This window comes from Lampris incognitus, chromosome 8 (genome assembly GCF_029633865.1).
Source record: "Lampris incognitus isolate fLamInc1 chromosome 8, fLamInc1.hap2, whole genome shotgun sequence".
Classification (NCBI taxonomy): Eukaryota; Metazoa; Chordata; class Actinopteri; order Lampriformes; family Lampridae; genus Lampris; species Lampris incognitus.
In genome coordinates, this window is record NC_079218.1 from 30,370,821 (window position 1) to 30,514,999 (window position 144,179).

General features: G+C 44.6%; 5 protein-coding genes and 1 non-coding gene across 6 annotated transcripts; 1 reads left to right on the forward strand and 5 right to left on the reverse strand.

Annotated features, from left to right (window-relative positions):
- Positions 1–224: 224 nt before the first annotated feature.
- Positions 225–24,043, reverse strand: nipal4 (NIPA like domain containing 4). The gene is made up of 10 exons (XM_056284264.1): positions 23,953–24,043; positions 21,033–21,158; positions 18,934–19,122; positions 17,529–17,585; positions 17,118–17,208; positions 16,626–16,786; positions 8,402–8,569; positions 4,277–4,356; positions 1,045–1,257; positions 225–389 (listed from the first exon to the last, which is right to left on the reverse strand). Exons 1-10 carry the CDS (start codon positions 24,041–24,043, stop codon positions 225–227), a joined length of 1,341 nt encoding a protein of 446 aa, XP_056140239.1.
- A 12,476-nt stretch (positions 24,044–36,519) lies between these two features.
- LOC130117012 (NACHT, LRR and PYD domains-containing protein 3-like) lies at positions 36,520–61,780 on the reverse strand. Its single transcript, XM_056285145.1, has 10 exons — positions 61,692–61,780; positions 61,463–61,579; positions 57,498–57,576; positions 57,103–57,310; positions 54,717–56,520; positions 53,213–53,383; positions 50,113–50,286; positions 47,483–47,656; positions 43,295–43,341; positions 36,520–37,053 (listed from the first exon to the last, which is right to left on the reverse strand). The coding sequence occupies exons 1-10, from the start codon at positions 61,778–61,780 to the stop codon at positions 36,527–36,529; spliced, it is 3,390 nt and encodes a 1,129-aa protein (XP_056141120.1). The 3' UTR covers positions 36,520–36,526.
- Positions 61,781–79,463: 17,683 nt separating this feature from the next.
- ins (preproinsulin) lies at positions 79,464–81,135 on the reverse strand. The gene is made up of 2 exons (XM_056285270.1): positions 80,952–81,135; positions 79,464–79,788 (listed from the first exon to the last, which is right to left on the reverse strand). The coding sequence occupies exons 1-2, from the start codon at positions 81,130–81,132 to the stop codon at positions 79,622–79,624; spliced, it is 348 nt and encodes a 115-aa protein (XP_056141245.1). The 5' UTR covers positions 81,133–81,135; the 3' UTR covers positions 79,464–79,621.
- Positions 81,136–92,482: 11,347 nt separating this feature from the next.
- LOC130117174 (E3 ubiquitin-protein ligase RNF26-like) lies at positions 92,483–94,496 on the reverse strand. The gene has a single exon (XM_056285337.1). It carries the CDS (start codon positions 94,494–94,496, stop codon positions 93,195–93,197), a length of 1,302 nt encoding a protein of 433 aa, XP_056141312.1. The 3' UTR covers positions 92,483–93,194.
- An 8,628-nt stretch (positions 94,497–103,124) lies between these two features.
- Positions 103,125–103,196, forward strand: trnad-guc (transfer RNA aspartic acid (anticodon GUC)). The gene has a single exon. It is a non-coding gene; the product is annotated as a tRNA-Asp (tRNA).
- Positions 103,197–107,341: 4,145 nt separating this feature from the next.
- Positions 107,342–114,539, reverse strand: taf9 (TAF9 RNA polymerase II, TATA box binding protein (TBP)-associated factor). The gene is made up of 7 exons (XM_056285161.1): positions 114,480–114,539; positions 113,898–113,979; positions 113,332–113,468; positions 112,566–112,700; positions 109,861–109,942; positions 109,615–109,725; positions 107,342–108,372 (listed from the first exon to the last, which is right to left on the reverse strand). The coding sequence occupies exons 1-7, from the start codon at positions 114,513–114,515 to the stop codon at positions 108,215–108,217; spliced, it is 741 nt and encodes a 246-aa protein (XP_056141136.1). The 5' UTR covers positions 114,516–114,539; the 3' UTR covers positions 107,342–108,214.
- Between the last annotated feature and the right edge of the window lie 29,640 nt (positions 114,540–144,179).

Genomic DNA, 144,179 nt, shown 5'->3' on the forward strand with positions numbered 1-144,179 from the left:
AATTCCCATAGGAAAATGTACATTTACCATCTCTAGAAACCGGTGTGTGTTTGAATAATGTCAAGTTTTCCCCAGCAACTGCTTAAAAAAAACATACCCCAACTATAGAGACAATTCAGCTTAAAGGTTTTAACAACTTCTTATCAAATGTATTTAGTACCCTGTGTATCTAAATATTAAAGTGCACCAAACCACACCCCTCCCTTCAGAGTCCTTCCTCGCTCTCAGCTTATGATGAAGACTCTGGGCTCTTCCTCTCGCATGGGAGGCAGGCTCTCTATCACCATGTTGTCCATCAGCCCAAATTTATCATCTTTTTTATGCCTCCCTCCTCCTCCCACCCTCTCCTCCATCTGAAAAAGCTGACTGGTCAGTTGTTCCATGGTCACCTGCAGCCACAGAAGTAATAACAAAATCATTATTATTACTTATTACCATTAATACATGTTTTCTGTAGTGAAATTTTGCAACTTTTATTTGCTCATGGAGGATTTACTGAGCACCGTTCAGCTCCACCCAGCTTAATATTCACACATGGGAGCTGCCCCATACAACCTACTTAACCACCTCAGTAAAGACTGAGTTGTTTAACTGGTTGTTTAAAGTATAATTAAATCCTAAATCAGGTTTTTTTTTTAAATTGGTAGACATTTCTACATTTGTCCTAACTGATAAAACCTACCAGTACAGACACAACAGTGGCATAGATCACTTTGCTAAACCACTTTTGAGGAAAAAAGAAACATAGTTGTGCTGCCCTTTCAACTAAAACGTTCACTGTGCTCCCACCCCGTTTGCTGACGTATTACTGGAGATTTTGACATCAGTGAACAGAACCTAAAAAATAAGAGTCTGAGTCAAACTCTGAGTCGGTGGTGTATCTCAACACATCCTGTATCATGGAGGCAACCCCTTCGCCCATCTTAGTCTCCAGCACTCAAATTGTAATTTTTCAAAATTATGACAAGTTGAAACCGGTATTACAACACCCTTTTGAAGGAAGGGGGGTGATATAGACATTTTTTGGTAATGGGTTTGACTGACCTGTAGCTCTTTGAAGAGGTGGAGCATGGCCACACCCACAACGATAACCAGGAAGGCTCCCAGAGCGCCAACCACATCCACACCGGCCATGCTTCTCCACTCCTGGAAGAGGATGATGGAGGTGGAGAGAACCACGGAGGTGAAGAAGACGTAGTAGATGGGGTATACTAGCATGGTGTTGAAGGTGTCCAGAGACTTGTTTAGGTAGTTGATCTACAAAAGAAGAGGGAATCATAAGGCAGCTTTGATTAGGATCCAAACTAGAAGAACACAAACTCATTCTAATCCAACAGCAGGGCACAAGCTATCCTTTGGTGTCTGTGTGAGATGCGGTAGGGTAACTACCGTCTAACGTAAGCTGAAACATAAAGCTGGGATAAATGATTTCTGACCGCTACATGTCAGATGGCAGTGTTAAAGAGTTTCCCAAACACACACTGACAGATTAAGCTGCTCCTCGACCCTCCCTTCCTCTCTCTACAGTGGTCCAACCATAACAAACAACATGCTCCCGATCCATTTTTTTTGCTCCAGCTAGATAGTGCTCGCAAAGGATTCACAAGTGAGACCAATGTTGCGGTAATCGTTCTGGATATGTACATACATCATTGTTTGCTAACAAGTTAGCCTAAGAACGCGCTAACTTCAAACATATTTCTATGTTATCATGCTTACTTCCCCTCCTCATTGAATGCTTCACCCTAGACCGCGTTCTCCACTTGTGAGTTGCAAGAGGCTTATCCATGCCATTATGGGGCAGTGCCCTTTTCCGGACTAGATCAATGACATGAAAGTGAAAACAAAGCCTTTCTCTGGTTAAGGAAAACTGTAGCCTGCGATGTTGATTCTCAGTTCGACTGGCAGTGCAAACAGTCCTCTCAAATTACAGGAGTGATTTGATTCACTGTCAATATCAAATGAGTGTTTAAAACACATTAAACTACTACCTAGCCTGTAAGTGATTAATACAGGTAGTCCCTGGGTTATGAACGAGTTCCGTTTTTGAGTCTGTTCTTATGTTGAATTTGTATGCAAGTTGGAACAGTTGCATACAGTTCACATCGAGCGTCAATTAGTCAAATGTTTGTCTTAGTATAGAGTATATATATATATATACCTAAAACATCGTAAGTATAATAATGCAGTAATAATACTAAATATAACTACAGTACAGCATTTATAATTGAGAGAGAATGTGTGTATAGGTATAAAAACATTAAAGAAACATTTCTTTCATTTCAAACTCCCCACCTGCCACTGTCCCCGGAGCAGGTTGCGACCGGCGGAGGCCGGCTGTTTGACGCCAGAGATGAGAGCCCACACGGGGCTCGCCCCCCGCCTCACCGGGTAAGTGAAAAAAAAAAGATATAAGAGTGTTTCATCTCTCTCTGAACGCTTTATTATTTATACTTTCATTTCAATCGTGATCATTTTCCTTTTCTTCGGTGCGTCACCGTCCCTTGCATAAGATTAACGCTTTCAAGCCATGATTACGAGGGTAAACACCAAAAAATTTAAGTGGCACACAACGTTTACGCGATCCAACTTAAAATGGTGATGACGGCGTGGCGTTGTTCTCCCTCGGGCCGATGAATTGCCTAAAACATGCAGTGTTTTGAGCATCACGCAAAGTAGTCCGTCCGTTTGTTAGTACGAACCATTGTGTCTAACTCGATTTTTTAAAATAATAGGATTTACGGAGGTCGGTTCATAAGTATGGGCGTTCATAGCCCGGGGACTACCTGTAGTCATTTATCAGGCCAAAAGTTTGTTATTTTATGGAACACCCACCGTGTCTCATACAGATGACAAAGGGTACCTTGAGCATCATTTATTGACACTTTGGCAAAAGCATCATTATATGATGCCATGGGATGAGAATATGTTGAGAATACCAGGGCTGACGACTTTCACGCATTGAGCACAAGACTCATGCAATTCGGTCCTCTCACTTATGCCACACTTTGTATTTTCTCACGCTTGTAAATCAGTAACTTATACTTGATCATTTCCAGAGATTACAAGTCCCAGGTTGTTCCTCCTCATATCAATCATCCAACTCTGCTGCCGGTAAGCATCTCTCTGTACTTCGGTTACAAGAGTATGCAGGTGTAAGTTGTTGCGATAGTTACGTTTAAAGAAAGTATGTTCATCTGTGTTGTGTCTGTCTTTCTTAATACATTCAATTAGACTGATAGGCATAGCGAATTAAATCACACTCATGACACAGACGTATTCAACTCTTTGCTCTCTTTATCAGAAGAACTCCCAGCATACAATGCATCTTCTCATGACATCCTCACAGGTGTCAAACAACTAACCAATACATGACAATCTGCGAGAGAAATTTACTGCGGGGAAACGTTTGCAACGTGAGGTAAGTTAATGTCGTTAACTATAAGTTATATAGAGCCTGGAGAGGTGGAGGTATGCACTGGAGAGAAGAGGAATGAAAGTCAGTAGGAGCAAGACAAAATACCTGTGAGTGAATGAGAGAGAGGACAGTGGAATGGTGAGGATGCAAGGAGTTGAGGTGACGAAGGCGTATGAGTTTAAATAATCGGGGTCAACTGTCCAAAGTAACGGGGAGTGCAGAAGAGAGGTGAAGAAGAGAGTGCAGGCAGGGTGGAGTGGGTGGAGAAGAGTATCGGGAGTGATTTGTGACAAAAGGGTTAAAGGGAAGATTTACAAAATAGTTGTGAGACCAGCTATGTTATATGGTTTGGAGACAGTGGCACTGACAAAAAGACAGGAGGCGGAGCTGGAGGTGGCAGAGTTGAAGATGCTAAGATTTTCATTGGGAGTGACAAGAAGGACAGGATTAGGAACGATTATATTAGAGGGACAGCTCAGGTTGGACAGTTTGGAGACAAAGCAAGAGAGACAAGATTGAGATGGTTTGGACATGTGTGGAGCAGAGATGCTGGATATATTGGGAGAAGGACGTTGAATTTGGAGCTGCCAGGGAAGAGGGAAAGAGCAAGGCCAAAGAAGAGGCTTACGGATGTGGTGAGAGAGAACATGCAGGTGGCTGGTGTGACAGAGGAGGATGCAGAGGATAGGAAGAGATGGAAACAGATGAGCCGGGATGGCAACCCCTAACAGGAACAGCTGAAAGTAGTAGTATAAGATCAAGGTATGAATCAGAGGTTGGGGATCAAGGAACTATATTGACAAAGACAATACAGAAAAAGACATGAAAAAACGAAAAATTAAAAACTTCATAGCTTACCTGTGTTATGATGGAGACAATGAGAGTGATCAGAAGGATCCAGGTGAGGGGATGACGGAGGACTGAGCCATCAGAGAAGACTGGAGAGAGAGAGACAGTGACAGAGAGGGACAGACAGAAAATCAGAGGTGAGAGAGAGAGAGACGCGGTGGAGCAGATTGCTGAAGAAATGAACTTGAGTAAATGCGTGATTACAAGTAAAAGCAGCCTTTGCTGCAGCTATTTGAGTTGGAGTATTAGAGTAGCTTGTAAAAATTGTATATAGGTACTCATGTTTTAAGTCCCTTCTAATTGTATAGCGTATCATTTACCCTCTTAAAGCTGATTTAATTTTTTAAATATTAATTCCAGACGAATCAAATTAAACAAATGTATAAAGACAACAAATCCAACAAATTATCTTGAAGGTTATATTTTTGCATGTTTAACAAAACTTGTACAGTTCACGTGAATCCTTAAAATTACTTTACTTTTGGTAGATAAGCTTGGAAAATGACTATACTCTGACGGTGCTGAACAATATGGACAAATACTATCATCACTAAAATCAGATAATTTTACATGATACTGATATCATGATATCTGCTTATATATGCAAAAGCACTATATTTAAACATCCATCTGAGGTTCATCACATTTCACTATTTGGTAATGGAAAGTGTAATATCAAACTAAAACTAGTTTTTGAATAATACTGCCTCAAATATTCCAGACCTTATTTTGTTAGAAGCTTTAGAAAATAGATCCTCATTATCATTAATTTAGACAGCAAAGTTTTGCTTCACGATATAAAAATATCCAAAATTTCAACCAGATACAATCTCATTTAGAGATGATAGATAATTACATCAAATTACTGCTCACTCCTATGCTATATTATCATTTAATTACAATGGGTTTTCACAAACACATCCGTTGTCAAAATCAGCAGAGAGGGAGTCTGTTCAAGGTTAAAAAGTTGAAAGCACGTCCAGGTAGCGTGGTGGTCTATTCTGTTGCCTACCAACACAGGGATTGCCAGTTCAAATCCCTGTGTTACCTCCGGCTTGGTTGGCCTACAAACACAATCGGTCGTGTCTGCAAGTGGGAAGCCAGATATGGTTATGTGTCTTGGTTGCTGCACTAGCGCCTCCTCTGGTCGGTCGGGGCACCTGTTCAGGGGGGAGGAGGAACTGGGGGAATAGCGTGATCCTCCAACGTGCTACGTCCCCCTGGTGAAACTCCTCACCGTCAGGTGAAAAGAAGCGGCTGGAGACTCCACATGTATAGGAGGAAGCATGTGGTAGTCTGCAGCCCTTACCAGATTGGAAGGGGGGGTGGAGCAGCGACCAGGAAGGCTCAGAGAGCGGGGTGATTGGCTAGGTACAACTGGGGAAGAAAAAGGGGGACAAATCCAAAAGAGAAAAAAAAGTTGAAAGCATACAGTTTATTAGTTTATTTGTGCTGACACTGAGAAGTTGTCTCTGCTAACTGGGATTTTGTGTCATCAGAAAAGAATCGAAATTAGTTGCAGCAGGAGTTGTGTCCCAGGAAAGACTCGTTATAAAGTGCTGGGGTGTCTGAAAACATTGTGACATTATATTTTCCACATGAAGCAAGCAAAAACTAGTTTTTAATGTTGACACACTGCGGTAACTCCACCCGCTTACTTGTCTGTTTGCAAATAAGCCCAACAGATGCATGATGATCTTCAGGGTACTACTGTAAATATAAAAGACTACTGCACAGATGAACATAGACATTAGTGTGGTTCCTTCACCAGGTCTATCACGGTCTAACGAAACTGTTTGTTCTTGGTTATCCTGTCGCCCTTTGTCCACAGCTTGGTTTCTACGTGTGTATTTCCTGCTCGAGGCCTGCTTAATGGCAAGATTTAAGAGCATACACTGCAGAGGGAGTTGAAATAGAGACACTAAAAGTTCTCTCATTAGCACTTATCCCTTCAAATAACGACATAAAATGTGGATTCAATAAAACACTGATAGAAAGTGTCTTTTTGCATGCTCAATAATCCAGGTAAGAAAATCAAAGAAAGTTGAATCAGGTCACCTGGACACAACATTTATCGACAGAGAAACGTTCCATCACTCATCTAAGTGACCTCTTCAGTCTCATCTCAATAAACGCTGTGTCCAGATGAACTGGTTCAACTCTCAGTGACTGATAGAAAGTATATGTTTCAGAGTCTTATAGCCAACATTAGCTGATAAGAAAAGATTACAAATACAGCAACTTATTTACCACAAAATGTTAACCCAAATCGAAGTTGAACTCATATATGCAAAATTTTTAAATCCTTGCAAAGGTAAAGCGAGGTTCTTAGCCTGCATTTTTTACTTTGCTGGCTAGTAACTAATATATTTATTTTCCATTACTGACAGATTCCTTGCCCCACTTGCCATCTTGTTAATTTGCTGAAATTTTTCCAGTTGACCAAACATGTGCCACCATAAGTGTTTTGCTAGTTAAACAGTAGCTTGCTTAAATGTTAATGAGTCTGAGACCAGTAAGATAGACCAAAAAAAAAAAAATTCAACAACACTGAGGACAAATAATATTATTCTCGACTGTCATTTTTCAAATGTAAGTATTCTTTTAGATTTCAAGTCTACTACTACTTTCGGCTGCTCCCGTTAGGGGTCACCACAGCGGATCATCCGTTTCCATTTCTTCCTGTCTTCTGCAACTTCCTCTGTCACACCAGCCACCTGCATGTCTTCCCTCACCACATCCATAAACCTCCTCTTTGGCCTTCCTCTTTTCCTCTTATCCAGCATCCTTCTCCCAATATACCCAGCACCTCTCCTCCACACATGTCCAAGCCATCTCAATCTTGCCTCTCTTGCTTCATCTCCAAACCGTCCAACTTGAGCGGTCCCTCTAATATACTCGTTCCTAATCCTGTCCTTCTTTGTCACTTCCAATGAAAATCTTAGCATCTTCAACTCTGCCACCTCCAGCTCCACCTCCTGTCTTTTCGTCAGTGCCACTGTCTCCAAACCATATAACATAGCTGGTCTCATAACCATCTTGTAAACCTTCTCTTTAACTGTTGCTGGTACCCTTCTCTCGCAAATCACTCCTGACAGTCTTCTCCACCCACTCCACCCTGCCTGCACTCTCTTCTTCACCGCTCTTCTGCACTCCCTGTTACTTTGGAAAGTGGACCCCAAGTATTTAAACTCATACACCTTTGTCACCTCTACTCCTTGCATCCTCAGCATTCCGCTGTCCTCCCTCTCATTCACGCATAGGTATTCCGTCTTGCTCCTACTGACTTTCATTCTTCTTTTAGATTTCAATTCTTTTAGATTGCAAGTATACCTGAGTAAATGTAGTATCCTTAAAAACTGCTCCATTATGCAGATTTTTCAAAAAATCTACCAAAGTACAAGTAACAGAGTATTTTTTTGTTATTTAAGCCCCACTGAGTGATTGATAAATGCTTAATAATCGATTTTTCAGTGTCATTCATCCACATGGTATGGGATATCCACTGTTTCTTGACTGTGCATGTTCTCATTCATCCAGGTCATGGTTATCCAAAGGAGTTGAATCAAGTGCAAATATATACCAAGTCCAGTTGCACTGTTTCTTGACTTTAAAAAGTCAATCCTAATAGGGAGAGAGGCATCTGTTCTGTCCCCCCCCTTTTTCTCCCAATCTCACACGGCCAATTACCCTACTCTTCTGAGCCATCTTGATCTCTGCTCCACCCCCTCTGCTGATCTGGGAAGGGCTGCAGACTACCACATGCCTCCTCTGATACATGTGGAGTCGCCAGCTGTTTCTATTCACCTGACAGTGAGGAGTTTCACCAGGGGGACGTAGCGCATGGGAAGATCACGTTATTCCCCCCAGTCCCCCCCCCCGAACAGGCGCCCAGCCAACCAGAAAGGCACTAGTGGAGCGACCAGGACAAATACCCACATCTGGCTTCCCACCCACAGACACGGCCAATTGTGTCTGTAGGGATGCCTGACCAACCTGGTGGTTGGGCATCCCTACAGATAGAAACTTGGGATTCGAACTGGCGATCCCCGTGTTGGTAGGCAACAGAATAGACTGCCACGCTACCTAGATGCCCCTTGGTCTGTCTATCTTTTGTTCTGTCAGTCCCTCTACCTGTGCGTATAGCAATGCCTAGTCCTTTGACGGAGGAGACGGTGAAAGCTCCCAGCAGGGAACAGATGCTGATGTACACTAGGATGTTAGTCCGTCCAATACGAGGAGACGCGTACCACACGAGCGTCACACAGCCCAGCAAGAGTACAGTGGTGTACACAAGGAAACCTGAAAAACACAAATATAAACACAAACATGAATACTACATATACATGCACACATTTTGACACTGAGACATACATATGTTGAGCACGCACACACACACACACACACACACACACACACACACACACACACACACACACACACACACACACACACACACACACATTTATGAAACAATGTGAGTATGAGGACATACATAAAAGACTACAAACAGATGGAAAATGGGAGACAACAAGAAAGAATGAGGGAGACAAAGGAAGAAAAAGAAATTAGATGCAGGATGTAGAGAGTGAAAGAAAGAGTGGGAAATGGAGCAAGACGTGAATATTAAAAAACATAAATTATAAAGCAAAACACGTTGCTTTTTCTCCTTAGACAATACGCTGGCAGAGTATCGGACCACTTTGACTGATTAAAAAAAAAACCACTGGTAACCACCATGGCAGACTCAGTGTGGACATTATGACCCTTGCAAAAGACAGACATAGGAGAGCATCCAGGTGGCATGGCTGTCTATTCCATTGCCTACCAATATGGGGATCACCGGTTCGAATCCCCGTGTTACCTCCAGCTTGGTCAGGCTTCCCTACAGACACAATTGGCTGTGTTTGCGGGTGGGAAGCTGGATGTGGGTATGTGTCCTGGTCGCTGCACTAGCACCTCTTCTGGTTGGTTGGGGTGCCTGAGCCTCCTATGCGCTACGTCTCCCTGGCGAACCTCCTCACTGTCAGGTGAAAAGAAGCGGCTGGCATCTCCATATGTATCAAAGGAGGCATGTGGTAGTCTGCAGCCCTCCCCGGATTGGCAGAGGGGGTGGAGCAGTGACCAGGACTGCTCAGAAGAGTGGGGTAATTGGCCGGGTACAATTAGGGAGAAAAGGCGGGAGGGAAAAAAAAGGACGGCACAGGCAAACTTGGCTGCCCAAAGAGAAGAGACTGCACCAAAACATCACACTAAAAGTAGAGACAGAGCTACCCTTTCTGACCAAACATTAAAAGATATTTGGAAAGAATGAATGACCAAGTTGAGCACCATATACTACAGTACCCTCACTATGACTACTTTCCAAGCACAGAAAACTGTTTTCCAAGAAGAAAACTCTAAATGCCCTGTTACTGGTAGCACAACATGCTGCTGCATTATACAGTCTGACTGACACTGGGTGCTTACAATTGAAGAAAAGCGATGAGGACATCTTGGTTGTATGGAGCATGTTTTTGTATCATATGTATAGTTATTGACAGCACAAGTCCTGTCTCAATTTACATTGTTCTATATCACTACAACTCTCAAAGGAAAATGTGTGTGTGTGTGTGTGTGTGTGTGTGTATATTTTTGTGTATATATGTGTGTGTGAGAGAGAATCTGAATCTAGTGTCGTGAATTACCTGGCAGACTGCAAGAGCGCGCAGGCTAGGAAGAAACACAAGGAGAAAGTGTTAAACGACAACCCAGACACACTATACATGGACTTTATCTGTATGCATGGAAAACCAATAAAAAACAACTTAATCTTCCACACCACACAACTGTCAGCATGGAAAGCTACGATCTGTCAACACTATAAACACGTATTTAAAGAGGGAATCGGCCGTGGAGGACGGTTCACAGTGTGCACGGATAAAAATCTGGACACCGATAATGCGATACTGACCATCACATACTACACTAAAGGAACTATACTGCTACAGGGAAATGAGGAGAGCCTGAACTCTTTTGAAGAGGTTTTCCCTCTGCTTAAGGCAGAGGTAGACAACCACAGAGACAGCGACACGGCTGAGGACCAGCTACCTACAGAGCCCCCACAACACGCAGCAGCCCCTCCCCCTCCCCCTTCTGACAATGAGCCCCCACAACACGCAGCAGCCCCTCTCCCTTCCCCTTCCCACTCTCTCTCTGCCACTGACAGGCAGCTGAGGGAGAGTCTAGCCCTGCTGGAAATGGACTTTGTCGAGTTTAAGGAGTTCACCCAGGCCAGGTTTTCTGACACCACCACCAGCTCCATCCAGCAGCTAAGGGAGGAGGTGGAACAGCTGAGAACAGAGAACAGACTGACTGTCTTAGAGCTACCGTGAAGCAGCTACAGGTGGAAAACCAAAACCTACATTCCCAAGTAGCACAACTAGAGAAGGAGGCGATACTGAAAGAGAGGAACCTCATGAAACAGATGGAGGATCTTAGGACAGAGCTCCAAGAGAACACCAGGGCCAGGGCTTCAGTCTCCCAAAACAATGCCACTAACATCCATATTGACCTTCACACCTCCCCTGACACTAGAACAACCAACAAACATGATACAGAGACCACTCACACAGACACACAGACACCCCTCACACAAAGCACACAACCCCCGCCACCCAACCAATCTCCTCCCACCAAGACAAACAAACAGCGCCCACACATAGCTCTGCTCATGGACTCAAATCAGAAGTTCATGGACCCTCAGAAACTGTTCCCCGGATATCACGTGACAGCAAAACGATGCAGCACTACTGGCCATGCACTACAGCTCCTGAACAAGGAATCTCTTGGGAGCCCGCAGTGTATCATCGTCCACACCGGGACCAATGACCTGCACTCTCTGCACAGTGACACGGCTGTGGCGGTGCGTAGAGTGGCAGAGAGAGCAAGTGGAGAATTCCCAGAGGCACGGATCATGGTGTCAACACTGCTGCCATGGCGTGACACCCCACCCCATATAATCCATGGAATCAACGCAGACATCAGCAGAGGCTGTGCTGCTCTTCCCGATGTCCACCTGGCTCACCATTCAGGCATCAGCCTCCATGACCTCTACGACGGACTGAACCTTCACAAGGAGAGGGTGCGGATTTTTGCGAGGACCCTAAAAGATGTTGCTTTGGGCCGCAACCCAACCACACCCACCTATCCTCCACCAATAGGAGACTACAGACCAGATCCCTCCCACATCCCCAGATACCCCCCTTTACCCCCCAGAGCACACAATACCTGTACCCCTTTCCCCCCCCCAGCCCCATACTCCATACTCACCTTTGGGCCGAAAGCCCTACACACACCCACACCTACGCGCTGCTTCCCCCAGGTCCAAGAAACCTGTGCACCAACCCCTCCAAAAAACAAACAGGTAACAACACTTGACAGAGCCTGTCCCCCACAGCACAGGCCACAAAGCTATGCTGCTGCAGTAGCCCAGCCCCCTCCCACACCCACTGCCCCAACCAAGACTGAGCTGGGAGAGATAAAGGAGATGCTCCACACCCTGTGCTCCAGACTCCTGCATGGCAGCATCTAGGGCGACCTCTACGTGCCATCAGATCTTAATGGGGTAACCACTTACACGGGGGAATCCTGAGTGTTGATTTGGCTCTGGGTATGTATAATAATGCCCACAATATCGATAGTGAGGTATTTGGTAAGAGTTATCATGACATTTCATATATGTCTTCTTCCACTGTAACTTGATAATTCTCTGTCTCACAAAAGAGACTCATTGTATATTTTCTTTTCATGTGTTCTTTTTCTGTCTCTTGTTGGAACATCCAGGGTCTCTTCTCATCTTCCTTTGGGATGAAGAGTAGAGACCCTGACTTCTTAAAAAACATCGATAATGTCGACATAGTCATATTAACTGAAACCTGGTGTCGTGAAGATATAACCACCCACTGTCCCTCAGGTTACAAAGAAATAATTATTCCATCAAATAAACTTAACTCAGTACATTGTGGATGAGACTCCGGAGGTATTTTGATTTGGTACAGAGGATATTTAGCCAACCACATTTCAAAAATTAAAATCGGAACATCCCACTGCTGGCTAAAACTCAGCAATAAAATTGGCATATCAAACAAATATATCTATCTCTGTGCTCTATATTCTCCCCCAAATGAATCCCCATATTATGATGAGGATTTCCTGAGTAACCTCCATGAAGAGGTAAGCCTTTTCCAGGCCCAGGGAAATGTGCTGCTGTGCGGAGATTTTAACGCAAGAACAGGTTCAATAAGTGATACCATTGACCCTCAGGGTAACAGACATGTGTTTGGTCAACATTCCCTGTACCTCTCACCAACCCTCATTAAAAGGAGCTCCCTCGACTGTACTGTGAACAAGGCTGGTAAGGAGCTAGTGCACCTCTGTCGCGCCTCTGGCCTGTACACGCTTAATGGTAGGATCAGAGGAGACTCTTTGGGAAGGTTCACTTGTTGTTCAGGTCTTGGAGCTAGTGTAGTTGACTATGCAATAACTGACATGGACCCCACCTCCTTCAACGCATTCACTGTCAGACAACAAACTCCTCTTTCTGACCATAACCAAATTATGATTTTCTTCAAAACTATTAACCTGACTCAAATGCCTATAGAGGAGCCCAGCAAGCTGTTCAAAATTAATAAGACCTACAGATGGGCTCCAGACAGTGCAGAAAAATTGATCAATATCCTGAATTCATCCAAATTACTTAATATGATTACTAACTTCATTAACAAACCGTTTGAAACTAATAAGGACAGTAGCAACCAAGCTGTCAATGAAATCAATTGTATCTTTCAGACGGCCGTAAACATGGTCCTACCAAGGACCAACAACAGAAAAAAGAAACAATCTGAAAATGAAAAATGGTTTGACAACAATTGTAAAAATATAAGAAAAGAACTGCGTAAATTGTCAAACCTGAAACACTACCAACCTCAAGATATGGATATAAGAAAGAAATATAGTGAAACATTAAAACTATATAAACACCCATTAAGAATGAAAAAACAAAGCCATGTAGATAGAACCCTACAGGAAATAGAAAATTCCCTGAATCAAAACCAATTCTGGGAAATATGGAATAATTTGAGCGCTACAAAACCACAAGACCTGCCTTTCCAAAAATGGAGAAATTTGGAAAAATCATTTTGAACATATCTATTCGGACATCCAACAAGAACACTCAAATTCCAGTTACAATCTGATCAAACAAAAATTACAGTTGCTCGAACGCACTATAAAAGACAACCAAAACCCACTGGATTTTCCAATAACACAAGAAGAATTGGCACAGAAGCTCAAATCCTTAAAACCCAATAAAGCTTGTGGCCTTGACAGCATCAGAAGCGAGATGCTTAAAAACAGCACACCTGAGCTGCAAAGGGCAGTACTCTAATTGTTCAACATTGTTCTAAGTTCGGGATTTTTTCCTGACATCTGGAGCAAAGGGCTTATAACTCCTATTCATAAAAATGGAGACAAATTGGATCCTAATAATTTCAGAGGCATTTGTGTGAGCAGTAGTCTGGGGAAGGTTTTTAATAGCATTTTGAACAATTGAATTCTAACCCTCCTTAACGAACACAATGTCCTGAGCAAAGGTCAAATTGGCTTCCTCCCAAATCACAGGACTACGGACCATATTTACACCCTACACACCCTCATAAATGAAAATGTGAATCAAACCAAAAATGGAAAAATATTTGCTTGTTTTATTGACTTCAAAAAAGCTTTCGACTCTATTTGGCATGAAGGACTATACTATAAACTTTTACAAAGTGGTGTAGGGGGTAAAGTGTATGACATAATAAAGTCAATGTATTCGGGCAACAAATGTGCAGTTAAGATTGGAGACAAACACACTGAGTTCTTCACTCAGAATAGGGGGTTGAGACAGGGCTGTGGACTTAGCCCAACACTGTTTAATATATATATTAATGAACTGGCGGTACAGCTGGAACAGTGTGCAACCCCAGGTCTCCCCCTGTATGACATGGAAGTGAAATGTTTGCTTTATGCAGATGATCTAGTTTTGTTGTCACCAACCGCAGATGGGCTGCAACAACTACTAGACCTGCTTGAGGACTATTGCCAGCACTGGGCCCTGGCAATAAATCCAAAAAAGACAAAAGTAATGATCTTCCAGAAGAAGCCCAGATGTCAGGAAAATAGATACCAGCTGACTCTAGGTAGCATCACCTTAGAGCATACGATGCAGTATACTACCTTGGTCTAATTATTTCAGCATCAGGGAGTTTCAGTAGGGCAGTGAATAACCTAAAACAAAAAGCTCGCAGAGCTCTATATGCAATTAAAAATAAATTCTTTAACATTGACATACCAATCTCCATCTGGTGCAAACTGTTTGATAGTGTAATTCTGCCCATTGCGCTATATGGAAGTGAGGTATGGGGTCCACTCAGTCTTTCCAGCTACACTTGATGGGACAAGCATCAAACAGAAACCCTACATGCTGAATTCTGTAGAATGATTCTAAAAATACAAAGGAAAACACCAAACAACGCATGTAGGGCAGAATTAGGCCAGTTTCCATTATTGATAAATGTACAAAAAAGATCTCTAAATTTCTGGATGCACTTAAATACAAGCCCAACAAATACATTGCACTTTAAAGCTCTGAAAACCCAAGAACTGAACCCCGAAAAGAGTCCCCTGAAGCAGCTGGCTCTGAGACTCACTAACCCTTTAACAAATACTACGACCAACCAACCTCAGGCCAGCACTGCATTCCAAACAAAGATTACGATAAATCAGGCTATAAAACAAAGCAAGAACAATTATCTGAAACATTGGAACGCTGAAATCAAAACTCAAAACAAGCTAGAAGTCTATCGGGCCCTAAAAACAAACTATGATTTGGAAGAATACCTCTTAACTGTCAGAGACAGGAAGCAGCGACAGATCCTCACCAAATACAGGCTCAGTGACCAGTCTAGCCATTGAAAAAGGGAGACACAAAAAAACGTGGTTGCCAAAAGAGCAACGAACATGTGGTCAGTGCATGACAGATGAGGTGGAAACAGAGGTGCACTTCCTCCTTAAATGTGACAAATTTGAAAAATAGCGCCGGGCTCTTGTCAAGGAACTGGAACATGCGATTCCAGAGTACCAGGAAATGGACGACGCAGGTAAGCTGCGGGTGGTCCTGGGAGGGGGGCCAGCGGCGAGCATTGCAGCAAGATTTATATTATCTTGCCACAACCTGAGAGACAGTGGGTGACGGCACCTATTGCTACTGTTGTTGTTTAATATCATAATCATCGTTGTTGTTGCAGTTATTATTATAATCATTGTTGTGTTGTGTTGTTGTTTTACATGCTTTGGCAATATGTACACAAACGTATGTCATGCCAATAAAGCACATATTGAATTGAATTGAGAGAGAGAGAGAGAGAGAGAGAGAGAGAGAGAGAGAGAGAGAGAGAGAGTCCTATCTCAATTTACATTGTTCTATATCACTACAACTCTCAAAGGAAAACGTGTGTGTGTGTGTGTGCATATATGTGAGAGAGAGAGAGAGAGAGAGAGAGAGAGAGAGAGAGAGAGAGAGAGAGAGAGAGAGAGAGAGAGAGAGAGAGAGAGAGAGAATAAAAGAATGACTGTCACATACTCTACTGCATTCTGATGTACGTAGCACCCTGGAGGCTATATGTCTGTCTACATACATCTTTATCTATAATACATTTGTTATTCACTTGGTTATACTTACCTTTTCATACATTATTATCAGTATTACTTCCATTATCTGATACCCTTTTATTACTATGCAGTTGAAGAGAGAGAGAGAGTGAGAGGTTGCTCCTGCGGGGTATGTGTGAGTTTTGGGAGCATATAGGTGTGCTCCTCAGGAGATTCCTGCTTTATTGCCCGTCTCTATCTTCACAAATTAACCCAACACTAGAAAACTACGGAGAGAGTCAATACATTTCAGTTAGCGATGTTAAGCAAGGAGTGTTTGTTTTAACCTTAATGGAGGGCCAGATGGGTGGTACTTGTGTTTCTAGAAATTCCTACTCAGTCATAATGAGGCTTGGTGAGGGATTTGAAGTGTTAGTCTAAGGATGTCATGTACCTATATAGATTTGACCTCCAAAACAAAACAACCAAACCAGGTCTGCCATTAGGTTAAAGACTACAGGAAAACTACTGAGAGACAGAGTGATAGAAAGTAGAAAAGAAACGAGAAACACAACAGCGGAGAGAAAAAGAGAGATGCAGAGATACTGAGGAATAAAAAGGTAGGAAACAACGGTTAAGAGAGGGCCACAGAGAAGAAAGAAACAGACACAAAGAGTGTTCACCCCACCAGGTTCCAACAGCTTGTCAGTCATTTGCTGTAGCGATGTCACTTCCTCTTCCTCCGGGGCATGGATGACCATGAGGGTGCTGCCCAGGGCACACAGAACACAGCCCAACTTCCCCAGGATATTCAGAGTCTCCCCCAACAGGCAGGAGGACAGAACTGCACTGTAACGGTACACAAAACACACAACATCCATCTAACAATATTTCTATTTATGTCAACTATCTATATTCAAATTTTCAATATGCAAACCTTATATGCTAATTGCACATCAAACAGAAGAGCCTTTTATTCCTTTTTCTTGCTGCTACTAAACTGCAAACTTGCACCATACACATACTGGTGGTTCCAAAATGTTAACAAAAAACATGAATATACAAAATGCCTGTAGTGATTACTATATTGTGCTGAAGTGAAATAAATGTGTGTTTAAAGTGGATTCAAAAGAGTCATACAGAAGGTCTGAAAGACAAAAAAAAAAAAAGCTATGGCTACCTGATGAGGACACTAAGGGCACCAAGTGGAGTCACCACCGTGGCCGGGGCAAATACATAAGCCGCAAAGTTTGCCACCTCCCCAGCACCCACTGGAGATATAAGATATATGAGACATATGGGGGGGGGGTGAAATCAGTCACCTTGATATAAAGTGGAGCCAATAAACATATGTTCTTTAGAGTAATGACATAAATGAAAGACAGTTTCTGAGATATTAACCATTTCTGTGTCTCACCTAGAGAGAGATGCTATAATCAAACAAACAGATGGACAGGCAGACAAATGGATGGGCAAACAGTCAAACAAATAGAAAGACACTTGTATAAACAAATGGACAGACAAACAGTCAAACAGACAGACAAGTGAATGTGTAGACGATCAGACAAATGGATATACATTAAGATCTTACTGGTTAGCAGGCCACTCCACCATAGCCAGTCCTTAAGATAGCCATGGCCACCATCACCTGCAGAATATGCACCCAGATATGGACACACACACACACACACACACACACACACACACACACACACACACACACACACACACACACACACACACACACACACACACACACACACACACACACACAAACACACAACAAACCCTTTGATTTGATGTTTTATCTAATACAACAAATAGCAAATAGTGGTTAGTGGGGCGGCACGGTGCACAATGATTAGTGCGGTTGCCTCAGAGCAAGAAGGCCCTGGGTTCAAGCCCCGGGATAGTTCAACCTTGGGGGTCGTCCCAGGCCGTCCTCTCTGTGGAGTTTGCATGTTCTCCCCGTGTCTGCGTGGGTTTCCTCCGCATGCGCCAATTTCCTCCCACAGTCCAAAGACATGGAGGTCAGGTGAATCAGCCGCACTAAATTGTCCCGGGGGGGGGGGCTGTGATGGACTGGCGGCCTGTCCAGGGTATTTCCCTGCCTGCCGTCAAATGACGGCTGGGATAAGCTCCATCATCCCCATGACCCTGAGTAAGGATAAGCGGTTGGGATAATGGATGAATGAGCAAATAGCAATAAACAACATCCTTGCTTCCCTCTTTGGTCCTGTGTAACAGAGGAGCTCTGGGGGAGAGGGACAGCGGGGATAAAATGGTTAATAATTTAAATCTTATTCGTCTTCCGTATTTGTAGTGTGTGACCTGTGAAAGAAATCATGACCATTAATTTGAAGGTTGTGTGAAGGCATGCGTAAGGGATCCATGGTTGGCTAGCCATGCTCCGTGAAATACCTCCAGAGTCCACCTCAAGACAAACCAAACCCTGTTAAACAAACAAATTCCTAACCAAAGAGAGGTCATGCACAAGTGCCTTTTTGTGATATTACGTGAAACTTTGATTTAAATTTCAAACAATAGAGGATCCTGGAATATCAGCAATTTCTGAATATTTCACCTCATTCAAAATGTTGGCTGTAGTTGAAAAACAGTGGAACAAAAGATGTGAAATGCAAAATAAAATGACACCATTCCTCAACACATAAACAGTAATAGTCAAGGCTGATGAAAATAATTTGAATACCTATTAAAATTAATTTTGCATTTGATTTTAGCCATAAAAATTATGTTTGCTGATTGGTAATGTTTTAGGCAGTGCTTCTTTCCCCACAAATGACATTTTAGCAAATATCAAAATGCAAACTAGAGGCAAGGTCAGCCTGGTGGGACTGAGATTTGACCTGGAAGTTTGGTGTGTGTGTGTGTCCTGGGGCGAACTGCTTATATATAGACAGTTTTTACATTAAAAAAAAAACAAAAAACCCTCAAATGAAATGCTGAAATCAAATCTAAAGAGTTAGTCCGCCAACCTGCTCTGGTTTGCCCATTGCAGGCCAATCGGATAAGGGCTCTCTTCTTAAGGATCACACTCCCACCAATCAGAAAGGCCGACAGCACGGCGAGGGTCACGCCCAGCCAGAAGGTGTAGCTGTTCCATTTGTCTGAGTCCAAATGCAGCTGGGCCAAATTGTCCTGGTATGTGGTGTCATTCGGAGGACCTGAAGGAGGACTCAGGGTAACTAATTCATTACACACACACACACACACACACACACACAAAGAGAGAGCGAGAGGAAACTGAGATGTGTGAAGACATGAACCTAACTCGGAAGCCAAGTACTTTCTCTCTCACACACACACACACACACACACGTTTGTTTTTCTACACATGTGAGGACCCTCTCTGACTACATTCATCGTTCATTCCCTTGCCCTAACCATCAGAACTACACATCTATCCTCAACCCTTACCCTAACAACCCCACCCATTTCTTTCACAGAGACTTGATTGACCATGCAAAAACAAACGCCTGATCTTAACCAATTTTCCTTGCAAAAAATACATTTTATTTATTTGATCACCCAACCAATACCTCCGTCCATTGATCAACAACTCAGTAGGAGGCACTATTTGTGACTAAAGCAAAACAACAAACAGCTGTTCCCCACCAGGATACAGCCTTGGAAAGTTCTGAAACACTAAAACGAAATCGCATTGAACATACGCCCAACTGAGGACTGCCATGGCCAGAACTGCTCAAACTAAGGGTAAAGGTAAATAAAAACTTTTCCCAGATGGACATGAACAAGTCCGAAGAAGAAATGCACATTAACAACGTTAGATGGCCGGTGCCCTGCCTTAAGACCTTCCCCTTGAAAGCCTCCCGGCTCAAGAGAGTAGTGATGTGGAAAGTCTAGGAAACTATCCCCTTAACCTAACCTAACCTAACCTTAACCTTAACCTTAACCTAACATTAACCTAACATTAACCCTAAGTCCTAACCACAAAACAGACCTTTGAAGAAGTAGGAGAACCGGCCAAAATGTCCCTTCTCTTAAGTCAAACTGGTCCTCACAAATACAGCTGAAAAAGGAAGAGCACACAGAAACAAATATAAAAAGACAGCCAGGCACACGGGCAGATAACCTGACAAATGAAACAACGCAAGAATAACTACAGAAACTCTCCTGTGATTCCGAACCAGCAGAAAGTTCAGGGGTCGGTGGCTGATGATGCTGTGTGGAACTGGCTACTCTGTGGATGTAGGCATGGACTCCTTTCTCACATTTTGTGGAGATATTTTTGTACCTTTTTGGAGTGGGTTGTGAGTCACCGTGTCTATGTTTCGTTCGTGATTTGATTCGTGTATTAAAGAGGTGAAAAGAAAGTTGCCATTTTCAACGCCAAACAGTACGAGACCATGGCAAAAAAGGGCCAGGTTCTCATCATCACAGGCTGAATTTGATATTTTGAAGAGAGAAGGGGGAAAAAGGAAATATAAATAAATAATAACTAAATAAAACCGGTTAAACCGGTTCTTTTTCTTTTCAACCCTGTGTTGGTCATAGTAGCGAGCATTTCATATGTACACTATCAACAGAGGGGCCTCACTACACACAGGCCACGTAACAAAAACTCAGCACTTCATACGCACACATAAGTCCACCAGACAGCAGGGTCCTGACTTAAGATGGACTCACGACAGTCAGCAGCATTACACATAAAGAATAGTGAGGAGGTCAAAGCTGAGTTTGTTTGCAAGTGGGCTCGTTATAAACCCATACTGAGCCATGCCGTTCGGCAGGTAACCCACAGTCGTGTGGAAGTTACGGAACCAAAGTTGTCTGGTGAAGTGGGGAGACTGTACGTCTTTCCTCGGGTCTTTGTTTTCCTCGTAAGGCCCGGTTCTACCACTGCCTCTCGGGAAGGGAAGGGCGATGCTTTTATATCCCGCGGCCGAATCCTCCACCTGTTGTATTCGGGGTGCAAAATCCCGCTGTGTGTGTTTACATCCCTCGCATTTCGGTTACGAGAAAGTTGCAGCCACTTCTGCTTTCAATACACATCATGTACTGCTCACTGTAGTCAAACATGTCCAACAAAATGAGCGCTTCAACAAACTCCTACCGTTCTTGCGCAGCTCATCAGCCGAGGGAGCATTTCGCATCTTGCTGCCTCCTTCCGCTGAATCACAAGGGCGAGTCGAATGCAAGGAGGTGCGCTTGCGAATTAAACGAGGCTCCTTCTTTTCAACTCTCAAAGAAAAGGGCAAAACAAATATTTTTAAAAAAAAAACGTGGTTGTCTGTTGACTATACACGACTATGGCGCTTGCATCTCGGGGTGATCCAGCGTCGGCAACATGATATGAGATCGGCGTGTTGAAGCGATCACCGCGGTAGCCAGGTTCCACCTGACCCCGCCCCACGGAGCCACTCCACCTCTGCTGCGCCCAAATGTGTCTCCCCCCTGCCAAGATCCTCTCCCTTTCGCGCGGACGCGCGTTTAAAACTCTCCGCTTTTCTGCCTTTCACCACTTGCATGTTCACCTTTTCACTGAAATAAAAACTATATTCAGCGGCATGAAAACATCCTCGCCAAAATCTTAACACCCCCCCCCCATTAATTTTGCCCTTGTTGCCATAAAACTTAATGATAGCCCATTTATCATTAATTCATCATGCTAGTGGGCCTGTCATAGACGACATCCAACTGAGTCTATCAAATTCATCCTCAGTCGTTCTGTTTGCCCAGTAGGCAAACGAGTTGGTACACACACACACACACACACACACACACACACACACACACACACACACACACACACACACACACACATATATATATGACTGCTGGGGTAGGCTCCAGCGTCCCCGCGACCCTGACAGCAGGATAAGCGGTTTGGATAATGGATGGATATATATATATGTGTGTGTGTGTGTGTATGTGTGTGTGTATATTGATATTGATATCATCAGTCACACATAAGTCACAAAACATAAACTATAGTCACAACACAATATGTCTGGTAGTTACATACAGGATACTTTACACTTTTTTCTCTTTTTGGCCATGTAGGTATCAGAGCTGTCTGCATTGTCTTTGATTGCAAAAACCCAACGACCCCCCACTGCTTTTTTTTTTACTTTCTGGCAGTGTGGTCAGTGCGAAAGTATCGTTTTCCATAAGAGAATCCATTTCCTCCTTCATAGCACTAGCCCACATTTCTGACTTTGTTGAGCCCGTGGCTTCTTTGAAGGTTTGTGGTACATTCAGGCCACTCTGTAGCAGTAGTCAATATTGGTTAATATCTGGTCATTACACTCGACTTCACATTCAGTCTTCCAAGTACTTAGGAGTTGTCCTATCTCTTTTGGGGTAACGTGCCCCATGACTCTCTCCTCTCTGTTCTGTCTGAGTGTCCTCATTACTCTCTAGATTTTCCATTCTAGGCTCCTGGCTCTCTTTTGGACTCTGGTCAGCCATCTTGGCTTTTGGCATGGGGGATACATATTCCTTCCCATGAAAATCATCATCAATCATTTCTGGATGTGTCTCAGTTTGGCGTTCAACGCCACTTTTAGTGACAAATTTGACTAGCATGTGTTTTAGGACCTTCCCGGTGTCTGGGTAGTGGACTAGGTATGATGGGCTGTTCTTATCATATCCTACAAAAATCCCCTTTTCACACCGTGAATCTAACTTTTTCTGGTCTTGCTTGTATGCATAGCACACTGATCCAAACACTCTCATCTTTGACACGTCAGGCCTTTTCCCTGTCAGCATGTAGTATGGAGTCTGTTTCACAAGGCTATTGTAAAACCTGTTCCGAATTACTGCAGCAGCCATCACAGCATATGTCTACAACTTCTTAGGTAAATTGCTCTCGATTAACATGCACCTTGCCATTTCAGACAGTGTTCTCCAATTCCTCTCAGCAGTCCCATTTTGATGGGGTGAGTAAGGTGCTGAAGTCTCATGTCTTATGGCATTCTTACTAAGTAAAGACTGAAAATCCTGCCCTGTGAACTCTGTGCCATTATCTGACCTTATACACTTGATCTTCCCATAGGGGGCAGTGTCAGCTATGAACTTTTCAGTGGCTTTGCAGCATCACTCTTTGTTTTCAGGAAATACACATAGACTACTCCTGAGGAATCGTCAGTAAATGCCAGAGTATACCTGAACCCGTCTTTTGCCTCTTGCTCTATGGGGCCGCATAAGTCAGTGTGAACTAAATCAAGTGCTGCCTTTGCCCTGGCGTCTGGTTCTCTGTTTCTACTCTAAGCAAATTTCCCTTTTGTGCACACTTCACAGTTTAGTTTACTTATCACATTTTCCCTTCATTTTCATTCCCTCTACTACATTTTCCAACTTTGACACATCCTCATAGTTACAATGACCTAGTATGTCGTGCCAGGTGTATATCATAGCATCCATGACACCCATCACCTTGTTCATCATCTACAGTGTTCAGATAGTAAAGTCTATTGTACACTTTGATGTCAAACCTGGTGCCATCCTTGTGAATGAGGTGGCTGTGTACTTCCCGAAAGTTGACTGCAGCTCCGTTGTCCGTCGCTGCTTTAACAGAGAAAATGTCTTTCTTCAGCGCTGTCTTCACCCGGCGACCCTCACGGTCGCACCATCCCACTTCTGACACCAATGTAGCGAGTTCGGGGGGCAGTCCGGGAACCGCCACAGCCAGCACGCGAACCCGTGTCTCCTGCACCACAGGCGACAACGTTAACCAGTCGACTAAAGGATCCGACCCGTTAGCCAAGAGCCAACGTGTCTACTTATCCGTGCACGTTACAATATTAACACCCTCCCCCGGTCCGCCAGAATATTGTCAATAGTGCCACTGATGGTGGCACCCCAGTCCAGCCATGCTAGCATCGCTCTGGATCGTAACAGGCTTGTGACATCATAGTACTTGAGAACAGGAATGCTAGAGACCATCCACTTCATTTCATGCACTGCATCCTCACGCTTGGGCAACCAATGTCATTCAGTGTCCTTATCCAGGAGCCTGCGGAGTGACTCACAGACCTCTGAGAGCTTTGGCAGGAATTTGGCAAGGTACATCACAAATTCAATGAAGCATTGCACCGCCTTCACACCAGTGGGTGTTGGCATCTCCAACACAGTCCGTGTTTTCTGTAGAATTCAGTCCTTCAGAGGACAGTATGCGGCCGTGGAACTGGACAGCTTGGAGTTTGAATTGCAGCTTGCGCTCACTCAATCTGAGCTTCATAGCCCTGCGTCACTCCATGAGAGCACACAAGTTGTTGTCATGGTCCAGTTCTGCTTCTGCATCTGTGTAACCACACCCGACCACCAGAATGTCATCAGCTATTGGTTCAATGCCAGCCAGGCCTGATAGCAGTTCCTGTTGCTTGCGCTGATAGATCTCTGGGGCTACCGAGACTCCTAACGGGAGTTTGAGCCATCTCATTCGGCCCCACGGTGTCCAGAAGGTCGTCAGACAACTACTTTCGTCATCAAGCTTGCACTGTAGAAAGGCATCGCGAGCATCCACCAGTGTGAATAAGTGAGCCTTGGGCAGCTTGTACAACACGTCTTCCAGTGTTGGCATGTGGTAGTGAGACCTCAGCAGTGCTCGATTTAGCGGTTTTGGGTCAATGCAGAATCTTATTTTTTCTGGTTTTGCAACAGTTACCATATTACTTATCCACACAGTAGGCTCGGTCACCGGTGTGATGTTGCCAACACTGATGTGTTTGTTTAGTTCTTCCTTGACTCTTGCCCTCAAAGTTACAGGAACCTTTCGAGGTGCGCATTGTACTGGAGTTACATTAGGGTCCAGCTCAAAGTGCGTTTCGCCCGGGACTGACGCGATTGAGTCATTAAGGACATCACTGTAGTCTTTTAACAGCTGTTCTTTTTGTAAGAGGCCCACCCTAACTTGCTTCTACTTTATTCAGCTCATCTGGGATTGTGAAGCTCATGAGGCCCAGACGTTCGCATGTGGCCCCAGAGAGGAGAGGCTGTTGCTTGGTTTCAACTGTCTCAAAGACAAGGCTGTGCTTTTCTCCTCGAATGACACAATATGTGTGGAATCTCCCCTGTGATGGCATAATTTGCCCGGACTACAGTTTCAGCTTGGTTGTACTTGGGTGTAACGCTGCTCCGGGTGACAGCTTCTCTTTGATCTTGCTGCTCACAACGTTGCAAGTGGCACCTGTATCTAGTGACATGCCTGCCTTTTCTTATTCAGACGCAGGTGCACAAACCATTTGAGCTCCTGGGATTTCACAATGCTAATGCATTCAGTGGCTAGGAATAGTCTATCATCAGTATCGGAGTCCCCTTCCCCTTGTTCAACATCTTCAAGCACATTCACTTTTATAGTTTGTAGGACTTGCTTCTAGCCTGACATACTATAGCAAAGTGATCTGAAACGCCACATGCTCGGCATGTCTTACCATAGGCTGGGCATTGCTCTCTGCCCAGCTCGTGACTGTTTCCACAATATTTACAGGTCCAATGTGGGTCTTTCCCCACCATTTTTCCTTGAATTTTGTCCACGGCATTCACACTGTCTGTGTACACTTGTGGGCCCACCATACTTTTCATGCGTTTCTGTCAGTTCCGCAAGCCGACATTTCAACTGCTGCAGTTAGCGTCAGGTCTCGTTCGCACAGCACGCGCTTCCTGATGTCCTCACTTGCAACACCTAGCACGAGCCTGTCCCGAATCAGTTCGTCCTTTAGCCCTCTGAACTCGCATGACTCTTTCCCTTAGCCTCGTTAGAAAACTGTCTATTGGTTCATCCGTTTCTTGTTTGCAACACCCGAACACACCTCTCGTAGATTATATTTTTCGCCGGCTCGAAGTAATCCCCCAAAGCATCCAAGATAGCAGTTGGGTCTTTCTTCTGATCCTCGGTCAACGTGAGGTTGTGCATGTAAATATGACGACACTCGTTACCCATTAGCCGTCTCAGCGAGGCTGCCTGCACGTCTTTCGGCTTCTCGTGTAGACCCGTCGCTAGCAAAAAAAATCCTCGAATTCTACTCAAAAAACTTCCCAATTTTTGGCTAAATCCCCGGACATTTGCATGCCCTCGGGCGCCGGAATGCTATTACTCGCCATGGCGTGGATTCATTAGTTTATTTGGTAGCTAAACCGCTTCTGATACCATATTTCTGCTCAACGCTTTTTATTGAAAATCCCAGAACTCCCCACATACCGGACATATAAATACATACCGGATATAGCGTCATGGCAACCTGGTTAACACACTCAACATGCCTGTAACAGGACCCCTGATGTAGCGGACCGCAGCCGGACAATGGTGAAGCATACTGATGTTTCCAGAAGCCTTTATTTATGTTCAGCCCTTATCCTTATTTTGAACATAAATAAGTGTCTACTTCCTTACACGTTTCTTCTTGAAACACCGTAAAAGCTACAGAACAAATAAGTTCAACAAAAAGAGCTTTACAAATAGGGTTGCCAACTGTCCCGTATTAGCCGGGACGCTCCGTTATTTAGATAAAAAGTGGTTCGTTCCGTACGGGACGACTTTTGTCCCGTATCTTAATGATTTAAAAAATATTTTATAGATACACGTATACTGCCTTTAAATCTGGCCTATGTGTGCTGTGTGGGAATACCGATGGGTGGCGCTCAGTTGGAACGAATCATAATTTTAAACTAACTGGCCCGTATGTGTAACTTACTCGTCTCTTCCTCTCGATCCTGTTGGGAAAAAATGAGCGCAAGTGTAGATGGCGATTCGGGTCCTCCGAAAAAGAAAAAATTGTGTTCATACAATAAGCAGTGGGGAGAGACGTATATTTGGGTTAAATCTGTCAGTGGCGATTTGGCTAGTTTTCTGCAACCTGTGTCTTCGGGAATTTTTGATCAGCCATGGAGGAGAAAACGACGTGAAACAACATGCCGCCACGCACAACAGGACTACACAAGCTAAAGGTGCATCTAGTATTAGCAAGTTCTTCGCCACGACTACTACTCAAATATCATCATTAGTATGGATATATTTTTAACAGACATATATATTATATATATATTTAGCCTATAGTATCTTCTGTGTTGAAATGTAAAATCACTTTGGGCTACATTGTTTGTATGAAAAGTGCTATACAAATAAAGTTTAATATCATTATTATTAGGGGTCCAAGCAGCGAAGCTGGTGGAACCCTATTGTATTTGTTAGGATTATTATTATTTTTCTCCGCTAAAAGTGTGTGAGGCTCAGCAACCGTAAGTCCTAGACCAACCAACTTTGGTACGTGGATTCCTATGGCCCCCCACTACTCAGGCACCACAAATCACCTATGTCAGCCAGATGGTGGCGCTATAACAAAGGGTCATCCGTAATTCCCACACCATAAGTCAGATCAACACAAAACTGCACAGACCTATGCATCTGAATGTGCTCTACAACTTTGTTATCGAGACCACATATGTCAGCCATATAGTTTGCCCGCCATTTTGACTTGTATTAGTTTGGGCGCGGTTTCTCAGCTAAAAGTGTCTGAGGCTCAGCAACCATAAGTCCTAGACCAACCAAATTTGGTAGGTGGATTCATGCGGCCCCCCACTACTCTGGCACTACAAATCACCCATGTCAGCCAGATGGTGGCGCTATAACAAAGGGTCATGCTTAAAAGGCCATAACTCCCACAGCATAAGTCAGATCAACACAAAACTTAATCGACCCATGCATCTCAATGTGCTCAACAACTTTACTATTGGGACCACCTATGTCAGTCATATAGTTTGCCCGCTATTTTGACTTATTTGGTGTGGAAGCGCTGCAGCTCTACATACCACACGCCAGGACACCTGGGTTTAACGACATACTTTTTATTTTTACGGCAGTCGGCTAGGACGCAATAAATCAGACACCGTCTGGTCCAGTTTTGGAAACTCTGGCACATGTTTCTGAAGCAATGGAAGTGTTACGACATTTTAAAAGATTACGGTAATCGTCTAGGACACAGGCGACCCAAGTAATCCGACATTGTCATATCTAGTTATTATTATTATTGTTGTTTCTGCGAAATTCTTCCCTAAAAGTGTCTGGGCAGCAAAAACTATACGTTGCACAGACACCAAACTTGGTAGGTAGGTTCCAGACCTGTTAACGATCTTACATTAGAAATATTACATTGATACACCTCTAGGGGGCGCTATAATAAGCACATTTACGTTTTGGGTCATATCTCGGGCTCTCTATGGAATTTTTGCGAAAGCTCCCGAATCTAACGCACTCATTTGCGCCAATTTCGCCTACCAAATTTTCCCACCATTTTCAAAAAAGTTAAAGTGAAAGTAAAATGAACTTGTCTGAGGCTTTTCATCCGATTCGCATAAAATTTGGTATGCGTCATCTCCAGACAATGCTGATAAAAAGTTGTCAAACGAATTTTGACATGTCATTCCATTTCGAAGTAACATGTCAATCAAAATTTAAGGTGTGGCCCATAGTTATTCTATTGCCTATATCTAGTGATTTGATTGTCCCAACTTAATGAACCTTGTCACGCACAATCGCCACAACATTCTTTGGAAGCATGCCACATTTTGTGAAATTTCCTCCATAGGGGGCGCTACAACTGACACAGATCAATATCTCAAAAACCGCTTGATCAAAAAAATCTGAAATTTGGTATACTTATATTTGGACCCATTTGGCTACATTGCCTAAAGTGCTGATTGGCTGGATTACCAAAATGGCTGCCAAACAGCCAATCAAAATTCAGCAGCTAATATCTGCTAGTGTGAAAGGCCAATCTTCATGAAACTTGATAGGCTTATTCTTTGTGGCACATAGAAGCCATGTACCAAATATGAAACAGATCAGACACATGGCGGCTGCAATACTGCTTGGACCCCATTAATCGCCACTTGCGGCTATATTTATTATTATTATTATTATTATTATTTCTTTCACGTTTCCCGTTTTACATCCTGTAGAGCAGGGTCCAAACTATGGACCTGAGGAACTATAGGGCAGATGTCACTTGATTGACAGTACTCGTCGTAATATGTGGGCTGTTCTGAGTAGGGCGATCTTCTGGACTGCACTGATGTTGATGTTTCCTGGGATACGGTTGGTGAACTTTTCCATTCCCTTCTTCATGAGTCCTAGAGCTCCGATGACCACTGGTGTTGTTTCAGTCTTGATTCCCCACATCCTGATGATTTCAATCTCCAGGTCTTTGTACTTGGTCAGCTTCTCTGACTTTCACTGATGTGTTTTTTTCGGATGGTATTGCCATGTCAATGAGCATACACCTCTTTTGCTTCCTGTCCCTGATAACGATGTCGGGCTTGTTGGCTTTTATCTCTCTGTCAGTGTGGATGGGCATGTCCCAGAGGATGGTGACATCATTGTTTTCAGTGACCGTTTTTGGCTGATGTTCGTACCACTTCTCAAGTCGTCTTGATCTTGTAACTCCTGCAGATCTTCCCGTGCAGATATGCTGCTGCCTTGTTGTGCCTGTACATGTACTAGGTCTTTGCCAGTTCCGGGCAGCCTGAGACAATGTGGTCGATGGTTTCTTCGTACATTCCACAGATTCTACATTTTGGGTCTTTTCCATCTTTGATGATGCGATGGTGATAGGATCTGGTTGCCAGGCTCTAGTCTTGTGCAGCGATTATCAGGCCCTCCATCTCTGCTTTCAGCCCGGTGCTCCTCAGCCACTGGTGTGTCTTTTGTTGATCCAAATCTGTATCTTTCATTCTTTTTGGGTACTTCCTTTGCATTTCTTTGTCCTCCCAGGTTTTTTTGCAGTTGCCGCTGGCCATGGTGTTTTGCCTTCTGCTTCACTCGTTTGGCATAGATGGTAGTTGCCTCAATTTCTGTTGGTGGGGTTTCTGGTACATCAAGCTCTTTCTTGAATTGCACGGCTTCTTTATGATGGAGTAGATCTGATGTTTTACTATTTGGAGCAGTGGGTCATCTGTTTTTTTCAGGTATGCATGCAGCCCGATAGTGGTAGTCTTGAAGGTCAGTTCGAGTTGGACTAGGCCTCGTCCTCCTGAAGCTCTTGGTAGGTACAGCCTGTCGACATCTGCTTTCGGGTGGTGCACCTTCTCCATGGTCAGCATCTTTCTTGTCTTGCGTGTCTAGTCTTTTGATGTCGTTCAGTTTCCAATTGATGATGTTGAAGCTGTATGTCACTACAGGTATCTCTAGGTTGTTGATAGCTTCAATTTTGTTAGCCGCATTGAGTTCGCTCTTCGGCACCACACACACTCTCCTGTGGTACTCTTTCCGGATTTTCTCCTTCATGGTTGAGTGTTGTATGCCGTCTCCTTCGTCCACTCTTAGGTACTTGTATGTGCTATCTTGGTCTAGCTCTTTGATTACAGTGTCAGTGTCAAGGTCTATGTCTGCAGTCTTGGTATGTCTTCCTTTCTTGAAAGTGGCTTTGGCACACTTGTTGATTACAAAATCCATCTTGATGTCGTCACGGAAGGTCTTAACGATGGTGAGTAGAACCCTCTGCTGATTGTCATCCTTGCTAAACGTCTTGAGGTTGTCAATGTAGAACAGGTAGGTCAGTTTGCCAATCTGTGACTTGTACCCATAGCTGCTGTTGTTCAGTAGATTGCTGAGTGGTGCTAGTGCAAGGCAAAAGAGCAGTGGTGATAGTGAGTCCCCTTGGAAGATTCTGCTTCTGATGTTGATCAGTCTCGATGTTAACGACCCCTCTGCATGATGGAGATTCAGGGTGGTCTTCCAGGTCTTCATGCTCTCGATGATGAATTTGACAGTTGTTGGGCAGACTGTAGATCTTGAGGCTCTTCTCTATCCTGGAGTGTGGCATTCTGTCATCTGTGATTTTAATGATGCTGTTGTTGTCATATTTAGCAACACAGTTGTGTGGAAACATACTGTATAATAGGGGACTGAGACAACAGCCCTGAGGTGTGCCAGTCTTAAGAACTAATGTGGATGAGTATGTTTTAATTATTATCACAGTCTGGGGCCTGCCTGTCAGGAAAGCTAATAGACAATTACAGATAGAGTTGCCCAGACCAAGACCTCTGAGTTTAACACCAGTTTTATTAAAAGCAGAACTGTAATCAATAAACAACATTAATTTTATTGTTTGTTTTTTCATATTCTTAACACTTCATGGATTTAAAAAATATAGTTGTTTAAAAAACAGATATATTAGGTTTGACCCCCTTCCATTTCCAGATGTCAATATGACATATAACCCAATAAAATGATGAAGTTAATTAAATCAGAATTGCTTCCTGTCAAGCTGTCCATGGAAAGGAGAATATCAGTGAGTTAAAAGATGGTACATCAGACATGTGATTTTTTTTAATTCAGTATAAACCAATAAACATTTATTTTAATCATGTCTGAATCCCAAATGTATTTTCAGTTCAGACAGGTTAAGAAAGCTCTCCAAAAATGACAAATCAGAATATCTACTCCTGTATTTTCACAATGTGTGTCTGTGAGAGAGTCTATAAACGGCCAAACTAAAGCACTTGGGGCCTTGATTCTTTTTGGAGGTTATTGGGGATGATCAGGGGCACCTATAAAAAATAGCAGAAAATTAAATTAAAATTATGCATAATTATGCATAAATATGCAAAATATGCATTTTTCTAAAAATGGCTAAAAACCACTTTTCTCGGCATTTCAGATGATTCTGAGCATCTTTGATTTTTTCACCTATATAAAAAAAATTTCTGGGACAAGAAATGTTTTGGCATTATGCAAAATATGCATTTTTGCAAAAATGCACTTATGATCCTCATTTTTTTGGAGGTGGTAGGTATTGTTCCAGAGAGGACCAGAAAAATAGCAGAAAATTAAAATAATTATGCATAATTATGCATAATTATGCAAAATATGCATTTTCTAAAAATGGCTAAAAACCACTTTTCTCAGCATTTCAGATGATTCTGAGCATTTGGGGGGAGGGAGTTGGAGTGGGGGGGTTTTAGGGGCAGGGGGAAGACGGTTAGCTGGCAGGAAGACGGGTGGATAACCAAACCGCTACATTGTAGCGGGGTTCTTCTAGTTCATCCATAAAGTCACATCAACTTTTAAAAGTATCCTGACATATTGAAATATTTACCCTTTATACTTTATTAACATCATATGTAAATAAATTCAGATTCAGTTCAACATATTAAAAAAGTGAAAAAAGTAGAAGGAAAAATAATTCAACAAATTCCCTCATCTAAATATGTTGTGTAAATAATGATTGACAGATTTTTCTCATAGTTTTACGCATGGGCGACATTACGGGGGGGGAAAGCTATCTGACAAAGAATAATTAAAATAATATATCACGTAACGTAATTTAAAAATATACAAATATTTGCTGTAATTACACCTACGAGCCACTGGGGGCAATGTAACGATCTGAAGCGAACCATGTTATCTAGCTATGGTAGGCTAATTGAAAATGTCCAAACGCGGTAACACGTTGTTAAGTTATTTTACAAAGAAAACAAAAATCAATCGGGCTGAAGAGAATGAAAATGAAGAATCGCGTCAGGACGATGATGTGTCTCTCACAGAGACAGGCAACATTTCAGAGCAACCTCTGCGAGAAGTGGACAATGCAGAGATGCAGGTTCAGCAGCGAGAAGCAGGCAATGCCGTGGTATTACAACCTGCAGCTCCAGGTCCTATTCTTGGTGTAGGAAACTGTTTGACTTTCGTGGAGAACGGCCCCCACCTACCAACCTGTTCTGTTATTCCCAGCAGCAACAGGAGGGAGGAGATTTGGAAAGGAATGGTAGGTTACCTACCTACCGTGGCTTGAGTACAGCCCCGCCCGCCGCTGATCGGCCATTCTGTTACTCATGCCGCGCATTTAGCGTTGCTGGCCACAACAAAGAAACGTTTCGAACGGTAGGATTTGAAAATTGGAAGAAGGCATTGGAAAAATTCGGCGACCATCAAAAATGCAATGCAAACATTTCTGCCGCTACGAAGCTGTCCGCTTACATAAATTCCTTAAAAACTGGCAGCGTTGCTTCCCAAATCAGTATAGAACATAGCAAGGTAAAAAAATTTAAAAAAGTAAATGTGTTAAATTTTTGTCACTTATTTAAAATACAACTTTGACATTGAAACCGCATGTTTTGTTTATTGCACAATAGTTGTACTTTTTTTTTCTGATTTTCCCCTTTTTTCTCCCAATTTAGTGGCCAATTGATCCCTATTTTAATTCAAACACCCACCCTCGTATTGCATGCGTTCGCCAACTGCATCTCTCCGGCCGGCAGTCTCGAAGGAAAGCGCCTCCCCACTTTCGTGACAAGGCGAATCCAAGCCGAACCACTGTTTTTCCGACACACACGGAGACGCATTCACATGACGAACACAAGCCGACTCCGCCCCCCTCCCGAAGACAGCGTTGCCAATGATTGCTGCTTCATCGAGTCCGGCCATAGTCGGATCTGACGAGACCGGGGCGCGAACCCCAGTCCCCAGTGGGCAACTGCATCGACACCAAGCCGACGCTTAGACCGCTACGCCACCGCGGACCCTCAATAGTTGTACTTTTACATTGATATAATTATGTGATTAAAAAAAATCTTTGCCCCCCCCCAATTTTGGGACCCAAATGTCGCCCATGGTTTTATGAATGTGACAAACTCAAAGTATCTTCAGATATAACTGAGAATCAACTTTAAAACAGGTAGAACAGAATATAGACATTTGTGTTACATGATTTAAAACTTTTAAAAGGACAAATGATAGATCAGAGCATATAATAGTTCATTACAGGAGAATACACAATGAAAACGAAAGGCAGGACACTTTTAAAAAAAACTTTGAAACTAACAATAAAATATGTTAATTTTACAGTCTTTAAAACTTTCCATCTGCAATAGTAGAAATGAATGTAGATGTTTATGTTGGAGTGATGAGATTAATAACATACCAAAGAAAAATATATTATTATGAAGCTCCCTTTAGAAAAATAAAATGAGTCTATTCTATTCTATTTATATCAGAATCATTTAAAAGGCTACACAATTAAAAGTGATTTGTATGTTCTGGTGATGCAAGTGACCGAGTAGCCACGCTTTGTTGGAGCTCTGGCACAGCCTAATTTATAATTGGATATCATTATTTCTAACAACCTAGTTAAGGTATTACAGAGTACTTACTCCAGGGAATGTCTTTGGAGAACTTTTGGAGAAGTTCCACCGGCAAAATGCCTCCATCACCTCCTCCACTCCCACCTCCTGCTTAGAAGCGTGTTTCTAAATGTGAGGATTTCCTAAACTTCTTTAGAGACAGCATACATGACATCAGAGCGAGTATTATTCCATCTGTAAATAGTCTATCCATCTCCTCTGAGAACACTGTAGTTCTAAATTCCCTTAACTCCACTGGTTTACCAGAACATCATCATATTATCGCTTCTATGAAGACCTCCACTTGTTCTTGTGACATCATTCCAGCTAAACTCATCAAAGAGGTTATTGGCGCCACTGGCCCCAGCATTCTTTCAATTATCATGAGCTCCCTGGAAATCAGCCATGTTCCCCAATCTTTCAAACATGCAGTTTGATTGACTGATTGAGTCTTTATTTACAAATATGAAAAAAGATACAATATATACTTGGCAACAGAATGTGAAGGAGAATTGCCTAAAAACCCTCAAGGGGCTTGAAAAGTGGAATTCTCCAGGCTGCATACTACAGGAAACAATCACAGCAACACAGTAGATCACTCTATTCTCATTCACAGATTAAAACAATTGCTGGGGGTCTCTGTTTATACCTTAAACTGGTTTTCTTCATACTTATCAAACAGATCTTTCAGTATCTCTATCTCTATTAGCAACTCATTTTCTTCCTCAGACCTATATCCTGTGTTGTCCCCCAAGGTTCCATACCTGTACAATCCTCTTGTCCATCTATACTTAGCACAAAAAAGTAAGGAAATTTGTGTTTGGTAGATTATTTCTTGGTGTAACAATGCCTCTTGGCAATAAATCTTATACCGTTGGAAAGCCTGTTTATTTCCCTTTTAAATGGTTTCACATTTGCAAGGAACATGCATTTGTGGGATGAGCAGCAGAGCTGAGTATGTGGGTGGCGCCCATGAAAAAATTGCCAAATCTTCTCTGCCAATGCCAAACAGCTTATTTTGCTGTTGCTATTACCTCTTGTTTTGAGCTTCTGGTACCCCAGGTGCTGACAATCAGGTGCCTGATATAAGATTTATTGCCAAGAAGCATTGTTACAACAAAGAAATAATCCACCAAACACAAATTTCCTTACTTTTTGTGCTAAGTTTATTTGTTTCTGCTAGGGCTCGGCCACATTGTTCAAAAACATATATTTTCATTGTTGTGCAGATGGCACACAAATCTACCTCCCCCTAGAGCCTAATAACTACAACAAACTACCTGACCTCCACAACTGTCTTCAAGACATCAATTCTTGGATGGCTGCAAACTTTCTTCCGCTCAATGACAATAAAACTGAAGTTGTTTTATTTAGACCACAGCATTTGACCAACATTATTTCTCTTCATCTTGGCTCATTGGCCCCCCTCTGTTAAATTACATGTTAAAAAAAATCTTGGGAGTCATATTAGATTCGGGATTAAAGTTTGACAAACAAATCAATCAGGTAGTAAAATTCAGCTTCACGCAGCTCCGCTCCATCTCCAAACTCTGATCAATTCTCTGTAGTTCTGACTCGGAGAAAGTCATCCATGCCTTCATATCCTCCCGTCTTGATTACTGCAACTTGTTATATTTTGATATCATTCAGTCTTGTTTATCCTGTCTCCAACTAGGTCAGAATGCATTATCAAGAGTTTTAACAAGGTCAAAAAAGAGGGAGTACACGACTCCCATTCTTGGATCCCTACACTGACTGCCTGTTACCTACAGGATTGTTTTTAAAATCCCGATGTTTGTCTACATAGTGTTAATGATCTCAACCCCCTCTTACATTACAGAACTCCTGTCCCCTGAGAACTGAGATCGTCTGACCAAAGACTTCTGTCTGCCCTAAGATTCAGGACTAATTTTTATGGGGATAGGGCCTTCTCTATCGCTGCCCCAAAACTATGTGTTTCTCTTTCTCTCACCATCCAATTCGTCCCTACTATTGAGTTTCAAAAGTTATCTTAAAACACACTATTACTTGTTAGCTTTTAACTGTGCCTAACTCCACCAGCTCAGGTATTTCTCCTTTAGTCTCTGTAGGCCTGTGTTGTGATTATGGACCGTGTTCATGTATCTTTACTATTATAATAATCATTATTACTATCATTCTGATTTTTCTTCTCTGATGTTTGTTTCTTTCTTTTCTTTGGTTTCCCTCTTTGTGTGCTGCAAAGCACTTTGGATCAACTGTCTTGTGTAAAGTGCTATATAAATAAAGCTGAGTTGAGTAATAACTTTGTTCTCCCTGGTTAAATAACTCATTGATTTCATTTTCCAAATAAAACAAATAGTTCTGTTCCAGTTACACCTGTCTATCTATCTGTGTGAGTGTGCGTACATGTGTGTGATCCTGTACAATGATCTATCATGTCAGCAGTTGTCTTTGGGCAGGAGTGCAAGTGTTTCTCCAGGACACAGGAGGTGTCTCTACCTCATCTACCTAACACAGACACACTGAGGAGTCAGATGACCAAAACCCAAGCCAAAACCCAATATAGAGAGGTTCAGTAAATGTGGAGGTGAAGGTGTGGAGGTGTGTCAGTGTGTCAGAGGAGACACTGTAGAAGGACAGAGTTCCAGCAGACCAGTCCAGGTACACTCCTACTCTGTCAGAGGAGGAGATACATATCTCTGTTTCTCTATTATTATGACAGACAGTGTATCCACCACTACGGCAATACAGATTCCAGGACTTCTCATTAAATCCAAGAACACAGTCATCACCTTCTCCTCTTCTTCTGATTCCTCTGTAAGTCACTCCTATATGAACCACCCCTTTCCACTTTACCTCCATGTAAGAGCGGTCAGTCAGACTCTCCCTGCATAGAACCTGTACCCAGAAGTCAAATCTGTCTGGATGATCAGGATATGACTGCTCCTCTCTTACCATCTTCACCTTCGTGTTGCCCTTAGACAGAAGGAGGTTTCTGTGTGCTGTGTTTGGGTCCAGTGTGAGCTCACAGGCATCTGATGGAGACAACAAGACACAATAAAGCAGCGGTTGTTGATCTAATATTCCTGTTCTGTTTAGTTTCTGGTGATTTATTCACAGACTGGACATCATTTATCAATATGTTCAAAATGTGTAAGTTTTCTCATATAATTTTATGAATTATACTGCTGCAGTATAATCAAATGTTCTGAGGTATGGCATTTCCATCGTACTCTTGTGCATATTATGATGAATACCAATCATTCATAAACTGGAAGCACGTTCATGTGACTTTATTTATCATGAATTAAAATAACTGTCCCTCCTCAGAAACACCATATAAGACACAGCAGAACAAACGCAAAAACGATTCTCTGTTGAGAGACAGCATCAAATGGGCAGGAAAAAAAAGAGTTTCTCAGAGACAAAGTTGTTAGTAGATGGAACATTAATGTGCATAAGTGTAATCTATGTTAGCGATTCCATAAGGAAAACCAGTCAGATTGAAAAGGGACTGCTTGATGCCTAGTTGGCTCTGTGCACTGTGCCCCATAAGCCACTGAAGGTCATTGCTGAAAGGGCTGGCTGTCCGCAGAGTGCTGTAGCGTAGCGCCAGTGTCGCCGAACACTACATCCTGCAGCTAGTCCAGTGTCCGCTGACCAGTAAGCCTGCAGGTCACCGTCACCCGCTTGATCCACAGCCATGTCAGCGTAGTAAAGACCCAGGTGTACGGCACCCGCCACAGCCTGGGAGAGACAGTCAGCAACGAAGTTGTGTTTCCCGGCCACATGCTGGACATCTGTGGTGAACTCAAGAGATCTCCAAGAGCTGGCATTGCTGGCGCCCAGTCTTCGGCGGTTCAACCTTGGACATGGCTGACGCTAGCAGCTTGTGGTCCACATACGCGGTGAAACGGCGGCCCTCCAGCAGGAACCTGAAGTACTGGATGGCGAGGAACAGCCCCAGGAGCTCCCAGTCGAAAGTACTGTACTTCCTTTCATTGTCACGTAGCTTGGAACTGAAGAAGGCAAGCGGCTGCCAGCCCCGCCCACCCACTGCTCATATACCGCTCCTACAGCGTACTCAGATGTGTCGGTCGTGAGGGCAACCAGGGCAGTGGGCGATGGGTGTGCCAACAAGGTGGCATTAGCCAGCGCAGCCTTAGCACCCTCAAAAGCCTTTGTCCGTCTCTGGGGACCAGTCTACCGCACCTTTGGGGTTCCTACTCCACAGGGTCTCGTATAGGGGCCGCATAATGTCAGCTGCGTGGGGAATGAACCCATTGTAAAAGTTCACCATCCCCAGGAATTCCTGCAGGGACTTCACGGTCCTGGGGCACGGAACGTTGGCCACAGCATCCACCTTGGTGGGGGAGTGGGACCGCTCCTTCCTTGGTGATTTGGTGTCTGAGGAAGTCTGTGGCTGACCGGCTGAATTGGCACTTGGCTGGGTTGATGTTGAGCCTGTGTTCACTGAGCCGCTTGAACAGCCACCAAGGTGGACTAGGTGCTGCACCGCGGATGTGCTGGTTACGAGGATGTCGTCCAAGTACACGAACAAGAACCGTATGTCCTGCAGCACAGAGTCCATCAGCCGCTGGAATGTCTGCGCCGCTCTCTGGAGGCCGAAGGGCATCCGCAGGAACTCAAAGAGTCCGAACAGCGTGATGACTGCGGTCTTCTGCACATCCTCAGGGTGGACTGGCACCTGGTGGTAGCCCTGCACCAAGTCCACCTTGAAGAAAATGGTAGTCCCCGCCAAGTGGGTAGAGAAATCTTGAATATGCGGGACAGGGTAGTGGTTGGGGTTCATGGTGCTATTAAGGTGGCGGTAATCGCCGAATGGGCGCCAATCGCCTTCAGCCTTCGTTATCATGTGCAGGGGGGACGCCCACAGGCTGTCAGAGCGGCGCACAATGCCGAGGCATTCCATAGCAGCAAATTCCTCTCTGACGATGGCGAGCTTGGCCAGGTCGGGGCGCCGTGCATGTGTGTAGACCAGGGGGCTGGTGGTGGTGATGTAGTGCTCCACCCCGTGCTTGGCCACCGCTGACAAGAAAACAGGTGCGGTGAGGGCTGGAAACTCGGCGAGGAGGCGTTGATATTCATCCCTGACAGCAAGCATGTTGGACAGCCCGGTCGTCCCCGCTCCTCCCAGTGTACACAGGTATGAACAGAAAGAAACAGCATCGAGCGGCAGTTCATTACATCCACCAGCAGCCCACAGGTGCACAGGAAATCTGCGCCCAAGTGGGGCAGCGACATCTTTGCCATGATGAAGTCCCAGCCAATACATCGCCCGCCAAAACACATCTTCACATACCTAGTGCCATAGGTACGTATGGGCGTGCCATTAGCAGCGTCCATGTGGGGGCCTACTCTGCCCCCCCCCCAAAAGAAGGAATGATGAGACAACGACACAGTTTCTCTTTTAAGACCCTTGCCGGGTTGTTTTATTCCTCCCATTTAATTAAATACAGGACACACCGGCACGTAGCATGTTAACCAACTACCAGCTAACCGTTTTACCCACAAAAAAACCTCCAAAAACCCACATCCCTCGGAACCCTCTTGCGAGGTCCATCTAACCTCAACTCTTAAAGGGCCCACAAAACATTAAGGTGAACATCTTAAGTTCTTATGTGCAGCCACCACAGGAACCAATTTCGTCATCCATTAACAAAACAAAAAGGTTGGTAAAACGCTTGCATTGGGTGAATAATGCAATTGCAAAAAAAAAAAAAAAACCAAAGTACCCAACCATTCAATTATGACAATTATATATATAGCGTTTTTTTCCTGGTAGACATTGGTAGACAAGAATATCAGTTATTCCGTCTCATGGAAAATCCTTGCAAAGAGTAGAGCATATTCAGTTAGGGGTAAAAGATGTAACCCGTGCTTGGCAGAAAAGTATTTTATTATTTGCAGACCTGATATGTCCACCTTGAATAATAGAAACGAATTGGCCACCAGTTGTAGACACCGAAAAAAAATATCTCCTTTGTACATATAAGTAAAACATCTTTATTATCCCCCCATTAGATAATGTACATATGACTATTAAGTTTTTTTAATATGCTATTTTAAATATGTTTTTTTTAATATGCTATTTTAAAAATGGGTTTTTTAAAATATGTTTAACTACCTGTCCTCCCAACTGTGCCCCAATACCACCCCAATAAATAATTCACATAAGTTACCTTGTTATATTTTAAATATTTTTAATGTACGCCATTTCAACAGTGCCCTGGTCCCTAAATGCTTTTCAAAACAAACCCCAGTCCCATTGGTTGTAATGTTTTCTACCCCTCCATTGGTTGCTGTGCATCATAAGTACCTACCCCATTGGCTGTTATAATTTGAATGGATCCCCATCTGATTGGTCGCTGTCCAACTGAAATTAGGGGCGTGACGCTGGGCAACGTAACTGTATGATTCTTTGTGAAAAAAACATTAGCAGCTGATGAGTGCGAGACGCACGAAACAGGCCTGTACTGCTATGCATTAAAATCTTTTTTCCTGCATCCATAAGATAAATTTTAACCTAACATCGTTTTTACATTTATTAGATTTAAGTGGACCGCTAGATTTTGGTATTGTTAAAGTCACACTCAACAACTCAACATATTGTGTTGAGCCGGCGGTAGAAGAATGGAGAGATAGAGATCTCTTATTCGCAAATCTCATGTCCCATACACCGCACAACTCTGAGAGTGCTGTTAAATTTTTAACACCCTGTCAGAACCGGACGGAAATGACAGGGAAGGAGAGGCAGGAGGCAAAGAGGCATTTTAGAATGGCAGCTCCTGTGTCCAATACACCGCACGACCTCAGGAGTGCACCTTTATTCTGCCCCTCTCCAATAGCTGCCGAACAGTGGCTTCCCGAAACAAGGTCATTATTGAAAACACCAGTCTTGAGTCATGGTCCTACAGTCAGTCAGTATAATGGTCGTCTACCCATTCCGAGTTGAACCCTCAAACAAACAACAATAATCACAACATGAACACATCATCCGAACACATAAATTACAACAAATCAACCCGAACATTAACAGTGCCATGAGCCCCCGCACTCCCTCAGCGCAGAGCCGTCGACAGTCACAGCGACTGCCTCCCCCCGGTCGCTACATAGCCTCCACCTGAGGAGTCAGTTATCCCCGACGACCCCATCACCCAAGACATAGTCCCTCAAATGTCCAGGGGGCCGTTGCTGGTGAACAGGCCGCCCAAAGCACTGTGTGCCATAGGCCCTCTTCCGCCGCACTCCAGAGCCAGCCCGAGCCCGGCGGGTGCAGCAGTCGCAGCAGTGCATGTGCAGCTCAACGTCGCATTGACATCCAGGCCAGCAGAATCGTCCCCAGAGGCAGTGGAGGGTCTTGGTGTTCCCGTAGTGCCCTGCCCCCAACCGAGCCATTGACCATCTGGGGACGGAGCACACGGGGCACCAATAACTGCAAGAGGCCACTCCCTCGTCCGGGAGCTTGCCATCTTCGGTACACCAACCTGTCGTGGAGCTCAAAGTTGCCCCACTGTGAGTGGTAGGCCCACAACTCGGGTCCCAGCACTGACACCTACATCCACTCAGGGTGCCACCCGGTCTTCAGCCAGCCCTTCACCAGTGCAAGGGCTACATCTGCCTCCTGCTGCTGCATGGACAACGGGAACAACCTCTCTTTCACTGCTGGCGGTTTGGACAGCTGCCACCGTCAGCGTCATCTGGCCCCACTCCTCTTGCCGCTGGCAGCAGCGGCACTCCAATGCCCCACCGGGGCTCTGAGCCTGCTGAACAACATTTGCTCGGTGACTGGCTCGCCGGCCTCCAGGGGGCGATCGATGGTGGCGGGAAGCTGCGCTCCGGCACTGGTCCTTCTGGCCTCCAGGGGGCGATCAACAGTGGTGGGACGATACTCGCCAGCGCGCTTCCTGGCCTCCAGGGGGCGGTGGACAGTGGCGGGAAGCTGCTCTCCAGCACTGGTCCTTCTGGCTTCCAGGGGGCGATCGGCGGCGGCAGGCAGTGTGCATTCCCCAGCGCTTGCCTTCAGGGGGTGGTTGAGCCGCAGTGCACTGGACTGGAGCCAACAGGTCTGGCTGGAAAACCTCCAGTTTCTGGTGGGCTCCATCTTTTGCTATTTCAGGTTTTCCAAGCACCAAAGGGTCTGCTCGATGTCCTGCTCCAGTCTCTGGATCTCCCTCTCAATTCTTTCGCTCAATCCCACTTCTGACACCAATGTGGTGAGCTGGCGTGGAAGAATGGAGAGATAGAGATCTCTTATTTGCAACTCCCGTGCCCCATTTTGTATGTATTTGGGCAGCTGCTGCTCACTAGGGGGGCGATCGGCGGCGGCAGGCAGCATGTGTTCCCCAGCGCGGATCCTTTGGGCCTCCAGCGGGCGATCGGCAAAAGCAAGCAGCGTTTAATATTGTCTTGATATAGTTTTATTCGAAGTCTTAATATAGGTTTATTCATAGTCTTAATATAGTTATAATATACTTTTAATATTGTCTTAATATAGTTTTATTCAAAGTCTTAATATAGTCTTAATATATTCTTAATATCCTTTTAACCGCAGGGCTCTGGTGAATCAGAATCAACTCAAAAGTAATTCGTCATTCTCAGGGGGAAAGAAAAAAAAATAAAAAATTTGTCCTGTCCCTGAAAACACGCTCTTTTCAAATCCTCTATAACACAACCTTGGCCAATTTAATATTTGGACTTCACTGTATTTTGTCCCTTTAAATCTTCTTTTCAATAATTAAATATTACACACAGGAGCACTCATAAGAAGCCTTTCCAGTAGTCTATTAATCATTATAAACATTTTACCTCCCTTAACTATTGTTTGCAAACATTTTTTCTCAAGTCTTTTGTTCATCTTTCTTAATATTTCTATATTAGAGGACAAAAACTGTTCAAATAAGACTATTTAATCATCATCTTAATGAATAAAAGTGAAAGTTTCTGCATACAAGTAGAACTGTGGCGTTTACACACATCTTGTGTGTGTTCTCAGGTTTTCATGCGTCAGATGTCTGAAACGTCAATATGAAGGAATCACACAAACATTAGTTTTTAAGTTCCTCGATAAATGAGACCTAATGACTGTTAAATTTCTCACCAGTTTGAAGATGACACATCATGTCAACCATTATCTTCATTCCCAGTAGGATTTGAAGGAATGGATGTCACACACTGCTGTGTAGAAGGACTTTCCATCTAAACAGTTGAATGTGATCTGCTTTGTTTTCATGAATAAGCTAAACACACACTTACACTTCCTTAGACCCAGTTTCAACCTGCACACTTCACCATGGTCCAGCCTGGGGGTGGAGGAGAATCACAGTCACACCAGCACATTCTCCATTTAATAAACTTCCATCCAATATCAGTCCTATCCACCTACGTGAAGTTGGCACCCCATGTATTCAGAACATGAATAAAAATATTCTCATTCATTTGTGAAGTGTTTGTGCTGATTTGAGCCACAAAAACTAATGTTTGTGCTGTTATGTTTTTGAGATATTAAACATTATATTTCATAGGCTGTGACGTCACCTGCACCCCAATATTGTCCAAATCGTTCAAAACTGGTCTCGTTGATTTATGCTCGCTTTGTGCCCGTTTGTGCCATTAAAAGAAAAATTTCTGCTCTTTTTAGTATTTTAGTCATAAAAAATTTTGCTAAAGGTATGACATCACCCCTGCACCCCATTGTCATCCAAATTGTCCCAAACCGGTTCGTTCGTTTGTGTCCATTTGTGCCGTTGAAAAAAACAACATTTATGCTTTTAGTTCTTCACATGGCTATATGCCTAGAACAATACTTTTTAAACATGTTACTTCATTTTGCACCTAATTGTTCAAATAGTTGAAACCTATCTCGTTGTTTGTGCTGTGTCAATGCCGTTTCTGGAGACTTGTAATTTATTAGACATCACTATCCACCTCTCTCAGCCAGGACTCAGGAATAGCAACATGTATCAAATCACTGAATGTTTTGGTGTTGCATTTTGGGTATCAGGAAGCCGTTTTGTCAACCTACGTGAAGTTGGCACCCCATGTAATCAGAACATGAATAAAAATATTATCATTCATTTGTGCAGCGTTTGTGCTTATTTGTGCCACAAAAACTATTGCTTGGGCTGTGATGTTTTTTGAGATATTAAGCATTATATTTTATAGGCTGTGATGTCACCCTGCACCCCATTATTGTCCAAATTGTTCAAAACTGATGTTGTTCGTTTGCGCTCGATTTGTGCCCATTTTTGCAATTAGATGTAATCTCTGAAGAAATATGAAGGTTTTTTTTCCGGCTGACCACAATTAACCTAATCCACTTAAATTATTCAATAATCATTTGAAATGGTATATTGTTTTTTCATGTCATGTTTATTTGAAGAGATAACAACAAATATACCATTTCCTCAGGGAAACAAAAAACTGAGGGTTAGTAATGTGGTAACTTCACAGCAACAGCGGTAAAAAAAAAAACATATAGAAAAATAGTGGCAAAATTGTCCCCAATAAATGGCTTCACAAAAAAATAATGCAATGCCCTTGTTTTTGGACCATTCAACGTGTTCAGCCGGAAAAAAAATATAGCCTATTCAAAACTAGTTACAAAAGCTTCCTGTTGTATAAATCAGATTAAGATTAGGGTTTTTATCCTTCCTTTATGAAAAACACAGCGTGGGGTTGTATTTTTGTTTTTTCAGAGGCTGTTGTGACCTGACAAGAAAGATCATCATATTTCTCCCAGATCAAGGAGAATCTTCTACAGTAGGCCACAGAGCGACCAAGGGCATCCCTCAATGACCCTGATATAAATGCAACAATTACTCATAGTGTGAATTATTCTTTGTTTGGTTGCAAGTTGACTGGAAATTCAGACAACAACAATAACTTAGTTTTATATAGCACCTTTCAAGGAACCCAAGGACACATTACACTTGATAGGAACAAAAGAGAAAAAAAAGATAATAGATAATTAGTGTCCACACCTATTTCTATCCACAACAGTTGTCCAGTAGTGCAGCTGAGTGTGACTGAGTCATGGCAGAGCAATTTCAATGATGAAGGGTCCCGTTTCAAGCTATCTGGGACCTCATCAGGTAACTTCAATGGCTTCAAACATATGGATGGATTGAGCAGTAGTCTATCTTCCAGTGCAGCTTGTAGCTGACCCCTTCCTCCTGCTTATAAAATGTTAACATTGATAGGGAGGAGAGGGATGTCGCTTGAATGTCCTATGCTTCGGCAACAGTGTGGGCAGGAGCACTGACTCTTACTTGTCACACTAGCAACTTGCGTCATAGTGATGATGTGAGCTATGTTACATTCTGCATTCACTTGATTGACACCTGACTTCAGCTGTACAGATTCAAATGTATCAGACAGTATTTTTGCCCTCAGTGCATAAACATCACTTTGCACTCCCTTCGTGACAATGGTTTACACCAGGTGGAACATTTCAATCATTTTCTCTTCTTTGTTGACATAATTGCAAAATGCCTGACTGTCACAGAATGCACAACAGACTGTCACAGAATACACAAAGAAGGGTTTTGCTGACTTTAAAAGGCTGTTAGGCCATGTAGTTGCCATTTCTTAGAAGACAAACTTTGGTTTGTTTTCTTTTCAAGTTTGGATCTACATGTGACCACTCAGGGAAAGAATTAAGGTCGGAAGAACTCCTCTTTTTAGATGCAAGAGCAAGGCCTCTCCAGTTTTCAACAAATTCATCCCTTGGTAGATTGCTCTCTCCTGCCATTGTAGGTTCATCTTCTGATATTGCAAGGACCTGATGCTGCTTCCCATGACTTGATGTGGATTCCTCCACCTTTAACACTAGAACGACCAAGACGGTCATTATGACCGTTTTGGATTTTCAAAGTGTAATAACTTTGTGGGGAAAAGATACAGACCTGCTGCTCCCTGAATTCTACTAAAATTGCATATATTTGCATTTAAAATGAGTTTTAGATCAATTGCACAAAAAAAAGTTTTGATAATATCTACCTAAAACGACCATGAGCGGTCATCATGACCGCTTGTAATTTTAGTGTGATCGTGCACGTCATGTCACTATTTATGACGTGTTTTAGTCGCATCATTTTCTTCGCGAAGTTCATTGTTCTGTCCTATAAAAAAAAAAAACTAGCATTCTCCAGTGCAGAGAAATAGTCTAAACTTGATTTTCGATTATTGCCAACATGTCTGGGTACAGACGCCATTTCAGACGCACCATGGCTACCACCAATGCGTTGCAGTATTTACAGGCGTTGGACAGCGGCCATTTTAAATTGTTTTAAAGATAGTATTAAAGGGTGTTAAAATGTTAATTTTGGTGTCAGTTAGTTTCTTGACAGACAAACTAACATATGTAATGCATTAATATCTCAACTGGGTATTTATCTTGACAGAATATAGAGTTTAAAAACCATGGCGGTCAAAAAATTTTTTACCGGCACAAACGAACAACACCAATTTGGGACAATTCGGAGGTTAATGGGGTGCAGGGTGACGTCATTCTTTGGCAAAATTGTTTATATCTAAAATACTAAAAGAGCACAAATGTTTATTTTAATGGCACAAATGGGCACAAACAAATGAAACCAGATTTGAATGATTTGGACGATAATGGGGTGCAGGGTGATGTCACAGCCTATTAAATACAATGGTTAATATCTCAAAAAAATATTACAGCACAAACACTAGTTTTTATGGTAGAAACCAAAATGATTTGGACGATAATGGGGTGCAAGGTGACATCACAGCCTATCAAATATAATGTCCGGGCAGTGTAGCGGTCTATTCCGTTGCCTACCAAAACGGGGATCACCGGTTCGAATCCCCGTGCTGCCTCAAGCTTGGTCGGGTGTCCCTACAGACACAATTGGCCGTGTCTACGGGTGGGAAGCCAGATGTGGGTGTGTGTCCTGGTCGCTGCGGTAGCGCCTCCTCTAGTCAGTTGGGGCACCTGTTCAGGGGGAAGGGTGGACTGGGGGGAATAGCGTGATCCTCCCACGCGCTACGTCCCCCTGGTGAAACTCCTTACTGTCAGGTTAAAAGAAGCGGCTGGTGACTCCACATGTATTGGAAGAGACATGTGGTAGTCTGCAGCCCTCCCTGGATTGGCAGAGGGGGTGGAGCAGCAACTGGGATGGCTCAGAAGAGTGGGGTAACTGGCCAAGTACATTTGGGGGGAAAAAAGGGGGAAAATGCCTAATATCTCAAAAAACATTACAGCACAAACAATAGTTTTTGCAACATAAATCAGCACAAATGCTGCACAAATGAATGATAATATTTTTATTCATGTTCTGATTACATGGGGTGCCAACTTCACGGAGGTGTCCTATCCACTGTTAAAAATGAATCAATCTGATCCACCTTCAGAGTAGGATGGAGAAAATCCTTGTAGAAGATATGATGAGTGGGTGTCATCAAGCCTGCCCATACCTGAGCGTGTCCAGTCTCCAGTGTGGATCCTCCAGTCCTGCAGAGAGCAGCTTCCCTCCTGAGTCTCCTGGGTGGTTGTAGCTCAGGTCCAGCTCTCTCAGATGGGAGGGGTTGGAGCTCAGAGCTGAGACTAGAGACGAACAACCTTCCTCTGTGACCAGACAGCCCGACAGTCTGAACACACCCACGCACACACACACACGCACACACACACACATATACACATATACACACACACACACACACACCGCAGAGATTCCTTTTAGCTGCTGATGTGTATGAGTGTTTAAAAAGAGCCCTGGGCCCTGTCTCATGAAGCATGTTCAACATAATCAGGGTTCCTGAATAAGTTTCAGCTTCACTAAACCAAACAAACTTGATCTCAGTTAACCGATATCACGACGGTGGTCAACAACTTTCTCTGTTGAGACGGGTTACATAATCAGACTATGATTAATCTCAGTGTGCATACACATAGTAGGACTGGGTATTGGCAAGGACCTCACAATACAATGTGTATCGCAATATGATTGTTTCACGATACACTGCGATACGATACATATTACAATACTACATTGCAAAACATAATTTACTGAAAATGTAAAAGTACAGCTGAAAATACAACTTGCTGTATACCACCTGTGTAGTCTAATATTTACATCACATATTTTGATATCTCAGCAGACATATTGAGTCACAACTATTTAACTAAAAATTTCCATTCCAAATTATTAGAATGGCATTTGCATTGCACAGGGCACATTGTGTCCCTGAACACATTGAACTGAAATGTAGATGCCATATCATATGAAAAGAAAGTGTGCATATTAAGTATTCTTGTTGTTTCACAGAACACACTGAACTCAACTGTTATGTGGATGTCATAACATCAGAAAATAAAGTGCATATTAAGTATTCTTATTGTGTCACTGAACACACAGAACTGAAATGTAGATGCCAGTGTAGAACTGAACTAAGATGGCTGCCATGAGGCTTGCCCCAACACCTGCTCTGCTGCTGTGTCTTGTACTTTTGTCTATGGTTTATGCCAGAAAAGTATCTTTCCTTCCTTTTCCTTTCCTTTCCTTTCGTATCCCGTAACCTCTCGAGAGGTCGTTGGGGCACCGCTGTTGAATTGAAAAGTATCATGTCTATGGAAATACAAATGTGAGCAGCCACTGTACATTAGGAGGACTACATTTAGTGATCTGGGACTATCTGCCAACATTTCCACCAACATTCCAGATACACTGGTTGTAAACAACACCAGCTCACCACCCTGGGGAAATACACCTACCACAGGGAGATGGAGAACGGGGTGCTCTCCGGGTTCAAACCTCTTTTTTTTTTTCAAGTGAACCTCTTTGATACCAGGTATATGTTAATGAGAGCTTATACTTTACAGCTATGAAGTGAGTACATATGTATGGTTATATTGACCACTGGCAGGTTTGAAGGAAATTCTGTTATTAATGGAGCCAACACACAGTCACAAAGTCCCACAGAGAGGTATCAAACCAAACAGTGTACAAGAATCACATTCCTCTATAGATCATGTAATTAATACACATCATATAGATTGTCATTAATACAATGTCATGGGGTATTTTTTCTTATGGAGGGAGTACAGTGATGAAGAGACACTGTGTCCTCAGAGAGCTGCAGAGGTAAATGCATCCTTTCCCATTTGTCATAGTAGAGATGTGAGTGTGGGCACATTGTGGTGCCTCCTTCACTCCTACAGAATGCCTGTTATAGGAAGTTTAACTCGCTCTTCGGCCCCTGAATCTGTGGCATCTACCTCCACTTTTAAAAGACAGGCAAAAACATTAAAACATTAACCTCTACACAGGGTTACCACCACACTTTCATGTGTTTATACAAACATTTTATATTTAAGGGGTGTTTGAAATGCTATAATATAATCTTAACCAGTGCATTATTTTGTCAGGCACAAACACAGCTAGACTGCAAACTGGAAAAAATATATAAATTATAAATATATAGTCATATATAGTTTATATATAGTTTATATATAGTTTATATATATATATATATATATATATATATATATATATATATATATATATATAGGCCTTGCTATGCCAATTAGACAATTCATGTTTTTCTCTGAAAAACCCCTGTAATGATAATAATAATAATAATTATTATTATTATCATTATTATTATTATAAATAATAACAATTATCTAATAATAATCTATTTGATAGTAAGGCACTATCATTCAAATAGACTTCTACCTCATTCTAACCCTAGGCCCAAGGAATGGGCCCGGCCCGGTTAATATGTTATATTATGGCATGAAGTTAAAGGAAATTTGTATAATAATAATAATCATTACATTTATATAGCACTTTTCTAGACACCAAAAGCACTTCAAATTGAATAATTCATAAAGCATTGACATTACTTCTTTGCTGTTGTATGTACTCATGGAAAGCAGTTGACAGAGACTAAAAAAGGAGACTCAGAGCTTGATAATACAACAGGGCAGTAAAACCTCTAAGCGGAGAAAATGCCACCCAGGCTAGGATGTACTGAGTGCCATTAAAGTGGATGTAAATGAGAATTGAAGTGGTCCTGCGTTGAAGAGGTTTAGGAATACTGACCTGAGAGTTTCCAGTCTACATTGTTGACTTGCCAGTCCAAAGGAGAGCGGCTTCACTCCTGAATCCTGCAGATCATTGTTACTTAGGTCCAGCTCTCTCACACTAGAGGATTTGGAACGAAGAACCGAGGACACAACTTCACAGCTTCTCTCTGACAGATTACATGAACTCAACCTGAATGGAGACAGACACAGACACAGACACATGCACAGACACACACACACAAATCAGCCAAAACATTAAAACCAACTGCCTAATATGGTGTAGGCCCCCCTTGTGCCACCAAAGGAGCTCTGACCAGTCAAGACATGGACTCCACAAGACTGCTAAAGGTGTCCTATGGTATCTGACATCAAGGATTTAGCAACAGATCCTTTTAAGTTCTGTAAGTTGCAAGGAGGGACTTGCATGGATCGGACTTGTTTATCCAGCACATCATCCCACAGATGCTTGATCGAATTGAGATCTGGGGAATTTGGAGGCCAAGGCAACACCTTGAACTCTTTCTCATGCTCCTCAAACCATTCCTGAACAATTTTTGCAGTATGGCAGGGCGCATTATCCTGCTGAAAGAAGCCACTGCCATCTAGGAATACTGTTGCCATGAAGGGGTGTACTTGGTCTGCAACAATGTTTAGGTAGGTGGTACGTGTCAAGGTAACTTCCACATGAATGCCAGGACTCAAGGTTTCCCAGCAAAACATTGCCCAGAGTATCACACTGCCTCTGCCGGCTTGCCTTCTTCCCATAGTGCATCCTGGTGCCATCGCTTCCCCAGGTAAATGATACACACACACCTGGCCATCCGCATGATGTCAAAGAAAATGTGATTCAACAGACCAGGCCACCTTCTTCCATTGCTCCATGGTCCAGTTCTGACACTCACATCCAAATTGTAGGTGTTTTCAGCAGTGGACAGGGGTTATCATGGGCACTCTGACTGGTCTGCGGCTCCGCAGCCCCATACGCGGCAAGCTGTGATGCACTGTGTGTTGTGACACCTGTCTATCATAGTCAACATGAGCTTTTTCAGCAATTTGAGCTACAGTAGCTCTTCTGTGACATCTGACCAGACGAGCTAGTTTTTGCTCTCCACGTGCATCAATGAGCCTTGGGTGCACATGACCCTGTTGCCGGTTCACCGGTTGTCCTTCTTTGGACCACCCCCCCCCCCTTTTCTCCCCAATTGTACTTGGTCAATTACCACACTCTTCCGAGCCATCCGGGTCACTGTTCCACCTCCTCTGCTGAGCCAGGGAGGGCTGCAGACTACCACATGCCTCCTCCGAAACATGTGGAGTCGCCAGCTGTTTCTTTTCACCTGACAGTGAGGAGTTTCACCAGGGGGACGTAGCACGTGGGAGGATCATGCTATTCCTCCCAGTCCCCCCCCAAACAGGCACCCCGACCAACCAAAGGAGGCGCTAGTGCAGCGACCAGGACACATACCCACATCCAGCTTCCCACCCACAGACATGGCCAGTTGTGTCTGTAGGGATGCCCGACTAAGTCAGAGGTAACATGGGGATTCGAGCCAGTGATCCCCGTGTTGGTAGGCAATGGAATAGACCGCCCCACCACCCAGACGCCTCCTTGGACCACTTTTAGGTACTGTAATGTAGGTACTGTAATGAAATAATCAATGTTACTGTAATGAAATAATCAATGTTATTCACTTACCTGTCACTTACCTGTCAGTGTATATTATTCTGTCATATTTTAATGGCTTTAATACTTCTGATTATCAACCTGTCTCAATCCTTCGAACAGTTTGGATAATAGCAGTTTATGATAGCACTCATCTAAACACAGAGATTGCAAACAGTTACTACTATAAGAGTATTATGATTGCAGTACCACTTTACATTACAGCTCAGTAATACCATGGTAATTACCCTGGTATTGCCCTGTTATTACCGAGCTGTAATATAAAGTGGTACCATGATTGATTGCTGCCACTTTTATTACTCGTCCCACTACAACTGTGAATACCACTACTACTACTGCAACTGTTACTGCTACTGCTACTACCACTACTACTACTACCACCACCAAAATGAGTCAGGACCTTATTTGAAGAGTCACCTGGAACTGCAGTGTCCTTTCTCACTATATAGGAGCATTGTTACTGCCAGCTCTAGAAGACAGGCTATCCCCTACTGGCTACTACTACTATTACTGCTGCTGCTGCTACAGTTACAACTACTATGATTTGCTGCTACTGCAGCTATTAATATTTCTACTAATATGAACATTTTTGGTATTATGTTTTGTTCTGGCGGCATGGTGGCACAGTGGTTAGCAGTCGCCTCACAGCAGGAAGGTTCTGGGTTCGAGCCCCAGAGTAGTCCAACCTTGGGGGTCGTCCTCTTTGTGGAGTTTGCATATTCTCCCCGTGTCTGCATGGGTTTCCTCTGGGAGCTCCAGTTTCCTCCCACAGTCCAAAGACATATAGGTCAGGTGAATCAGCCATACTAAATTGCCCCTAGGTATGAATGTGTGGGTGTGGGTGTGTGTGTGTGTATGTCAGCCCTGTGTGACGGCCTGGAGCCTGTCCAGGGTGTCTCCCCGCCTGCCGCCCAATGACTGCTGGGATAGGCTGCAGCATCCCTGAGACCCTGAGAGCAGGATAAGTGGTTCGGATAATGGATGGATGTTTTGTTCTTGTAAAAATACTTCAACAACTATTTGAACAACTACCACTGGCTTATAATTCCTCCAATCAGAAAAAATGCCACCCAGGTTGGGCTGTATTGACTGCCATTTAAGTGGATTTAAGTGAGAATTGAAGTGGTCCTGTGTTGAAGAGATTTAGGAATACTGACCAGAGAGTTTCAAGTCTACATTGTGGACTCCCCAGTCCAGCAGAGAGCACCCTCACTCCTGAATCCTGAAGATCATTGTTACTCAGGTCCAGCACTCTCACACTAGAGGAGTTGGAGCTGAGAACTGAGGACAAAACTTCACAGCTTCTCTCTGACAGATTACAGGAACTCAACCTGAATGGAGACACACACAAACACACAAATATATTATTTTATCATATTCTAATGGCAAGTGTGGAAGTGATCCTGTGTTGAAGAGGTTTAGGAATGCTAACCTGAGAGTTTCAAGTCTACATTGTGGACTCCCCAGTCCAGCAGAGAGCAGCTTCATTCCTGAATCCTGCAGATCATTGTTACTCAGGTCCAGCTCTCTCAAACTAGAGTTGGATCTGAGAACTGAGGAAACAACTTCACAGCTTCTCTCTGACAGATTACAAGAACTCAATCTGAATGAAGACACACTAACACACACAAATGTTATTCGATCATATTCTAATGGCTCTAATACTTTTGATTTCACAACCTGTTTTCATCATCAGTACAGTTTGGATAATGGCACTTTATGATAGCACTCATCTAAATGGAGATTACAAAATGGGTACTACAACAAAACTATGATTGCTGCCACTTTTATTACTCGTCCTACGACAACTGCAAATACTGCTAGTACTACAGCAAAGATTATTCCTACAACTACTACTATGACTACTGATTTTACTACTGCTACTTGTACAATGACTACTGTGACTAGCACACTGTACTGTTACTTCTTTGTGGACGCTTTCTATGAAGTTGAAGTACAGAGATAAAAAGAAGGTAATGATAAAAAAGAAAACAGACATAAAATTAAAATATCTGGTCAAGCAGATGTTCTAAGTAGGTAGATGTCTGTCTCATCTGGATTTGTGACCCTGCCCCCTCTTGGACACAAACCCAATTCTTTTTCAGAGGGAGTCAAACCTCAGAATATCCATCATGGTGGGCCATGAATCCACTCACTCATTTCATATACAGTACCAGTCAAAAGTTTGGACACACCTGACTGGATGCATGTTTCTCCAGATCTTGAATTCATTGCCTATTTCTGAATTTATTTCCAAAAATGTTTTGATAAAAAAATAGACATTTTGAAATGCCCCCCCACCCCAAACAAGTTGTTTCACTTAGTACTAAAGTGAAAATTTAGTAAAAATAAAGAAAAACCCTACTATGAGTAGGTGTTACCAAACTTTTGACTACTGTATGAGATCATATAACCAGTTTGAGTCCAGTACAAATTACCTCTGAATGAAATATTGTGGGATTCTAGAAAAGACTCCCATTACTTTGTAATAATACGGCAAACACTGCTACTACTACCACTACTACTTTCGGCTGCTCCTGTTAGGGGTTGCCACAGTGGATCATCCGTTTCCATCTCTTCCTGTCCTCTGCATCTCCCTCTAACTACTACTGCTACTACTGATTTTTCCTGCTGTTGCTACTTCCACTGCTGCTAGTACTAGTACAATGACTACTGCTACCTACTATGACTATTACAACTACTGTTAGTACTGCTACTACTTTATGTGTGCTTTATATGAAGTAAAAGTATCGAGATGAAAAGGACATAGACACACCAAATGAAAATGTCAGGCCAAGCAGATGTTCTCAGTACTAATACTTTTGATTTTACAATCCTGTTTTCATCATAACCACACTTTGAATAATCTGTGTAATGAAACACAAAATAACATCTGATAGATTTAGTCATTTAAAAAGCCTAATTCGTACACTTACAGAGCTGTATTGGAGGCTTTGACCACTGGCAGAAGCCTCAGAAGACCCTCCTCTGAGGCAGAGTATTTCTTCAGGTCAAAGACATCCAGCTCCTTTTCTGAAGACAATAAGATGAACACCAGAGCTGACCACTGAGCAGGAGAGAGCTGGTCTGTGGAGAGTCTGCCTGATGTCAGGTACTGATGGATCTCTTCCATTAGAGAATTATCATTCAGTTCATTCAGACAGTGAAACAGATTGATGCTTCTCTCTGGAGAGAGATCCCCCCTGATCTTCTCCTGGATGTACAAGACTGTTTTCTGATTGGTCTGTGATTTAATTCCTGTCTTTCCCAGCAGGCCTTGTAGGAGATTCTGATTGGTTTCCAGTGACAGGCCCAGGAGGAAGCGCAGGAACAAGTCAAGGTGTCCGTTTGGACTCTGTAAGGCCTTGTCCACTGCTCTCTGGTAGAGGTCTGATTCTGCAGGTTTGTCTCTAAATGATTTAGACCTGCAGCAGGTTAACTGTGTTTCTGACAGCAGATTGAGTCTAGAGTTGATGAATGAGAGAAAGACATAAAGAGCAGCCAGAAACTCCTGAATGCTCAGATGAACAAAGCAGAAGACCTTGTCCTGGTACAGCCCACGCTCTTCTTTAAAAATCTGTGTGAACACTCCTGAGTACACGGAGGCTGCTCTGATATCAATGCCGCACTCTGTCAAGTCTGCTTCATAGAAGATCAGGTTGCCTTTCTCCAGCTGCTTAAAGGCCAGTTTTCCCAGAGACATAATCATCTCCCATCTCTCCGTATTCCAGTCTAGCTCTGTCTCAGATTTCCCATGATACTTCACATACCCCTGTATGGACTGAACCACCAGGAAGTGGATGTACATATCAGTTAGGGTCTTGGGCATCTCTCCTCGCTCATTTGTTTTCAACACATGATCCAGAACTGTAGCGGTGATCCAACAGAAGACTGGGATGTGACACATGATGTGGAGGCTTCGTGATCTCTTGATGTGTGAGATGATTCTTCTGGCCTGCTCCTCATCTCTGAATCTCTTCCTGAAGTACTCCTCCTTCTGTGGATCAGTGAACCCTCGCACCTCTGTCACCATGTCAACCCACTCAGGAGGGACCTGATTGGCTGCTGCAGGCCGTGTGGTTATCCAGAGATGAGCAGAGGGAAGCAGTTTCCCCTTGATGAGGTTTGTCAGCAGCACATCCACTGAAGTGGACTCTGTGACATCAGTCCAGATCTCATTGTTCTGGAAGTCCAGAGGAAGTCGACATTCATCCAGACCATCAAAGATGAACACAACTTGGAACTCATCAAAGCTGCAGATTCCTGCTTCTTTGGTTTCAATAAAGAAGTGATGAAGAAGTCCTACCAAGCTGAACTTTTTGTCTTTCAGCACATTCAGCTCTCTGAAAGTGAATGGAAATGTGAAGTGTATATTGTAGTTGGTTTTGTCTTCAGCCCAGTCCAAAGTGAACTTCTGTGTTAAGACTGTTTTACCGATCCCAGCCACTCCCTTTGTCATCAATGTTCTGATTGGTTTATCTTGTCCAGGTAAGGGTTTAAAGATGTCTGCACATTTGATTGGTGTTTCTGGTCTCGCTGGTTTCCTGGAGGCTGTTTCAATCTGTCTGACCTCATGTTCATTATTGACCTCTCCACTCCCTCCCTCTGTAATATAGAGCTCTGTGTAGATCTGATTCAGAAGCGTTGACTCCCCTGGTTTAGCGACGCCCTCAAACAAACACTGAAACTTCTCCTTCAGCACTACTTTAAGTTTACTCCGGCACACGGTAGCAAGGGTTTCTGAATAAACAAATAAACCAGGAAATCAATGAGTGGATGTTACTGTAAATGTGAGAAACAGAAACTTTACCAAACTCCATCATATCAATTCAGCTCATCACTGGCGGATAGACAAGCAAGTCTGATTTAAGACAAACAATGAAAACGTGTATATAATTTATATAAAGGGTAGATTTATCCAAGTTCATTTCCACAAACATGTTCATCAATAATAAGTCATTTCTACTGTAACAATATTTTGATGGTCGTTGTTCCACCTCATGTAGTAACCATGTATTAGTTAGGAGCTCTTTGCCGGGATTATAGGGACAATGATGATGTCTTAAAGTGGTTCTCTCTAGTACTATTGTTGTGATGTGAACCAATGTCATCAGCATTTTACACCCAAATTAATCAATTAATAGTTTCACCAGATTATCCATTAGATTTATTTTCATTTACAATCCAAATGGAAACTGTCTGAACTTCCTTTAATAAATCTACATTTTCAGCAGGGTTTGAAAATAATTCCACCTCCCATTTTGCCTCTATTGACCCTTTACACGATGCTGAGGCTTAAATAAAGAATAAAGATTATCTTACTCCTCTCCAGAGAGTCAGCCAGCTCCTCCTGCTTCATACTCCTCAGGAAGTGCAGCGTGATCTTCAGAAGTGCCTCTATGGCACTCCTCTTTTGCTCCTCCTCCTCCTCCCTCTGTCTCTCTAAGCACTCTGGGAAATCTGGACTCAGAACCTTCTGGAACCTCTTCAGCTCCTTCTTCACAAAAGTGACAACATTCTCCTCAAGCAGCTGGAAATGAATCAGTATATGAATTAAAATTGCATGTTAAACTCATGGCACAAAACATCAAACCCATCTGTCATTGCTTAAAAGCCTCTAGTGTTAAGAGTGGAACATTGATACCATTATGATCAGAATGGTTGTTTTTCATTTCATTTGTAGGTGAAGTAAAAGGTGTTGATGTACATTTACACACCATAAATATGGAGTCCAGGTCTGTTTGATGCCCCTTCACAGACTGACCACTGGGAACCTCTGACCTCTCCTGGTGATCTCTGTGGAGAACACGACATGTTAGGTCTCGAGATATCAGCACACACACACACACACACACACACACACACACACACACACACACGCACACGCACATGCACACACAGACACACATATGAGGTTAAAGGTGTTGTGTCCTGATGGATCCAGGTAGAAACACAAGATGAATACCACTTTAAATACTGATCTTATTATTAGACGGGATGTTTTGAGAGAAGAAACAAAATCAATAGAAGGTTCAGACCAATTCTGTGTCTCATGACTGGTTACCTCTGTCTGCAGAGTCTGATAACAACCAAACCATCTGTTAATATTGGCTGTTTAATTCTGACCTCTGTTCAATAGAGTTGTGTCCATTTTTGAAATAAATAGGTGGTCCCATAGACTGGTCACTCTTCATGGACACACAGCTGGGTACAGGGGAGTCTGGTCTCTCCTGATGGATCCTGCTAGAGCCAGAGGAAGACTCTTTAATAAGTCTTGTTTGAAGATGTATTAAGTAAGTATGGGTCAGGATAGTCAAAGGTTTTTTTATCTTGTAGAATTTCTATGGAGTAACCTTGAAAATGTTTATTATTATTATTATTAGATTTTACCTAATTCCAATGCATTACTGTTTTCAGCATGAAATTAATGTATTTCCATTGTCAGATGCTGTTCTAGTAATGGCCATTCCATGTCTTTGTGCACCGTTAGCCACAGTTCTTTTACTGGTCAGTTTCATGGTTCATGTGATAGAAACATGATAAACACGTTAATTAATGCTGAATGTTCATGAAGAGCAAATGTGCATGCCAGCAACCCATAGCTGTGTAAGTTACATTAGAGTCCTGGGGATTCTATAGTTCTGCTGGGGGACTTCAACGCTCACGTGGGCAACAACGGAGAAACCTGGAGGGGCGTGATTGGGAGGAATGGCCTCCCCAGTTGGAACCCGAGCGATGCCTTGTTATTGGACTTCTGTGCGAGTCATGGATTGGCCATAACAAACACCATATTCAAACATAAGGAAGTTCATAAGTGTACTTGGTACCAGAACACCTTAGGCCGAAGATCAATGACAGACTTTGTGGTCGTATCATTAGATCTACAGCCGTATGCTTTGGACACTCGGATGAAGAGAGGAGCAGAGCTGTGAACTGATCACCACCTGGTGCTGCATTGGATCAGATAGTGGGGAAGGCAACGGACAGACCTGGCAAACCCAAACGTGTAGTGAGGGTGAACTGGGACCGTCTGGCGGAGGCCCCTGTCCATTAGGTCTTCAACTCCCACCTCCAGAAGAAATTCTCATGTATCCTGAGGGAGGCTGGGGACATAGCCATAAGGTCATTGGTGCCTGTCGAGGTGGCAACCTAAGAACCCTGGTGGACACTGGCGGCGAGGGAAGCTGTCAGGCTGAAAAAGGAGGCCTTTCTGGCTTGGTTGGCCCAGGGTCTCCTGAGGCAGCAGATAAGTACAGAGAGGCCAGAAGGGCAGTGGCTTCGGCATTCGTGGAAGCAACACTCGGGTGTGGGAGGAGTTCAGGGAGGCTATGGAGGAGGACTTTCAGTTGGCCCCTAGGAAGTTCTCACCAAGACACTGAGAGGGCCTTACACTTACTGAGACAGGGGTGTTTCTGGGTCGGGATGCATGAGGATGTGGAGCTGTGGATCAAAAAATGTTAGTGCTGTTTTCTCGCTAAAATGCCACATCCAAAAATGTACCCTCCTAAGATAATTCCTGGCATTGAGTGTCATGGTCTGTGATCAGGGCTCTCCCATCCCCTGATTGGTGCTTTAATCCACCTGCCCCCATGTTCCTTTGACCCGGATTGCTCGGCTTCACTCAACCTCCCCTGTCTCCAACTGGCTGGCCGTTTCCTGCGCACCTGCGCTCAATCTCCGTAATTGACCTCCCCTGGGTATATATGTCCCTTGGTTGCTCTGGTGCTTTGTTGGGTCGTCTCACACTCTCACTGAGACACCCAGTGAGACTCAGAGACTTTTGGTTGCCAGAGTGCCTCGTCTGTTGTGAGCTTTCCCCGTGTCCATTCCTGCTGTTTGTACCTGCTGTTTTGTAAGTTTTGTCACGTCCTGTTGTTAGTCCTCCCCACTATCTGTACCTGCTGTTTTTGTTCCCTGTAATAAAAGAGTTGTCGGAACCGGTTTGCCTCCACCGTCTGCACTTGGGTCCTCTTCCTGTTATCATCGTGACAGTACGACCCGACCAGTATGGACCCAGCAGATGGTTCAGCGTACCGGAGACAACGTAGGCCGAGGCCGGAGTCTGGGGTGAATGGCCTCTGGCGAGGGGTTGTTCAGCTGGCCCCATTCATCCTCTCCCTGAGCCCCTCTGTCCATCCTGCTGGGTCCTTTGGTTTTGGGATGTCTGGAATCCGTCCCTTGAGCGGGGGGTCCTGTAATGGTCTGTGGTCATGGCTCTCCCATCCCGATTGGTGCTTTAATCCACCTGCGCCCGTGTTCCTGTTACCCAGATTGCTCAGCTTCACTCAACCTCCCTGATTGGCCTCCCCTGGGTATATATGTCCCTTGGTTGCTCTGGCGCTTTGTTGGGTCGTCTCACACTCTCACTGAGACACCCAGTGAGACTCAGAGATTTTTGGTCGCCAGAGTGCCTCATCAGTTGTGAGCTTTCCCCGTGTCCATTCCTGCTGTTTTGTAAGTTTTGCCACGTCCTGTTGTTAGCCCTCCCTGCTATCTGTACCTGCTGTTTTTGTTCCCTGTAATAAGAGTTGTTGGAACTGGTTTGCCTCCACCGTCTGCACTCGGGTCCTCTTCCTGCTACCATCGTGACATTGAGGCCTTTAGAGGTTGTAGCTGTAGATTTCACAGTGCTTGAGCCAGCTACAGATGGCAGAGAAAATGTTCTTGTGATTTGAGATGTGTTCACACATGACCAAAAGGCAGACACCACAGCTAAGGTGCTGTTAAGGGAATGGTTCATGAAGCATGGCATGCCTGAACAATTGCATTCGGATCAGGGCCGACATTTTGAGAGTCTTTCTTTTGGAGTTTGCGGTGGAAATTTCCATTTTAGCAGCATAATCATGGCAGTCAGACATTTCCTTGCAGTGGGCTGAAACAGAGTTCTTATTTGTTATCATGGAGCAATTTTTTTTTTCCAGTATTTAAGTTTAAATACTCGAGTGCAAATAAAAGTTCCAAAAGGACCAAATAATGATAACTGGATGGTAAAATATATTGTAAAACTGGGACACACCGACAGAGCTTAAAGCCTAGACTGCGTCCGGTCCGCCATCTAGCTGAAAACCAACACAGGTGTTACTAATGACATTCATTAAGGCTCGAACAGAACCTCGATTAATGTCATTAGTAACACTTTAGTTTACCTACTATTTCATGTCAAAATAGCTGCTGTGAAAAAAGTCTATTGCAAATGCTCTTAGGTATCGGGAAAACACAGTTCTTCCCATAAAGAAGACAATGTAATATTGAAACAACGGCAAAAGTCATTTTCAAATATTTTGGATCACCCCACTGTTATGTTTAATAACTTGCGGATCGCAACCTCAGTTCGAACACTCCAACTTTATTGTGCCAGCGTATCACAACCGCTCTCTTTACTTCTTTTGAAACCTATTTTCGGCAGACTGTCAAAACTGCCGCGCTTACTGTGGCAACTACAGCCACCATTGGTGTGGCTCATACACAACACTCACCTTCACTAATTCACCCCATCAACACAATAAATATTGTCAATAATCATCATACTGTGATAAATGGGAACACACACCTGAAGATTACATCTTAGTTGGACATTGTTATTGGACACATGAAAAACACATTATTATCCCTCTAATGCAAGAGGGTAATAAGAACTTTGGTCTTAACTGATAGTCACTATAGATGTGACCATAGACCTCACCTCTGTTCAGTAGAGTGGTGTCCATCTTTGAATGTAATAGGTACTCCCATAGAGTGGTCACTCTTGATGGACAAACAGCTGGGTACAGGGGAGTCTGGTCTCTCCCGATGGACTGGGCTTCAACACAAAACAAACAGACCTTTGACGCTGACCGATGATGTAATTATGACATCACTGCTGAGCCCTGAGATGAAGAACAGTAATGGACAGTTAGCAAGCCTCATTTTACCTCTTAGCTTTGGTCTGGCTGTCATGTTCCCCAGACAGAATAGTTTTAGAGGTAGGACCTTCCTCCTCTCTCTCCTCGGACACATTCATAGCAGAGTGTAGAACTTCACAGAAACACACAAAACATGCTGTGTTAGTTAGTTGGACACATTCATTGTCGTGAGATTTTCATTAAAGGATCAGTTATTTTTAGGGTTGTCATCATTCATATAAGGAACATGTCAAATACACACTGACAGTATAAAATATTAGAACCACGTGCTGTTTACATCTACCAGACTGACCAGAAACATCGAGAAAGAAGGATCTGAAGCCTTGTGGACCATCGAGACATGGACTGTGTTAAAGGGAGTGGATCTCAGGGTTGGAAGGCAGTAGTGTTTTTTACACTCAGTAGATGAACAATAGATTAAATGTATTTCAGTCAAACGTATCCAAGCTGTCAGAGCAGTTCTGAGACTTTCTGCTTAACTCACCAACAGAATGAGGAGAGATAACACACAATAACTTGTTGGCTGCTGCTGGTTCTATCTGGATACCACTGTAAGGAAAACATATAAAACACTCTTGAAATGTTCATTTCAACACCAAAGTCAGACAGAAATGCTGAAAATCATGATAAATTAATTCCAATGAACATTCAGATCTGAGAGCGAAAACATTTTGAAAGATTTTACCACCATCATCTGTTACAACTCCACTATACAGTTATATAATACAAAGTAATAGGAGGCAGACAAGTCATCATACATTTAATATGATTCCTGGTGGGATTGTGACCTGGTGAACTCAGGTCCAGATCAAGTCAAACAGACCTATCTTCATCTGTAGAAGAAACACAGAGAGAAGATCCTTGTTATTCTCTTTGGTCTCTTTAGTCACATTCTCATAACTTTAGTATCAAAGTCTAGAAATGTCAGAATGACATCAAACCAGTCACCTCAGGTCAAGTCTGTGTCAGACAAACCAGGTGGTTTAGTTTATGTGTCTATTAGATAGAGGAAAAGATTCACATCTTGAACAGTGGACTGAGGAAAAGCCTCAAAACTCAGAAATGAAATAGAGGTAGAGAAACTCCTGTCAATTTAAAATTCAGTCGGTGAGGTACAATATAAATGGTTATGAAATTATGTCTAAAATGGCACAAAATCACAGCTACAGTAAAGAATATAATAAACAATAATCAATAAAGTCTATTACTGGGGGAAACTAGAGAAATAGTAAACTTTCATGTTTCTGTATGTACAGATTTGGTTTCCTGTCGTTTCATATATTGTTTTGTCTGATATATGAACATATTCAACATGTCTATGGAGCCTTAAAACGTCCAAATTGCTCCTTTATGTTTTAGAGGTCTACAGTGTTCTTCAACAGGCCTCGTCTCTGTTCCGTCTTCTCTTGATGACAAATCTCTTGAATCTGTCTCAGTCAAATCTCCCATTAAACAAACTGCCTCTTCTCTTAGACGTCTTTAATGTCATCACATAGACACTGCTGTGTTAAAAGTTGTTCATTTTGACAGTGTTTTGAACAGAAATGTCAGATATTAAGAGTCGTCTCAAACAGCAGAATGAGTGTGGAAAAAGTCCAGTCAAACTTATTCTTACAACAGCAGCAACAGAGATCCGATAAAATCAAGTCATGGAAGAATATTCCACCATGGAGACTGTTGTTTTGATGATGAAGTACAAGGAATTTTTACTTTTCTTGGTGCTAAATATTTCTACCGTGAGTTCGCAGGGAAAATCAAACTGATAGAGACGGGCGGGACGTGAGAGAGAGAGAGAGAGAGAGAGAGAGAGAGAGAGAGAGAGAGAGAGAGAGAGAGAGAGAGAGAGAGAGAGAGAGAGAGAGAGAGAGAGAGAGAGAGAGAGAGAGAGAGAGAGACAGACAGACAGACAGACAGACAGACAGACAGACAGACAGACAGCGCCGTTTACAATCTACCAATTGTATGAAAGTCCGGTTTAAGAGGTGCATTGCCCTACTAAAAACGTTTTCATTATACCCTTACTTCTGATAAAACTGGTTGAGGAAGAAAGCAACCGCTTCCTTTTCCCTCTTCAACCCCAAGCCCTGCTTTTTATTCCCTCAGTTTATTAGCTCAATACTTAGGTCCAAATTACACAGTTCGACCTGTCCCCCGTTCCTAATCGAGAGATAGAGAGCGAAAGCGAAAGCGAGAGCGAAGCACATTTCAAACATCCATTCTGTAATATTGTCATCATGACTTTTTTTCTCTGTTCACACATTCAGCTTCTATCGGTCAGATTTACAGATGGCGTTTATTCACACATGACATGACAGCGTCTTCTGTCTGCCTTCAGATCGTAAACGTCGGCATCTCTAACGTGATTCTTTTACTTATCTATTCATTTATTTACTCATTTAGTATTTGGGGCATATCGGTTTTCCATATGACTGTACCACACAGCTGACTCTTGATTCCGTCCTTTTTGCGAATCGAAAGAAGCTCTCTTCTTCTTTTCATCTGCACGCCGTCCATTTTTCCAGACATGTTGAAATCTGCTCTTACTTTTTACTGGTTTAGAAATAAATCTCACACCTCACCTGCTGTGGACCAGTCGCGCGATACATTCCTTGTGGTTGGTTCACTTGCTCCTGTTAAAGTGTCTTAATCCGGCAGTTTGACGGATTTTCTTCACACTATCATCGTTAGGTAATAATCAGGAAATTATTATTTTTAACAGATTATCGACTCCGACAAGTGAAATTGAGAGAAGGTTTAAGGGTCTGCATGTCTGGATAGAGGTTTAAATGAGGTTTCTCTCATGCCGATTCCTTCTCTTGTGGGAGTGCAGGAATGAGGAAACGGAGAGATCGAATCGGGCCAATTCCATTTACTCGCCACACAAAACAACACCGATACAGCACAATCCCTCGTGGCAACCAGATAACCGCTAGGCTGCTCAAAAACATGGATCCACCCCGGAAACTCTAAACAGTGCCTACGTCAGCAGTCTGAACGTCCGCCTTAAAGGAGCAGCAGCCCCTGGTGAATCTATCGTCAATTGTGTATCACCACTCTCATGATTAGTATCGTTAAATACTTTATCAAATATATCATAATTAATAAACGAGAGTCATAAAAGAGCACAGACTGATAAAAATAAAACTACTCTGTTACGTAGTGATGTTACGTCTAACACAGAAGTGCCGGTGCGGGTTTCAAACTTGCAGTTTATTGAACTCCTGTTTGCTTTTTGACAGAAGTTGATTTGAGTTCGGTTTTGACAGATGTGAAACGTTGGGCGTGCATCCCTCTACAATGACTGAATGACTGAATGAATGAATGAATGGTTTATTTCGAACATGTAAACAAGCAGGATATAATATACAGATAATCCATTGCCAATAATCTGAAGTGATCAACAAATCCACACATCAAACTCAGCAAACAAATCTCCATACATCAGACAATTTGTTACATGTTCGAAAAGGAGTAGGAGGAAATATACACTTATTTTTCCCCACCCCTTCTCACCTACTCTTAAATTAATTCAGCTACTAGTCGAGCGGTTAGCAATGTCCCCCGCGGTGCGGACGATACGGGCTCGCTTCCCGGCCGCGGCAGTTCCTGTGGTTGCCCCCCGAATTCGCTACATTGGTATCAGAACTGGGATGGGGAGACAGACCGTAAGGCCATCGGAAGTGTATGCGCCCAGAGGCGTGAAGGAGCTGATATGCTTAAGCGCGGGGACGCGCTTCCCGAAGGAGGGGGGTAGTGTAACGTGGATGGATAAGTAGACACGTTGGCTGACGGGTCGGACCCTTTAGTCGACTGGTTAACGTTGTCGATTGCGGAGCGGGAGATAAGGGTTCGCGTCCCGGCTGTGGTCACGGTTCCCAGACTGCCCCCCGAATTCGCTACAATACAACTACAAAAGAAATCTACTCACATAGTTTCGGAATGTGTGTGTGTGTGGTGTTAGTGTAGATAGCGGGACCGAAAACTAAAGCACCTATGATCCTAATTCTTTTTGGAGGTGGTAGGTATTGTCTCAGAGAGTAAGGGAAAATGTCACTGTACTTGATGCTGCTTTATCAGATCATTTTGTGTATTCTTTAATCTGTCTATTACACCAAAAAGCAACATTAGACCTGAAACTGTTGAAAAAAAGTTACATTGATGAGAATACCAGAACTCTTTTTATGGAAGCCGTCAAATGTGAAACCGTTCTAGCTCCAAATCATGTTGATGATCTACTGAATACTTCCAGTTCTAAAATTTTGATGCCATTGCTCCTACTGAGATTAAATCGATCACCAGTAAGCAAAAGGCGCAATGGAGAAACAATCTGTAAGGGCCCAGAAAAGGGAGTGTCGGAAAGCAGAGTGACGTGTTAACACGTTAATTTTAGACGTGTTGCGCGTCATTTGACTCCACAACGCGTAAAATGGCGCGCAACGCGACCAGTTTCGACGTGTTAACGTTAATTTTCGACGAGTTAGCACGTTAATTTTCAACGTGTTGCGCGAGTACATTGCAAGTTTGAGAAAGTTAGCAGCCACATGCAAATTTGGAACATTTTTAGATGAAGCACTGCGTGATAGGTTTGTCTGTGGAGTTAAGAGCAGTGAGCTAAGAGATCGGTTACTCAATGCTGCTCACACAAAAGACTTAACGTTACAGCTCGCAGTTGAAATGGCGCTTTCTTTTGAGGTAACAAAAGGCAACAGTGCGCAACAGTTTGCACAGAAAGGCTATAAAGCTAATGTGGTGGAAAAGAAGGCTAACATAAAGCATAGAGAGGCTACGGTAAAGTCTACAGCTAACGGAAAGCCCTGCTATCGCTGCAAGGAAAAGGCCACAGACCGGATGAATGCAGGTTCAAGGACGCAGTGTCACCAGTGCAAGAAAAAGGGACACATCGCAAAAGCATGCCGTTCACCTAAAGAAGGAAGCTATGGCAAGGCATCGAAAGGGACCATGCATTTGGAATGTTGCCACGCTCTCAAGCACGAGACATGTACAAATTCCAGCGCTATCAAGCAGCAGGGAAGACTTGTTTGCAACGCTCCCCAGCACGTGGACCAGAGCAACGCTCACAGTCTTCGGGCAGATGGAGATCCTATCCAGCCTCAGCTCTGCAGTGCCAGAGACGACTGCTGTGTGCCGACAAGGTGCATGGTGGATGCTGTACAGAACATTGACACTGGTCAGACATTGGACAGTGGAGGGGCCGAACTTTTTGCAATGAACACGGGTAAAGGTGACATTGTGAAACCCTACTATGTGTATGTAAGTGTAAATGGTACAAGGGTGAAAATGGAGGTAGACACTGGCGCAGCCGTGTCAGTGATATCTGAAACTCTACTTAAACGCAGGTTTAAAGATGTGAAACTTAGTCCTGCAAATTGTGTGCTGAAAACCTACAGTGAGGAATCATTGCCATTGATAGGAAAATTCACAGCAAAGGTGAAATGCAAGGAACGCTCAGAAAAGCTAGAACTACTAGTCGTGAAAGGAAGAGGTCTATTAGGGTTTGTGGAAGACCCCAAGTGCACGACACCAGACAGAGATGGGGTTAGCCGAAAACTGGCATACTTTATTCCTTACGCGTGCGTACAAATAGTCAAACACAGGGAGTCAACGAGCGACAAGAAAAACGGAAAGTCCAAGGGGAAAAAACTCGCAGGTAATCCAAAAACGGGAACACGGCAGGATACTAAATAGGATACTAAAACATAAACCAAGGGCTGGGGTGAGTTCGGAGAGAAAAGGACCGTGAACACCGTGAAGAGTAGCCGCTACTGCGGGGAGGTTACAACACGAATTGACAACGGGTGCGTGGGAGGCCACCAAACTTAAGCCCAGCCCTGACGGCTAAGCCCGGCCCTGACGAGCTGATTGGCTGCCGGTGAGGGGTGGGCGGGCCACGGCGCGGGGTGGGCGAGCCGTAACAGTACCCCCCCCCCTCCACGGGAGCCACCAGGCGACTTGCCCGGCTTGTCAGGATGGGAATGATGGAACTCAGTGAGCAGCCCAGGGTCCAGGATGAGCTGGCGGGAGACCCAGCTACGTTCCTCCGGACCATAGCCCTCCCAGTCCACTAAATACTGGAACCCCCGTCCTCGGCGCCGGACGTCCAGCAGCCGGCGGACCTTCCACTGGGGGTGCCCATCCACAATCTAAGGGGGAAGCGGAGCCGGGGCCGGAGGCATCAGAGGACTGTGGGAGACAGGCTTAACCTGAGACACATGAAACATGGGATGGGTCTTCAAGGAAGCCGGAAGCTTCAGACTCACCGCCACGGGGCTGAGAACCTTCGTGATCTCAAAGGGCCCAACAAACCGGGGGTTCAGCCTCTTCGCGGTGGACTGAAGCGGGAGATCCTTCGAGGACAGCTACACCCTTTGGCCTGGTTGGTACGTAGGCGCTGGGGACCGGCGTCGGTTGGCTCCCCGACTGGTGTGCTCAGCTGCCCGGAGCAGAGCAGCTCTGGTCACCTCCCAGATGCGACGACACCGGTTCAGATGGGCCTGCACGGAGGGAACTGCCACTTCCGACTCCTGCACATGAAAGAGAGGCGGCTGGTAGCCCAGGGACACCTCAAAAGGTGAGAGGCCGGTGGCAGAGCTGACCAGGGAGTTGATGGCATACTTGACCCAGGGGAGGAACCGGCTCCAGGAGCTGGGCTTCTTGGCGGCCACGCACCGGAGGGCAGACTCCACGCTCTGGTTCATCCTCTCCGTTTGCCCGTTAGTCTGTGGGTGATAGCCAGAGGAGAGACTAACAGAGGCACCCAACCCCTTACAAAAGGCCCGCCATACCTGGGAGACGAACTGGGGCCCTCGGTTCGAGACGACGTGCAGGGGAAGGCCGTGGAGACAGAACACGTGGCTCGTCAGGAGGTCCGCCATCTCAGAAGCCGATGGGAGTCTGGGGAGGGCCACCAGGTGCACTCCCTTACTGAAGCGGTCCACCACTGTCAGGATCACAGTGTTACCCTGGGAGGGAGGCAGTCCGGAGACAAAATCCAACGCCACATGGGACCAGGGCCGGCTTGGAGTTGGGAGGGGCTGCAGCAGACCCGCGGGTGCCTGGTGAGAGGCCTTGCTGCGAGCACAGACGGAGCAGGCCCCTACGAAGTCCCTGACGTCGTTCCTCATGGTGGGCCACCAGAAACGCCGAGCCAGAAAGGTGAAGGTGCGGTGGACACCCGGGTGGCAAGCAAACTGACTGGCATGGCCCCACTGGAGAACCCGGGGCCGGACTGTGTCCGGGACGAATAGGCGGCGTGGAGGGACGTGGCTTGGGGCGGGATGGGAGCGCAACGCCTGCCTGACCACGGTCTCGATGTCCCAGGTAACCACGCCAACCACCCTGGCCTCAGGAAGGATGGGAGTCGGCTCCTCTGTAGCCGGCTCCCTCCTCAGGTGTTGTCGGGACAGGGAGTCTGCCTTCGTGTTGCGGGACCCGGGGCGATACGTCAGAGTGAAGTCAAACCGACTGAGGAAGCTGGACCACCGTGCCTGCGGACCATTGAGGCGCTTGGTTGCCCGGATGAACGTCAAGTTCTTATGATCCGTCCAGATGGTGAACGGCTGTTCCGCCCCCTCCAGCCAATGGCGCCACTCCTCCAGAGCAGCCACCACTGCCAGCAGCTCCCGGTTCCCGACATCGTAGTTCTCCTCAGCGGGGAGGAACCAGCGAGAGAAGAAGGCGCATGTGTGGACCTTCTGGTCAGACGCTGACCGCTGGGAGATGACAGCCCCCAACCCGGTGTCCGAAGCGTCCACCTCTACGATGAACTGCCTCTTGGGGTCGGGGTGGAGCATGACCGGGGCACTGGTGAACCTCTCCTTGAGGGACTGGAACGCAGAGCGGGCAGCCGGGGACCAGATGAACGGCTGGGAGGGGGAGGTCAGCCTGGTGAGAGGTTCTGCCACGCGGCTATAGTTCCGGATGAACCTCCGATAGAAGTTCGCAAACCCGAGGAAGCTCTGTAATTCCTTCCGTGATGTGGGATCGGGCCAGTCCACCACAGCCTGGATCTTGCGGGGGTCGGCCCGGGTCTGTCCCCTCTCAACGACGAAGCCCAGGTAGTCAACGGAAGGGGAATGGAACCGGCACTTCTCTGCCTTGACGAAGAGCCGGTTCCGGAGGAGACGTTCGAGTACCCGGCGGACATGCTGGACATGTTCCTCGAGGATCCTGGAGAAGATGAGGATGTCATCGAGGTAGACCACCACAAACTCGTCGAGCATGTCGCGGAGAATGTCATTCATGAGAGCCTGGAATACCGCCGGGGCGTTGGTGAAGCCGAACGGCATGACCAGGTACTCATAATGATCCCAGGGCGTCTTAAAGGCTGTCTTCCACTCGTCCCCCTTCTGGATCCGGACCAGATGATAGGCCCACCGGAGGTCCAGCTTAGTGAAGACTGTAGCCTGGGTGAGGGGCTCAAGGGTGGAACTCATGAGAGGAAGGGGGTACTTGTTTTTGACGGTTATCTCATTGCGTTGGCGATAGTCAATGCAGGGTCGGAGGCCCCCGTCCTTCTTCTTCACGAAAAAGAATCCAGCTGCCACCTGGGAGGACGAGGGCCGAATGAGCCCCGCTGCCAAGGACTCGGAGATGTACTCGTCCATCGCAGCCTTCTCGGGGATGGTCAGACTGTACAGACGACTGCTGGGAAGGGGTGCCCCAGAGTGGAGGTCGATAGCACAGTCATAAGGCCGATGAGGAGGAAGACATTGGGCCCGGGTCTTGCTGAAAACCTCACCTAACTCATGGTACTCAGGGGGAACAGAGGAGAGGTCGGGAGGCGGGGCACTAGGGGCATGTCGGGGGGATTGGGTGGGAGCAGCCTGGAGACATTGGGCATGACAGGAGGAGCTCCACTCCATGATGGTACCGGAGGCCCAGGCGATGTGTGGCTCATGCTGCATGAGCCAGGGGCGCCCTAGGATCACAGGGACTAACGGGGACTGGATGATGTAGAACCGAAGTCTCTCCACATGGTTACCTGCTATGGTGAGAGAGACAGGGTGGGTGCGTTGGGTGACGCTGGCCAGGCAGCGCTCGTCCAGCGCGAAGGCCTCCATGGTCTTCTCCAGCGTCTCTAGCGGGATGTTAGCTTGGGCAGCAAACTCTTGAGTCCAGGAAACACTCATCAGCCCCCGAGTCAAGGAGTGCACCCAGCGTGAGCCGCTGGTCAGCCCAGGCCAGGGTAACACTAACTAGATGGTTCTGTGGGGCAGGACGGCGGGAACAGGAAAGGCAGCTCACTAGGATCTCCCGGGGCCCCAGTGAGCCTAGTCTTTTGGCCGAGTGGGGCAGCCGCTGATCAGATGTCCCTTCTGGCCACAGTAGAGGCATTGGCCCGCCTTGAACCGGGCCTCCCGTTCGGCCGGACTAAGGCGCGTGCACCCCAGCTGCATAGGTTCCTCCCCCATCGTGGTCTGGGGCACGGGGGGAGAAACGGCCACAGGGAAAGTGGGGCGAGCAGGAGTAGGGGTCCTGTTAGGAGAGCTGGAAGACTGGGGAATGGACGGGGATCCACGCAGGGCTCGCTCGCGCCTCCTCTCCGGAGGCGTCCGTCGATGCGGATGGCGAGCTTGATCAGGTCCTCGAGGGAGGTGGGCTCCTCCCGGGTGGCTAGCTGGTCCTTGACAGCCTCGCTGAGACCTCTCCGGAAGGTGACCCGAAGTGACTGGTCATTCCAGCCGCTCTCAGCTGCAGCCAGCCTGAACTCCACCGAGTAGTCTGTGACACTGCCACTGCCCTGCTGGATACTACTCAGCCGAGCACCAGGGTCCTGGCCACCGACTGGATGGTGGAAAACCTTCCGTAGTTCCGCCTCAAAGGCCTCGTAGGTGACGCAGAAACTGGCCTTCATGGACCAGGAAGCAGTGGCCCACTGAGCTACTCGGCCTGTGAGCAGGTTGGTCACATAAGCGACCCGGGCAGCATCAGACGTGAACATGCTGGGTTGGTGCAGGAAGACCAGCTCACACTGCATAATGATTGTGGCACAGGTCTCAAAGTTGCCATCAAATGGTCGTGGGCTGGAGATGCAGGGCTCCCGGGGAACTGGGTTGAGCCCCACAGGGTTAACTGGGGCAGCGGGCCCAGGGGGCGGGTTACCCACGACTCCAGGGGCAGGCTGGCCCAGCGGCTGGATGGTGAGAGCCGCCGTGATGGTTTGCAACTGCCGCAGGATCTCTGCTTGTTGGCTCGCCAACGCCGCCTGCTGGCTCGTTAGGTTACCCACACAGGCCTGGAGGGGCTGGACCTGAGTCTGAAGATCTCTCACAGCGGTGGAGGCCGCCTCTAGCTGCTGGGTGTGGGAGTTAGTCAGTTGGATCTGTCCGATGAGAGCCGCTCGAAGTGGACTGGCTTGTACGCTCTCTGTGTCGGCTGGGGTCGTCATGGTCAGTTCGTACTGTTAGGGATTGTGGAAGACCCCAAGCGCACGACACCAGACAGAGATGGGGTTAGCCGAAAACTGGCGTACTTTATTCCTTACGCGTACAAATAGTCAAACACAGGGAGGCAATGAGCAACAAGAAAAATGGAAAGTCCAAGGGGAAAAACTCGCGGGTAATCCAAAAACGGGAACACGGCAGGATACTAAAATATAAACCAAGGGCTGGGATGAGTTTGGAGAGAAAAGGACCGTGAGGGAAGAGTAGCCGCTACTGCGAGGAGGTTACAACAAGAACTAACAACGGGTGCGTGGGAGGCCACCAAACTTAAGCCCAGCCCTGACGGCTAAGCCCGGCCCTGACGAGCTGATTGGCTGCCGGCGCGGGGGGGGGGCACGGCACGGGGTGGGCGAGCCGTAACAAGGTCCTGCATTAATGGGCAGAGACTGGATAAGTCAATTAAAGCTAGACTGGTTAAGAGTCAACAGAGTGGCTCCTGATACAGTGGATGATGTGTGTGCCAGACATGCATCAGTGTTCAAACCTGAGCTAGGCAAGTTAAAAGGTATTGAAGCCAGACTACATGTAGTTCCAGATGCTGTGCCCAAGTTCTGTAAGCCTAGAAACGTGCCTTATGCATTAAGAGAAGCCGTAGAGAGAGAACTGGCAAAATTGGAAGCTGAAGGTGTCATCTCACCCATTAATTACAGTGAGTGGGCAGCTCCAATAGTTTGTGTGCCTAAAAAGGATGATAGCGTGAGAATATGTGGAGACTACAAGGTCACCATCAATCCATGGTTGAATGTGAAACAGTATCCACTACCCAAAACCCAAGATTTATTTGCTAAACTAGCAGGACGTCAGGAGTTTACCAAATTAGACTTGTCGCAGGCTTATCAGCAACTTCTGTTAGAGGACAATTCAAGACATTACCTAACTATCAACACACACAGAGGGTTGTATCACTACAGTAGGTTACCCTACGGTGTTGCTAGCGCCCCTGCTATTTTTCAAAAGATTATGGATCAGGTTCTTCAGGGCATGGAAGGGGTCATCTGTTATTTAGATGACATCTTAATTACTGGAAAAGATACAGAAAGGCACCTGACTAACTTGGAAGAGGTGCTTAGCAGACTTGAAACTTACATCTCAGGGTTAAAAGAGAGAAGTGTGCATTCATGCAGAACAGCGTTTCATACTTAGGGCATGTCATTGATGCCATGGGCATACATCCAATGAAGGAAAAGACAGATGCTATTCAGAGGGCTCCAGTTCCGAAAAATGTAACTGAACTCAGGTCATTCTTAGCTCTGTTAAACTACTATGGGAAGTTTATCCCTAATCTATCTACTCTGATTCAGCCAATGACAGCATTGCTGCATAAAGATGCAACCTGAGAATGGTCAGAGAAATGTCAAAGTGCATTTGATAGTGCAAAGACGTCTCTTCAGTCAGATAAATTGTTAGTACATTTTGATGCAGAGTTACATATCATACTAGCATGTGATGCTTCTCCTTATGGAGTTGGTGCTGTAATCAGCCACAAAATGAAAGACGGAAGTGAGAGACCTATCGCATTTGCATCCAGAATGTTAACTAAAACAGAACAGAATTACTCTCAACTGGAAAAAGAGGCACTGGGTCTTGTTTTTGGAGTTATGAAATTCCATGAGTATCTTTATGGAAGGAAATTCTTGTTATTGACAGATCACAAGCCACTGTTGAAAATTCTGGGGCCTAAAACAGGTGTGCCAACACTGGCCGCCGCTAGATTGCAAAGGTGGGCTCTAATTTTGGCAGCGTATACATACGAAATCCAGTACAAGAAGTCAGAGCAGCATAGCAATGCTGATGCTTTATCAAGATTACCTGTGAAGCCTGATGTAGATGTGGTGTCAAACCCAATTTACAGAGTGTCTTACCTGGAAGACTTACCTCTTACTGCTAGAGAAATAGCCAAAGAAACAGACAGAGATCCTGTGTTAAGAGTGGTTAAACAGTTGGTGTTAACTGGATGGCCTAAACATGTACAGGATGAGTCACTGAAGCCTTATTTTCAGAGAAAATTAGAGCTTAGCATTGAGGATGATTGTTTATTATGGGGTTACCGTGTGGTAGTGCTTCATAAACTAAGAGACAGGCTATTGTCTGAATTATATGAGCACCACTGGGGAATAGTTAAAATGAAGTCCCTCGCCAGAAGTTTATTCTGGTGGCCTACATTAGATGACAGTATTGAACGTGAAGTGAATCAGTGTACTATTTGTCAGCAGCAGCGTAGTATGCCTGCTACCGCACCGATACATACATGGAAATGGTCTTCGAGTCCATGGGAAAGAGTACATCTTGATTTTGCTGACGACCACAAGCAGATGTTTTTAGTAGTGATGGATGCCTATGCTAGATGGCCAGAGATAGTTCCCATGACCACTACTACTTCATCTAAGACAATTGAAGCAATGAGAAATTTATTTGCAGCTTATGGGTTTCCTAAAGAGGTTGTAACTGATAACGGACCTCAATTCGTATCGCAAGAGTTTGAGTCATTTTTGACTAAAAATGGAGTAAAACACATCAAGTCACCTGCATACCATCCTGCAAGTAATGGTTTAGCTGAAAGATTGGTCCAAAATCTTAAGAAATCCCTTGCAAAGAATAGAGCCATTGGTGGTATGACGCTTGAGCACTGTGTAGCAAATTGTCTGATTGGGTACAGAAACACACCCCATACTAAGACAGGAAAGACCCCAGCTGAGCTATTTCTGAGAAGACAGGTGCGAACCAGGTTGTGTCTTATCAAACCAGAGTTCTCTCAGAGAATGCAGACCGAGTCTGAACCAAATCTTCCCCGTGTTAGGTCTTTTAAGGTTGGTCAACACGTGTTGGTAAAAAATTACAGGGGAGGGGAGAAATGGTTGAATGGAGTTATAAGTGAAGTGCTGGGTCCTGTCACATACAGTGTTGAAGTAAATGGAAATTGTGTGAAAAGACATTTGAACCAGATGTTGGGTGTCAAGGGAAATCCAAATCAGACCCAAATGGACTCTTGTGATAGAGCTTCTTGGGAGATTGATGATTTCAATGCAGACACTGATGTGTCAGAACATCCTGAACAACAGGTTGTGGAAGAACGACCTGTAGAACCACCACCGCCAGTTGTGGAAAGGAACACTCGTCCTGTGAGAGACAGACGTCCTCCTGATAGACTGAACTTGTGACTGACATGCAGATTGGTTATTGAAAAAAAAGAAATCTGTAATGTAATGTATGGTTACTGTTGAAGAAATACTGTACATGGTTACGAGCTTAAGAGCAAAAAGGATATGTTAGAATCCTAGAAAAAAATGAAGTTTGAATTTACAGGGGAGGAGCTGTGGTGTTCCCAACACAGAATATTAACCAGTGTGGTTTTATTAGTTTTGAATATACACAGATCAATGTGATTGGTACTGAATAAGGTGGAGGTCATCTATTGGTTGTTCCTGAATAGTATATAAGGCAGAATCGCCACCAGGGCATTCTCTTGGTACTCCGCTCTACTCTGGATAGCTAGGTTGTTACAGTGTAATAATAAATATACTATGTTACTGTCATAAGTCTGCCGTGTGCACTTTCCAGTTATCTGCTTAAACAGCTTAGAACATTATTAGTGTTTCATACACGACACATTGGAACCATGAAGATAAAGACATTGTGAGTTGTAGTCGTAACGATGTTCATACATTTCTTGTGGTTGGTTGACTTGCTCCTTGAACACATCTGTAGTCCACATAAAGTCAACCATTACCAAGTGAACTTTTCCTGTAACTCTCTAAATGCCCTGCAGAGGGTGGTCCTACATCGCTGCTGAGCCTTTGTTGATCATGAGACAGTGTAGTTTGGACTCATGCTGTTGAGATTTAGAGGAAGACCACTGCATAGAAACGTTTCATACTGTAGCGAATTCAGGGGGCCAGCCGAGAACCACTGCAGCCAGGACACGAACCCGGATCTCCTGCACCACGAGCGACAATGTTAACCAGTCGACTAAAGGGTCCAACCCGCTAGCCAAGGGCTAGCGAGTCCAGTTATCTGTGGTCGTTACACTACCCCGCTCTTTCGGGAAGCCCGTCCCCGTGCTTCAGTATACTACATGCTCCCTCACGTCTCTGGGCACATGCGCTTCCAATGGCCTCACGGTCTCACCCTCCCACTTCTGACACCAGGAAGTGGAATGACCTCCTGTGGCGCTCTGTGGTGCTTTTCAGCAGAATGAGTCTATTACTAAAAGTACTCCTGTGTCCAACCAGCATGTCATCGAGTGGGTGGGAGACATTGTCATGGGTGGCACGTAATTTCAACAGCGTCCTCCTCTCCGAAACCGCCGCCATATAAACCAGTTCCAACCCCACAACGTCACCGGCCTTGCGGATCAGTTTATTGAGCCTGTTTGCATCTGCTACCCTCAGCCTGCTGCCCCAACACACAACAGCAAACAGGAGAGCACTGGCCACCACAGACTCATACCACATCCTGAGAGGACAAAGATATCCCTAAATGTCCCTATGAGGGTTAAAGGTGGTTGTTGAGCTAACACTGTGGGTTTATATATTTTGGAGATATGTTGTCATATGTTTATATTGTTTTTATTTTAAGTTATTTACTGTGTTTTATTGTTCTATATATGTACATTGTACCAACTTATTTCTTATTTTCTTTTGATGCGAGTGGCAGCATTTGCACTAGCCTTATAATTTATATATTTATAGTGTGACAATGTTCTGGTTTTTATTGTTCTTTATATTTTGAAAGTTATATTATGTGCACATTTGGAATCAAAAAAAGTTGATATTTCGTATATTTTTTGTTGGTGTCAGATTATTTACAACATAATGGCGATGAACGCTGGTTGGGGGCCCCTCCTGAGAATTTTTGCCTAGGGCCCCAACAGACCCTAGCATCGCCACTGGGTGTTGGCTAAAGCAGCCCGTACCTGAGAAGGCAGCTGTCGCAGTAACAACTGTATGACGAGGAAGTCGGGCTTGTGCTCTCCCAGGAGATCCAGCATCCTGTCCGTAAATTCAGACGGCTTTCTGTCACCGAGGCCTTGTATAGAGAAGAGCCGGCTGGCCCGCTCAGCGTCAAGAAAGTTCACAAGTTTTCAACAGGTGAGCCTCGAGTGTCTCGTATTTATCCTGCTGCGGAGGGTTTTTGAGGAGGCTCACCACTCTGGCTGCTGTTGAACTGCTGAGAGCCGCCACCACATAACAGTATTTTGTGGCGTCCGCGGTGATTTCCCGCAGTGCGAACTGCGCTTCTGTCTGGGCGAACCAAGCCGAGCCGGACGACTCCCAGAACTCCGGCAGCTTGAGAGAAACCGCATTAGTCGTCATGTTCATAAAGAGTTGTCTCAGGAAACGTCCAGCAGACAAACGTCAGGGTCACCAATGTGGAAACTGCAGGAAAGTAGAGACGGACAATTTCTCTCATTGACTACACGAACGCGTGTATTCTTTGTATTCTTCCGTACAAAATCACCGTCATCAACAACATGGCGCTGCTCCAACCAACCTAGTACTCACTCCGCGCCTCTCGACCCGGAAACACTTTCTTAAAGGGCCCGTGTCTACCAATTACGGTGAATTGTGCCCATACAGTCCGCTACACGTCTACTTTCTCGCAATTTCCACATTGGTGACCCCGACGTTTGTCTGCTGGACGTTTCCAGAGACAACTTTTTATGAGCATGACGACTAATGCAGTTTCTCTCAAGCTGCCGGAGTTCTGGGAGTCGTCAGCCTCGGCTTGGTTCGCCCAGACAGGAGCGCAGTTCGCATAACCCCATTCAATACGAATTGCAGTTGCAGTCCAAACAAGCAAGGCTGGGGTATCAAAATCTGTTGGAATTGAATTGTTTGTCCAACAAATTAAAAAATAATGGTGCTGGGCGTCCGGGTGGCGTGGCGGTCTATTCCGTTGCCTACCAACATGGGGATCGCCGGTTCGACTCCCTGCGTTACCTCCAGCTTGGCCGTGTCTGCGGGCGGGAAGCCGGATGTGGGTGTGTGTCCTGGTCGCTGCATTAGCGCCTCCTCTGGTCAGTCGGGGCGCCTGTTCAAGGGGGGAGAGGGAACTGGGGGGAATTGCGTGATCCTCTCACGCGCTACGTCCCTCTCGCGAAACTCCTCACTGTCAGGTGAAAAGCAGCGGCAGGCGACTCCACATGTATCGAGAGAGGCATGTGGTAGTCTGCAGCCCTCCCCGGACCGGCAGAGGGGGTGGAGCAGCGACTGGGACGCTCGGAAAATAGGGTAATTGGCCAAGTACAATTGGGGAGAAAAGGGGGTATTTTTGGGGAAAAAAATCATTGATTCCCCAACACAGATTTATTCATGAGAGTGGCGAAAAGATGCCACAGAAGCCAGGAAGTGATGTCCAGCGGCTGTGAGCTACACTGGCAGTGTGTCAGTTGTCCTGGGTGAGGGAGAGGAGGCTCTGTCAGACTAATTTTTAAGATGAAGCACATTTGGTAGCAGTCGAGATCATGCGGTTGCAAGTTGGAGTATCTGGGCAGTGGGACAAAAGAGATGATTTTTAACAGCATGCTGTTGGCTCAATTGAATTTTCTCTTGTTGGATTTTTTTTGGGGACCTGAGGGGCAGGTCAGACTTTAAAGAACGGTCACACTTGTGAAGATCTCCAATAATCGGCTAAAGTAAAGGCACCACAGTATTTGCTGCTAAATGGGTACACCAATAGTGAATCAGCTGGTTTTTCTACATTATTCTTGCATTGCCAAAAAGCCTGCCCTTGTCCAACAAAGAACCTGTGACAGAATTTACTCAAACGTTTTCCCATGCAAAACTTCTGATGTGCTGATTCTGTGCATTTTTGGTTTAGGTTTAAAGGGCAAAGTTAGATTCGTGTCAGTCTCAAAAGTATTATGTACCATTACTATGGTAAGAAAGGAAGTGCTTTTGGTCCCCCTGAAAATACACATACAAAAAAAACCCCACACAAACATTGTAGAATTTTATGCCATTGCACCTTGTTTGGTACAGTGGTGTAAAATAAGCTGACAGCCAAAGACATTTGTCTGTCTGTCTATCTGTCTGTCTTTTTTCCTCTCATTTATTTGTCGTGTACTTATCTCACATATTTGTTACAGTATGTTTCTATCTTCATAAGATTATCTGATGCTTGTATCAAGTGAGTTATAGTCACTGAGCAGGCACATTCTTGTCTTCTACCCATATACCCATCTCAATAAACAAAGGCTAGAATACCACTTCAATTCATAGAACTTTATTTTCTAGGAAAATAATAGGAATTCGTTCATTTCTCAGCATTTTTGTGTACAAAGACAGCAGTTTTTCTTTTTCTTTTTTTCCAGGGAGTCAGCAGCCCCTCAACTCTCTTGCTTTTTGAAAAAGAGAACTAAGGGGAGCAGGCTTGGCTAAACAAGAAGCTAAGCTTGTTTGCCAAGGGACTAAGCAAAGCTTGGCTAGACCAGGCTGAACAAGCCATGGTCAAGCGTAGTGTTGGTATCAACACGCTTCAGTTGCAGTAGTTCTGGAGGTCAAAGATGTTGCAGGGCTTGTGGCAGCACTGCTCCACGATACCCCTTTTCACCATCATCTCCATCTGGTCCTTGAAGGCAAACTCAGCCACCTCATTCTCCCCGCCGGTAGCTGTTGCTCCACCCACCTTTGAAGGAAGGAAACCTGATGGAGGGGACCAATATGGGGAGGGCCAATGTAAAGGTTAACTTATTTTGGGTTTTAAGGGAGCAGTCTATTGGCAGTACATACTGTGCATTAGCACAGAATCACAGCCAGATTACATCATCAACAGCAGCTATTTTCATATAAGTTGATAAGCACTTTTTTAAAATCTCAGTATAATTAATATGTGGGTTTAAACCTGTGTCAAGTGGCTGCCATGCTGAAATTTCACTGAGCAATACAGGCCTATGCACTTGCACTGCTTCCCTTATAAACTGTAGTCTGTTGTGCGTGTGTGTGTGTGTACATACACAGGGTGTTGTGATGCGTCTAGTGCAGCAGTGTGTAGTTGGAGGGAAGGTGCATGTGTTCTTCCAACCCGCTTGTGTCCTTCCTGCCCTTAGCTTGCTGCCGCTGGCTAGCCTTTGTGGCGAATAGGGAAGCATCCTAGCGTGTAAGCCTTCCCTTGCTAGTACATAGCCTCTCCTTCACCAAGACTCCTGCCAGGCCTCTCCGTGGCCACACGTGGTAACTGGGGTCTTGCGGCCCCAGGCTAACTTGGCAGGGGATCTCGGAGTAGCAGTGGGCCCCAGAGATATGGTGTGCAGGCCCTGGCACCTATCAACCACTGCCCCGCTGCCTTGTGGGTGAGTCTGGGAAGACATAAGGCTAAGGGAGCTTACCCCAACAGAAAAGCAAGCTGGGCGGTACGCTTCGAGGCGGTTTCCGAAAAACTGGATTTCCGGCAGCCCCCTGCAGTTGTGTGGAGGTGCCGGTCGTCTAGGGATCCCCCTTGCCATCGGAACCATCTCCTCTACAATCAAGTCATGTGGCGTTGGGAGAAGCGCACCCCCCATGCCACTTTAAAAACCATCTCTGCGCAGGTATCTTCTGCTATCTGAGTCCTCAAAGGACCCACAAATAGAAGAAGATGGTCATCATCGGGCACGATGGACAACCAGCAAAGTCTGTTGTAGTCTATTGTAATCTAACAACTTCATCTAACTACATTTTTGATTAAAAACTAAACATCTGTGAAATTTGTTCTCAAAATGACTATTTCACAATCTTGAGCAAAACTCAATTTATCCTTTGACTTTGACACAATACTTGGCTCATTTTTATCATTGATTGTTGTTAAATTTGAGTGCGGCAGCTCTCACCGAGTAGGGGGTCCACGTCTCTCTTTGGGTTGTAGAAGAAGCCCCGCTCTCCACAGACCAGGTACAGTGCATCCACCAGATGGGAGCCGCACAGGTGTTGTGGGGGAGTCACTGCTTGGGAGCCTGACCAATTCAGAGCCAGCAGCAACAGCAGAGAGGTACTCTGGAGCCACAAAGCCATGCTGAGAGACAGCTGGAAACACACACACACACACACACACACAAATGCAAGGTCAGATGCATAGTGAAAACCGTATATATATATATATATATATATATATATATAAAGAGACAGACAGACAGACAGACAGACAGACAGACAGACAGACAGACAGACAGAGACAGAGAGCTTACCTCAATCTAACACGCTTCTGTGTGAACGTTTATGAGTAGACATAGTAAGAGAAGGAAGAGAAACAATAAGGAGAGAAGAGGGAGGATAGCGGAGTGCCTGAGATGGAATAGAAACAAAGAGATCCCATCATGAAAAGAAGAGAAGGAGGTGTTAGAGTGGGAGAGGATCAAAGATGAAGAAAGAGGAGTAAGGAAAGTAATGAAGTTTCCCATTAAAAATGAGATGAGATGAAGAAGAGAAGAAGGAGGAGAACAGGAACAAAGAGGGGGAGGCAGGGAAAGCAGTTTACCTGGTGAGCAGGAGCAGGAGGAGGAGGTGATTCTCTGATGAAGGAGAGGAGGAACGGTAGGTCTGCTGAGAGCTGGTTTGGTGTGAGGAAGAACAGATGATTTGCCCTCCATTTAAAGCAATACCTCCACCAGGACACACCCACCACTCCACCGCCCTGTGTGTGTGTGTGTGTGTGTGAGAGAGAGAGAGAGAGAGAGAGAGAGAGAGAGAGAGAGAGAGAGAGAGAGAGAGAGAGAGAGAGAGAGAGAGAGAGAGAGAGAGAGAGAGAGAGAGAGAGAGAGAGAGAGAGAGAGAGAGAGAGAGAGAGAGAGAGAATATGATCAATGGGTCAGAGTGTTACAGTCAGGGGTTACAATTAGTTGACAATATGTATGTATGTATATTATGTGTGTATATTATGTATATTATGTATGTATGTATGTGTGGTTTTCCCTCTGTCCACACACTGTAGACAAAATTAGACAACACATTTCCTGTCAAGCAGAAAAAAAGATGGCCTATATGACAAAATAGTATCTACTTTTCTATCTATTTTTACGTTATAGTTGGTCTTGATAAGGTGAAAAACAAACCCAGTTTACAAAAGGTTAGGGTTTTCTAGATTACGTCCTAGAAAGGGAATGAAATTCCGGGATGGGAAGTTACAACACATCTACCTAAGTAGATATTCTGATTTTATAATGCTTTGTTGAGCGTTACATTAGCAGCCCACCAAGTTAAATTTCTTTTATGTTTGAAAAACAGATGATTAAAAAATAAATATATATATAATGGGATAGTGACATGCCATCAACACATTCTTATTTGAACCTCAGTCTTTGCTGATAACTTGGGCCTATGGACAGCGAGGAGTGGCTTACTTAGCGGAAGAACAAAACGGCTCATCAGTGGAATAGTCCCCGTAAGAGGCAATCTGATTATTCCAGTTCATTAAACTGGTGTATCTTACTAAGTGGTGTAAAGTGGTCGGAACAAGGACCCAGTCAATCAGAACTAACTGATGCTGCTGACTCTCGCAGGTTCTTTCTCTACATCAAACACAAAAACGGGCATTTTACATGTATAACGCATGCTTGCACGCATGCACGCACACACACACACACACACACACACACACACACACACACACACACACACACACACACACAACTCTATGGGTCTTAGACATACTGCTTGCGTACAGAAAATTAAAGAAACTCAATATACCTGAGCGGCGTAATTTGTAATTTGAGAGAAGGAATTGTTGATACTTTTACATATTTGCAGTTATACACACGCATGTGCGCATAGACAGACAGACACACACACACACACACACACACACACACACGTATGTGGTTCACAGAAAAACAGGTGGTGTTTGTTTGCAGTCAATCTGTGTGTGAAAGCATAAGAGCAACACTTTGTCAGAAAGCGAAATGGCGTGTGTCCCGGACAATGACATATGGACTATCAGTGAACAGAGAATTGCTGACAGTGCTTTTGGAGCTGCTAATTTATCACTTAAAAGGTCTCAGCGAGCCATAACAAAATATCTCCATGACAAATCACCCATGATGCAACAAAAGGTTCCATCTAACCTCTCCTAATAAAGGTTATAACATCTCTTATGAAGGCCTGCTCTGAATTCACTGTATGTGCAACTTGCTTGGCAAACAATGTAACTTGACTTGAATAAAACTGAACTGAAATATAGACTAATGGCCAATTTCCTGGACACAGGTTAAGTCCAGAGTTGGAGTAAATTGAATTTTGAATGGATATTCTGTCCAGCCATCCATCCATTATCTTGACCACTTATCCTGCTCTCAGGGTCGCTGGAGCCTATTCCAGCAGTCATTGGGCGGCAGGCGGAGAGACACCCTGGACAGGCCGTCAGGCCATCACAGGGCCGACACACACACACACACACACACACACACACACACACACACACACACATTACTAGGGACAATTTAGTACAGCCAATTCATCTGACCTACATGTCTTTGGACTGAGGGAGGAAACCGGAGCACCCAGAGGAAATCCACGCAGACAACATGCAAACTCCACACAGAGGACGACCCGGGATAATCCACCAAGGTTGGACTAGCCTGGGGCTCGAACCCAGGACCTTCTTACTGTGAGGCGACCATGCTAACCACTGCGCCACCGTGCTGCCCAAATTTGGAATGGATATTCTCCATACAAAATTCAGTTTAATCCAGGACTGTGTTAAATCTGTGTCTTATTTTATTACTGGTCAGCCAATATAGTTAAATTAACTTACTGGATTGCAGTGTTTGAAAATAAAAGGGGCTCCACCTGGGCCCCTATGGAGACCAGTTCCAATCCCAAAGTCTCTCCAATATCCATACTGAGTTCTCCACTACCCAGGGGAACTATTAAGCATGTCAATAATCCTGTGATAAAAAACTCTCTTAGAATTTGGCATCAAGTCAGAAAACACTTAAATGTCAATAGCACATGCGGCCATATGCCCTTGACACATAACCATCTTTTTCCTCCTTCCCAGACTTGTGCAGCATTTCAAATGTGGCATAACAACGGTTTGATCTTTTTTAGTGACCTATATGTAGATGGCATTTTTGCTTCATTTGAAATTCTCCAAAAGGACCATGATATACTGAAGACACACTTTTTTAGATACCCCAAGGCCCGCAGCTTTGCCAAGGAACACTACTCGTTTCCTGTCCTGCAGGAAAAGAACATATTAGACATCATATTGGACTGGGACCCAGATACCAAGGGAAACGTTTCTAAAATATATAAGCTTATCCAAGCTATTGGCTCAGCTTTCTTGGACAAAACAAAATCAGCCTGGGAACAGGATTTAAACATCAAGCTCACTGAAGAGATGTGGAAACATTCCTTACAGCGCATTCACACCACTTCTCTCTGCCTTAGCTATCGCCTTATTCAATGCAAAGTGTTACGTCTTTTACTTTACACGAGAGAGAAACTGTCCAAATTCTGTCCTAGTATTGATCCTACTTGTATTAGGTGCCACCTGAACCCAGCCACAGTTGGGCACATGTTTTGGGAATGCCCATCTTTGACTAAATTTTGGGGTCGTATCTTTGAAGCTTTCTCATTTATTTGTTGTAAAACAATTGAACCCAGCCCGATCATGGCCATTTTTGGAGTTCCCAGTGAGGGCGTAGACATCATCGCTACACCCCAAGCTAACTCTATAGCATTTGGCTCACTTCAAGCCCGCAGACTTATTCTTCGCAATTGGAAGTCTGATAAGCCCCCATCATTCACAAATTGGATCAAAGAAGTGCTATCTTTACTTCCATTAGAAAAACTCAGATACAACAGATGTAAGTCCCGTCTGAAGTTTATGGATGTCTGGTCTGCCTTTATAGAATTCACTCTTGCTCTATCTTTTTTAGACATATCAGAATAGATCTCTTTCTCCCCAGTTGCAGCAACTATCCTTTTATTCTAAGTATTAGGACTAAGAATGGGTGATGCTTTAATAATTCGGGATCATTTAGCTGGAATAAGTGCCTTATCCATGTGTTATTGTCGATGAGTCTGTCCGCCTACACCACATATGTGTGGGTATGGATATCTCACTATTTGTGTATAAGTAAGTGCATATACTGTATATATTTGTGTGTCTGTATATGTGTGCATATTTGTGTGCATATATATATACTTGGCACTAGGTGTTTGACTATTGAGCGGTTCCAATTGTAACAAACAAAGCCCCTTTGTTTTCATACATGTTTAGCTGATGGTTTTGTTTGTTTGTTTTTCTGGGGGTTGTGTGTTTGGATTTTGTGTATGTGTATTTTTTTGTGGGGGGGGGGACTATAAATAAAGTTTAAAAAAAATCTGTGTTTGGATCGCCACCAGGGATCATTAGCAGCTCCTCAAAAGAAGGGAAATACACTGTAATGTCCGTAGACGCCTTGTCTTACTGACATAAGAATAATTCAAGAACGAGCCGACTTCGTAGGTTCTTAACTGTGTAGCTTTTACTAGCGTTCATCCGACATACAACCTTCATAACATGCGCTTCTCACTTCCTGTATACGTCACACGCACTGCACGTACACCCGTGAGTAGGTCAAGTTAAACACGTGACCTTTCATTCATTACATCTCCCCCTCTAAGATGATTTTCTAACCTGTATATCACCCCCCTTTTCACAAAAAAAATAAAAAATCCCCCACAGTACACAAGTCCATACGCCTCACAAATCCAGCCGGATTGCTGGCTTGCTCACCCTGCCAGAGCGAGTAACATATGGTGTGGAAGTTGGCCTTTCTGCTGCTCGGGACTCATCCATGTTTCCATTCTCCCCTGGAGTGACATGGTCAGGATCCCTGCTGACAAAGGTGAGTGTTTTAGGTGTGGCCAACAGGTGGCGCCTGTTCCTTCTGTAATGTTCACCTTGAGCTGTCTCCACTATGTAGGATCTGGGAGTGGAGCTCTGACTGTGAACAACTGCTGGCATTGTCCATGTTTTCTGTCCATCAAGTTTGGTGAGTACTGCGTCACCCGAGTTCAGTGGGCGCAGTGTCCGCACGCCGTTCCTGCGGTTGTAGTAGAAAGCCTGCCTCGATTTGGCTGCGGCGTCAGCGGTTTTGATCAGTTCCTCTTTAGGCCAGGTCGGTTTCAGGTTATGCTGCAATGTGGGTAAGGTGGTTCTGAGTCTCCTACCCATGAGCAATTCCGCTGGACTGGCTCCAGTGGAAGAAGAGGGTGTAGCTCTGTATGTCAACAGGGCGAGGAGAGGGTCTTCCTGCCTTAATATGCTTTTGGCTATCTGAACAGCCCTCTCTGCCTGTCCATTACTCTGGGGGTAGTGTGGGCTTGAAGTCACATGGATGAAATCATAATCCTCACTGAACCTCCTCATCTCTTCTGAAACTAGCTGTGGCCCATTATCACTAACTACAATTTCAGGGATACCAAAACGTGCAAATGTGGCCTTCAGCCTAGCTACAACCTGACTGCTAGTAGTTGTTGGTAGATTTAGGATCTCGTAAAACCTGGAATAATAGTCAGACACTATCAAGTAGTTTTGCTTTTTGTACTCACACAGGTCTATGCCAACTTTCTGCCATGGTCTGGATGGGAGCTCACTTGACATTAAAGGCTCTTTTCTCTGTGTGTTCTTGTGTTCTCTGCAGAATTGACATTGCTGTATCTTTGTTGTAATGTGCTCTGTCATTTTGGGCCACCACACTGACTGGCTAGCTCTCTCTCTGCACTTAACTATCCCCTGGTGCCCGTCGTGTATTCTGTCTAAGATCACCTCCCTCATCTCTGTGGGAATGACGATACGACTGCATCTGATGACTAAACCATCTACCGCAGATAACTCCCCTCTCACCTGATAAAAGTCTCTGACTGTCTCCGGCACTTTATCGACATACTCAGGCCAGCCGTGTCTGATGAAGCCCAACACTGTCTGGAGCTGCAGATCCCCATCCGTGCTCTGTTTTATCTCCTGCATCCTTTGAGGTGTGGCAGGCACCTGGCACACGATGGCATCAATGTGCGCTGCAACATCATCATGAGAAGCACCATCTCCGTAGCACTGCTCTGGGCCTCTGGAGAGTGCATCAGCCACAGCTAAAGTTTTGCCTGGTGCGTATTCAGCCACTGCATTGAAACGCATCAGCCTCATTAACAGTCTCTGGCACCTAATGGGCACATTATCCAAGTCTTTGCTGTTCATGAGAGGCACTAGTGGTTTATGATCGGTGACAAGTCTGAAATTGTCAAGCCCAAACAAGTACTTCTCGAACCTTTCACATGCCCAGACGCTGGCTAAGCACTCTTTCTCGATCTGTGCGTACCTTGTCTCTGCGTCACTCAGCCGTCGGGAGCAGTAGGCCACGGGCTTCCAGTGTTCCCCGTGCTGCTGGAGCAGAACGCCCCCCAGCCCGTAGCTGCTGGCATCTGCTGACACCACCGTAGCCTTAGTGACGTCATAAAAGGTGAGTACCGGGGCGGTGGCGAGTGCTGCTTTAAGGTCTTGGAATGCTGTGTTCTGTGCAGGTCCCCACAGCCACTCTGTCGTTGCTTTAAGCAGTCCATAAAGCGGCTGACCTACAGTGGACAGCTCTGGGACGTATTTTGCCAAATAGTTCACCATCCCGAGGAACCTCTTGAGTTCCGTCACGTTCTGGGGCTGAGGAAAGTTCTCTATTCCGGCCACTTTGTCCGGGTCAGGTCTGATGCCTGCCTCGTTGATGATATGACCAAGGAAGCGGACTTGTTTCTGTTTGAACTTGCATTTCGCTTGGTTCAGTTTGAGACCTGCTGTTTCAATGACCCCCAGCGCCTCTGCTAGGCGCCGGTCATGGATTTCCTCAGTCTCTCCATGTATAAGGATGTCATCCATGTACACCTCTGTGCCCTCTAGCCCGGTCAGAGTTTCCACGATCTTTCTCTGGAAAATCTCTGGAGCACTCGTTATACCAAATGGAAGGCGGCAGAAAGCATACCTCCCAAATGGGGTGATGAAAGTGGTGAGCCCCCTGCTGTCTTCATGCAAGGGGATCTGGTAAAACCCACTTGCTGCATCCAACGTTGTGAAGAACTTTGACCCTGCGAGCCTTGGCATTATTTCCTCCATAGTGGGCAGCACGTATTTCTCACGTTTCACCGCTCGATTCAGCCTCCTGAGGTCAGCGCAGCAGCGAACCTCTTTCTTGTTCGGTTTCAGCACCGGCACCATAGCGGCGCACCATTCTGTGGGCTGAGTCACTTTTTCAATAATGCCCTCATTTTCCATGCGTTGCAGTTCTTTCTTAACCAGTGGTACAAGTGGCAGCGGTATCCGTCTGGCTGTATGCACCGCGTATGGCTGGGCACCCTCCACCAGAGCTATTTTCACTGGGTCTGTTTTCAGCAGTCCACTTGAACCGAAAACTCCACTGACCTCATTCATCCGCTTCACTAGACCCATCTCCACTGCCTCTGGACGACTCAGCAGACAGCTGCCTCTCCCCTTGATCACATACACTGGAAAGGAGTATTGTTTCTCCTTGTAGTTGGTTGTGGCTTGAAACTGTCCTATGCAGCTGATGTTTCCACCTGGGCTTATGAAGCATGTGTCAGGAGGTCCCAGTTTAATGTTTGGCTTCAGCTTTTTAAATGTCCCTTGGTTGATAACAGTAGCGTCAGCCCCCGTGTCAATTTTAAAGGTTATTGGTACATCACTTATTGTTAAACTAACAGTCCAATCTTCCTGACTGCTCTCTTTGCCAACTTCTCCCAGAAAGTACAGCTGTTTAACCTCTTCAGTGACTTCTCTCACCGCTTTAGAGTGACATACACGCTCCCAATGTCCCTTTTTATGACACTTGTTGCACTTACTGTTCGTTGCAGGACACTTCCGCTCATCGGTGTGCTGCGTCTTGCCGCACCTCCCGCATTCATCTACTTTGTTGGTTGCAGGTCTGCTGCCACCATGACGCTGTCCGCCCTTTTTGTTTTGGCGTCCATCCCGCCGTCGGACAACATTGACGTTAGCCAGCTGGGCCTCTGGTTGGTTAGCTTGGAGGCTGAGCTGCTTTGTTATTGCCTCCGCCTGGCGCACTTGTTCAATGACTTTCACCAGAGTAAGGTCCGCTGTGAGCTGGAACTGACGGGAGAGCACCTTATCTTTTATGCCCACTACCAGACGATCTCTGATATGTTCATCCCTCTTGTCCCCAAACTCGCAGTGTTCAGACAACTCATACAATGTCCGGATGTACATCTCCGCTGTCTCTCCTGGCTGCTGGCTACGTTGATAGAAGCACGCCCTCTCATGTATGATGTTACGGCGGGGAATAAAGTAGTCGTCGAACCTTTTCAGTACGATATCATAGTCCACTTTATCACCCTCCGCCGCGAAGTCAAACGAGCTGAATATCTTTTCAGCCTCGCTGCCCATTGCATAAATCAGCGAACTCACTTGAATCTCCCCGTCGTCTTTATCCAGCTTTGTCGCGAGCCTGAAGCGCGAAAACCGTTGTTTCCACTCCGGCCATTCAACGGGGCAGTCAAACTTGAATTCACTCGGCGGATTAAACTTCGGCATGACCGCTCGTGTTCCGATACACAGACTATTCTGACACCATGTAATGTCCGTAGACGCCTTGTCTTACTGACATAAGAATAATTCAAGAACGAGCCGACTTCGTAGGTTCTTAACTGTGTAGCTTTTACTAGCGTTCATCCGACATACAACCTTCATAACATGCGCTTCTCACTTCCTGTATACGTCACACGCACTGCACGTACACCCGTGAGTAGGTCAAGTTAAACACGTGACCTTTCATTCATTACATACACTTTCTCTGAAAACAATCATTAATACTATGTAATCATTAGCTTAGCGTTAACAATTTTTCTTGACCGTTTTCACAAGTACATGCAAAATCCTACTAATTACATGATAGTTCTGAACTAGTTTTTCAAAATAAACATATCTGTCTTCTTCCAGGGCAGCACGCTGGCCCAGTGGTTAGCGCAGTTACCTCACAGCAAGAAGGTTTGGGGGTTCGAGCCCCGGGGTAGTCCAACCTTGGGGGTCATCCCAGGTCGTACTCTGTGTGGAGTTTATATGTTCTCCCAGAGTCTGTGTGGGTTTCCTCCAGCTGCTCCGGTTTCCTCCCACAGTCCAAAGACGGGTCAGGTGAATCCGCCGTACTAAATTGTCCCTAGGTGTGTGTGTGTGTGTGTGTGTGTGTGTGTGTGTGTGTGTGTGTGTGTGTGTGTGTGTGTGTGTGTGTGTGTGTGTGTGGTGTGGTGTGGTGGGGGGGCTGTGATGGACTGGCAGCCTGTCCAGGGTGTGTCCCCACCTGTCGCCCAATGACTGCTGGGATAGGCTCCAGCATCCCCACGACCCTGAGCAGGATAAGCAGTTTGGATAATGGATGGATGCCTTTTTCCAGTGGAAAAAGTATACAGATATGCATATCACAGAAAAATAGTTCAAAACTGTCACCTAATTTTTAGGATTTTGCATGTACTTGAGAAAACACTGGTTAAGAAAACCTGTTAATGCTGGACTAACAAGTGAAAAGTATTAACAATCTGCTTCGGATAAGGTGTATTCCCCTTCGTTTGAGAGGAGCTGCTAATGATCCTGGTGGAGATCCAGCAATCGAGCTGAACTAGACTAAATCCACCATTCAGGATACCATCAAACTGCAAACACAGACATAAAAAAGGTATCAATGAGTTTGTCTGACTCTATGTAAGTAAGACACACAGTAAAAACCCAACTGTCCCTTAATATATGCAGGAGAGAAATGTTTAAATGACCCCATTAAAGCCCCAGCACTAATGGCATTTGAAGACTGACAAATAATGCTGACATTGATGTTTCAGTCTGAAAACAGTTTTCAAAGCACAGCAGCATTTTCTTTTTTATTTAAAATCATAGAAAACTTGCCAACACGAACAATGGCACTAGACAGGATAAATTATAAAATGTTAGCATTTATCTAACACACAGAACATTTGACAGTGTTGAACACATCTCACGGGCAAAGGATATAAAACACAGATCTGATAGTTTGTTTTTTGTTTTTTTTTGTTTTTTTAAGATTCATCTGCAGTTATGAAATGATCAGTGAAACACCATTACAAAAAGATAATGCTTTGTAAAGTAAACTTTACCAGACTGGACTCTCTAGATTTACAGCTATTAAAATGGTGAACTGTAGGAACAAACATGGAAAATAACTCTTTAAAATAAAGAACAAGATTCTGGTTTAGCTGGGATTTAAAGGTCGAAACTCAGTAAGTTGCTGCTGGGATGTTACCAGAAATGGGACCTGGTAACTAACTTCCATGGCAACCACATCTATAGAAAATAATGTGCGCACGACTATAATAAATAAAGATAACAAACTGATGCGAGCAGGTATAACTCCTTTTTATAATCTCTTCAAAAGCTGATAATCTCCAACAATAAATACCTCTGTTGAATTTGGCTCAGTAATTCCATCGTTACTATCACATTTTGTGTGGTACTCTCAAAAAATGCATTACCAGTACAAATAACTACAACTAAAGCTGTCTGAATGGGGTTTTCCTGCTCCTGACCTGCACTGTAGTAGCACAGAAACACAAACTTTTTGGTTTGGCAAACTTTGGTACTGAACTCTCACCTTTCACTGTAGTTGCCAAATAGACAGTTGACTTTGTCAAATATCAACTTTAATTGAGAAAAACAGATCTCTACATATTAGGGGAGCTTCAATAGACAGACTAAACCAACTTAACTAGATAGCTAACTAACTACACAGGCAAACATGAACGAGTGAGAGGTGGTGAAAGGAATGTAATGTGTATACAGGTTTGTTTGTGTTGTTAACCTAAACTGTCTGAGAGTAACCCGTGGGTGGTATTTTTCTTACGTTTAACATCTTAATACCTTGTTGTGGGCATACTGAAGGGTCTGGTGCTTCATCTGAATTTGTATTCTTCATATATGCATCACCACAGTTTTTAGCCACAATAGCCAGTGCAATACAGTTAGTGCAATAACAATATCCTCTCAGGTGGTTCTGCCAGACTGAAATGATGTCTGAAAAACTAACAGTCAAACATGACATTAAAAAAAAAAACACTGGTAAGTGATAAAGACAGGGCAGACCTGTACTTTGCATGATAAATAACTAGCAAATGACCAGTTCCAGTCATTTTCTTCCACTAAGCAAGCACTCTTAAGGTAGGAATTCACTGATATTGGCAAGTGACAATTTCCTAAAGTTTAAAATAATTTGTTTTTTTAGTCATTTCTTTTCCTATTCATCTAACTTAACTGCAAACCAACCACATTCTCAGCTCTTTGTGTAGGATCTCTACCATGAAATCTGTTCTGTCCATTGACCCCAAATTTGTCAGTAGGGGACATTACTGGTTGGGGTTTTCTGCATTATTCTCTGCTGTCACACCGTCACTGCTTCCTCATCACGTAGATTACAGAAAAAACTAGTTGGTTGAACAGATTTAAAGAAAGACAAATGCTAGCAAATTGCTTCTCTTTCTTTATACCAGACCTGTTCCCACACCATACACATGGTTTCCTGACATTTTCGACACACATTTTTCTGCATCTTATTCCCATGTCAGCATCTGTAGATTTTGTTTGGTATTCACAATGATGTATGCTAAGAGTGGGAAATATATTGTTTGTGATTATGTTGATATTAAGGTGCCTATGAAACATCATCTGACATGTATGCATATAGTTCGTATATGTGACTTAACTCATTTTTTCTTAACTCAATATTCTATAGGAAATGTTGAAATCATGATAAGTGGAGGCTTCCCTGTATTGAGACAGACACCTTTAAACGTTTCTGGTTTTTTTTTCCAGTATCACTAAATCAAATATTTTTCAACACTTTACAAGATCCTCCATGCCTGCACATGAACCCTTCACTAACCAGTTCACAAAAGAAACCTTATTTCAAATGCAATTTCCAGCGCTGCAGACGACCACTCAAAGGACAACAAACTAGATGTATCTGACTTGCATGTAGTCAGTAACAAGGCTGCTATCTTTCTGCTTACAAGACAGCCACTCTAATTTCCACATGTCAAGTTTCTCTTGTTCCTGTCTATCAGAGGAAGACATCCATGGTCTGGGTGATGGGCTGTCTGCAGAGAGGACAGCAACGCTGCTGCTGAGGTGTTTGCTGGGTCAGGATGCTGGAGCAGTGCCGACACAAGCACAGGTGGCGACAGGGCAGCAGCAGAACTGACTTGGCCAGGTCCTGGCAGATCACACACTTCTTCCTTTCTTCCTGCTCCTTCAGCAAACTCAGGAGGTTGCTGTCATCTCCAGCACCTTCTGCTGATTTGGACCTATGTCGAGACTTGCTAGTCCTCACCACAGAGGGACTGTGATTCGTAGGCTCACTGCTGCTATTGTGTGGCTCACCTTCTGGATGGGAGTCTATCTGCAGAGGGTTGGACTGGTTTAGTTCAGCATCCATGGCTCTGAGATTTGTGTATGCCGGCCTGGTTCCATTTACTTCCTGCAGCTCCAAGGCACGGACCTCCCCACGGGTCTGACCTGGCTCAAGAAACACAGTGTAGAGTCTGCAGATGGCTGTTTGCAAACAAGTGCACACTCCCTGAAGCGCATCGACGAAGCCCAGCCTCTGCTGCAAAATGTGGAGAGGGTGTCCAGGGTTCAGATACAGCAAGGCTAGCAAGGCAACAGCTGCTATCATGAGCAGGGCGTAGCCATCCTGCATACACACTGTTATCAGCACATGACCAAAAGCTCCCATAGAATCCAGCAAGAGCTGGCAAGGAGTCCATAGTAACACAGAGGCCCCGACGAGACAGCTGTACAGGAAGGTTAAGAGAGTGAGAGTTAGCTCTAAGGCTTGATGGAGAGGCCCTGCTAGGGCCTCCCAGGCACCAGCAAACACACAGAGACAGTTCTGTAGTCCAATGAGAAGGATGTTAACCACAGTGTTGAGGAAGTAGAGAACAAGGCTGAGTGCAATGCAGATGCCTTCCCACGTCTGCCTTAGGATGAGACTACCAGAAAGCAGCCAGCGGTGAAGAAGCTCTTTGGCCCGCCAGGCCAAGTGGGAGGAGAGGTGGCCCACCATTTTGAAACTCTCAAACACCCCACCCAGAGTCTGAAGGCAGCTGTCCAGTGTGTGCAGGGCACCCTGGGCTGCACTGGAAACCACCTCTGTGACAGTGAGGAAGGAGAACAGGGCCAGGTTCCAATACTCCACTAAAGTGGAGCTGCTCAGGGCTGTTGGCAGGTTGTGGAGGGAGCCGCCCATGTTGGAGAGCAGACGGGTTAACCAGCTGACCACCCAGATGACCAGGTCTACTAACAGACAGCAAGTGTCCATGCATCTTCCAATGGAACAGGAAACAAAGTTCACTGCGTCCATGTCAGGCTTTCCTGGAAAGAGAAAGAACAGATGGCCAAGTTGGGACTATGTGAGTATCTTGTGATACACACACAGTGAGCTGTGTAATAATCACTCAGTAGTGGTGTTTCATCAGAGCATGGAAAAACACACACATACATAAAAACAAGCAAACCAAAAAACAAAACACAAATAACATAAACAATAATTTAGACTGAACTTCCTGGTTCAGAAAGCAATTAAGCATTAAAAGAAAAAAAACAGCATTTCGATAAGGGTCTAGCTCCAGCACTGATACTCCCAGAGGTGAGCAGTCTGCAACAAATCTTCTAATTTGCTGCAGACTGTTGCAGATGTTGTTTGTTGCAGATGGCAGCCTGTGAAAGTCATGTCACGAGATTGGGTTTGAGATAGTCATTAAACAACACAAGACAATGCTGCTTTGGCATCTTCAGAACTAAATCAAGAACTGCATCTCAAGCATAGACCAATGTAGTGCCTAAACTAAATTTACTGATAAAGCACCAGTTACGTGTCAATAATTTCTAGTTAAGATGTAAACTCCTTTTTTCAGGCGTTTCACTACATTCATTCCCCCTTCAAGGCTCAAACAGTTCTTCCAGCTTGCTCACAAAAGAGGTCACTGCCAACAGAGAAAATTATAACACTTAAAAACCTTCTTAAAGCCATGAGGACTGTATTGTAATGTTCAATAATATCATTTCCAGAGAAGTGGAAATGACATTACAATCAACCCACATAAGGTAAATAGATGTTAGTGGTTCTATGCATAACAGCAAAAATAAATAAATAAAATCAAGACTCTAACCCTGGCAAATGAAATTCTTCTTTTTCAGCCCTAACTCAAGCTGTTTTCCATAAGTATTTTGAAACTGTAGTGTGTCAACTAAACGAGATCACAGGTAAAAGGATGGACCTGTGCTGTTAAACAATAGCTTTATCTCTTCAAGTGCTCACCAAAATAATTGCAGTAATCAAAATGATTTATAATTTAATTCTATGTAGTTCCATCATTGATTCATCAAATTTCAGTGACTATTTTGACAAAGATACTGATAAAAATCCTCAAAGCCCAATCCCATGCTGTTCTGATAGGTGGATATGCATCTGAACTCCAAACAGGAATTAGTCCATCTATAGTTAAAATACAGTCCACTGGTTTACACGAATTTCACGCTAGGTAATCTTATTTTAACTGTCGGAAGGGCTGGTTACTGTTTTATTTTATTTTGACAATATGATGCTGATAAGGTGACCATCGAGCCCAACGCAGAAATGATATGCTAACACAATTAGCTACACGAACACACGCGCTGTCAAAATGCTGTGAAGCTGAAGATATTGTCGTTGGTTTTTATTGTGGAGTCACTGAAAAAGCGTGACTCACCTTCGGGACATGTCGAGAAGATTGTTTGCTTTTCGATACGCAAAAAACAGTAAAACACCGCTATAAAACTGCTGATGGGTTTGGCATGAGAAAAACGAAGGCACCTCCAACTACATCATCTGTAAACGTTTCCGCAAGAGGCGTAACGGCTTTCTCGCGAGAATACCCTGCTCCCGTTTTTTTTTAATTGGACGCTAGAACGGAACCAATACGTAATAACGCAAAGAAGAAAATTCTACGGATACGTAATTCAATATCACCATATATCACACTTAACAAAAATATGTGTTTTCCCCCCACTTCTTATTTTACAAATTGTGGAGCAAGAGTCAGTCCTCGCTTGGAGTCCGCGCTATTTTGATGTATGCGGAATTCCCCAAAATTAGGTTAAATGTAAGTATTGTGATCGGTGCACACCCAGCTTCATTCGATTTGTATCTCTGGGGTGAATCTGAAGAGAAACTTCGGACTCTTGGATCCAGTCTACTAATCGTGCTTCCCTCGCGGGGGGGCAGTAACAGATATTTTCGCCCGAAGCCTTCACCAGTCCGACAGCAGTCCGACTCCAAGTCAGAACTCATGCAGTCAGTAAATACCTCGCATAGTTTGGGATTCGTTGTGAAACTTCATTTTGTCTCAGCTCATTTCTGTTTTAGATATATTCGCTTACAATTCACCGTCAGGCTAATTGTCTGTCTCTTTTTAAAAGGGAAATTAATTCATGAACATTTCCAAACTGTACATGCAATAAAGCTTAGATACAAACTATCAGAGACAATTATCGTATGAAATGTTGGGAAATTCAATATTAAAACTGTTTTTTTTACAGATCAACATCTGTGATATCTACGTGGTTGTATTTAGGTCTTAAAATAACTTATTTTGGAATAATTGAGATATACAACATAGTAATTGCATTGATATAAGCAAATCGTTTAATTACTTCCTCATTATATTACGTGATTCCGCTATTTTACTATTTGCCATGCTGAGGTTGAGTCTGAGGATACTTGAACTCGTAATATAATCAGAGCCAGACCAATTCAACACTGTTACCACTGTTGATGCTTGACTGATATTGTTTCATGTCTGTTCATATCTATATGCGATTATGCTCTATATAGTGGTTATATACTATAGCTGTTGAACAAAAGAGACAAGAAGCCTATGATAAGGCCCACCATGCAAGACATAACAGACCAACTCAAACAACATTCGTCTGTGACAAATGTGAACGATATTGTCGCCCTAATGCGGTCCTGGTGGCCCACGGGCGTGCTTGCCGAGCTTAAACCGCATCACAGTCATCATCGTTTCGATGGAGTGCCGAAAGAAGAAAGGTATATTCATATTTAAACAACCCATGTTCAATAATTATGCACTGTTTTTGATTTATCAACATGTGTATTTATTAAGTAGCCGCAGACAGTGGACATAGTGACAATATTTTAATTATTCATTGATTATTGTAGCTGTGTTGTAATTTGCCAATGCATTGTATCGGTGCGAATTTAGGGGACAACGCAACCACAGGAACTGCTGTGGCCGGGAAGCAAACCCGTGTTGCCCGCACCGCAGGAGGCATCGCTAACCGCTCGACTAAAGGGTCAGACCTGCCAGCCAGCGGCCAGCGTGTCTTGTTATCTATGCACGTTACAGTATTTATGAAGCAGACAGAAATACTAGACATGATGAAAATGTCTACATTCAACCAACACACACAAATATTGCTTGACCTTTTTGTTTGTTTTTTGTTTTGTTTTGTTTTTGTTTTTGTTTTTTGCACTGGCTTGTGCGCCCCCAGTGGCTGGGTTGGTAATTTGGAGACGTTGGGAAGCTCAAAATGATGGTGAACGAGTTAACAATAATCAGAACTATGAACAGAATAAAGGCACCACATTATTGTGTGACTGCTGTTTTCAAATAGGGCATTGAGACTCAGAAGCCAACATAAGAAAACACACACGTGATAAATACAAAAAAGATGATTAATACTATTGGAAAATAGAACCATTTCCAAAGACATTTACCACTTAAAACAAAGATTTTTTACAATTTACACACCAATAATTCTTATACAAATGCATATGCTAGACTTAGCTAATAGCTGATTTTGATCTCTATATCAAAGGATCACCTGTAGGTCCAAGGTGATTATAACCACAGCGGTTAGTTTTTCTCTGCTCTATGGAAATCCAGTGAATGACGAATGAAAAATAAGCAACGTCTCAAGGGGCTAATGTAACAAGATGGTACAAAAATGTGTGATGGCATCTCAAACTTTGCGTGAAGATGTCAGAAGCGTCACTGTCACTGGGACCGCAATTTGCCGAACGTCCCCCTTTCCCTCGCCATTTGCCTCACGCACTGTTGATATGAAAAGTGTAACAACGCCACTCTGTGGCCACAAATATACTACAGCCATTGTGTTTTAGCACGACCATAGATAATGAATTAAAATCGGGAATTTTAGCTAAAGAATCCCCACCGGTATGTTGAAAACGGTAAGGCCCAGACAGAGCGATTTCTAACAGGCTGCAAAAACACCCTGTATGATCACGACCTGATAATTTCAAATTACAAAGTTATTCTTTTAGTAACGCTCTGAATAGCCAATCAGAGGAGCATGTGGGCGTGCCAGTACGATCGGAGGAAAAAAGTGAAGAAGCCCCTGAAGTCGTCGTAGCGAATCCCGGTCTTAACCTTGGTCACCCACGACTAAATCAACGATGTTTGAGTTATCATTTCAATAATAATATTTTTATACGTGTGACTTTGTTTAAAATTATTTTATTTGTTCAGATTATTCCATTTTAAAAATGGAAGTGACTCAATTATGGATGTCACATAGTCAAGTAAAGCAAGACATTAAAGGAACAGTTCACTTATAAAATTAACTTTATGGCATTGTTTACGCTCTCTCCCCATGTCAGTTGAACCCCAATTGAAGTTTTTTTTAAAATCCATATAATATTCTTATATTAGGCTATTGGGGTGCAACATTGAATCGGTGAAGATAAAATGTTTCTAACTGTGAATATTCTATGGATTTAAAAACTTAAACTGGAGTTTGACTGACATGGGGAGAGAGAGTAAAACAATAGGAGATTGTACTGCCTCTTTCATTGGTCCAAATGACAGTGAACAAGAAACAATGGGAAAAGTAAAGTTGTGCCTTTACCATTTTAAAATTGTAATATTACCTCTAGTGTTCCTCCTTGTGATTGCTATTCTCCTGTGTTCATCCCCTGTGCCTCTCCCTACCCATGCTTTCCTCTGTCCCAGGATCCTCGCCTCACTCTGCCTGCCGTTTTCCACTACCCAGCGTTCACCAACACCCACCCGGTACCGGACTGCAGCCAGGCCACAGCTCCTCACTACTCTTGGACTCAATAACTATACCCATACTTGGGTTTAACCCTTCATCTGTCTCTGCCTCCCTGAGTTCTGCATTTGGATCCAAACTAACACCAGCCGAACATAATTGAAATTAACACACAATCCTTTTTTGGTTATTTATTGCCACAATTAATTAAGGCTTGTGGAAAAAACACACATTAAAAGCTAAATATTCATAAAAGTTTTTTAAACAATAGTAATTAAGATAAAATAATATTTTACATACAATCACATAACCCTGTCAGCTCCCAACTGTTTATTTACAGCCGAGGAGCTTTGAACATTGTCTATACACTATTTACAATGTTGTTCCTAACATTGTCTATTTGCAATATGATTGATTGGTTGATTGATTGATTGACTGATTGATTTTGATTTTTTTAATTTTTCATTCGATGTCACGCATCATGAAATTGTCCAGCCCACATGGGTTTATAAGGCACAATTATTTTTTTAAACAATATAAAATGAAAAAGTATAAACAATCCAGTACACTGACATGAATTACAAATAATAACTAGACATTCACTGACATTAATTACAAACAAGCTCCATGTGCCAAAATAGGCAAAAATCGCAAGTACTAAGCCATAAAGTGTGCTAATAAAATTTAAAAGAAATTGGTAAAGAAATGTGGCTGGTAGAGCGTTCATAAGCAAGTGTCTGTGGTGGCAGCGGATGCTGACACAATAAAACTGCCCCTTCTCCTCAGCCCACTGCTTCTTTTCTGCCTTGTAGAAGGCTGACTGTCGAAATTCCCCCCAGGTCATTTCAGTGTTCAGTCCATCTGCCCTGTATAGGGACAGCACCTTGGCAGGACAGTAAATGTACTTGCCCACCACCAATGGTGGACATGTGGGCTTTCTGGCCCCTGCTTTAGGGGCTTGCGGCAGAACGTGCAGAGCCGACCGGTGGGCTGTGGGTTTTCTGCCTTCCATTTCACCCGCAGCTCAGCCAACCTCCGTGCCTCTGCTGACCTGAGCTTGGCTGCCTCAAGCTCTCTGGTAAAGAATGGTGTTTTGGCAAATTCCACAAATGGCATTCTGGGGTCAGTGAGGCCTTCTGCTGCATACAGCTGGTGGCCTCTTACCGAGCAGTAGAAGTACTTTACCTCCCCAGACTGGGGATGGTAAAGTGGATGGAGGAACCGTCTCCCCAGAACCTTGACTTCGGCTGGCCACAAGCAAGAAAGCACCTCATCTTCTTTTTTCCCAGCTGCTGCTGCTGTTGTTGCAGTGTCATCTGTTTCTGGACAATGTCCTGCACCATGTCCTCGATGGCAGGCTTTGTCAGAGGGGCCTCCTGGGGGTCGTTCGTAGGTGGATTTACCGTAGCAGGTGGCAGCGTCACCACTGGCACACTCTTGCCCAGCAAACATGCCCGTGTGGGCCCACTGTGGGTAGGTGTGGGTTTACTGTGGGGCAATGTGGGCAGGGGCAAACCCGCACTAATCCCACATGGGCCCCATGTGGTTAGCCCATGCGGGGCCCACAGTAGTTTTGCCCTTTGAGGCCCCCATGAGGGTTTTCTGTGGGCAACTCACTGTGGTCTTGCCCACAGTAAGCCCACATGGGCCCCCTGTGGGTCAGCCCATGTGAGGCCCACAGCAGCTTTTTTCCTTTGAGGCACCTACGTGGGCTTACTGTGGGTTAGCCCTTGCGGGGCCCACAGCAGCTTTGACCTTTGAGGTCAGCCCCCTGTTGACAGTACAGTTAAAACGTTTTAAGATTACAACTGCTTTAGGGTAAGTGGTACTCAAACTTTTTATTTATCGCCCATGCCCAATGCTGCATATAGTCAGACCTCTGCAAAAATGACAGTAAAATGTAAACAAGTTGTCCAAAGTATAACCGGTCCATCCCATACATAACTAAAACTGCCCATCCAACAAGACAAGTAACATCTCAACTTTTTGGTTTGTTGCAGCGGTTTCATATTATAGTTAAGAGAATGAACACTAGTTTTTTTGTTAATTTTTTGTCCCTTAAATGTTCCCATAGAGCAGCTCATGCTGTTTTTTAACCAACTTAATTACAGATTAACTATTACTCATAACTTTACAATTTTAATAATTTTGAACCATCAGAAATTTAGCGAACAAACACACAGCATTTTATTGTAGTCTCATATAGTCTGCAATACATCTGATATGTTGTGCATGTGTGCAATAAACTTGACACACTCCATCACTCTAGCAGTACACAAGTAAATATAGCCTATAGCCCTGGTTCAGTTTGGGTTTGGTCACGAGGTGGTGCCAATCCTTATTATTTTAAATACTCTACTACTACTACTTTCGGCTGCTCCCGTTAGGGGTCGCCACAGCGGATCATCCGTTTCCATTTCTTCCTGTCTTCTGCATCTTCCTCTGTCACACCAGCCACCTGCATGTCTTCCCTCACCACATCCATAAACCTCCTCTTTGGCCTTCCTCTTCTGCTCTTCCCTGGCAGCTCCATATTCAGCATCCTTCTCCCAATATACTCAGCATCTCTCCTCCACACATGTCCAAGCCATCTAAATCTTGCCTCTCTTGCTTTGTCTCCAAACCGTCCAACCTGAGCGGTCCCTCTAATATAATCGTTCCTAATCCTGTCCTTCTTCGTTACTCCCAGTGAAAATCTTAGCATCTTCAACTCTGCCACCTCCAGCTCCGCCTCCTGTCTTTTCGTCAGTGCCACTGTCTCCAAACCATATAACATAGCTGGTCTCACAACCATCTTGTAAACTTTCCCTTTAGGGGAGGGTGACGACTGTAAACTACTAAAAAGACACATTAGCCCCTAGCTAACGGGTCTGACCCTTTAGCCGAGCGGTTAGTGATGTCTCCTTGTGGTGCAGTACATCCCGTACCGAATCCCGCACCGGGCAAAAAAATAACCGGTTACAATATCAATAACTTTTTTCCTCACCGTAGCTAAAGTTAGTGCTCGTCTCCCTAGCTAGCATCGTTAAGTTACCTGAGACAGGTTAACTTGGTTAAGTTAGGACACCAAATAATGGTAACGTTATGGTAACTTTGGTCGTTGTTGCTAATACGGACAACAAAAAATAAATTAACGTGAACTTACCAAAATGTCCATAAGTACTGTAGCGAATTCGGGGGACAACGCAACCACAGGAACTGCCGCGGCCGGGAAGCGAACCCGTATCGCCCGCACCGCAGGAGACATTGCTAATCGTTCGACTAAAGGTTCAGATCCGCGAGCCAGCGGCCAGCGTGTCTTCTTATCCATGCACGTTACAGTACGTTGGTCTCATCGCTGTGTTCACTGTAGCTACTTCACTTGATGGATCGCAGTCTCCGGTGTACTGTAAAACGCTCTCCTTCCTCAGCGATCAACGCTCTCTGCTTCGTGACCAAGCAAAAAATTGGAACAGCGCCCCCAAATCTCCTTGGTGGCCAAAACTGGAACTGATCAGTAAGGTTAAGGCTTACCATAGAAAATGAATGGGAAAATTTAAGAGAGGTTGTGGCGGACACTAGGGGCTATGCCTCTCGTGAGAGGCATAGCCCCTAGTGTCCGCCACACAGCCCCCCCATCACGTCGGGGTCACCAATGTGGCAGGGATGAGGAAAAACAGGAGACCAAGGCGAGTTTGTTGTTTATTCCTCAACTCCAAAAACCAACTGCAGCAGGAACAACCCTGCACCGGCGAGCCCGGGAAGGTAAACCACGCCCCCAGCTCACAGTCCTGCTGGGTGAGAGGCATAGCCCCTAGTGTCCACCACAAGGTAAGCTTAACCATAGCCGCGGCCACTCGCACTAAAAACACCCTGTATGATCACGAACTGAACTGATAACTACAAATAGTAAAGTTACTCACTCGGTAATTGTAGCTCCTCGTTAGTATAGTGGTCAGTATCCCCGCCTGTCACGCGGGAGACCGGGGTTCAATTCCCCGACGGGGAGTTCCACTTTTATTTATTTATTATTATCATTTTATGAGATGTCCGCCACAAAGCAGTTCTATTTATATAGTTTATGTTTTTGTTTACGTATTGTTTATAAGGGTGGGGATACCTGGAGTCAGCTGAGACTGAAGAAGCCGCTTAGATGAGTGGTGAAACCTTTCTCTCAATAAACATTGTGTCCAGATGAACTTATTGTGATTTCCTTACCTGGATTATTGAACATGCATAAAAACATTTTATTCATATAGTTTTAACGGATCAAAGAAAACAATTAATTATTACGTGAACTTTCCTTTTTTTCCACTTTATTTGTGGTTTTAGTACAGAAAATATTGCTTACAAAGAACCAGGAGCGACTCTGATACAAGCAACTCACCGCGGACTGTCCACACCTATCCCTAGAAACACCTTTCCGTTTTGATTCATGAAACTCTTTAGGTGAATGGCAATGTTTGCTAAAAAGGCACCATCGCAGTTTTTGGGAGTTTAATGGGTGTCAGCAGTGGTTCAATCATAATTTTCCATTTAAGTGCCAGAAAAATGGGGTTTTCTTCTCCTTTAACTGTAAATACGTTACATATTTTGAACAATCCAATTGCAATTGATCTAGTTATATGTGATTATCATTTAGTTTTCAAATCACAAGCTTGTCTTTTTCTTTTTTTATCAAGCCCATTTAATAGCTTCATTTCTTTCCAATTTGCATGTTACTGTAATTCTTCACTTCACCAAATAGCCAAGATTTCTGTTTATTTACTTATTATTTAGTTGGGGGTTTTTTGTATTTGTATTTTAAGTTTTTCCCATTTTACCACAGCTATTATTGTATCAAAGTATTTCCCTTTCAAGAACCTTAACACTGTTTATGAATCTTTTGTCATTTGTAAGTACAGTTTCCACTAACTTCTTAAGCCGCATCACACCAAGGTTGATATGTATGTATGTATGTATGGATGTATATACAGTGGTGTGTGTGTGTGTGTACATACACACAGGGTGTTGTGATGCGTCTAGTGCAGCAGTGTGTAGTTGGAGGGAAGGTGCATGTGTTCTTCCAACCCGCTTGTGTCCTTCCTGCCCTTAGCTTGCTGCCGCTGGCTAGCCTTTGTGGCGAATAGGGAAGCGTCCTAGCGTGTAAGCCTTCCCTTGCCAGTACATAGCCTCTCCTTCACCAAGACTCCTGCCAGGCCTCCCCGTGGCCACACATGGTAACTGGGGTCTTGCGGCCCCAGGCTAACTTGGCAGGGGATCTCGGAGCAGCAGTGGGCCCCAGAGATATGGTGTGCAGGCCCACCCTGGTGGACACGCCCTGGCACCTATCAACCACTGCCCCGCTGCCTTGTGGGTGAGTCTGGAAGACATAAGGCTAAGGGAGCTTACCCCAACAGAAAAGCAAGCTGTGGCGGCACGCTTCGAGGCGGTTTCCGAAAAACTGGATTTCCGGCAGCTCCCTGCAGTTGTGTGGAGGTGCCGGTCGTCTAGGGATCCCCCTTGCCATCGGAACCATCTCCTCTACAATCAAGTCATGTGGCGTTGGGAGAAGCGCACCCCCCATGCCACTTTAAAAACCATCTCCGCGCAGGTATCTTCTGCTATCTGAGTCCTCAAAGGACCCACAAATAGAAGAAGATGGTCATCATCGGGCACGATGGACAACCAGCAAGCAAGCAAATATACAGTGGTGCTTGAAAGTTTGAGAACCCTTTAGAATTTTCTGTATTTCTGCATAAATATGACCTAAAACATCATCAGATTTTCACACAAGTCCTAAAAGTACATAAAGAGAACCCAATTAAACAAATGAGACAAAAATTTTATACTACAAAAGAGGTTTTCTATGGGGAGCTGTGCTGGGAAAAAGGAAGCAGGGAGGCCAGAAGCTACGTTTCAAAGATGTGCTCAAGTGCCACATGATCTGCAGCATAGATGACTCCAGCGGGGAAACAGTGGACCTTGGCGATGGCACTCCACAGTAAGGCAACCGAGAACAGCTGTTGAACAAAAGAGACAAGAAGCCTATGATAAGGCCCACCATGCAAAACATAACAGACCAACTCAAACATTTGTCTGTGACAAATGTGGATGATATTGTCACTCTTATGCAGGCCTGATGGCCCACAAGCGTGCTTGCCAAGCTTAAACTGCAACTGCATCACAGTCATCATTGTTTCTATGGACTTCCAAAGATATTAGGCAGCAAGTTAATAGTCAGTTCTTGAAGTTGATATATTGGGAGCAGGAAAAATGGGCAAGCATAAGGATCTGAGTGACTTTGACAAGGGCCAAGTTGTGATGGCTAGACAACCAGGTCAAAGCATCTCCAAAATGGCAGGTCTTGTAGGGTGTTCCACATATGCAGTGGTCAGTACCTACCAAAAGTGGTTCAAGGAAGGACAACCGGTGAACCAGCAAAAGGGTCATGGGCCCCCAAGGTTCATTGATGCGTGTGGGGAGCGAAGGCTAGACCATCTGTTCCGATCCCACAGAAGAGCTACTATAACTCAAATTACTGAAAATGTTCATGCTGGCTATGATAGACAGGTGTCAGAACACACGGTGCATCACAGCTTGCCGTGTATGGGGCTGCATATCCGCAGACTGGACAAAATGCTCATGATGACCCCTGTCCACCGCTGAAAGTTCCTACAGTGGACACAAGAGCATCAGAGTTGGACCATGGACCAGTGGAAGGTGGCCTGGTCTCATGAACCATGTTTTCTTTTACATCATGTGGACGGCAGGGTGTGTGTGTGTCATTTACCTGGGGAAGAGATGGCACCAGGATACACTATGGGAAAAGGCAAGCCGGTGGAAGCAGTATGATGCTCTGGGTAAAGTTCTCCTGGGAAACCTTGGGTTCTGGCATTCATGTGGATATTACTTTGACACATACCAACTATCTAAACATCGCTGCAGACCAGGTACACCCCTTCATGGCAATGGTATTCCCTGATGGCAGTGGCCTCTTTCAGCAGAATAATGTGCCCTGCCACACTGCAAAAAATTTGTTCAGGAAGGGTTTGAGAACCATGAACAAGAGTTCAAGGTGTTGCCTTGGTCTCCAAATTCCCCAGATCTCAATCTGATTGAGCATCTGTGGGATGTGCTGGAAAAACCACTCCAATCAATGGAGGGCCCACCTCGCAACTTACAGGACTTAAAGGGTGTTGCTAACGGCTTGGTGCCAGATATCAGAGGACACCTTCAGAGGTCTTGGTGGAGTCCATGCCTCGACGGGTCAAAGCTGTTTCGGTGACACGAGGCGGCCCTGCACAATATTAGGCAGGTGGTTTTAATGTTTTAGCTAATTGTTGTATAATAGATTGCATTTATATAGCGCTTATCAAGACACCCAAAGCACTTCACATTGAAGGGGGGAAACTCACCTCAACCACCACCATGTATCTTTCCTTCAATTTTCTTGACAACCACTCCTACAAACAACTTCACAGTTGACACCGCTCTTCCTTGAGTCCTCAGCAATACACCCGCCAAGTATGAAGTCGATCGGATGGTTTTTGAGAAAATCGAAGGACAGACACATAGATTCCTTCCATTTTAGGTAGTTAGAAGGAAGATAATCAGGGCTTCTGCATGCAGCACCTCTGTGGTGTTGCTCTCTCTGGTGTCTGTAACGTGCCAATGTTACCACCCTCTTGAAGCCCCCACACCTAATGATTTTTTTTTTTTGCTCCTTGCTGGTTTGAACAATCTGAAATTTAAGATTCCCTCCAAATGGATGGGCAAATTTCTCAAGGTGTGACTAGTTAAATCCATGACCCTGCTGTGCATGATAAATGGGGGTGTTAAGGCTATTTACACTCATGTTCCCTCCACCAACCATCTTGAACACTGGCAGGCTAAACGGTCTAATATTTTGCTCTCATGGGTTTATTGCTCAGAGAAACTTGATTCTGAAGGAAGCGCATCGATTGTTTCAACAAACACCATCTCTTACGTGATGCCTGGAAAAAGCTGGACAGATCAAACTGGCAAATCACCTTCATGAAGTCAGTTAAGATTGTTATGCCATTGTTTTTGTCTAGAAGCCATCTCAAAGAACCACGAGGTACTTGTCTGGGGAATAGCAATGTCAAAAAATAACGTAATGCATAGCTGGATATACCATCTTTTTGTCAGAAAAGGTTTTGTATTTATTAAGAAAGTGGCAGACAAGACAAAACACTATAGTTTACATAATGTTCACATGAGGGGAACTAATGTGAGAATGACCTTCTAGTATATTTACAGTATAATTTAACACTGAACTTGATGTGTTGCTTATAAGGCATCATGAACACACTGTGAATGGCTTTACACACACCTAGCCAGTTTCTATAGCAACTCTTTTTGTAACCAGGGACTGAGTTGGAAATCTTTTTTTCTCCTGTTTATTTTTCCACATTTACAATACTTTAAAAGGCGATATTTTAACAGCAGGCAAGCTGCAACTATGGTGTAAAGGTTATAATACCATCAAGGATGTTCTTTATTGTAATTCTGCGTAAGTTAAGGCTGTTGAAATTACCAATGTACAGTTATATGGTAAAAATAATCTTGGCGCAATCATATCAAATTTGTTCATTATCATTTTTTGAGTTCACAATAGTTGACAAAAAAACCAGCATGTCAAGGGCAGATATTTAGTAGAGGCATTATGAACCATGTAATATCCAATGCAAGTCTGTTGGCACAAGGCAAGCACGCAGTGGCCAACAGCGTAGTTAAAAAGGGCAGCATCCAGTTCGAAATGTGTGGGATCGTATGAATGTGGAGCAGAACACGCTGTTGAAAAGCGCATCTGTGTTCAGCAAGCTTTCCATGTATAAATAAACATTACGTATAGCTAATAATGCAATATGTTCATATATGAATGCATTATCTTCCCACAGTAGTGTGTATTCTGAGCACTATGAATATAACATGTTTAAAATGTGCTTATGATGCCTTACAATGCATATCACGTAAAGTGTATACATGTGAATATTCCGCAAAAATAACCCCTGGTCATTGAGGTCATAAAGTATCATAGTCGTCATCATCTTCGTGCTTCCTCTTCAGTGATTCACTGGCAGAGTTCTGTGACACCATGTTGGTGGTGATTAGGATATTCTTCGAGCCAATCAGAGAGGGGTTGATTAGGACATTCTGGACCGTAGGAGCGGACGACGTGGCTGTTTAAGGAAAAAAAAAACTGGTTGAGACGTTTAATGAGTAATAATGGTAATAATTCAGGAAACATAAGCTTTTATTTTCCACCATTTTTGCCTTATCCCTTTCTCAACTCTTCTTTCCTATCCAGTATGTTTTCCCCATTCTTGATTCCATCCATATGCCTTTTCAAAAAGAATTAAAAAGTAAATTTAAATAGCCTATCTCTGCTGTCAAATCTTGTAAAAAGGTGGGGGAAAAGGCTTGGAAAATTAGAAAATGGTGATGGTGGCATGGGGGGACTGAAGGTGGCAGTACTGTAGTAGAACACGACACCGCAAGTTCTCAGAAGCCAACCCCGAATTTAGTTGGTTAAAGCCAGCGATTCGCCTTTCTACTAGGTCATATTTCATTGGTCTAACTTTCTGGAACCCACTTGTTGGCAATATAACACAGCGTATCTTGCCTTTGATGCCCACATATGACATTGCCAAACCAGACTGCTTTAAATAGTGCTATGTAAATAGTTACCAATAAATTACTAAAACACTATTCAGTGCATCACATATGAAATATGGTTATATTGAAACCATATTAAATATGGTTATTATTCTCCTTAGCTATTTATTTATTTTATTCTGACTTGTGCCATGCCATCTTTTTATCATCTCATGGCTTCACACAAACTTTTGTTATTTGAAAGATCATACTGAGTGGAGGATGTGAACTGCACTGAACATCTTAGCTAGGATTTTTTACTACCAATGCAAATAGTATAACACGCATGCACACACGCACATGAATGCATTCTATGACTCAAGGTACAGTGCAAAAGACAAATTTATATCTACTAACATATGAAGATAATTAGGTTTTGCCTCATATTTTTCTGTTTATAACTTAATGACTGTGAATGCAGCCTCGAATATATACACAACACTGGACTGCTTTCAGGGATTAAAGCAGAAAAATTCCAAAGACTCTTATGTCTGAACCTTGTTTTTTTTCCTGAATCACCAAGCTTGTTAAGACTTAGAAGCACATATTTCGAATATAATATTCCATTAACAGATTTACGGACATCCATCGTATGGACAGAGAGCTTTAATCCATGTGCTTTGCTAATCAGTCCTGTATTGATGAACATTACCTGTACTTATTCCTGTTCTCAGGTATGTGCAGACACCAGCTGCTTATTACTGTACAAATGTTCTTTTCATGACAATAGTCTTCAGAAGCTCCCTAAATTTGTGATGATGCCTTACCAGTCTTGGACACAGTTGTTTGGGGGGTGGGGATCTGAACCGTGAAGCGCTGGCCGGTCAGTGAGATAGGAGCTCCGACTTTGGTGGTGACAGACTGAACGGAAGGAGTACCTGAATGGGGATGTACGAGTTAATACAATGCTTCAAGAGCTGCTCCATGGTCAGCTACAGAAGACTGTCAAGAGCTCCCTCTAGGGCATTATTGCTGCAATAAAGGTATTGGGATCCCAAGATAAGGTCACTTACCAAGAGTTGGGGTAGTGGGTCTGCTGGCAACCGCCCCGACACTGAGGCGTGGTACTGTTATTCTACCCGCTGAGGGCGTCACCTAGCACCATAAAAAACATTAACACACAACAGTTAACATGTAACAAAGCAAGTAGATACTTTTTATCAATACTTAGCACAAAAAGTAAGGAAATTTGTATTTGGTAGATTATTTCTTTGTTGTAACAATGCTTCTTGGCAATCAATCTTATACCGTTGGAAAACCTGTTTATTTCCCTTTTAAATGGTTTCACATTTGTAAGGCACATACATTTGTGGGATGAGCAGCAGAGCTGAGTATGTGGGTTGCACCCATGAAAATTTTTTATTAAATCTTCTCTGCCAATGCCAAACAGCTTATTTTGCTGTTGCTATGGACTCTTGTTTTGAGCTTCTGGTACCCCAGGTGCTGACAATCAGGTGCCTGGTATAAGATTTATTGCCAAGAAGCATTGTTACAACAAAGAAATAATCTGCCAAACACAAATTTCCTTAGTTTTTGTGCTAAGTTTATATAGCGGGGTGGGGGGTGTCAGGATTGGATATCAAATACATGTATGTACAGAAATATCATCTCACATTTGAGAAAAATGTTCTCACAGTAAATGCTTTGTTTTTTGTGACTACCTGGTGTGGCTGAAAGTATACCGAGTCCGGAGGGCGGAAGGAGTAGGTTAAAAAGGAATTCAAAACATTTAAGGATGGGTCCACCATTTCTGAGCACAGACTTCATTAAACCGTTGTCAGGCTTAATCAAGAATTGAACAGATTAAAACTTCACTCATCACTTCCGTTTTGAGAAACTTACCACTCCGCTGAAATTTCTTCCTGGATTTCAACACAGTTTAATGGGACAATCATTTAAGCCTTCCAAAATCACGACGCGTCTCATTTTCAAAAACAGGATGCTAACAGTACAGTCACACACATCTTCATTTAATTAATGTTTATTCAGAATGTGATTTTAAGAGAAGCATAATCCGATTTGATTTGGCACAACTTGTCAGCCAACGAAGTACATCTCAATCCCTTGTAAACTTTTGGATTCTGAGAGAGACAGTTTTAGCCTGTCAGTCCCATAGTGTTAGTTAGAGTCATGTAAATCCAGAGGCCGGTATGAATTTAGAAAGGAAAATGTATTTGTGGAACTACAAAATAAAATCATTGTTTACGATTTTTTTTTTAATCAAACATTGATATTTGTAGGACTGTACTATAAGCTTCCTGTTTTCAAAAAGGAGCATCATTGAAGATTTTGTCTGTATGATTCTAAATGACGCCTGACAATATTTTAATGAGGATGAAAAAATAAAATTAAAAATGGAACTTATCCTCAAGACGTTAATAATCCTGTTTCGGAAGCCTGTGGCGGTACAAGGCTGAGGACAAAATGGTCAACAGAGTTTGCTAAATTGCTTTGCCACTGTTTTTGATTCTAACAATGGTGACACACTTTTAAGCAGGGTGCTTCAGCATAGTAACTCTAGCTTTGCCAGAGCAGGTCATATAATGTCAACTGGATTCAAACACACAAAAACATTCATCTCTGGATCAAAAGGTCATGCCTGGTAAACCTATAATTTATATATTTCCAGTCTGCTTCCGGTGTGGGAAGATGGGTTGCGCAAATTTGCGTTTGCAGCAGCCTCATCCAGTGCCAGTCTCGGAAGATGGCGGCGCAAATTCAGGTTTGCAGTGGCCTCACCCAGTACCGTCGATGCAGTGTCTTTGTCCACGTCTGCGTCTAACTTATGTCTTCATTTGATGGCTGGGAGAGCTGGAGCTGGATCGGCTGGGAGACCGGGGCAGGCTAAGCAAACTGCTAGCCAACGCAGACCGGCAGTTCCAATAACACCGAGGGTGGTCTGGCGACGGCCTCACCCGGCGTTGACTGTGGTGTTTTGATGTAATCATGAGGAGTTTGGGGAGGTGTGTCGAGGGTGTCTGGCTGGGAGAGCTGGCGCTGGATCGGCTGGGAGAACTCGGTCTGCTTTGTCCAGTGGGCCTGGGGAACAGGGCCCCTGCCTGGAGCTGCGCCTGAGGAGGAAACGCCGAAGGCGGTCTGACAGGACCGGGACAGACTACCAGGGCAGGCTAAGCTAACTGCTAGCCCATGCAGCCCTGCGGTTCTGACATTCATCCTTGGCTGGCATTCGTTCTTGTGGACAGTGATTTTTTGTTTAGTTTTGATATATGTGTTAGTTTGGATATGTGTGTTCTTGTAGTTTTTGGATGTGTTTTTGTCTTTGTGTTGTACTGCTGCGGCTGCGGGAAACGGCATTTCATTTCATTTCATGTATGCAAGTGCTTGAAGTGAAATGACAAATAAAGTGTTCCTGATTCCTGATATTTCCAATACCTGTGATTTCTTTTAGCAGTCCTCCCTTAATATTGTAACACAGACAACGCTGTTGCAATATTTAGTGTTGCTAAAATCTATTACAATTTGTGCTCTTAATAGGTCCATATTGCATGCAAGTGGCTACTTATTACATATCCCAGCCCTTTTATGTTAACCCACTAATAGTGTGATTAGAAAACTGAGTAAATGGAGTGAGTCAATAGCCACCTTTATAAGGTCTTTTCTCTGTGGTTGACATTGTTTGGTTTTGTGTAGCCAGCTAATGGAAAGACACCATGACTATGTTGCTCTTTCTGCATAAGAAAGGCCTCTGTTCTTTTACCTTCTTCTGGATGGACTTGAGCCTGTAGTTGGTAGCCGTCAAACAGTAGCGGTCTGGAGGCAGGCGAGGGCCAGTATAGGGTTTGATCAGGGGGAGGGGAGTCTGATTCTTTTGCCTGGCCACTTCCAGCAGGAACTGAAAGAACAAAATCAGAGTTAGGGGTTCAGTTGTTAATGTATTCATTTATAAATTTTCATGGGGAATATGTAGCCAATTGTCTGGAATGAAAACAGCACAGAAAGTTCAAGAGAAAAGGTTCAGGTGGGATTTGATCAAGTTATTCCAGAGGTAGCTGTCCATCCCCCTACACTATGGTTATTTTAGACAGACAGACAACCTTCTAGCAACACAGAGACGTGGCATGTGTTAGGTATACAAATCTTATCCCAAAAGAACAGCATCAACAATATTAAAGCACAATCCCTTAAGCCTTGAATCTGAGTTGTTTGTTTTTCTCATGCAACATGAATACAAACCCCCAGACTACTCAGTATGTTGTATGAAGGAGAATTACAAAATAAAAATTCATATTATCATTAATATTTAGAAGATGTGATATGTGTTAAGTTATATGTATGTCCTTGACAGATTTTACCTAACTCAAGAGTCTCTATTGGGATTTTTCAAACCATGAAAAGCTGGTATAGTTTTGCCTAAAGTGGATAAAACGCCTTACTTATAAATAACCTCTTAAAAGCAACACAGGATAACTGATGTTTTTCTACTTCCCCACATTCTTCATCTGCTGAAGTATAAAGAGCCTTACATCTCGCGGTGGTGGTGAGGTGAAGGACTGATCCATGCGACACTGGATAGCCAGCTTAATGTCATCAGCATCCACATTGGACTTCTTGGCATGTGTGGCATAAAGTTTGGCGTCCTCAATAATGGTCGTCACATATCCTGTGTTTGATAGTAACAAGCACTTATCTTAGATTAAACTGATGATTGCCATGGGGAAAATTGATCTTGAATGTACTAGATTGAGATAGGATTTTAAAAACAAATCACACAGCTGCTGCCATTCTATCCATGGCAATGCAGTTCTTAGCAAAAACGAAGTTTTTATTGAAAGCCTTATGTAAAAACGTGTTGCAAAATTCATCTTTTTTTGTTACGAAAACAGTGTACTGCAGACTCAACAAAGTCACTGGTTGGCAAGGGTCTTAACATAGATTGCAAGTTATACTTCAACAGTCAACTTATCTCTCTTTAGAGTTAGTATGCATGTTCTACGAGTTGAAACTTTTAAGGGTACTTCACAAGTGTTTTGTCAGAAACCCCGTCGCTGGGGAAGCTTTCAAGCATTAACATGTCTACCCGCTAACTTACTGTAGGTAAATTCCAACATCTGATTGATCACTCTAGGCTCATACTCCGTGATGCCCATGTCTTTGAGTATCTGGATCATTACCTAAAGAGAGAGTTTGAACCCATTATAAACACGTTGCAATAGGCAACTCTCTATATACATCCAATCTTTGTGCATAACTGAATTTTAGCTTCTAGATTCATTCAATTTCACAGACGGTGAGTAGTGGTAAGCTTTCCACCGAATAACTGTTCCATGGCGTACTGCCGAGACACATGTCAAACTGCAAAAGGGTGTTGCAAATAAAACCAAGGCCGAAACAAAGTAATTGTAGGGTGCGCATCAGCCACGCAAAACGATAACAATAGATACTATCTTATTTATCAGTAACGACACCAACACTGGGATTTCAAGAGCGGCTAGTATGACAGGGCTAACGCTAAGGCTAGCTGATAAGAAGGCAAATTTGGAAAAACGTAAACACAAAATCATTGCATGACAAGCTAAGTTACATTTCCATTACTCTCACACAAAAATTCAAAACAGATATATTTAAATTAATAAATGATAAAAAAAACTAGCAACTTTATATTCTAAAATACCTGTGCATCTTTAGGAACGGACTTCGGTGTGGCCATTTTCTCTTCGGCGCTTTCGTTTTTCTTCTTTCATGGCAACTCACACGCAACACTGAAAATTGTATACTGCCCCCTGTAGGTCTCCTTGGACACAGCCGTGTGAGAACGACACATTTTAGACACGCGTAACGCGAGAATTTACATTTATCTCGAACTACTGATACGCTATAAGGGTTGGAAGTAACAAAAATGACTTGATACTTCCACCCCTCATAATACTCAGTGTATACAGTGGAGACATTAATAATAACAACAAAAAAATTATTACTGAACCCCACTTGTACTCCTCCTATTACTATTACCACTGCTATAATAATAACAATAATAATAATAACCAAATTATATTGTATTAGAGGAGGGGGAGGGAGATGAGGAGGAGGAGAAGAAGCAGAAGAAGAAGAAGAAGAAGAAGAAGAAGAAGAAAAAGAAGAAGAAGAAGAAGAAGAAGAAGAAGAAACAAGCCGATGACAAAGGGAGAGCAAGGGAAAGGGCGTGCGTCGGGGTTCGTGTTTTCAACATATTAAGACTACAACTTAACTGAACTTAAAATAACTCTCCAAATTGTCCCAAATGCAAAACAATTACTGGAAGGTGATATGTAAAGAAATAAGTACAGTGGACTACCCAGCCCACTGTTATGCTTATTAGGAAGCATACCGGAATCTTTGAAGGTACACAAAGAAACAGTTGTAGAAATTGCAGGAAAGTAGATACGGACAATTTCTCTCAGTGACCACATTAATGCGAATGTTTTTTTTATTTCTCTATAGACGGGTTTCCTGTTTACAAACATTACTGGGTGCGTGCGCAGCCGTGGGGCAAAACCGCTTTGGTTTCTTAATCTTTTGAGAGCTACCAAAGCGGTTCAACAATGAAAATGTTCAACATTCCAAAGGGGTCATTTTGGAATGTTGAACATTTTCCACCCATCCTTTTGGCAGTTTGTGCAGTTTATTGCACAACAACTGCGCGTCATCTCTGCTGTATATGAGCTATCTTGGTTAAAATCTCTGCGCTGTAGCTACTTTCTGCCCCCTAGTCGCGCACGCATCTCTGTGATGACGTTGCACGGAAACCCTCCTATACAAAACCAACAGCCCGAGCAACATGGCACTGCCCCAACCAATCATCGTCGTAGCTCACCCTGTCAAACCGGAAACACTTTCTTAAAGCGACCAGAACCGTGTCCATAGAGTCCGCTACATATGTCCCCCCAGAATTCACCATAATAGAAAAAGTCAACATGGAGGGGGGTGGATGGCCCCGCCGCAACGGCTTCGCCGAACAGGTGCGGAGGCCGGGGTGCCCACTGGAGGAGCCTTAGGGACGCTGCGGCAGCATAGGGGTAGGATGGGGGGTGGAGGAACCTTAGGGGCCTTGTTGGGGGGTGGGGGCAGCAAGTCCAAAAGGTCAGTCCAAGTCCAGCTGAGCCGGTTTGAGGCGATCCAGTGAATGCGTTCTGGGGCTTGTTGCCGACTTCCACGACAAAGTGCTTGTGCCCAGTCTCCAGAACGTGGAATGACCCATTGTAGGGAGGCTGCAGGGGCCCACGATGGGCGTTATGGTGGATGAAAATGTATTCCGCCGACTGCAGACTTGCGGAGATGTGAGACTGTGGGAGGCCGTGTTGCGAACTGGGGACTGGTGTGAAAGCACTGGCATTATCCAGGAGCGTGGTCCGTTGATGGGCTGCAGATTAGGAAGCCATGGTGTTGGGGACAAAATCCCCTGGGACCCACAGCGGCTGTCTGTAAACCAGTTCAGCGGACAAGAACTGGAGGTCCTCCTTCATAAAGCGATGAAAACGCTTGCACAACCCATTGGCCTGCGGGTGGTACACGGTGGTGCAGTGGAGCTTCACCCCTGTGCTCTCTGCAACTGCGTTCCAGAGCTCAGCCGCAAACTGCGATCCCCGGTCCGAGAGAGGTCAGATGGGGTGCCAAACCGGGCGACCCAGGTCCCGATGAACGCCTGGGCTACGTCGGTGGATGTCATCTATGACAGTGGGACGGCTTCTGGCCATCGAGTGGTCCTGTCCACCATGGTGAGGAGGTAAGTAAAACCATGGGAGGGGGGCAGGGGGCCCACTAGGTCCATGTTTACATGGTCGAACCTCCTTTCAGGAACCAGGAACTGTGCCAGGGGGGCCCTGGTGTGGCAGTGTACTTTAGAGCGCTGACACTCCACGCAGGTGTCAGTCCAGTCTCTCGCGTCATTTTTGAGCCTGTGCCAGATGAACTTTGGCGCCACTAGTCTTTGAGACGGCTTTTTGCCAGGGTGGGAGAGGCCATGGACAGCGTCAAAAACACGGCACCTCCAGCCAGCGGGAATGACGGGCCGGGGCTGACCTGTTGAGATGTCGTACAGGAGAGTGGTGCCAGCATCGACAAAAGCCATGTCCTCTAACTGCAGCCCTGTGACTGCCATCCTGAAAGCCTGCATGTCCAGGTCGGCAGCCTGATCAGCTGCCATTCGGGCATAGTCAAGACCCAAGTGGAAGGCCCCCGCAATGGCCCGGGAGAGGCAGTGGGCGACGAGTTTGGTTTTGCCAACAACATGCTGTACGTCTGCGGTGAACTCCGAAATGTAGGAGAGTTGTCGTTGCTGGCGGCTGGACCACGACTCAGCCACCTTGGCCATGACGAATGTCAGTCGTTTGTGGTCCACAAATGGTGTGAACTGGCAACCCGGTATCACGCCAAAGCGTGTAATACACCCGCTGGTCCAGCGTGTCAGTGTCCCGCTTTGCCTCACTCAGGCGTGAAAAGTACACGCATGTATGAAGGTGCAGTGCCAGCAGGGGGCGATGATTAAGAAGTGAAGGCAGGTTAGGGTTAAGGTTAAGGTTAGGGTTAGGGTTGGGTTAGGTTTAGGGTTCTTGTTAGAGTTGGGTTAGGGTTATGGTTACGGTTAGTTTTAGGGTTGGGTTAGGGTTAGGGTTGGGTTAGGGTTATGGTTGGGTTAGGGTTAGGCGAGGGATTTTGGAAAATGCTGTATGCTTCTTTTCCTCCGTGGGGAGTTGCTGGCATTGAGTTAATCATCGCCCCCTGCTGGCACTGCACCTTCATACACGCGTGTACTTTTCATGCCTGAGCGAGGCAAACCGTGACACTGACATGCTGGACCAGCATGTATATTATACACTGTGGCGTGATACCGGGCTGCAACTGGCGGGCTTCCAGCAGGGAACGGAAGTGTCGAATGGCGAGGTAGAGAGCGAGGAGCTCCCGATCGAAGGTGCTATACTTCTGATCGCTGAGGCGTAACTGTCTGCTGAAGAAAGCGAGTGGCTGCCAAGTGCCGCTCACCCAACGCTCATGCACCACCCTGACTGTGTAGTCCGAAGCGTCTGCGGTAATGGCAATTGGAACTTTGGGTGATGGGTGTGCCAGCATTGTTGCATCAGCCAGAGCAGTCTTAGTGTCCACAAACTTCTTGTCCCTCTCCGCGGAACAGTCCACAGTGTGTTTGGTGGCCTTGCTGTTATGTATGCACACATCGACAGTGCTGCATTTGATTTGGTGCTGTTCTATTGTGCTGGGATCGATTGGTGATGCCTGCGGGCTCTGGGTTGTTTGATCAGGTCTGCCTTTGATGCTGTGTCAGTCTAAATAAAGAATGCCACGGAGAGGTTGTGTCGAGCGACAGCGCTGTGTCCTGACGTGATTTCTAAATACAATATTGGCGACGAGGATGGCTGATATCTCTCTCCCACCACCTGCCCCCTTCCTGGCATTACCTGGCGAGCCTCCGGTACCATGGACTCGCTGGCTACATAGTTTTGAAAATTACATCATCGCCTCAGGGCTCGACGACGTGAGCCAGGCTAGGAAGACGGCTCTGTTGCTTCACTGCTTGGGAGCAGAGGGTCATCGTGTGCTCGGGACTCTGGGGAACGTCACAAGCTTTGCCGAAGCTGTGGGACTTATGAGCACCCATTTCGCTGCTCCACAGAGTGCCCTCCTTCGGCGATTTATATTCCGTCAGCGACACCAACTGCCTGGTGAGTCTGTGCGGCAGTACGTAGCTAATTTGCGAGGGCTAGCTAGCTCATGCAAGTTTGGCGCGCTTCAGGACGAGATGGTTCGCGACCAGCTAATCGAACACACCAACAACGCAAAGGTGCGCGAGACTCTCCTGCTGGAAAAAGATGATCTGCTGCTGTCCAGAGCAATTACCATCGCACTACAGGTTGAGGGAGCAGCTGAGTGTGCTGCTATGCTAAATACACAGCAAGTGGCCATCTCCAGTCAAGCTGCCAACGACTCCTCCCTCTACTCACGGCTGCCCCTCGGGACGCAACCCAGCCAGAGCGAGGCGGGCGCCGACTCCACTGGGGACGTCTTGCAACTGCAACGACGACGTTCTCGGCCCCGCCCTCAACAGTCCTGCGGTAACTGTGGGTCTCGGTCTCATGTTTCAAGGGCTCAGAACTGCCCTGCCCGTGGCCAGACATGCCGTAGCTGCGGTAAGCACAATCACTTTGCCAACGTCTGTCGATCTTCCCCGGCTGGGTCAGAGGGCCACACCCCCCAGTCTTCAACCGCCGTCATTCACAAGGTGAGCTCTGGGCCAGTGTCATTCAAATCATGCACAGTCAACATTAATGATGTGTGCATCCCCCTGCTGTTGGACACCGGTGCAAGTGTGTCTCTCCTGAATGTTGATACCTACAGTCAATTTTTCGGTTCACTGCCACTGTCCGCACCCTCAGCTGTCCTCTGTGGGTATGGTGACTCCAAAATCGATCTGGTTGGCTCTCTCCAACTGACTGTCCGCTATGGAACCAAGCTGGTGCCCAATGCAGTTTTTCATGTGGCACGCCGTGGGGCCAACCTGATGGGCCTGGACCTGTTCTCCGCTCTGGGGTTTTCCCTCTTAGACACAAGGGGGGCAGCAATCCTGACTGTCGCCACACCTTGGCAGCAGAAGTGGCCATCGCTGTTTATGGGGCTGGGCTGCCTCTCCGCCTTCACCCATCAACCTCTCCTCAACCCTGCTGTGAAATCTGTCATCCAACCACTGCGCCGCATCCCGTTGGCTCTCCGTGATGGGGTCTCCGCCGAGCTGCAACAACTGCTGAAAGCTGGCATCATTGAACCGGTGGACGCGTCACCTTGGGTCTCAAACCTCGTGGTGGCTAAGAAGAAGTCGGGGGGCCTGCGTGTCTGCGTCGATCTACGTGCAGTAAATAAGGCAGTGGTCCCTGATAAGTATCCACTGCCCACCTCAGAAGAACTCACTGCTCAGCTCTATGGCTCTGAGGTGTTCTCCAAGCTCGACCTCAGACAGGGGTACTTACAGGTGCCCCTCCACCCCAGCAGCCGAAACCTCACAGCCTTTGTGACACATGCAGGAGTGTTTCGCTACACCAGGATGCCTTTCGGTCTCAGCTCCGCCCCTAGCTGCTTCCAGAAAATCATGGTCTCCATGCTGGCTGGCATACTGGGCGTGGCCATTTATCTGGACGATATAGTGGTACACGGGCCCACCAGTGAAATCCACGACAAGCGCCTTAACATGGTCTTCGCAGCCCTGTCCAAGCACAAGCTAACTCTCAGTGCTGAGAAATGTGTCCTCTCTGTACCAGCCATCGACTTCGTTGGGTTCCGGCTGTCAGCGAGCGGTGTAACTCCACTACAATCCAACGTGGACGCCATTCAGGCCATCCCTGAGCCCAGCTCGGCCGCCCAGGTCGCCTCCTTCCTGGGTATGACAAGTTACTACCTGAGGTTTCTTCCCCAGTACTCTGCGACCACAGCCCCCCTGCGCCAGCTGCTGCGTAAGGACGAGCCATGGGTGTGGTCAAAGGCATGCAGTGACGCTGTGCGTGATCTCAAGACTCAACTGACTTCACCACCAGTGTTGGCTCACTTCGACATCTCCAGCTCCACCTTTGTGACCTGTGACGCATCAGCCACAGCGATAGGGGCCGTGCTGTCTCAAACCCAGAACGGTGTGGAGAAGCCCATTGCCTTCGCCTCCCGTGCCCTCAACCTGACCGAGCAGCGGTACTCCGTGGGTGAGCGTGAGGCGTTAGCCTGTATCTGGGCTTGTGAAAGGTGGCACCTCTACCTCTATGGCCGCTCCTTCACCCTCAGGACAGATCACCAGGCCCTGACAGCGCTGCTGTCCACATCTGGGACAGGCCACAAACCCCTGAGGCTGCACCGCTGGTCTGACCGCCTCCGCCAGTACAACTTCAGCCTGCAGTTCACCCCAGGCAGAGACAATGTTGTCGCCGATCTGCTCTCTCGCTCTGTCTCCACCCCAGCTCCACAGACGGACACTGACTGTGTGGAAAAGGACATTGTCCAAATGCTACACACACCCCTCCAGGCCACTGTCTCTCTGCAGGAGCTGAGGGCAGCCTCCGAACAGGACCCTGTCCTCTCCCAGCTCCGCACCTACATCCAGAACGGCTGGCCTCACAAGGTCCCAGAGGAGCTGGCTGCGTTCGCCCGAGTCAGACAGGAGCTCTCCTGCTGGAACGACACCTGCGTGGCACGTGGGTTTTGCACAGTGGTCCCAGCTGCTCTCCGTGCACGTGTTTTGAATACGGCGCATGAAGGCCACCTGGGCATTGTGAAACTGAAACAGCGCTGCCGAGACCTGGTGTGGTGGCCGGGGATAGACAGAGATATTGAGGCTCTGGTGAAGGACTGTTCTGCCTGCCTTGTGAGTGGCAAGACTGGCCACCAGGCTCCCCCACCCCTGCAACCTCTCGCCTGGCCCTCTCAGCCCTGGGAACACCTGCAGTTGGACATTTGTGGTGAGATCCATGGAGTTCCCCACCACCAACGCTTCATGGTGGTCGCCTACGATCTACACTCAAAATGGCCTGAACTCACCACTTCCGGCACTGTGACCTCACAGATCATCATCGACTTCCTGGACTCTCTTTTCTCTCGCTGGGGCCTCCCAAAGGCCATCACCACTGACAACGGCCCTCAGCTGGTCTCTGCTGAGTTCACTGCATATCTCGACAGCAAGGGCATCCGTCATATACGCACTGCGTACTACCACCCCCAGGCCAATGGCGGCGTTGAACGTTTTCACCAGTCACTGAAGAACGGCCTCAGAGCACACATGGCCCAAGGGTGCTCTTTCACGCAGGCCATCCGTCACACTCTGCTGCACTATCGGGCCACACAGCACTCGACCACAGGCGTCTCCCCAGCCTCTCTCATGCTAGGCCGGGAACTGTGCATGCCCCTTGACAGGCTCCGCCCCTCCACACCTCAGGCACCTCCCTCTGGGGTCAGAGCCTCAGTCACTCGTCAGCAGACGCGGATGAAGCAACGGTTTGACCAGTCAAAACGAACCAGGGTGCCAGACATCAATGTGTCAGACTGGGTCAGGGTCCGCAGGCCCCACAGGGACAATAAAATGGCTTCATACTGGTCCTCTCCTCTCCAAGTCACCCGTCAGCTGGGCCCAGCCACTTACCTCCTCAGCGATGGCACTCGGTGGCACTCCAGTCGTCTACGGAAGGTGTCAGCTCCGCCACACACAGCTGGTGACACAACCATAGCCATTCCCTCAGCATGGCGAGACGCCCCGGGGCTTCATGCAGCTCCTACACGGGCCCCAGACATTTCTGGGCCTCAGCTTCCCCTGCCATCTCCCTCCCCACCTCGGCCTGACCAGCCTCAGGCCGCCCCGCGACCTGTTCGCACACGTTTACGCCCTGGCCACCTAGAGGACTTTGTGTCAACCTTTCATGTTTGAAATCCTGCCGGGGGGGGGGGGGAAATGTTATGTATGCACACATCGACAGTGCTGCATTTGATTTGGTGCTGTTCTATTGTGCTGGGATCGATTGGTGATGCCTGCGGGCTCTGGGTTGTTTGATCGGGTCTGCCTTTGATGCTGTGTCAGTCTAAATAAAGAATGCCACGGAGAGGTTGTGTCGAGCGACAGCGCTGTGTCCTGACGTGATTTCTAAATACAATACTTGCCTTTCAGGGCCTCATACAGGGGTCGCATGAGTTGAGCAGCTCGGAGGATAAAGTGGTGGTAAAAGTTCATCACGCCGAGGAACTCCTGCAGGGACCTGACTGATCGGGCGCGGGAAGTTCACGATGGCGTCCACCTTGGACCGGAGGGCAACCGCGCTGTTTTTGGTGACTTGGTGTCCGAGGAAGTCGATGGTGATCAGCCCAAACTGGCACTTGGCTGGATTGACAATCAGCCCATGCTGGCTGAGCCACTCGAACATACCAAATGGGGTGATCACCGCCGTTTTGGGGACATCCAGCGGGTGGATGGGCACCACTTTGGAAAAAAGGACTTTTCCTGGGCAGAAAAATCCTGGATGTGTGGGACTGGGTAGTGGTCCGATGTCGTTGTATTGTTGAGTCGGCAGTAATCACCGCACGGGCGCCACCCGCCGCCAGGCTTCGGGACGATGTGGAGGGGTGAAGCTCACGGGCTGTTGGAGCGGCGAATGATGCAGAGGCGCTCCATATTCTCAAACTTCTCCCTGGTGGCGGTGAGCTTGGCCGGGTCAAGGCGCCGAGCCCGAGCATAGATTGTGGGCCAGTGGTGGCGATGTGGTGCTTCACTCCGTGCTTGGCGGTGGAAGACAAGAAGGTGGGCTGCTTGAGGACCGGGAACTCGGCGAGAAGCCGGAGAAAATCGTCTGTGGTGGAGAGCATGCTAGACAGTCTGATAGGGTCCGCTCCGCTGAGAATACACACATATGAACTGAAAGTGACAGCATCAATCAAGCGGCAGTTTTTGACATCCACCAGCAGCCCATATGAGGGGGACGGCCAATTTTGCCGTGACAAAGTCCCAACCGAACCACTGTCCTCCGAAACACAGCTCCATGTACCTAGTAACATAACTGCGGATGGGGCTCCCGTTAGCGGCCTCCATGAGGGGGGGGGGCATATCCGCAGGACAGGATGTCTACTCTCGGTGCGGGCAGGACGCTTCTCTGTGCGCCCGTGTCGCACAGGAACCGCCGTCCAGAAATTGATTCTTGGATGAAGAGCAGCCTGCCAGTTCGGCCGACGCACATGGCCACTACTGAGCGCCGGCCCCAGCGTTTCCCGCCGCGCTGAATCTGCATGGAGATCGAAACCGCTTGGCCTTGGGTCCAAACTTTACGTGGTAAAAACACCAGCCGTGGTCCTGCCGCCGTTGATGAGCTGCTGCTGCGGTGGTGACCATTGTGTCTCAAGGCAGTGGTGAAAATCTTTGGGCAGGGAAAAACGCGGCCGCGTAGCGCTGTTGACCAGCCAGGAAAAATTCATCAGCTTCCTCGGCCAGAGCACGAGAGTCAGTGATGGCTGTGTTGGCTAAAGCAGCCCGTACCTGAGAAGGCAGCTGTCACATAAACAGCTGGATGAACAGGAAGTCGGGCTTATGCTCTCCAAGGAGATCCAGCACCCTGTCCATAAATTCAGGCGGCTTACTGTCACCGAGGCCTTGCAGAGAGAACAGCCGGCTGGCCCGCTTAGAGTCAGAAAGTTCTAAAGTTTTCAACAGGTGAGCCTCGAGTGTCTCGTATTTATCCTGCTGCGGAGGGTTTTTGAGGAGGTTCACCACTCTGGCTGCTGTTGAACTGCTGAGAGCCGCCACCACATAACAGTATTTTGTGGCGTCCGCGGTGATTTCCCGCAATGCGAACTGCGCTTCTGTCTGGGCGAACCAAGCCGAGCCTGACGACTCCCAGAACTCCGGCAGCTTGAGAGAAACCGTATTAGTCGTCATGTTCACGAAGAGTTGTTCCTGGAAACGTCCAGCAGACAAACGTCGGGGTCGCCAATGTAGAAACTGCAGGAAAGTAGAGACGGACAATTTCTCTCCTTGACTACACGAATGCGTGTGTTTTTTATTTCTCCATACAAAACCAACAGCGCGAACAACATGGCGCTGCCTCAACCAATCATCGTCCTAGCTCACCCTGTCAACCCGGAAACACTTTCTTAAAGCGACCAGAACCGATTATGGGGAATTATGTCCGTACAGTCCGCTACACAGTTCAATTTCTCTTAAAGTTGGCTAGAAAGGTCACAATGACGAAGTGGGTTGGGGAGGATTCCCCTGTTCAATTGTGTAAATGTCGGATATCTGATGTTGTTACTTTAGAGCAACTGAGAACTGGTGGGGGAATGCTTCCCATTTAAAAAAAGGGAGACGAATGAATAGATGAATGTGGAGTGTGCTTTCCTGTGCCTATTATGCAAGCAGTTTGTATATCTAATGAAATTTAATTTAATGAAACATTTTCAGGCACAGGATACAAATCCTCTACACCAGACTCGACAAATCTAATCAAACAACCATACAAAAAAGAACCACAATATAGTTATTAAAATCACAATAGTCTCACAAATAATCACAGTCACATAATACTCACAATAATCACAACCCAGCTTTATAATTGTATAAAAAGTCCGTTGTTGACCAGAATGTATCTAATCTGCCGAAGGAGCCTGCACCAGGTCGGTCCATCCTCTTACTGCTTGAACTGTGAAGAAGTTTTTTTATTTCTCTTTTCAGAGTGACACTTTAATGGGAATGGTTTTAAATAGTTTTTATATGCTACTGAGTTGTTAATGTTATTTTCTTGGTGAAAACCAAAATCATTAAAAAGAATGTTAAAAAAAGCTATTAAAATTGTGAGACTATGCTGCCACTTTAATGTTTTCACTTAATTTACTTCTATTTATGTTTGTTGACCCCTGGCTTTTTTCTTTTCTTTTTTTTGTTGCTTGTTCATGTTTTATTGGTTTATATGTTTGTTTAAATTGAATTGCGTATGTAGGGTTTCTTTGAGATGGTTTAGAAACGAAAAGGGGAGGAAATGTATAATAGGGGATGAAAACGAAAGAGAATTATAGAGTATCTATGAACGTTATGAAAAAGTCAAATTTGGCAGAATAACAAACCCTCGAGGCGTGTATCCATTCCTCTCCAGGACAAGTTCCGAGACTGCGCGGCACCAAACGGCCTGCAGGTGACGCTAGAGTACAAGCTTGATTAGTGCGTCTGGCGTGTAGACTCGGACCTGCTCCATCCGCTCGTGCATTTTTACATGTCAGCATGTTGACTTGCAGGTTAAACACATGGTGGGACACGAGTTGTATATAAAGAGTAAGTTTAAAAAAACCCATAGAAGCTCGTGTGTGTGTGTGTGTGTGTGTGTGTGTGTGTGTGTGTGTGTGTGTGTGTGTGTGTGTGTGTGTGTGTGTGTGTGTGTGTGTGTGTGTGTGTCTTTAGCTATATTCACGAAGACCAGTTTGAGTTTTTAACCAGAAGAGTAAGGGCATTTTTGCGAAGTGAAGACATTTTTGCCCGTCCTCACTTTCTTCAAGGGTCCACTTTAAGATTAGGAGCGGGGTTTGGGGTTAGGGTTAGAATTAAGATTAGGTTAAATTTAAGGTAAAGGTTAAGGTAAGACATGTTGTGATGATGGTTAAAGAATGCACAATTATCTCCATGTCTTAAGTCAAGTCAAGTCAAGTCAAGTCAGTTTCATTTGTATAGCCCAATATCACAAATTACAAATTTGCCTCAGTGGGCTTTACAGCAACACAACATCCTGTCCTTAGACCCTCTCATCGGATAAGGAACAACTCCCTAAAAAAAAAAAATCTTTAACAGGGAGGAAAAAATAGGAAGAAGCCACAGGGAGAGCAACAGAGGAGGGATCTCTCTCCCAAGATGGACAACCTGCAATGGATGTTGTGTCTACACAATTTACACAATACAACATCGGGAGAGGATAACCGCATTATAATGGACTTATAGAATGTATGAAGACTATGATGCGCAGGATGCCAGGCAGTGTCCAGACGCTCCCGGAACAGCCCAGGACCCAAACCACGCGACCAGCATCACCAGGTAAAAAAATAAATAAATAAAAAGTCACACATCTTAGTGAGACGAGGATATAACATTGAAACAGGATAACAAAATTATGGATTTATAAGATATATAAAAACGAAATGTGATGAGGGGAATGTCAAGCAGCGTCCAGGTGGCGAACACCGTCACCAGGGAGACCTGGGAGGAGGACCGACTGCACGTACACACAAGGGAGGCTCACATGTGTGAGTCTCCCTTGTGCTGTGAGTAACCCTCCATTAACAGCCATAACACCGAGCAGTCTTCTGTGGGTCTGTGAAGCCCTGCTGTCACAATCATCAAGCTTCTGTTGATGATTAATTGTCATACAGATGAGTTAGAATGGTGATTTCATTTGGGGGTTTTGCTCATTTCATGCCACTATTATGGTATAAGGCTAATAATAATAATGTGATGATACACATACACCGTATGAAGAAGAAGAAGACCTATTTTTGGAATTAAATATATAAATGAATGATTTTTTTGTTTGGCTTTAAGGCTTTGTAGACACTTAAATATAGTCAAAAACTTTTCACTGAACTTGACAAATAAATTACAAATTGCCTCCTTCAGGTTATTGGGGTCTCCTTTTTTTATTTGGTTAAAAACCAATATACTATGTCCACAGTGGTGCTGTCGTGTTCGGATCTGCAGCCTAAAGCTAGGCTTCATCAGTGGTGTCCACCTCCACGGATGCCAGTTGGTCGTTTTCCAGTTGGTCTGCTGCACATAGATTTAGTTTGAATATCTTTGTATCCATTCAGCCTAGTTAACAGGTAAACAGTTTAATTGGATTAGATAACGAGAAGATCGTAACTTTTCCCTTTAAGGTTAAGGTTAGTGGCTAGCGAATGAATGTAATCAAAGAAGGTCCTCACAAGTATACAAAAAACAAACATGTTTGTGCTTGTGAATGATTTAGAGATGCTGTTCCAGGGTTGTTACTGATTTGTGCTAGGGGGGAAAGGCTGTTGTGTGTGTGTGTGTGTGTGTGTGTGTGTGTGTGTGTGTGTGTGTGTGTGTGTGTGTGTGTGTGTGTGTGTGTGTGTTGTGTGTGTGTGGCGGTTGCAGCTAGAAAAGCTCTGTATAAAATGCAACTTGGTCGACTGATTGAGCTGTGGAGGAGGTGAGGATGGACTTAACTTGCTACGGTGTAGCACTAAACCACCATCTATATGCCTCTCCAGGGATGAATTTCTCGAGATGCCATGATAGGAATATCCTCTGCGGGGTCCTTTTCAACACCGTCCATTTCGGTCCTGTGTCATTGTGGCTTCCAGGGTAGTCACTGTTGAGCCGGTGACGTTGGAAGGTGGTGGAGAGGAGGGGCGTCTCCCAAAGTCAACAATAATCTCCAGTGACTTTAAAGGTTTTACCTGCAGCTTGTTGTGGCTGCACCAGGAAGTGAGCTGCTCATCTGCCATCTGTACAGCCGAAACATACAGGCGGTTGTTTGTGTGCAAGGAATGGAGCAGAGGAGTGAGCATGCGCCCTTGTGTTGCAGCAGTGCTGAGGGTCAGTGCAACGAAGAAAAAAACAAAAACCTGAATTAAAAATGTCTGACGTCTCAAAATACATTTTAACTGAGATTGGTCAGCATATCCAGTCTCCGCAACAGCCAACGTTTCCCCTGCCAAAGTACCTTTGAGCAAGCCTCTGAACTCTTTCTGCTCTATAGCTGAGTGAGATAATGCGTTCAGTTAGTTCCATCATTGCAATGTGGGAAGCACTTCTGTGCAGGACAGAGAATGAGGGATGAGAGTTTTTCCTCCAGATTACATCTTTTCACAATTGTTTACAGACATTTTCTGAAATGTTGGCTCATTTTCTTAAAACCCTAAACACAAAAACCACAAACAGAAAATGCAAAACTCTACAAATCTCCAGCAAAAGCAAACACTGAATTCAAAACTGTTTTATCTCCTTCCCAAAAAACATTTATTTATTTATTTGTTTTTGCATCAAAATGACACACACGTGCCATCATATGAATAGGTCTTTCTAAAAACTAACAACACACTGATGCGCTCAACACAAAACGCTACAATGAATATCTTATCAGTAGGTTTATGCCTTTTGCATGTTCACTGTTACACTGTAGCTGCTTGTCAAAGATTGTTATAGTAATGTAAATAAACACACAAATGCAATACAGTAACGAAAAAGGTTTTTTCTCCCAAAATGCAGTATTTTGGGACACTTGTGTTTTGTATGTAACACTTTACATAGCCAACAGGAGAAACATTCAGTTAGAAAGGGGTTTCTGTAAAATAAATAAATAACAAATAGAATACATACAAGTCTGTGAATGTTCTCATTCATCCAGGTCATGGTTATCGAAAGGTTTTCGTCTTCATGGATATATACCAAGTCCAGTTGCACTTGATTCAACTCCTTTGGAGAATACGTACAAGTAGCTAATTTTTTCAAAACTCTAAACACAAAAAGACAAAAACAAACGCAAAATGTCAGTGAAAAAAAAGAAAAAAAAGAAACTAGGCTGCATCCTGCTTCTTGGTCTGGCCACAGCAGCTCTACTACATCACAAGCAATGTTCTCCCCTGGCTTAGCAGCAGGGAAGTCTTCTGGAGTGATGGATCCAGCTGCCAAAATCCCCGACATCAACTTCACCACATGCATCCTCCATTGCCTGGAGAAGAGGCACGCGTGAGAGGGGAGGGCAGTCATACACCTTCCATCGCCATGCCACAAAAAAACTCTTCAGTTAGGTTTTAGGGATGGGGAATATGGTGGGAGGTATAGAACGATAAACTGTGGGTGGGTCGATGAACCAGTTGTGACCAGAGCAGCCCGGTGGAAAGTCACATTGTCCCAGATGACAACATACCTGGACTGCTCTCGTCCACCCTTCTGCTCGGCTGGAATGAGGATGTCATGTAGTGTTTCCAGGAATGGGATGAGAAGGGTGGTGTTGTAGGGACCAAGGCCGGCATGGCGACAGAGGACGCCTTGCTGGCTAATGGCTGTGCACAGAGTGATAGTCCCTCCATGGCTGTCCATGGATGTACACAATGGCATGGTGGCCAATAATGTTCTGTCCTTGTCCCCTTCTTTTGGTTAGGTTAAAGCCGGCCTCATCAATAAAAATATGAACGTGCTGAATTGCAGCGGCATCCAGCTCCAAGATTCTGTGAAATCCCGAGTGTTAATTTAACTTCGTGAGAGTTCATTAACTCTCAGGTTTTTACTGTGATATGAGAAATAGACCTGGAGCAGTCAGTGTGGTGAAGCACAATACACTGAGTTACAGTACTGTAATGTATATATACAATGGTGATATGATAGTAAAGTCACAGTGTAGTACTTACTTGCACATATTCATAGCACTGCTCTTTAACCTTCTCCGAGTTTCGCTGAAATGGCACCCTGTAGACCCACTTCATATGGATTCGGTTGTGCTGTAATACCCAGTCCAACGTAGACAAGCCCATCCTGTGAATGTTATTGGATATTGTGTTGTCTGCAGTTATGTGGCTTTGGATTTCTCATATTGTTTGCCAACAACATGATCACAATAGCGGCCCCCTTGTCTGGTGTGAACAGCCGGTGTCTTCCATCATGGCCTGGTCGTCTCTCCGTTCTGCAGAAGATCTGAAAGTATGATATGATTGGTTACAGTAGCTAATATAATTTTTTTCAGTATGAAACAACATTACTGTAACATTGGCCAGCAATCACCGAGTAACACAGGCCTACTGATATGCCGGGCTGTAGTATGCTACAGTAGACACTAGGGGTGTACCGGTACACAAAAACCATGGTTCGGTACCTCGGTTTTGGTTCGGTACAGCGAGGGGAAAAGAAACAAAACGTAAAACTGGTTCTTTTCTTTTTTTTAATCAAACGGTTGTTTACTGAATAAACTATGGCTCTGTCGTTCTTCAATAAAAAAAAAACAAGTCTGTCAATACTGTTGCAACCGGCTGCAAGCTAGTAATGAAAAATATAATGTACTTAAAAGTAAATATAAATAAATATTCTCTCAAATAAATAAAAAATATAACAATAAACATGCATTAAAGTGGAAAAGTAGTGGTAGTAGTAAGGTGGAGCATTTAGAAAATTGATTGTACTTGAACTGAACTGTACTGAGCTTGTACTGAGAGTTACTGTGTTTTCATGGTTTTTTTTCCCCCTCTTTTTTCCAGAAAAAAAAATGACGTAACTTGTCTACATTTTTTGCATAAAGGGAAGATCTGCGGGCACTAAACGTTGGTTTCCCTGCGTTCACCATAACCACCAGGCTGCGCTGCGCCGAATTACCGCTAGTCTCTCGGTGGCGTGCGCGTATGTGCGCGCGCATGCTTAGTAATGGGGAGCTGAAGGTGCAGCAACAGTGGCCACCCTGATACTATCCCTGGCCCCCCCGCTGGCCCCCCCAGCCACGAGTCGCATATGCAGAATATGCTTCTGATTTTGCATAATATGCTTCTATCTGATATTTTGCATTAGGTGCTGTTCATTTAAATCAATAATGTATATTTTTCTTAACTCTCATATTGACAGTTTTCCACTAGGCTATACAGTATACTACAACAGCATTATAGAATTCCCGAAATTCAGTCATGGCTTTTGGTTTTGGTGTGCCACCCCAAGATTTTCAGTGGCCCCATTTGGCCACCCCTATGAACAATTTCTGGGGGTGCCACTGTGCAGCGAAGCTGCTGGGGGCGGAACTCCGAGTTTTCCTTAAATTAAATTCTGCACACAGAAGTGCCGCAAGTGCAGTGGTTAAAACAACCCTGCGTTCCTTCGGTACACATGCGGGCCGAACTGAAAGACCCATACCCAACATTCTCAGTGGGAATTCGTGTACCGTTACTCCCCTTGTGCACATAGAGAGCAGCACGGTGTAGGTAGTAGGCAACTTACTGCTACCCATTCCTGAATGTATGCACGATAGATGCAGCCTTGTAGCGGCTCAGGTTGGGCTGAACTCTCTGCCCAGCCTCCCTCACACCCAATCCACGGTTCAGCACATGGTCAGCCAATGTGGCCCTGAGCTCACCTGAGACAACTGTCCTTCCTTCCTCGTCCTCGTCCTCCTCTTGACCTCCATTGTCCTCCAAAACAGCGGAGCTCATCTGTGGCCTTTTTATAGTGCTAAAGCTCTGATCTCTAAGAGCACAATTAAGCAACTAGTGTTTACACTTGTGAGCAGTGGGTGTTGCCAGTTGGTAAATAGAGCTTGGCGTCGTGATTGGTGTTGCTTTCCAGAGGAACACGAGAGATTTACATTTTATATGTTGAGCCTCATGTGGAGAGAGCCGTGTGTAGTGTTTTGCACAAAGTGTGGTTTAGAATTGAAAACTGGGTGTAAAGCAGAAGTTGCGCTTGCAGATTTGCAGACTTGGTTTAGGGATTTGGTCCACGAGCTTCAGGTTTCAGTGGTTGTGTTTCAAGATCCAGATTTAGTGTTTAAACAATTGTGAAAAAACTGGGGGGGGACCATACAAAACAAGCACATAATTGCTGCTCCTTCTCCTACTCTGGTCATTGCTCTCCTGCTCCTCACACACACGCACGCACGCACGCACGCACACACACACACACACACACACACACACACACACACACACACACACACACACACACACACACACACACACACACACACACACACTTTCAACATCTTTATCTGAAGATTAGAAGTTGGACTATGTTGCCATCAAAGAGTTTTGATGTCACGCCCAACTCATATTTGAAGACAATAGACGTTGAGAAATGTAGAGAGTCGTGTGTTTAACATGTAAATACAGCAGAGGTTGCATGCTGTAACAAGATGTGTCATATTTATTTTCCAAGACTAAAATAAATCAAAAGCCGACTTGTATGCTACTTATCTACACATGTTACAGATACACTCTCATTGAGTTGAGTTGAGGTCAAGATAAGATAAGACTTAAGTTTGATGTGGTTTCACTTAGTTTCCTCTCAGCAGGTGTAGTTTAGTCTGTTCAGCATATTAAAAAAACAGATATAACCAATAGATGTAGATGTGTCTGATGCTGTGTAATCTTAGTTATCCTTGTTGCGAGGCTAAAACATGACCAATGAGTAATTTAATTTGTGGTTATATTGCAAATGTCAGTGCTCGCTGACTTCACGAATTCTCGTTTAGCACGACTAAGCGATGTCTCCTGTTTCATCTACCCTCTCTTTCTCTGTGTCTTTGCTGTTAAGCCAACCCCGGGCACCCCGCTGACATAGGACAGACACAAGCAATACAACGTAAACCTGCACAGACAGCCACATATCATGTGTCTATCACTTCCGTCTATGTCTCTTTCTCGGCCCTCTCTCTCTCTCTCTCTCTCTCTCTCTCTCTCTCTCTCTCTCTCTCTCTCTCTCTCTCTCTCTCTCTCTCTCTCTCTCTCTCTCTCTCTCTCTCTCTCTCTCTCTCTCTCTCTCTGTCCCTCGCTGTTCTTGTCTTTCCCTTGCTTATCATGTGCTTTCCCTCTGTTATCCCTCCCTCTTCTCTCCCTTCCAGTCACTCAGTCAGAGGAAGTTCTTTGATGTTTGCATTAAAGAGGAGCCATAGTCCTACTGAGGAAGTCACACAGGAACTTCACCATGGAGAACCAAGCCGGTTGCCACAGGAAGTTCGACTCGCCACGTACCGTGAGGCCGTCGAGCAACGTCTCTCTGTGCTGAGTCACCAGATAGATGGATAGATGGATGGAAGGATCAATAGATCGATAGATAGATAGATGGATGTATGGATGGAAGGATAGATAGATAGCTAGATAGACAGACAGACAGATAGTTAATTTATTAGATTAAACCAGTTTAGTCAAATCAAATTTAGCTCCAGTAGGTTTAATTTGGGTATAGTTTACTCTCAGCTTTCTTTTAAAAAAAAAATTGGCTCATTTTCTTTTAATTTCCCTCTTTTCATGCGCTTTGCTGCAGCGTGATCAGAGTGGATAACAGAAATCTCAGCAGAGCAGTATGGTGGGGACGTTTGTCGGCCAGCTAGCAGCGTCAGCTCATTCTGTTGTTGAAGCCGTCGTCCCATTTCCCCCGCGGGACAGAAGCCCAGGCTCTGCTGCACTGCAAGGCAATGCATGTGGTAGGGCTGTGTCTCGTTCTCAGCGGATCTCAGGCTCCCACAGGTGAGCTTCTCTCATCAAACGTATTCAAACAATTATCAACTCATTCCCCCGTGTTCTCATATTTACCGGCAGGCTTTATGGAGACATTCACACACAAGGGCGCCATAAAGCTGTGAGAACCATGATCACACCAACAGCAAAGTTACCGCTCAACAGGCAACCTGTTCTCATCCAAGTTGTGCGTTCATAGTTGTGTGTGTGTGTGTGTGTGTGTGTGTGTGTGTGTGTGTGTGTGTGTGTGTGTGTGTGTGTGTGTGCGCGCGTGCGCTCTTTTTAAAAATGATTAACCTTTACAGCCTTGTCACCTCCTCCAGGAAGGCTCTAATCTCATGGTCGTAAACCCAGAGACCTCGGTCTGTCAGACAAAAAAAAACCTTACTGAGAAAGATGCAGTCGCCACATAGGTCTTTTCGCTCTTGATACCAAGTGCTACATTTGACATTTCGACCGAAATTAGCACTTTATCATCTCGTCGCTCTCAGTCATCGCCATCAGTGAAGTAGGGAAGGGGCAGCATCATTTTATGGTCAACAAGGACAGGAGAGCATCTTAAAATCAGAGAAATTTGTATAGCATTAAACATAGTAGGAAAACCTGTTGTAGTGCACTGAAAATAGAAGAGAGGGACTAAACCGTCTCTCAGCTGGACGATGATCCAATGCAGGCTGTCAAAGTCCCTAGTTTTAGAATAAGAGAGTGAATATCCCTGACTGATTCAATGGGGGAATCTGTGTTAGACCTTGAAAACTACTATCCAAAAGCATTTGGATAGCTGGAAAAATGTCCGAAATCAAAGAAACAAGTAAAAATAATCCTGCATCCGTCCAAATGAGTGGTTTTATAATTTTGAAAATATAACAATTTTAAAAAAGTGACCTAATTAGTCCAAGTTTCCTGGACAACATATTCCACCCTGCAGCCAGTTCATTGATGGGGTACTAGGAGACAACCAGAGATAGTCTATGAGAGGAGGACTGGACTGTCTGTCAGGTCGAGCCATGACAACAGTCTTATGTAGTCCACTGTATGTCCTGGACTCTATGTCTTGCATATGTCAGCTCCTGTACTCTCTGCTGCTGCCTTTCATTATGTGCAATTGGGTTTTAGTTCAGAATTGAAGCATCAAAAAAACATTGAAAAAAATTTTGCAGCATGGCAGCAAAGCACAAATGCAAAGAGGAGATACCGCCGATGGCCAAAGGCCAGAGGACTGGTTCAAGATCCATTTCGGCTTTCTGTCAAATATGTCAGCAAACATGCTGAGTGAGGCATTACCAAACAGAGTCTTTAGCATGCAGTCAAAGCAAAGTGCCAGGAGCATGTTAGACATTCCTGTAATAAGCATTGTATTCAAAACCTGGTGTTGATGCTCACAAGTAGAACAAAGGCTTTAGCACCCCGGGCCTTTAAAATGACAGTAAGGTGCTGGCTGTGCTAGTTTGTGTGTGTGTGTGTGTGTGTGTGTGTGTGTGTGTGTGTGTGTGTGTGTGTGTGTGTGTGTGTGTGTGTTTTAAGCGCAATACATAAAAAAAGATTGTAATAGAAACTTTGAATCAAAAGAAACTCATGACGGTAACAATGCTGCTCTTGGTTATTTTTTTTAGCCTTCTATGTAAGAATTTCCCATGAATTCCCATGAATACTGGGATGGCATCCAGCGCTTCACCTGTGCCCCCGTCCACAGGGTTAGTGGTTGTGTCAGGAAGGGCATACGACATAACATTTTGTCAAATCATTATGCAGATTGACAAGACCATACGGTCAAGGCTCCATACGGGATCGATTGAGGCCCGGTTTAACAACGGCCGCCATTGGTACTGTGCCCTCACAGGATACTGATGGAAACTGTAAAATCCATGTGACGACCCCTGGGAAACAGGGATAAGCGACAACAACAACAACAACAAGACCTAAAAGAAGAAGAAGAGGAGGAGATTTTTTTTTAAATTCGGGCTGTTTTCCCCTCTTTTTCGTCCCAGTTGTACTTGGCCAATTACTCCACTTTCCGAGCCATCCCGGTCGCTGCTCCACCCCCTCTGCCGACCCGGGGAGGGCTGCAGACTACCACATGCCTCCTGCGATACATGTGGTGTCACCAGCCGCTTCTTTTCACCTGACAGTGAGGAGTTTCGCCAGGGGGACATAGCGCGTGGGAGGGTCACACTATTCCCCCCAGTTCCCCCTCCCCCCTGAACACCCCGACTGACCAGAGGAGGCGCTAGTGCAGCAACCAGGATACACACCCACATCTGGCTTCCCACCCGCAGACACGGCCAATTGTGTCTGTAGAAACACCCGACCAACCCAGAGGTAACACTGGGATTCGATCCAGCGATCCCCGTGTTGGTAGGCAGCGGAATAGACCACTACGCTACCCGGACACCCAAGAAGAGATAAGAATTTCCCATGCATACAGTACATCAAAAGTGTCATAGGTTTCTAATCTCTTCATTGTTTTTTTTTTCTTCTCCAGTATGGGGAATAGATAGGATATGTTTTATTAGTTCAAACTCCTCAGAATGACTTTTTTATCTTTTTTTTTTCTTTTGCTAAGTTCACTCATATAGTGGTTTTTGTTTTGGGTTGCTCAAATGAAACATGTCCGATGACACATCAGATTTTAAAAACTATACATCTGTTACAGGGGTGACACAGGGGTGAAGTTGGGGAATAATGGCACTTTTCTATACACAATGCAAAAAGCGTATAAACGTCATTCGTACTTTATAAATGTATGATGCATCTAACAAATTTAATCAAGAGAAAAAAGAAAATGTGAAAACGGTTTTCAATATTCACAATATTGAGGATATCAGGAATCAGGAACATGAACAATTTGTATTATTTCTTTAATGTATTTGCGTACACAAATGAAACGAAAGTCCGTTTGCTCCAGCCCACAGCACTGCGACACAAAAGACGAAAACACACATCACAAAGATCCCAAAAATGACACCACTAAAAACACACAAAAACAGAGAGAACGAAGCAAAAAAAAATAAAATATATATATATAAAATATATAGTGCTTGACTGCACTCACATTAATGACTATTTTCATCCAGTCAATAATCTGATATGGTGAATAATCACATTAAGGTGATGGTCCATTTAAACCGTCTACATGTGTTTACAATGATGCAGTCTGTTCAATAATCCCAGTTTGTTCTTTTTTTTTACCCAAGATTCATTGGATAGTCGAATGAGTTCCAACCCAACTTCCTCCATGCTGAGAACAGAGGTCAGAGGTCATCTGCAGAGCAGCTTCTCTGTCCTCAGATTACCAGCTAACTGACTTGGTGCTTTGCTCACTGTTGCACACACACACACACACACACACACACACACACACACACACACACACACACACACACACACACACACACACACACACACACACACACACACACATACACGCAGCATCAAAGTAGCCCATCCCTGCTCTGTATCATTCAGTAAACGATTTGGGCTCCAGGCGACTATTTGCTGTCCAATTAGTGTCCAACTGTAGTCATGTTATCAATGTTAAGCTATACTCACAGTCCCCACTGTTTGACTGGCAAGAGTCAGGGCCCCTTCACCTCACTGTCATAACTCAAATCCAACAACAGTTTAATGCTTCTGATAGACAGCCGCTCAATGTGTGTGTGTGTGTGTGTGTGTGTGTAATCATGTGACTGACTGTCACAGTTGAAGATCTATTGTATCTTAATTACCTGCTGGTTGATATATATAGCCAAGCCTACAGACACACACACACACAAACACACACACACACAAACACACACACACACACACACACACACACACACACACACACACACACACACACACACACACACACACACACACACACACACACACACAAGCATGCACTTGCATGACTTAAACCTTTCAAAGGCTGAAAGGAGGATGCTGGCTTTAGGACTGTCTCTTCAGGTAGAGGTCATGCCTCATGACAACAACAATACAAAAGGCTCCACGGTGTCATCACCACAGAATGCTAAATGTTAAAAATGCTAATCTTCCTAAAAGTGTTAATAGCGTATTAAGTCTTCCCAGTCCCCCTGTTCCCGCATTTTTTTGTTTTGTGTTTACCCAGACTGCATGTGTGAAGTGTGGCCAGTCACCTCAGTCATGCAGCGTGACCTCCGACACCACGGGGGGAAAGAGGAGACTGAGACTGAGAGAGAAACAAAACCACTGACCAATGCAAACGGGGACACCAAGGCAAGAAGCAGGAGGGACAGAGAGAGCAACCAAGAAAGAGACAACGATGAAGAGATCTGAAAAACATAAACCTCATAATGCCCAAGGATGGATGGCCAGTCGGTAGCCAGAAAGCCTCTCGCAGCCACACTTTGGACCTCCCGGAGCCTGCGTGAGGCCAGCCGGCTAGTCTCCATGCCACTCGGTCAGCTCTCAGACCGTCTGACCCATCCACACTTGGACCCCCTGCTGTTCACACCTCCCTCCCTATCACCCTGACAGTCTTTGTATCCCTGGGTCTTTCCTCACGTTCAGCCCAGCCCAGTAAAAAAGTTAAATGTCCCATTAGGGCACTTTGGATGGATAACAGCATACAATAGAAACTGTCATTAGAAATAAAGGAATGAATAGAACTAAAAGAAAGCAAGCAAGAAAGAAGCTAATATTGCTATATATGAATGTTAATGGGATTATCCTGTCTGGTTTTCTGGGAGGGCGTTTTATACGTCATCTGTTGTGAAGTAAGAGGGAGGATAGGAATTAAAACAACAACAACAACAACAAAAACAACAGCAACAATGACAACAGCAACAACAACAACAGCAATAACAGCAACAGCAGCAATAACAAAAGCAACAACAACAACAACAACAGCAGTAGCAGCAACAACAAAAGCAGCAGCAGCAGCAAAGACAACAGCGGCAACAACAATCACAACAATAACAGCGGCAACAATAATAACAACAATAACAGTGGCAACAACAATAACAGTGGCAACAACAATAACAGCGACAACAATAATAACAACAATAACAGCGGCAACAACAACAGCAACAGCAGCAACAACAACATCCATCCATCCATGATCCAAGCCGCTTATCCTGCTCTCAGGATCGTGGGGATGCCGGAGCCGATCCCAGCAGTCATTGGGCAGCAGGCGGGAAGACACCCTGGACAGGCCACCAGGCTATCACAGGGCTGACACACAAACACATTCACACCTAGGGGCAATTTAGTACGGCCGACATGTCTTTGGACTGTGGGAGGAAACCGGAGCACCCGGGGGAAACCCATACAGACAGGGGGAGGACATGTAAACCCCACACAGAGGATGACCTGGGATGACCCCCCCCCCAAGGTTGGACTACCCCTACTTTTTTCTTTTTTTGGACTACCAATAACAAAAACAACAAGAATTACAACAAGAATTACAACAACAACAACAACAACAACAACAACAACAACAAAAACAGCAGCAGCCAGAACAACAAAAACAACAACAACAAAATAAGCTGTTTTGATTTTGCATGTACAAGAGTACCTTGGTGGTCTTCAAAAATGTTCTATCACGTGTTCGTTCGTGATTTTATTATTTATGCCACACATCTAGTATGTAAGTTATAACAGGAAAAACACGCATTAACATAAAGACAATTCTTTTTATGCATGTTTTTGGTCAGTCAAAAATCTGATATGGACAATTTTTTCTGGGTAAAGGCAGCACGAATATATGGAGATAACTCTGGCACGATCACCCGATTTCACCTGATTTCGGTGTAAAAGCAGAATTACTGCTCAGCAACAGTGACTTGGATAAGAAGGTGCGATCTAGCTGTTCCACTTGTTAGGGAGGTGGGTGTCTCCGGGAGGAGCAGTATCTCTGTTATTTCTCCTCTTGCCAAACATGAACTTGGAGTGGAATCAGGGTTCTGCAACGCCGTGTTGAAACCTCCTGGCTTTATCAGCCGGCTAAAGGTTAATTGCTGAGTGCAGGGAAAGGTAAGTGAGTCAAAAGTGCCACGAGGCAATACCTCAGCTTCACAACTCTCTACTGAGTCCCATCACCGCTGCCCTCATCTGCACACACATACATGCGCACACGCATGCACGCACACACAAACAGAAACGCATGCAGGTGCAAACAGACATACAGCTTCACACACACGTACACAGATACACCAAAAAAAAAACAAACAAACAAAACAAAAAACAATCACACACGATGTTTTAGCACCTGTCTTTAAGTCTTTTCAGAAGTATTTGCATTCATGTGTTGGTAATTCAGTGACTATGCATCTAGAGTCACTTTTATTGACACCAGAAGTAAATTTAGCTAACCTTTTCTGATGATTATCAACACAAGCAAGCGGTAATGAGCAGTGGACGTTTTTAAGGCCATACTACCCAGATGGCGACTGCAGATCCACTTCCCATTTATCGTAACCCACCGCTCAGCACACCAACACACGCGTGTGCATATGCACACACCCACAGATGCACACGCAAACACACAAAGACAATTACCCAATCACAAACTACTGTTCCGCAGTATTTATACAGACTTGACAACTACTTTACAATTTTTTGAATTAGAATTTTGACTCTGAAACAAACAAATCTCTGATTCAAATGATCTATCTATCGATCTATCTATCTATCTATCTATCTATCTATCTATCTATCTATCTATCTATCTATCTATCTATCTATCTATCTATCTATCTATCTATCTATCTATCTATCTATCTATCTATCTATCTATCTATCTATCTATCTATCTATCTATCTATCTATCTATCTATCTATCTATCTATCTATCTATCTATCTATCTATCTATCTATCTATCTATCTATCTATCTATCTATCTATCTATCTATCTATCTATCTATCTGAGTAAAGTAAATTAAATTAATACAATTTTCCTGGATGTGCTTGCCCAGTCCTTGTGGATGTGGTTGCCTGATGTATTAGTGTCAATAGTTAGGGAAGTCTTGTCCTTGTTGTGGAAGGATTTGTATGTCCCAGTGACCTTAAACGCTCTATGTATGTTCTGTTCTGGAAGCTACGTGAACCTGGTATGTTCACCCACAGGGACATTTTTGTCAGGTGAAGGGGCCAGACACGTAGTGATTAACATGAACCCATGCCACAACTCCTACAGGATTCAAGGAAAGCTTGGCCTGGAGCGGGGATACTGGAGGCCACAACCGGAGTCAGAAATAGAGGAGCAGCTTCCAGGGGAGAGCTCAGCAGAAGCTCTCCATAGATGGCCAGAGAACAGCCCAGAGAGACATGTGCTGCCACTGCGTTGTAAGCTCACCAGCTCCAAGGTGCAGGGCTCAGATGCAACGCCCATCGGGCAAGGGACAGGACTGGCGTAGACCTGGATAAGTGGGTCTTGGCAGAGAAAAAAAAGGATCTTTGTATGTAGAACATTCTGTCTGAGGGCAAAGGAGACATAGTTTAGAGATACCCGGTATCGGGCATATTATCTATTGGATATTGTGTGCGTGCATGTGTGTGTGTTTGTTCGTATGTGGGCGTATGCATTGGCATTTGTGTGTGTGTGTGTGTGTGTGTGTGTGTGTGTGTGTGTGTGTGTGTGTGTGTGTGTGTGTGTGTGTGTGTGTGTGTGTGTGTGTGTGTGTGTGTGTGTGTGTGTGCATGTGGGCATAAGCTGTTCATTGTATCTAATGTTAGGTAATGGGGCCAACTACTTTTATGCGACCCGTTATAAATGGTGTCTGACTCATAGAATCCTATAAGGCAAGCACACAGCTCATGATATTCTCCTGTTAGTTTCTCTTTCACATCTAAATTCTGTGCCACAGGTTTCTTGTTTTTAATGTATTTCTGCAATGATAATATGCTCTATCTGAGCATATTGTTTTTCCCTGAATTTGTTTTTCTTAAATTACTTTTGTATTCTGTAATTCTCAAATGGTGTAGATGGATAAATACGCTGACAGACAAACAGAACAGAGTGATAGATAGATAGATAGATAGATAGATAGATAGATAGATAGATAGATAGATAGATAGATAGATAGATAGATAGATAGATAGATAGATAGATAGATAGATAGATAGATAGATAGATAGATAGATAGATAGATAGATAGATAGATAGATAGATAGATAGATAGATAGATAGATAGATAGATAGATAGATAGATAGATAGATAGATAGATAGATAGATAGATAGATAGATAGATAGATAGATAGATAGATAGATTGGTTGGTTGATTGCTTGATTGATAAGTAATTTTACATGTGTATTTTGAAAAGATACTAAATTTAAAATAGGCCACTGTACTACATCTTTACAAGTATGTTGCATTAATGTTGCTGTTTTCCTTTAACCTCATTGGGCTAGGCCAACGGTTTTGAATCACACGAGCAATGTGCATTCCCATCAACATGAGAAAAAACATGAAATAACCTTAATTTTTTTGAATATTATTGTTTCAATGTTTAGTTTTGAAATGAAAGAACAATTTCTATCAAAGTGTTTTTGGTGTTGTACAAAATGTACAGTACAACACATTTCCATGCTACCTGTAATTGCACACTAGAATACAACGCCGCGCTACAGTCTTCTCAGTTTGAATCTGCGAGACTCAGAATGTATTTAAACTGCCAGGATGCAGATGTAAGAAAATGAATGTTTTACATTGTTACAGAACGCCAAACATATAAAACTGCAGAATTCTATTTATAGTAAAATAAAAAAGATAGAAGTTGAAATCAAAATAAAATTCATTCATTGATTAGGTTACCATTTTATTCACTATAACCATTAATTCAATATCAATTAATAACATTGGTGTGTATAGTAGATATGTCAGTGTGGTCTGTGAATACATGAGGTAATGGATCTCACCACAGCATAATACTACTGCTATCCTAGTGACGTAATATTACTATGTATTTAATGAGCCCGTGACGAGTGCGCATGTGTGCGCTTGTGTTTTTGTACAATAAATGTGTATTGTGCCTCTGGGGGGAATACCGGTAGTCTCGCCTCATGTCTTTCGGATTATCTGTCCTTTATAGCGAGCTACCGTTCCAACACTACTACTTTACAACACCACTGTTTATTCACAATCAATCCAGCCAACACAGGGGGTATTAGGGCGCAGTAAATATATTGTAAATGAACGTTTATGGTAAAACTGGCCCATAAACATGCAGTCATATAAGTCTGAATGAGCTGCAAAGGGCCGACTGCCTGCTTTCGTGGTGGGTTTATGGACAGGGGTGAGAGTCATTTGCTTGGTCTTTTCCTTTTATTTGCTCCAATTATTGGAGCTGTTGATAGAGATGATGTTAGCATCTTTGGCTATATACAGATTCCAACCTGACAATGGAATGCACGGTCCACTGAGGGGAACAACAGAAAACATTTCACTTTCATTACGGTAATTCATTCGCATCTCTTGTATGGTGCTGCTTCTGCGCAAAACTTACTTTGAATCTGTAATGATTTTTAAGCTAGCAGACGAGAAATGTTCAGCGCTGTGCCGTCGGCCATTTTGATTTGGAAGGCTGAATTCATTGTGGGTGTGCCCTGTAATGGCCGTCTGCCTCTAAGCCTGCTGTTTCCTCTCCAACGGACTGACCTTCTCCATCTGCACACCCAGCGTTTTCCCCCCTCCACCCAGAGCCACAGAGATATAAAGTGAGGTCAGGGTGGCGCTTAACATCTCGGTCTTCTTCGTGACAGTGGCCGAGTCACTTTTGTCTTTAACACCCAGTTTACTAGCATAAAAATGGGTTTGGAGTAAATTTGATACCAGATTTAGTCAATCCACAGAACCAGGATGTCTGGAAGGATTTAAATCTGATCTCTCAAACGACCTCCGGATGTGACCCATTTTATATTTGCTGATTTGATCGATTGAAATTGGCAAAGTCTGAGTTTTGTTTTTTGTTTTTTTTGGCAACATAACCAATTTTTCATAATCTTTGCTGTTGTGTTTTAAGCACAAAAATTGTGCACCCTTTTTATAACGAGAGTAAGACCAATGGGGCGTTGTGGCTAAGCTCTCCTTATCAATGGCTGTGTTACTGTCTCCGCTATCAGAGCTTCTTCTCCACCTCCTCAGCAAACATATCTGTGTCTCTGTGGTGAAACCATTTAAACTGCATCTAAGCCCTAATAAACTTTATGGTGGCTAAGGAGCAGCAACAGCGCAGCTCTCACTGATTACCTTCTGTTTACCTAAAAATGAAGCTGACAGTGGACCAGCAAGCAGGCAAACGAGAAAGAGAGAGACAGGGCGAGAGATACAAACACACAGACAGAGAAAAAGAGAGAGAGACAGGACTAGAGAGGGCACCTGTCGCCAGCGCCAATTTATCGCCACTCACTTTCTCTCCATTGAGGATTTAGAGGCAAAAGTGAACAAAGGCCTTTGTTGAAGTCATGCAGGCATGGCAAGGTTGAGAGCACATTAGCTTAAATATAAAGGTTCAGTCATTCTTTACCACAAAGTTTCTGAACTTAAAACTCTGTTATTTGGGTATGCATCAGGCAATGTGCTGGTACATGCGAGTAATTCAGCTGCTTGGTAGCTACCTGCCAAGAGCACACCCAGCCATTGTGCTATGAGCATCTATGGCCGATCACCCTGAATGTGCAAACAAGCAAAAATTACATGGAAATGCCT

Coding starts and splice junctions, on each gene's coding strand:
- LOC130117012 (XM_056285145.1), bottom strand. CDS start 61,780: ATGAATGTGTCCGAGGAGAGAGAGGAGGAAGGTCCTACCTCTAAAACT. Junction 50,287..53,212: donor TGTAGACTTGAAACTCTCAG/GTTAGCATTCCT, acceptor GTCTCCATTCAG/GTTGAGTTCATGTAATCTGT. Junction 47,657..50,112: donor TGTAGACTGGAAACTCTCAG/GTCAGTATTCCT, acceptor GGGTGTGTTCAG/ACTGTCGGGCTGTCTGGTCA.
- LOC130117174 (XM_056285337.1), bottom strand. CDS start 94,496: ATGGACGCAGTGAACTTTGTTTCCTGTTCCATTGGAAGATGCATGGAC.
- taf9 (XM_056285161.1), bottom strand. CDS start 114,515: ATGGCCACACCGAAGTCCGTTCCTAAAGATGCACAG. Junction 113,469..113,897: donor GATGTTGGAATTTACCTACA/GTAAGTTAGCGG, acceptor TATCAAACACAG/GATATGTGACGACCATTATT. Junction 109,726..109,860: donor ACCCACTACCCCAACTCTTG/GTAAGTGACCTT, acceptor ATCCCCATTCAG/GTACTCCTTCCGTTCAGTCT.
- nipal4 (XM_056284264.1), bottom strand. CDS start 24,043: ATGCCAACACCCACTGGTGTGAAGGCGGTGCAATGCTTCATTGAATTT. Junction 17,586..18,933: donor CAATGGGCAAACCAGAGCAG/GTTGGCGGACTA, acceptor CATATTCTGCAG/GTGATGGTGGCCATGGCTAT. Junction 8,570..16,625: donor TGACAAGCTGTTGGAACCTG/GTGGGGTGAACA, acceptor TGTGTTTTTCAG/GTTTCCTTGTGTACACCACT.
- ins (XM_056285270.1), bottom strand. CDS start 81,132: ATGGCTTTGTGGCTCCAGAGTACCTCTCTGCTGTTGCTGCTGGCTCTG. Junction 79,789..80,951: donor AGACGTGGACCCCCTACTCG/GTGAGAGCTGCC, acceptor CCCCTCCATCAG/GTTTCCTTCCTTCAAAGGTG.